This window comes from Gorilla gorilla, chromosome 13 (assembly GCF_029281585.2).
Source record: "Gorilla gorilla gorilla isolate KB3781 chromosome 13, NHGRI_mGorGor1-v2.1_pri, whole genome shotgun sequence".
In the NCBI taxonomy this organism is placed as follows: Eukaryota; Metazoa; Chordata; class Mammalia; order Primates; family Hominidae; genus Gorilla; species Gorilla gorilla.
The window spans coordinates 121,627,935-121,772,113 of record NC_073237.2 but is presented as its reverse complement, the minus strand read 5'-3'; the positions used below and the strand labels follow the sequence as shown (position 1 = coordinate 121,772,113).

Here is a 144,179-nt window from a genome sequence, read left to right as displayed (position 1 = left end):
GCAAAGTTTCTGGTTCTTGAACTCACTCCCAAAGAAGCAGTCAGTAATTATCTTTTTGTCCTTTTTCTACATGTATCTTTTCCAAATAATGTGTGCCTTGACTGCATTCCCCCAGAAGCAGACACTGAGATAAGAACCAGAGTGTAGATGGTTGATCTGGGAGGTGATCCTAGAAAAAACGAGAAGGAGAGTGGGCAAATAAGGAAGGAGAAGCAACAAATAAAAGGTGCATGGCATTTGCCCTATGACTGAGTTTTCTATAGGAATTTTATTTAAAAATGTTTAATTTTGTTGTCCTTCTCAATGTTGTCAGTCAAATAAATGACTGAACTGGTTTCAGCTGTTAAAAAAAAAAAAAGTGTGCATGGCACGCCTGTCGTGATGGCTCACGCCTGTAATCCCAGCACTTTGGGAGGCCAAGGCAGGTAGATCACCTGAGGTCAGAAGTTTGAGACTAGCCTGGCCAACACGGTGAAATCCTGTCTTTACTAAAAATACAAAAAAAATAGCTGGGCGTGGTAGTGCGTGTCTGTAGTCCCAGCTACTTGGGAGTCTGAGACAGGAGAATCACTTGAACCCAGGAAGCGGAGGTTGCAGTGAGCTGAGATCGTGCCATTGCACTGCAGCCTGGGTGACAGAGCGAGACTTTGTCTCAGAAAAAAAAAAAAAAAAAAAGGTGCATAGTTGTATTGGTTATTTATTGCTGTGTAACAAATGACCCCAAAATCTAGTAGGTTGAAACAACAATAATTATTTGTTGCTTCTCATGATTTCTATGGCTCAGGACTGCAGACAGCAAGGGTGAGTTGACTCCGTGCCACAATGTCTGGGGCTCCAGCTGCAAAACTCAAAATCTAGGGACTGGCATCATCTGAAGGCTGCCACCCACACATGCTGGCCATCCATTAGGGACCTAGGTGGGGCTGTCAGCTGAAACCCTCACAAGTGGCCTCTCCTGGTGGCATGCGTTCCTCAACATAATGGCTGGGTTCCACAGACAAGCATCGAGAGAGAGAGAGAGAACGGGGGGGAGAAAATGCCAGGTGGAAGCCATGTTTCCTGTTATGACCAGCCTCAGAAATTTTGCAATATCACTTTGGCCACCAGGTATGAAGGTCTGCCCAAGTTCAAGGGTGGAGAAAGGTCAGTGGCCCACTGTGACGAGAGCATACAGAGAAATACAATCTGCCAGTGTATTGGTCTGTTCTCATGCTGCTATAAAGAACTGCCCAAGACCGGGCAATTTATAAAGGAAAGAGGTTTAATTGACTCGCAGTTCCATGTTGCTGAGGAGGCCTCAGGAAACTTACAATCATGGTGGAAGGCGAAGGAGAACCAGGCCCCTTCTTCAGGGGGTGGCAGGATGGAGTGAGTGAGAGCAGGGGAAATGCCAGATGCTTATAAAACCATCAGCTCTCATGAGACTCACTCACTATCACGAGAACAGCATGGGGGAAACCACCCTCATGGTCCAATTACCTGCATCTAGTCCCTGCCTTGACACACAGGAATTATGGGGATTAAAATTCAAGATGAGATTTGGGTGGAGAAACAGCCAGTTACCAGGTAAGTTGCCCCTGTGGACAATTGGAGCATTATCCCACTAGGGAGCTCTGCGTGACAGCATGGAACACTCACGTTGGGGTTACCACACCCGAGGGGTCAAGTAGACAGTGTTGTCTGTCTTTGAAAGCCACACTGGAGGGTGGGCTTTAAGTTTCTGGCACTTCCGGCCTACAGGACACACAGTCACAGAGCCAGCTCTGGTTGCTAGAGAAAGCCACCAGGCAAAGAAAGACGAAAGCTGGGACCGTGTGTCAGCACGTAAGACTGGATGGACACCGTGAGGCGCTGACAGTTTCTGTGTGGAAATCAATCACTGGCAAGAGAACGGAGCCACTGCGAATGACTTAGATTAATCCTAATGTATCACCCAGTCTCCCCTTAAGCCAGTGCTAAGTTGGGATTCTGTTGGAAAGGAAGGAGACATGATGAGTATTTATGCCGCCACATACACATTTATCAAGCAATCACTATAGGCCAAGGACCGTGCCACATGCTCAGATGTGACGTCAGCTGGGATGGAGTTAAACACAACAGGCTTGGGAAAACCTGTGTTGAAGATGCCGATGCTTCCTCAGCCTGGGTCCCTGAATCACCTCATGGAAGACCAGTACATATTTGGGTCTATTTGTTTTTGTTTTTGTTTTGACATGGAGTCTCACTGTGCTGCCCAGGCTGGAATGCAGTGGCATGATCTCAGCTCACTGCAACTTCCACCTCCTGGGTTCAAGTGATTCTCCTGCCTCAGCCTCTTGAGTAGCTGGGATTACAGGTGCCTGCCACCACACCTGGCTAATTTTTGTATTTTTAGTGGAGATGGGGTTTCACCATGTTGGCCAGGCTAGTCTTGAACTCCTGACCTCAAGTGATGGGCCCACCTCAGCCTCCTAAAGTGCTGGGATTACAGGCGTGAGCCATCATGCCCGGCCTGGGTCTATTTCTTACCAAACCTCACTCTACTCTAATACAAGTGCATAGTATTAGATTGACTCATCTGAAATTGCCGTCTTGCCATTTTATGTCAAAAGTGGTCAAATGTGAGCAATTTCAGATGATTCAACCTGTAACACACAACCCATTCTTTTACTCCAGGGTAGTATTCACCGTGTGGATGGACCATAGCTGATTTAACCACTCCCCTTTGATGAACCTCTGTGTCGTCTCCAATTTTTGTCCTTACAAATAACATGGCAATCCACGTTCTTGAATATTTATCATTATGAATTTCTGTGAGTGTGTCTGTCAGATCCCACACATGGGGATGCTGGATCGGTGCTGCATATTCAAGATTTTGGTCTGGGTGTGGTGGCTCACACCTGAAATCGCAACACTTTGGGATGCCAAGGTGAGAGGATCGCTTGAGCCCAGGAGTTTAAGACCAGCCTGGGCAACATAGGGAGACCCTGTCTCTACCAAAAAAAAAAAAAAAGAAAAAAAAATTAATTAGCCAGGCATGGTGGCACACACCTATAGTCCCAGCTATTCAGGAGGCTGAGGTGGGAGAATCACTTGAACTCAGGAGGTCAAGGCTGCAGCGAGCTGTGATCATGGCACTGCACTCCGGCCTGGGTGAGAGAGCAAGGCCCTATCTCAAAAAATAAAAAAAGAAAAAGATTTTGATACATGCTGCTCAAATTACTCTCAAACATTTTCTTTTTCTTTTTTTTTTTTTTTTGAGACAGAGTTTTGCTGTTGTTGCACAGGCTGGAGTGCAATGGCACGATCTCGGCTCACCGCAACCTCCGCCTCCCGGGTTCAAGCGATTCTCCTGCCTCAGCCTCCTGAGTAGCTGGGATTACAGGCATGTGCCACCACACCCGGCTAATTTTGTATTTTTAGTAGAGACGGGGTTTCTCCACGTTGATCAGGCTGGTCTCGGACTCCTGACCTCAGGCGATCCACCCACCTCAGCCTCCCAAAGTGGTGGGATTACAGGCATGAGCCGCTCCGCCTGCCTCTCAAATATTTTCATAATGATTATATATGTATGTGCACTGTGTGTGTGTATTTTTTAAAAAAACAAATACCGATACAGGGCATACTATGTTCTGAGCACAGCTCTATGTTCTTTACAAATATTTATTTAACCTTCACAACAACCCTATGAGGTAGGTATTATTGTTATTATCCCCATTTTACAAATGGGGAAACTGAGGCCAAGAGAGGTTAAGTCAGTTGTCCAAGATCCACCACTAGCAAGTGGTAGAGCTGGGATTTGAGCCCAGACACCATGGCGCCAGAGTCTGCCTTCATGACCACCATACCCTACTGCTTATGAGAGTGAGGCCTGGGGCCTGGGACAGCTGCCCTCTTCCCTTTCAGGAAAAGTAAAAGAGTATTCGAGGGCCGGGCACGGTGACTCACGCCTGTAATCCCAGCACTTTGGGAGGCCGAGGCAAGTGAATCACCCGAGGTCAGGAGTTCGAGACCAGCGTGGCCAACATGGCAAAACCCCATCTCTACTAAGAATACAAAAATTAGCCAGGCGTGGTTGTGGGTGCCTGTAATCCCAGCTACTTGGGAGGCTGAGGCAGGAGAATCACTTGAACCTGGGAGGCAGAGGTTGCAGTGAGCTGAGATTGCGCTACTGCACTCCAGCCTGGGGGACAGAGTAAGACTCTCTCAAAAAAAAAAAAAAAAAAAGGATTTGCAGCAATGGCTGCCATTGTGAGCACAGAGCATGTCTGGTGGTGAGAGCTTCATAAAGGCAATAAGCAAAGGAATGACTCGCTGGAGGCTTCTCCCTGATTTCCTTTATTCTTACTCAGACTCCTGGCTTCCTTTGTTTATCAGGCCCTGGTATCAGATCCAGCTGAGCATGAGTTCTGGCCCTGCCACCAGTAGTCTGTGCCCTTCTCTGAGCCTTTGTTCCTTCATCTGTAAAGTGGAGATAATAACAGGGCTCACATGTAAGGTCATGAGGATGACATGTATGAGAATAAAATAAGTGGAAGCACAATTTCAGTCATTTACTCAAGAATGTCCAGAGCCCTGACTGTGTACCCTTTACTCTTCTAATCCCATTGTTGGTCATCTTGGCAACTTCCAATTGTTTGCCCTCGTAAACACCACCAACCTCACCACTACATGAACATCCTCGTGCACATTTTTTTTTTTTTTTTTTTTTTTTTTGCATTTGCCAAATTATTTCTAGGGGTAAATTTCTAACTGTGGAATTGCTGGGTCAAAAGGGAGGGTAATTTTTTTTTTTTTTTTTTTGAGATGGAGTCTTGCTCTATCACCCAGGCTGGAGGGAGGGTGATCTTTTTCTTTTTTTAGATGGAGTTTCACTTTTTTTTACCAGGCTGGAGTGCAATGGCATGATCTTGGCTCACTGCAATCTCCGCCTCCCAGGTTCAAGCGATTCTCCTGCCTCAGCCTCCCCAATAGCTGGGATTACAGGCACGTCTGACCACGCCTGGCTAATTTTGTATTTTTAGTAGAGACGGGGTTTCTCCATGTTGGTCAGGCTGGTCTTGAACTCCCAACCTCAGGTGATCTATCCGCCTTGGCCTCCCAAAGTGCTGGGGTTACAGGTGTGAGCCACTGCGCCCAGCCTATTTTTTTTTTTTTGAGACAGAGTCTCTCTGTGTCGCTGAGGCTGAAGTACAGTGGCATGATCTCGGCTCACTGTAACCTCCATCTTCCGGGTTCAAGCAATTCTCCTGTCTCAGCCTCCCTAGTAGCTGAGAATACAGGCATGTGCCACCACACCCAGCTAATTTTTGTTTGTTTGTTTGCTTAGTAGAGACTAGGTTTCATCATGTTGGCCAGGCTGGTCTTGAACTCCTGGTCTCAGGTGACTCGCCCACCTCCGCCTTCCAAAGTGCTGGGATTATAGGCATAAGCCACAGCGCCTGGCCGATTTATTATCTTTTTGAGACGGAGTCTTGCTCTGTCTTCCAGGCTGGAGTGCAATGGCTTGATCTCGGCTCACTGCAACCTCTGCCACCCGGGTTCAAGAAATTCTCCCACCTTAGCCTCCCAAGTAGCTGGGACTACAGGTGCGCGCACCCCATGCCCGACTAATTTTTGTATTTTTAGTAGAGTTGGGGTTTCACCATGTTGGCCAGGCTGGTTTTGAACTCCTGACCTCAGGTGATCTGCCTGCCTCGGCCTCCCAAAGTGCTGGGATTACAGGCGTGAGCCACCATGTCTACCCTAAGTGACATTTTAAAATAACTAAAAGAGTATAATTGGATTGTTTGTAACACAAAGGATAAATGCCTGAGGGGATGGACACCCCATTTACCCTGATGTGATTAGTACTCATCGCATGCATCTGTTAAAATATCTCGTGTACCCCATAAATATTTAATATATACACCTGCAATACACCCCCAAAAATTAAAAATTAAAAAATGAAAAGGAACAATTTAAAAAATAAAATAAAATGCACTGGCTTGATGAAAAATAAAATACAATTTAAATATTAGCCACGCATGGTGGCATGCACCTGTAGTCCCAGCTACTTGGGTGGGAGGATTGCTTGAGCCCGGGAGGTGGAGGCTACAGTGACCTGTGATCACGCCACTGCACTCCAGCTTGAGCAACAGTAGGAGACCCCATCTAAAAAAAAAATGAAAGAAAGAAAGGCCACACGTGCAGCCTCAGGCCCGCTAGCAGGATCTAGGAAGGCAGGGCATGGAGACTTCTCTTTCCTCTCCTGCCATGGGTACAAGATGGGGACCTGCTGATGGCCACCATTCTCACTGGCCATTTCTAAACTGGGTGTGTCACACAAAAACTGTTCCCAGGCAGAGCCAAGGAAATCCCTAAATCAATAATGATCTGGGCTGGGCACGGTGGCTCACGCCTGTAATCCCAACACTTTGGGAGGCTGAGGCAGGCTGATCACTTGAGGTCAGGAGTTCAAGACCAGCACAGACAGCATGGCGAAAACCCCACTCTACTAAACACGCAAAAAATTAGCTGAGCATGATGGCGCGTGCCTGTAGTCCCAGCTACTCGGAAGGCTGGGGCAGGAGAATGCCTTGAATCCAGGAGGCAGAGGTTGCAGTGAGCTAAGATCGCGCCACTGCACTCCAGCCTGGGTGACAGAGCAAGACTCTGTCTCAAAAAAAAGAAAAGAAAAAAAAGGAATGATCTGGAAGGAGAGCTTGGCCCTGAGAGGCACCCCCCCACCTTTCCCTTCTCAGCTCTGCATAGCTGCACTTTCCTCTCCTCTCCAGACCCGCAGCACACACACTGTAAGACCCCCACCTAGAGTCCAGCCAGGCCACAGGGACCGTCCCAGGACACTGGGCCATGAGTGGCAAGTTGGGGAGCACAGGGGGGCCCTGACCAAGGCAGAGAGTCAAGAGAGGCTGCTCTGAGGAGGAGCAGGTAGGGTGGGAGGACAGAGGGGCAGCACGTGGAAGGCCAGGAGGTGAGAGAGGGGCAGTCACGTGGAGGAGGCTGGACCACCTCCCGAGGGCCACAGGGGACCATGGAGGATTTACAGGCAGGCCCTGCTGCCTGTGGAGAATGGACCAGAGGGGCTGAACCTGGAGCAGAGTGGACTTGGGACCTAGGTTTCTGCTTATATCTCTTGGTTACACATTCTGTTCCCACCATGAAGATGAGTCATTTCCTAGTCTGAGCAAGACCACCCTCCTTCATCGTAAACATCATCGCTAGAAATCAAAACCCGTGCAAGTTGGCCAAGTGCGGTGGCTCGTGCCTGTAATCCCAGCACTTTGGGAGGCCGAGGCGGGTGGATCAATTGAGATCAAGAGTTCGAGACCAGCCTGGCCAACATAGCGAAACCCTGTCTCTACTAAAAATACAAAAATTAGCCAGGTAGTAGTGGCATGCGCCTGTAATCCCAGCTACTCTGGGGGCTGAGGCAGGAGAATCGCTTGAGCCTGGGAGGGAGAGGTTGCCAGCGAGCCAAGATTGCACCACTGCACTCCAGTCTGGGCGACAGAGTCAGACTCTGTCCCCAAAAAAACCCAAAACAAACAAAAAAAACCCCCGCAAGCCCGCAGCCTTAAGTTAGTGCAAAATGAAAACTTCTCCAGGTCAGGGGTGAGCCTGGCGTCCTTCCTGCACCTGCACAAGCCATGGCCTCTTTCCTGGTTCGTTCCTGCTGCTGTTAAAAAATACCAGAGACTGGATCATTTATAAAGAACAGAAAATTTTCTTCTCACAGTCCTGAAGCTGGGAAGTCCAAGATCAGGGTGCCAGCAGATTTGGTGTCTGGTGAGGGCTGCTCTCTCCTTCCAAGATGGCACCTTCTTCACACATCGGAAGGGGTCAAAAAGGATGAACGCTGTGCAGAAGAGACAGGAGGGCCAGGCAGCCCACTGAAGCCTCCTTTACAGGGGCATTAATCTCGTCCATAGGGTAGAGCCCTCGTGACTCAATCACTCCCCAGAAAGCCCCACCTCTTAATGCCATCACCCTGGGGCTGAAGTTCCAACATCTAAATTTTTTTTTTTTTTTTTTTTTTTTGAGACGGAGTCTCGCTCCAAGACAGGGTTTCACCAGGTTGGCCAGGCTGGTCTCGAACTCCTGACCTCAGGTGATCCACCTGCCTCAGCCTCCCAAAGTGCCGGAATTATAGGTGTGAGCCACAGCGCCTGGCCTACTTTTTATCTTTTTGAGATGGAGTCTCGCTCTGTCGCCCCGGCTGGAATGCAGTGGTGTGATCTCAGCTCTGCCTCCCAGGTTCAAGCGATTCTCCTGCCTCAGCCTCCCAAGTAGCTGGGATTACAGGCGCCTGCCACCATGTCCAGCTAATTTTTTTGTATTTTTAGTGGAGACGTGGTTTCACCATGTTGGCCAGGCTGGTCTCGAAGTCCTGACCTCAGGTGATCCACCCACCTCCGCCTCCCAAAGTGCTAGGATTACAGACGTGAGCCACCGTGCCCAGCCCCAACATCTAAATTTTGCAGGGACACATATATTGAAGCACCCTCTGTCTGGCATGCACCTGCCCCACCACAGGGGTCCACCTGTTCCAGCCTCCCCATGCCACCTGCCGCAGGAAGTCCTCCGCAAGTCACTGGCCAGTAGTGGCCTCACCTGCCCTGCGCTTCCAGCCTGGTCTCTCACTGGGTTTGTCTGAGGCCCTGAACACATTCTTCCAGGCATGTCCCAGCTGTTGGAGGCTCGGCTTATCTCCACCTTCCTCCCGCGGCCCCAGCCTTTAGCCAAATGCCCCGCAGAGAATAAGTACAGGTCACAACTGTGGCAGCAGCAAACCTCCTCCCTGACTTTTCTGTGTTCGTTGCGCCCAGCCCAGGGCCTGGCACCAAGCAGGCATCATCCCGTCCTCCATTCACCCGTCCATTTGCCAAACACACATTGAGCGCTGCTCTGTTCCAAGCTTGTGCTAATGGCTGGTCACACCCATGTTGAATAGAATAGACCCACCCCAGCATCTTAGTCAGCTGGGGAGGAGGTGCTGGGAGGGGCGAAGGCCTGGGAGGCTCCTGACCCAGCCTGCAGATCGGTGGGAGGGAGACGTCGATGGGGCCAAGCCAACCTGGTGAGGCTGAGAGGCGAGTTTCCCAGAAGGCCTCCCTCTGTGCTTCCTGCATAGGAGCTTTTGAAATTGGAAGGGAAGCAGCGACCTTTGCTCTCTGAAGGTCACAGGAGGCAGCCATGGTGACAGGCAGACCCAGTGGCCTGGGGGGCTCCAGCTTGTCCTCGCCGTTCTCCACCCTGCGCTTGGTCTTCCTGACTGCTGGCCTGCTGACCAGCGGTGGCCCCAGGCCCACCCCAGAGGCTCCCCAAAGAACTCACAGAGGCAGCAGCTACACAGAGGCAATAGCTCCCAGGGGACCCTCCAGGAGCGTCTCCCACATCCCTTCTGGCAGCCGGACACACCTGGCTTCTCAGATTGCTGGGAGGTGTCAGCTCTGACCCCCCGTGTCCCCTCTGGGCCTTCACCTCCAGCTCCTCCCATATCGTGTCAGGCCATCCCCATAATGAATCTGCATCCCATAATACCCGCAGTGGCTTTGCTTCCCTGATTGAACCCCGAGTGATACAGTGGTTGGTACTGGTGATGCTTCCAGGAGAAGAGAATCTTAAGGATGGGAACTCAGCATCAGTTCTCCAATCTCAGTGGATTTAGAGGTGTTCAGATCCTGCTGCCGGGGACTACACTGGGGCTCCATGGCACACAGTAGTGGAGCAGTTACATAACCCCTGGACCCAAGGCCCACAGAGGGCTCGGGTGACCAAGTCACTACTGGCATCAAATGTGTGGGTGGAAATAAAGGGCACAGGGACTGTGGGGTCACTTGGTTGCCTCTAAGTGCACTGGAAAACTAATGAGAAAAAGAGATGAGCTCAGGGCTTTGAATTCCCAGATCAAGGTTTTTGGTTTTTTGTTTTGTTTTGTTTTGTGTTTGTTTGTTTTGAAAGGGAGTCTTGCTCTGTCGCCCAGGCTGGAGTGCAGTGGTGTGATCTCGGCTCACCACAACCTCCGCCTCCCGGGCTCAAGCAGTTCTCCTGTCTCAGCCTCCCAAGTAGCTGGGACTACAGGTGCATGCTACCACGCCCGGGTAATTTTTGTATTTTTAGTAGAGACGGGGTTTCATCATGTTGGCCAGGCTGGCATCGAACTCCTGACCTCAGGTGATCCACCCACCTCAGCCTCCCAAAGTGCTGGGATTACAGGCATGAGCTACTGTGCTCAGCCCCCAGATCCAGTTCTGAGTGAAGAGCCAGACGTTGTCCCTGTGCCTGGAGACCCTTCAGTGCTCTGAGACCCTTTAGTGCCCCCTCCTGAGGTGGTCTCCACCTCCCATTGCTTCTAGACCTATAACCAGACTCCAGGCCTCACAAGCTTTTGGTGATCAGGTCCCAAGTGGGACCCGTGAGGAGGCATCCTCTGCAGCAGAAGAACTGCGAGATGTTGGCAACTTCTACCAACAGGGGGAAGGGGAAAATCAATGGGAGAGACCCTAGGGGCATGGCAGAGCACAGAGGGCGTATAATGTTTGTTCTGGCCAAATTTATGGACATGTAGAGGTGCACTAAGCAGAGAATCTGAGTCATTGAGTTAGCTCAAGCAGCTAGGAGTGGCTCTAATGGTGTGCTCGGTGGACCCAAAGGCGGTCTACACTGAGTGAAGCTGAGATGCCAAAATTCCCTTAATACAGTGTGGAAGAAAGTATTCAGAGATTAGAGAGATTGGCATGCTGGAGTGGACTTATAATTTAAGACTTGCAGGCTAGACACAGTGGCTCATGCCTGTAATCCCAGCTCTTAGGGAGGCAGAGGCAGGAGGATAGCTTGAGCCCAGGAGTTCGAGACCTGCCTGGGCAATATAGCGAGACCCTGTTCTCCACAAAAAGGGGGAAAAAAAAGACAAAAAAAAAAAAAAAGTGTAACTCCCCTCAAGGCTTGCTCACTGGTCCCCACACTATGTTCTCTGTTTAGGTGGAGGGGCAGGGAGACAGAATTGACTAATTAATTAATCGATCAATCATGGTGACCCCAAGAACAAAGTAAGTGGGCAACCTAATACAATCTTAATTTGTTTTTATTTATTTGTTTATTTAATAGAGACAGGGTCTTGCTGTGTTGCCCAGGCTGGTCTTGAACTCCTGGGCTCAAGTGATTCTCCCACCTCAGCCTCCCAAAGTGGTGAGATTACAGGCATAAGCTACTACACCCAGCCTTACAATCTTGATTTGTATAAACAGAAAAGTTCTAGCTCTGGTAAGTAGAAATCTGTTTTGAAGCAACAAGCTAGAGGATATTATGAGCCCCTCAGCCAATTCCCAGGGGGAACAGTTGAGAGACTCAGAGTCCCTTGAATGAAAGGGGAGGCTGGAGCCCCTTGAGGAAGGACAACCAAGAATGTATGTTGTAAATCTTAGTTGTCCCCCAAAGGGACTTAAGGCCATTTACCAGAGTGGCTGTGCATTGGAGAAGGGGAAATAACCAGATATCTTAGGGATGATTAGATGATGGCTCTGAGCTGACATTCATTCCAGGAGGCCCAAAAATGCCACAGTGCTCCAGTCAAAGTGAGGGCTCCTGGAGGTATTCTAGATATCTATTACTGCTTAACAAACCATGGCCATTATGTTAGGCTGTTCTTGCACTGCTATAAAGAAATGCCTGAGACTGGGTCATTTTTAAAGAAAAGAGGTTTAAATGGCTTACAGTTCTGCAGGCTATACAGGAAGCATGGCTTCTGATGAGGAAGGAGGATTGCTTGAGCCCAGGAAGTTGAGGCTACGGTGAGCCATGATGGAGCCAATGCGCTCCAGCCTGGCCAACAGAATGAAATCCTGTCTCAAAGAAAAGAACTGGATAATTAGCAAAATCACAACTTTTCAGAGCTGAAGTCATACGGAAATCAACCAATCTCTAAGGACAGAAGTGACCTGATGGCACAGATGTCAGACACCATACAAGCTGAGAAGAAGAATTCAACTGCTATGATTTGAATGTGTCCCCAGAAATTTAAACCCAATGCAACAATGTTGGGAGGTGGAGCCTCATGGCAGGTCTCTGCCCTCATGAATAGATGGATTAATGCTATTATCACAGGCGCGGGTTCATTATTGCTGGAGTGGGTTTCTTTTTTTTTTTTTTTTTTTTTTTTTGAGACAGAGTCTTTATCTGTCACCCAGGCTGGAGTGCAGGAGTGCAGTGGCGTGATCTCGGCTCACAGCAACCTCCGCCTCCCAGGTTCAAACAATTCTCCTGCCTCAGCCTCCCAAGTAGCTGGGATTACAGGTGTCTAACACCATGTCTGGCTAATTTTTGTAGGTTTAGTAGAGACGGGGTTTCACCATGTTGGCCAGGCTGTTCTTAAACTCTTGACCTCAGGTGATCCACCCACCTTGGCCTCCAAAAGTGCTGGGATTACAGGCATGAGCCACCATGCCTGGCCTGGAGTGGGTTTCTTATAAAAGGGTAAGTTTCCATCCTGGCTAACACAATGAAACCCCGTCTCTACTAAAAATACAAAAAATTAGCTGGGCGTGGTGGTGGGCACCTGTAGTCCCAGCTACTCGGGAGGCTGAGGCAGGAGAGTGGCGTGAACCCAGGAGGTGGAGCTTGCAGTGAGAACCCAGGAGGTGGAGCTTGCAAGATTGGGCCACTGCATTCCAGCCTGGGTGACAGAGTGAGACTCCATCTCAAAAAATAATAATAATAAAAAAATGAAAGGATAAGTTTGGCTCCTTTTGCTCTCTCTTGCCCTCTCTGCACTTCTGCCATGGGATGACACAGCCAGAAGGCCCTTGCCAGATGCTGGCCCTTTGATCTTGGATTTCCCAGCCTCCAGAACCATGTGCCAATAAATTTCTGTTCTTTATAAATTACCCAGTCTATGGCATTCTTTTATAGCAGCAGAAAATGGACTAAAACATCAGCTAAAAATTTTAGCAACTTGCTAAATGTGGAGTGCAAGCTACTGTGAAGTATAGAATCTCTAGGAGCTGCAGACACAAGGAGAATTTTTACCCACTCTCAGGCTCTTCTCTAGATACATCACCAGGTGCTCATAAGAAAGGTTGGGGCAGGGCAAGAGGTCTGAGAAAGCCTCCTGCAGTCCCTGCAAGAAAGCATGAAGCTCCACTCACTGTCTCTATTTCCATTCTCTCCTTTATGGGACAAAAGCCTTAAGCAGTGGGGTCAAGGTGGGAAAAGCCCTCAAGGCACAGAGGAAGACCCACTGCAGGTGAGGGAATCAAACAGAAAAACCCTCTTAATTTTAGGGGAAGAGCAGAAATACATCCTGGGCTCAGACTATTAGATCTCATCTGATACTGGGGTAGGAGCAGGAGCTCTGAGACCCAGCTCCTGCCTAAAACTGGAGCTGACCCAGAATAATGGAGAATGCCATTCCAGCCCGCCAACATCCCCGCAAAAAAAAAAAAAAAACAGGCTTAAAAGCACTAATAACAAGTTACAGTTGTGGGTCTACTGCTGGGGGAAAGGCAAGAATGCAGGGAGAGATGCTCTCTTGGGAGCAAATGCAAAGAGAAGACCTAAAACTGAGGGTAGGCTGGGTGCGGTGGCTCACTCTTGTAATTCCAGCACTTTGGGGGGCCGAGATCAGGAGTTCGAGACCAGCCTAGCCAACATGGTGAAACCCCGTCTCCACTAAAAATACAAAACATTAGCCAGACGTAGTGGCACGTGCCTGTAATCCCAGCTACTCAGGAGGCTGAGGCAGGAGAATTGCTTGAACCCAGGAGGCAGAGGTTGCAGTAAGCCGAGATCGTGCCACTGTACTCCAGCCTGGGTGACAGAGCAAGACTCCATCTCAAAAAGAAAAAACAAAACAAAACTGAGAGTGGATCGGACATTGGGAAAAAACCTTCTAGCAAGTCAGGCCCCACTCTAAACACTTAGTGATATTAGAGGAATGTCAAGCAATCTGAGAAAGAAAAATGGGCAAAAGATTTGAATAGGCTGGGTGTGGTGGTGCACACCTGCCATCCCAGCACTTTGGGAGGCTGGAGGATCACTTGAGACCAAGAGGTCAAGATCCTGTCTCAAAAAAGAAAAAAAAAAAAGATTTGAATAATACATTTCATCAAAGAAGATACATGTATGGTAAATAAGCACATGAGGAGATGCTCGATGTTGTTAGTTAAGCAAAGTGATGCTAGAGAACTGTGGGGCCCTGAGGGCAACAGAGCAACACCAAACCCCAAAGCCAGCTTAACTCCTGGCTAGACTGACCAGCTCCCTACCTGAAGGGCCTGGCAAAAGCAGCAGCATTAACCAGGCACAGGGGCTCACACCTGTTGTTTTTTGGTGTTTTGTTTTTTTTTTTTTTGACAGTCCTGCTCTGTCACCCAGGCTGGAGTACAGTGGCGCAATCTCAGCTTACCGCAACCTCCGCCTCCCAGGTTCAAGCGATTCTCCTGCCTCAGCCACCCAAGTAGCTGGGATTATAGCCGCCTGCCAGCATGCCCGGCTAATTTTTGTATTTTCAGCAGAGATGGGGTTTCACCATGTGATGGCCCCATCTCTATGCCATGCAGCTGTGTTTCGGGAGGCTGAGGTAGAAGGACCACTTGAGGCCAGGAGTTCAAGACCAGCCTGGGCAACGTAGCAAGACCCTGTCTCTACAAAATATAAATAAATTAGCCAGGCATGTGGAATGTGCCTGTAGTTCCAGCTACTCAGGAGGCTGAGGCAGCAGATTACTTGAGCTCAGGAGTTCAAGGCTGCAGTGAGCTGTGATTGTACCACTGCACTTCAGCCTGGGCAACAGAGCAAAACACTGCTTAAAAAAAATAGAAGAAGTAAGCCCATTATCAGGTGTAAATGCTATTTACCTCAGTCTCTACTATCCTATACAAGATCCCAGCTTTCAATCAAAAAAATACGAGACACACAAAGAAGCAAGAAAAGCAACACACCGTCAAGGGATAAAGCAATCAACAAAATCAGACTGAGATATGACCCAGATGTTGGAACTTTTAGGGAATTTTAATAATTATGATTAATATGTTAAAGGCAATGGGAGAAAACGTGAGTAGCATGTACCCACAGTTGGGGAATTTCATTAAAGAGATGGAAACTATAGGAAAGAATAAATAAAATGCTAGAAATGAAAGTCACAGTAAAAGAGAATGACGTTGACAGGCTCATCAAAAGACTCAGCATAGCTGGGGAAATAATCAGTGAACCTGGGCCATGAGCAGTGGCTTATGCCTGTAATCCCGGCACTTTAGGAGGCCGAGGTAGGAGGATTGCTACAGGCCGGGAGCTTGAGACCAGCCTGGGCAACATCGTGAGACCCTGTATCTATACAAAACAATTTTTAAAAATTAGCCAGGCATGGTGGTGCATGTCTGTAGTCCTGGCTACTTGGGAGGCCAAGGCCATAGGATCATTGGGGCCCAAGAGTTTGAGACCACAGAGAGCTATGATTGTGCCCCTGCATTCCAGCTTAGGTGACAGAGTGAGACCCTGTCTCTAAGGAAAAAAAAGAAGAAAAAAATAGGGGAGGGAAAAAAAACACAGAAACAGAACAGAGCATCCTAAAGTTAGGAGACAGTATAAAACAGTCTTAAAAAATACATGTAATTAGAATCCCAGAAGAAGAAAAGGATCAGATGGATGGAAGAAATATTTGAAATTTAAAATGCCAGGCCAGGAGCAGTGGCTCATGCCTGTAATCCTAGCACTGTAGGAGGCTGAGATGTGAGGGTCGCTTGAGGCCAGGACATTGAGACCAGCCTGGTCAACATAGCGAGACCCCATCTCTATATTATTTTAATAAAAGTAAAAAATTATAAAACGCCATAAATTTTCCAAAATTAATGAAAGACATCAAACAACAGATCCAAAAAGCTCATGGACATAAATGTAAAACCTAAAACTACAAAACTTCTAGAAGAAAATACAGAAGAAAACCCTTGTGACCTTGGGTTTCTTTGCTACAACACCAAAAGCACAAAGAAAAAAATTGGTGGCCAGGCGCAGTGGCTCCTGCCTGTAATTCCAACACTTTGGGAGGCTGAGGTGGCTGGATCACTTGAGGTCAGGAGTTTGAGACCAGCCTGGCCAATATGGTGAAACCTCGTCTCTATTAAAAATACAAAAATTAGCCAGGCATGGTGGCGCATGCCTGTAATCTCAGCTGCTCCGGTGGCTGAGGCACGAGAATCGCTTGAACCCAGGAGTCAGAGGATGCAATGAGCCAAGATCGCACCACTGCACTCCAGCCTGTGCAACAGAGTGAGACTCTGTCTCAAAAAAAAAAAAAAAAAAAAAAAATTATCCAGAAAGTAAAAAGACAACCTGCAGAATAGGGGAAGACATTTCCAAATCATATATCTGATACAGGGTACTATCCAGAATATATAAAGAACTCCTATAACTCAGCAACAAAGAAACCAAGCAACCCAATTAAAAAATAGTTAAGGACAGCCGGGCACAGTGGCTCACGCCTGTAATCCCAGCACTTTGGGAGGCTGAGGGGGGCAGATCATGAGGCCAGGAGATCAAGACCATCCTGGCTAAGACGGTGAAACCCTGTGTCTACTAAAAATATTTAAAAAATTAGCCTGGCATGGTGGTGGGCACCTGTAGTCCCAGCTACTCAGGAGACTGAGGCAGGAGAATCAGGAGAATGGTATGAACCCGGGAGGCAGAGCTTGCAGTGAGCAGAGATTGCACCACTGCACTCCAGCCTGGGTGACAGAGTGAGACTCCATCTCAAAAAAATAAATAAATAAAATAAAAATAGGTAAGGCCCAGGTGTGGTGGCTCATGCCTGTAATTCCAACACTTTGGGAGGCCAAGGCCAGTGGATCACCTGAGATCAGGAGTTCAAGACCAGCCTGACCAACATGGTGAAAACTCATCTCTACTAAAACTACAAAAATTATCTGGGCATGGTGGCGGGCGCTTGCAGTCCCAGCTACTCAGGAGGCTGAGGCAGGAGAATCACTTGAACCCAGGAGGCCGAGGTTGCAGTGAGCTGAGATCACGCCACTGCACTCCAGCCTGAGCGACAGAACAAGACTGTCTCAAAATAAAATAAAATACATTAATTAAATTAAATAAAAACATCGCTATGATAATGCAGTGAATACCTGGGAATGTGGCTTTAGCTGGAAATAGGGTCTTTGCAGATGTAATCAAGTTAAAATGAGGTCTTTAGGGTGGGCCATAATCCAGTTTGACTGATGTCTTTATAAGAAGAAGAGAGGCCCATAGGAAGAAGATGGCCTTGTTATAAGAGACAGAGACTGAAGTGAGGCAGCTGCAGGCCAAGGAACGCGAAGCGTTGACGGCCACCACCAGAGGCTAAGAGGTCATGAAAGACCCACCTAGCGTCTCAGAGGGAGCATGGCCCTGTTGACACCCTGATTTCAGACTCCAGTCCCCAGAACTATGAAAGAATAAGTTTCTTTTTTTTTCTTTTTTTTTTTGAGATGGAGCCTGTGTTGCCCAGGCTGGAGTGCAGTGGCACGATCTCAGCTCACTGCAACCTCTGCCTCCCAGGTTCAAGCAATTCTCCTGCCTCAGTCTTCCAAGTAGCTGGGACTACAGGTGCCCACCACCATGCACGGCTAATTTTCGTATCTTTAGTAGAGACGGGGTTTCACCATGGTGGCCAGGTTGGTCTCAAACTCCTGACCTCAAGTGATCTGCCCACCTCAGCTTCCCAAAATGCTGGGATTACAGGCGTGAGGCACCGACCCCGGCCAGTGAAAGAATAATTTTCTGTTGTTTTAAGCCACCCAGTTTGTGGCATGTTGTTGGTGACTGGAAAGCCAGCATTCCTGCCCATAAACCTAGAATGACTGTGGAGAGACTGCATTCGCATAAGGATATTTTCATTGTCCAGGGAGCGTGGAGCTCCTCCCGGGCCAGCAGAGGTGCTGCCATCGGTCTGTGGAAGTGGACTCAGCTTCCTGACCCCCAGCTGGCCTGCTCTCCAGACGCCTGAGGGACTGGGCCCCGGAATGCACTGTTTCTCCAAGCCACAGACCCTCTGCTGTGACAGTCACCATCCTTCTAGGTACTTCCAAACCCCTGCAGAGGCTTTGAAAATGCTCCTTCATGGCTGGGCACGGTGGCTCACACCTGTAATCCCAGCACTTTGGGAGGCCAAGGCAGGCAGATCACTTGAGGTCAGGAGTTTGAGACCAGCCTGGTCAACATGGTGAAACCCCATCTCTACTAAAAATATAAAAATTAGCAGGACGTGGTGGCAGGTGCCTGTAATCCCAGCTGCTTGGGAGGCTGAGGCAGGAGAATTGCCTGAACCCGGGAGGGGGAGGTTGCAGTGAGCCGAGATCAAGCCACTGCTTCTGCCTCAAGGTAGGGACCCCACAGCAGTTGGGGAGCTGTTCTCCAGGTGGAAGAGGCAGGATAAAGGCCAAGGGGAGCCCGGGTATTTCAAGCCACCCCGCTCTGGGGAATTTCCTGGTGACACATGCACAGGTCATGCACTCTGAGCCTGACAGCCTGGAAACCTGTCATTCCCAGGACCATTCTCCAGGGACCACCCCACCCCCAACAGATGGAAGGACCTGATCTGCAGCAGACAAGCACAGCTGGGGGACCCAGAGACATCCTGGTGGGAACCACCCCTCACACACGGGCCTGGCGAAGCCTCTCCTTGAAGAGGCCTCTTCCCTCACTGTCTTCATCCCTCCGGCCCCCACCCCCAAGGTCTGCTGGCTCAGCACCCTCTGACAGTCCAGTGAGTTCATCCGCCTGGAAGGGAGGTTCATGCAGCCTTCTGGAGCTAGGAACATTCTGGAAGGGGGTCCAGGCCAGTAGGAAAATAAAGCATGACATCAAGATTCTGGGCTGTCTTGGCTGGGCACAGTGGCTCATGCCTGTAACCCCAGCACTTTGAGAGGCTGAGGCAGGCATATTGCTTGAGCCCAGGAGTTTGAGACCAGCCTGTGCAACATAGTGAGACCCCCTCTCTACAAAACAAAAAAACAGAAAACAAAAAACTTAGCCAGGTATGGTGGCATGTGCCTTTGGTCCCAGCTACTCGGGAGGCTGAGGTGGAAGGACTGCTTGACTCCAGGAGGTCAAGGCTGCAGTGAGCCATGATCGTGCCACAGCACTCCAGCCTGAGCAACAGAGTGAGACCTTGTCTAAAAAATAAAAAGAAAGAAAGAAAGAAAAAAGAATCTGGGATCTCTTGAGCTTGAAGCTTGAAGTACGGGTGCATGTGTGTGTGTCTTGCGTGCGTGTGTTTGAGTGGTTGTGTGTCTGTGTGCACATGTGTGAATGTGTACTGAACTGGAACATAGGCACTCTCTGAATTCAACAAGGCCCACTCCAGATGGCTTTCCACCCTGAAACTTTTTCCCTAGGAAATGCATTTAAACACCATTTCACCTCCTTTCTTTCCCCAATCACTATTGGTCACAGTGGTCCCAGCCTCCGGTCCTCCAATCAGAAGGTCTTTTTCTGCCTGGTGCTCCCCAGCTCGTGACCAACTTCCAGGTAGAGTAAAGGATTAAATGGAAGGCACAATAAGAAGTGAAACAATTAGAATTTCTGCCTCATTATCATGGTAATCTTATCAGTCGGATAATGAGGTATTAATGGAGATTTAATGTGCATCTCATAACAGAATCCCTTGGAGAAAACACACAGGGAAATTGCTGTAAATCCACTTAATGATGGAGAAGTCCCAAAACACCATATTCCAAAGGATGAAAAATGCAGGATGCAAATGAGAAAGAATCAAGGTCAATAACACCACGGGGACGGGCTTAATGGCAGATTTGGAGATATATGTAATAAAAATTGCATGTTGCTTTTAAACCTCACCCTCTGTTGTTTTCAAATGTGCATTCCTAGTAATGAAACACAGACGTGCAGCCAGAATGATTTGTATGTTTTAGAAACCACAGGGGGGATGGAAACATGTCTCCAAACCCATCAGGCCCTCCATGGGGAGCCATGGGAAACGGGGTGTTTTACCGGGAGGCTTCCAAAGGAAGTGGGGCAGAGGAAGAGCCCCTGTCTGAGTTCAAGGTCATTTGGGAAACACCAGTGGGAGGAAGACAAATGCATTTACTTCCACTCCTTCATTCAACAAATGTTTGTCAGCCGCTGACCAGTCAACCCGGAAGCACAAAGGACACACATAGATGCAAAGCCCACAGCAAACGCTGCGATGGAGAGTGCGCCTACCACTGCTGAAATCCCTCCGTGGATCACTCAACCCCATCAGCAACATGGGGAAGCAGAAACAATTAAGATCCCCGTCTTTCAGATGAGAAACTGAAGCTCAGAGAAGCTAGGTGCCTCATGTTGCTCCTGGGTCTGAACATTACCAGTACTCTATTAGGAGGAACCCTGTGAAATGTCCCGTATTCATCTGCTTGAGATCTATGAAAAGGGACATGGCATAGGGTTCAAGCTAATATTTTATTTCCTGGCTGGGGATCCTTTCTAGACATGGGAGAATGTCTAACAAGAATGACAGAATCGAGGGACAGGAACTAGGTACTGAGCTGAGGATGGAAGAATCCAAGGAGCTGCCAGCTCCATGGCCTCACAGGGGATAAGGGACAGATCCCTCTGCTCCTCCCACAGCTGCTGAACTCACATGTCCCACACCAGCAGTGGGTGCTCAGCACGTGGGAAGGAAGATCCGAAACATCCCACACACTGAAAGCACTTCATGAATCGGAAAATGCTAAGCAAACGTTGGCTGTTTGGCTCTTATAATTTATTGATGATAATGAATAACCCTTGGGCCTCCCAGATGTTTCCAGGGATTGAAGGTAAAGTTAGCTCTATTTTAAGGAACTCCGATAAGAGGAGTTTCAAGGGCACCAAGAGCAGGGTGACCAATGGTCCTGGTTTGCCTGGGACTGTCCAGGACCCTGAGAATCTAGCCTTCCCTCTTGGGTAAGGTGACCAACCATCTCAGTTTGCTCAGGATTGAGGGGTTACCTTGGATGTGGGATTATTCAAGACCCAACCTAGAATGGAGGCAGCAGGCCGGTTCGAGCCAGCACTGGGCAAGGAGCCTCTGCCTGCCAGGCTCCATGCTGGAGCCCTAAGGGAGCAGCAGCTACAGCCTTTGCTTGTCATGGGCTGTCTGGGGAAACCTGGGGCCTCTGTCTTTGTGACAGCCTATGTGTGTACAAGGGCCAAGGAGGAAGACATAGAAGGACACTTCAGCACACAGCGATTAGCAGGGTTCCAGAAGGAACACTGAATATCCAATGTGTCCCTTATTCCTTGCAGGAATCCTGGCAGCCAGGAGCTCGTGAGCCCGCTTTACAGATGAGGAAACTGAGACACGGCTAGTGAAGGCACTTGCCCAGCATCACAAGCAGCCAGTGAGCCGCTGAGGGGCTGAAGGATGACAAGACCCCACTTAAGGACAGGTGTAGCCCCCAGAGAACAAGTCAGTCCGAACCAGGGAAAAGGCAGAAATTAGCAACATTTCTGGAGTCTTGCAGCTGTGTTCCGTTTAATCACAGACTGCAAATTGAATGATGTTAAGGCAGTGTTGCCTCTTTGAATTTCCCCCAAGCCCTGTTTAATGAATAAATAGGCGTGATTTGTAATTAGCTTAGCCATCGTGCGAACGCTTCCAGAGCACCTGAAGTGAGTTAAACATGCCCCCTGCAAACTTGTCGACAGTATTCATTGACTCAGCAAACCTCTCTTCCTGGTCCACCGTGCATGCGACCAAATAATCACGTATCGCTCTGCCGTGGACATATTGAGAAAAATTGGGATTTTGTTGGTCTGGAAAGATGGAGACACAGTGTCTTCATCAGTCCTGCCTCCCAGGTGGGAGCTGAACGCTGCAAGCTCAGTTTTTGTTGGCAAATGCTAGGAAACCCCCAGAACAATCTCCCATCCCCTCCCTGAACCAGCCTTGAAGAGAATCCCACAACCACCAGCAGAAAAGTCTGGTGGCTAACGCCACCCTACGGAGGGGTGGGAAGCTGGGCCCTGGGTCTTCACCAACCCGGGCTGCCTTTCTTTTGTGAAAGCAGCTGCCTGATTCCCACAGCTGCAGTTGGAGTCCACTAACTCCTGCCAAGCTACCAGGCGCCCTGTACCATTTATCCTGTAATGGTGGCTGCGTATCAGTTTTGCCTAGTTTCCGTGCTAACTATGTGGCTGCTGCTGAAATTCCAAATCCTAATATTCCCCTGCTCCGGGCAGGTGGGAGGGCCCCTCGGCACCGGTAGCCTTCTTGATTACCCACGTTTTCCAGCAAAGGGGTTTCCATTCATCTTCATCATGGGCTCAATCTGTGCACAGAGAGGAGGCATCCGCCCTGGCGGGGCCTCCCCACCCAATCACCTGGAGGCTTTCCCTCATCTGTTCCTCTGCCTTCACAGCTGCATTTATATTCCGCCTGCCCTGCTGCTTCCTCCGGGGCCTGCGGCGGATCCTCAGCGCCAGGCCTCCTCCCTCTGGGCCCTGCCTGCGAGCCCAGGTGCCAGCCTGCTGCAAGGAGGAGGCGTGGGTCACCCACCCCTTCTCCTCCTGAATCAGGAGGTGGAGACTGTCGGTCTGTCCTTACCATGACCTTGACACTGGGAAGTGGTCCTGGGCCCCGTGTGGAAAAGCAGGTCTTCCCTGCTCTGGCAACTCAAATTCAATCTGATCTGCTGATGCCGGCTGGGCACCAGGCTTCATGCTGGCACTACAGATGCCCAGGTGTCTGGCCCTGCCCTTGAGGGACTCGAGTGCACAGGGGAAGTAAACACCAGGATCAGGATAATAAGGACCTGCTGTGGGCACCATCCTCTACAGTTTGCTCCCCAGTTCACATGAGCCCTCACAATGCTCTGAGGCTGGTTTTGCGGAGGGCAGACAGGATCCCTTAGTAGCTAAAAGTACAGATTTGGGCATCCTCTAGACCTGGATTTGGATCCTGGCTCTGCCATGCATTTTCTATGTGGCTTTGAATAAACCCCTTTGCATGTCTGAGCCTCGGCTTCCTCATCTGTGAAGTGCAGCCCTTACAATGCCCACTACCAGGTGAAGGCTCTGTGAGGTCATGTGGGAAGCGTCAGCCCCGGGCCTGCACACGGAATCTCGCTGTCACCGAGGCTGGAGTGTGGTGGTGCAATCTCGGCTCACTGCAACCTCCACCCCCCAGGTTCAAGCGATTCTCCTGCCTCAGCCCCCCAGGTAGCTGAGATTATAGGTGCACGCCACCACACCAAGGCTAACTTTTGTCTTTTTTTTTTTTTTTTTCTGGAGTTGGAGTTTCACTGTTGTTGCCGAGGCTGGAGTGCAATGGCGAGATCTCGGCTCACTGCAACCTTCACCCCCCGGGTTCAAGTGATTCTCTTGCCTCAGCCTCCCAGGTAGCTGGGTTTACAGGCATGCGCTACCATGCCCAGCTAATTTTGTATTTTTAGTAGAGATGGGGTTTCACCATGTTGGCCAGGCTGGTCTTGAACTCCTGACCTCAGGTGATCTGTCCGCCTCAGCCTCCCGAAGTGCTGAAATTACAGGTGTGAACCACCACCCGGCCTAACTTCTGTGTTTCTAGTAGAGACAGGGTTTCACCATGTTGGCCAGGCTGATCTCAACTCCTGACCTCAAGTGATCCACCCGCCTTGGCCTCCCGAAGTGCTGGGATTACAGGCGTGAGCCACCATGCCAGGCCATGAAGGTTTTGGAACTCGAGGCATGGCCGTGACTAACAACACAGGCGCCTCCCCAGAGCACCTTCCCAGAGAATGGGACAGGCAGCTCCCACAGTTCTCAGGACTGTGTCCAGAGAGATCTTACAGTGTTGGCACCTGTGGGCTGGGCTCAGGTCACTGGCTGTGGCTCGGGGCTGTTGCTGCATCTGTAAGATTGGAATAATAACCTTGTCATTGGGCTGCTAGAGAAAAGCTTTATATCGGGAATAACGATTATTTGCCACAACGCAGAGTGGGCAGAGAGGAACCTGGTGTGTCTGCCTCGGGGGACCTGGGTGAATTCTGGGCTCCAGCCACAGCTGTCTCATGAAGGGCTTGGTGCAAGGCCATTCAGGGTCTGAGAGCCGATTCCCTGTTCAGGAGCCCCCTTCCCTCCTGGGCATCCTCGAAGGCTGAGGGCTGCCTTTGCTCCTCCTTTTCAGCCAACGGTTTGTACCTGTCCTTGGCCACAAGATGTCACCCAAGGAACAGCAAAGCCGGGGCCTGGGAGGAAACTGGCCAGCCCAAAGACGAACCCAGGAGATGGCAGACTCGCGGGGAAAGGGGTCAGGGATGGTGCGGAGAAGCCGCGGAGGCAGCGTGCTGCAGTGGCTGCAAATCTCGGGATTTCTAGCAGAACGGGGCGCTGTTGCCCTCAGAGGACACCGATTTGTAGATGCCACCTAAAGATAATAAATTCGAAAATAATAAGTAAATAGGGACAAAAATCCCACCTTCCCAGAGTAAAATTAAACCCTGCTAGCCAGATAAAGGGCTGCAAACAGACAAGACACTTTGGTGTGATCAGGGCTGCAACCCAGGCAGGCACTGAGCTGGGTTCCTGGCATCCTCATCCCGGCCCTGTGCTTGGTGGGGTGGGAGCAGACACAGGAGAGGTGTGACCTGGTGTGGCACAGCCTCTGCCCCACCTAATTCTACCCAGTGGAGATCAAGGGCTTTGGGGCACTCTGTCTTCCCAGAGGACATGAAGAACTACCTGGCCCTGGACCACGACAGGGATAGTTCCTGTCCCAGCAGGGCCTGAATTTGGAAGGAAAAGATAGTGGAATCCCCTCCCTGAAGGGCTACTTTCTGCCTCTCATCCATCCCCATCTGCAAACATTAGGGACACCTGCCATTTGGAGGCATGCCCTCCCCAAGGAGCACAGGCTCCAGGGAGACACTGCTCTGGAGAGGGAGGGATGGGGGTGAGGCCTCACTGAGGAGGGAGGCAGGAGGGGGCACCTGGGGTTTTCCTCCAGAAGGGCCATCTGAGGCAGGAGGAAGGATTGTGGGGGAGGCAGTCAGATCTGGGCATCGGCAAAGGCTTAGAGGCCGGCAAAGGGCAGCACTTTGGGAAAGGTGATAGTTCTCAGTGGCTGTTCTCAGTGGCTGGAGTGGGGCTGGCTGGAGGGGAAGGAGAAGGACCAGAGGCATGTGGCTGAAAAGGCAGGACAGAACCCACATAGAAAAGAGAAGGTTTTAGGCAGAAGAGGAATCTGCTCAGACTTGATGAATTTTTTTTTTTTTTTTTTTTTTGAGGTGGAGTTTTGCTCTTGTTGCCCGAGCTGGAGTGCAATGGCGTGATCTTGGCTCACTGCAACCTATGCCTCCCGGGTTCAAGTGATTCTCCTGCCTCAGCCTCTCGAGTAGCTGGGATTATAGGCATTCACCAACACGTCCAGCTAATTTTGTATTTTTAGTAGATAACGGGGTTTCTCCATGTTGGTCAGGCTGGTCTCAAATTCCTGACCTCAGGTGATCTGCCCACCTCGGCTTCCCAAATTTGTGGGATTACAGGTGTGAGCTACCGCGCCTGGCCAGACTTGATGAATTCTAAGGGCACCTAGGAGAAGGGGTGAGAGGGAGGCAGGGAGACTAGGAGGCAGTCGTGATTGTGGAGGTGGAAAAACTGGCTGTGGCAGCGGGGGACAGGTTTAAGAGACATTTCCCAGCCAGGCACGGTGGCTCACACCTGTAATCCCAGCACTTTGGGAAGCCAAGGCGGGTAGATCACTTGAGGTCAGGAGTTCGAGACCAGCCTGGCCAACATGGTGAAACACCGTCTCTACCAAAAGCACAAAAATTAGCCAGGCATGGTGGCGTGCACCTGTAGTCCCAGCTTCTCAGGAGGCTGAGGCAGGAGAATCGCTTGAACCCAAGAGGCAGAGGTTGCAGTGAGCCGAGATTGTGCCACTGCACTCCAGCCTGGGCAACAGAGTGAGACCCTGCCACACACACACGCACAACACAAAAGAGATATTTGCCAAGGGCCCCTCAGGAGGTTTGGGCAATCCAGAGCCTGGGCCAGGGAAGAAGGCTGGGCAGCAGCAGGCATGAGTGACAAAGAGGCGTGTAGGGTGGGGCACATAGGGATGAAAGTATCTGGACCCAGAAAGGCATCATGTGTCAGGAATCACTTCACTGTGGTTACTGTTTATGACCACAGTGGAAAGGGACTTGAGCTCACAACCCAGCCTGTTAGTTGATAAACTGCCTCCTGGGTACAGTGTCCAGTATTTGGGTGATGGGTACGCTAGGAACCCAACCCCATAATGATGGGGTGTAATACCCATGTAACAAACAAGCACAGGTACCTCCTGAATCTAGAATAAAATAAAAAATGGGTTCTCTTGGCTGTCCATGGTGGCATCACCCCTGCCATCAAGGGGCTGCACCCCACTGAGTACTTGCTGCCCTTAGCCAAATGCCTCGGTCAGACGCAGATATCAACCAGCAGGGACTGGCAAGAACTGTGACAGCTGCAGGGCTGGGTGCTGCTGCTCTTGCCTTTGCAGGTCGCTGTGCGTCGCAGTCCTGGAAACCTCTAGAACAAGGATCACAGAAGCAGTAGAGAACCTTTGAACTCCTAGCCTTTCATCCTATTACAAAGGAGGATTTGAACAGAAAATGAGTAGGAGAAAAGCTAGTGTTATTTTAGGTGTAAGTTCACCTGCTGGCAAGGCTAAGATTAGAGCAGCTCATAGGAGAATCGTGATTTTGAATCACCCAGATAAAGGTGGATCTCCCTACTTAGCAACCAAAATAAATGAAACAGAAGATTTGCGAGAAGCGACCACCGATCATTGATGGATGCTCAAGAACCCCGCTGAGGAAAAGAGGCAGGGGGCCTTTAAAAAATCCTGCAAATCAATCTACAACATGATCTTCTTAATTTTCATACATGCATAGGCCACAATCTTTTCTTCTCCCATTAAGCTATTATAACAATAAAAGATTAATAATGTCCAGGCGCGGTAGCTCACACCTGTAATCTCAGCACTTTTGGAGGCTGAGGCAGGAGGATAGCTTAAGCCCAGGAGTTGAAGACCAGCTTAGGCAATATAGCGAGACCCCTATCTATAAAAAATACAAAAAAATTAGCCAGGCGTGGCGGCATGCACCTGTAGTCCCAGCTACTCAGGAGGCTGGGGTGGGAGGATCACTTGAGCCTGGGAGGTCGAGGCTGCAGTGAGCCATGATCTTACCACTGCACTCCAGCCTGGGTGATAGAGCAAGACCCTGTCTAAAAAAAAAAAAAAAAGATAAATAGTAACAACAACCAAAAAGGGCTCTGTGTGTCTGCCCTGTGCACAGGTGGTCCTTGTGCTCCTGGCGAGTCCAGCGCAGGCCCTCCCTGGCAAGTGCCCTGCTGGCCAGTGTCGGAGGAGGCACCTTTCCAGGATTCCCTGGCCTGTCTCCCTCACCCACAATATACCAGGTTAAAAAGAAGCTTGGGCCAGGCACAATGGCTCATGCCTGTAATCCTAGCACTTTGGGAGGCCAAGGCGGGCAGATCACCTGAGGTCAGGAGTTCGAGACCAGCCTGACCAACATGGTGAAACCCCCATCTCTACTAAAAATACAAAAATTAGCCGGGCATGGTGGCATGTGCCTGTAATCCCAGCTACTTGGGAGTCTGAGGCAGGAGAATCGCTTGAACCTGGGAGGTGGAGGTTGCAGTGAGCCAAAATCGAGCCACAGCACTCCAGCCTGGGCAACAGAGCGAAACTCCGTCTCAAAAAACAAAAAGCAGCTTGGGGCCTGAACTTGTGTTCAGTGGCAAGACTATCAAGTCCCCTCTTGAGTCAGCTCAGTGGGCAGCCTTCCTGTTCAAGGGTTCCGGACACCCCCGTGCTCCTGGCAGCCTCCACTGTGTCCCTGCACTTTAACCACCCCCTCCATTAAAAGCCAGTACAGGAGAAATAGTTCAAGATTTTATGTAGATGGTAAAACTGCAGGGGATCCGTGAGGTAATAAAGCCCAAATCAGGAAACGCCTTCAAAGGAGTTGCCACTTGCCTTAGGTCTGGTTAGGGGCAGAGCTCAGATTAGATCCATCTTCCAGTTCCTGAGCCTAGCAACATAACCAAACACCGCTGGGAACCTGTGGCTTTTCAGTAATGGCGGGAGTGGCCCAGGGAGGGAAAGGACCAGTTCAGGCTCATTGGTATGGCCCACTTAGCTGTGGAGGGGCTTGTGGCGGGGGCATCCCTGAGGACGCTGCAACAGTCGGATGGCCCTGAGCACTTCCTGTCATCTGTCCCCTTCCATTGCACTCTTCTCCTCACAGTGTGCTGCCCCAAAGCAGCAGCAGCAGATGCAGCCTCTGCTGTCACCGCCACAGCCACACGAAAAGGAAAATAGGGTCGCCAGTGATCAAAATGTAAAGGGACCTAGGGGAGGGAATTCAGGCATGGAAGTCCACACATCAAATGTGGGAGGAGAAGTAGAAGAGGAGAAATTCTTTTACTTTCAGCAGAGGCAGCACTGGGGAAGCAAAAGTGAAGTCAGAGGTCAAGGGCTGTGGGAACCAATGAAGTTATTTTACATGGGACACCAGTTATGAATGGACACAAAACAATCAAAATGAAACAACTGGCCAGCCAGCACGGTGGCTCACGCCTGTAATCCCAGCACTTTGGGAGGCCAAGGCAGGAGATGACTTGAGGTCAGGAGTTTGAGACCAGCTTGGCCAACATGGTGAAACCCCAGTCTCTACTAAAAATACAAAAATTAGCCAGGCATGGTAGCACATGCCTGTAATCCCAGCTACTCGGGAGGCTGAGGTGGGAGAATCACTTGAACCCAGGAGGCGGAGTTTGCAGTGAGCTGAAATCGCACCACTGCACTCCAGCCTGGGTGACGGAGTGAGACTCCATCTCAAACAAACAAAAAACCCAAAAACAAAACAAACAAACAAACAAATATTTTAAAAGCTTAAACACAGGAAGATTAGACTCTAAGAATTTTTCATACATAAATTTGGGTATGTCATTGAACACCATGATTCTCTGGAAATGTTTAGCAATTTGAGGCTAAGGAAACAGCGTTACGTAACAGGCAGTTATGAGTAAAGAAAATGCTTCATTCTAAGCATATAAAAAGAGCTATCCTTAAAGGAATCATTGGATTGGCTGTAGGCTAACAATTCTCATCCTTTTAAAGGGGCTTCCCCATCCATGCTTATTACCCTTGTGAGCTATGAAGCCAAGTGTTTAGGAGTTAACCACTTTCACAGTGGATCATACATTTTCATGAGCTTCAGTGAGATGGGGAGCTTGCTAGAAATGCAGATTTCTGGCATCTTCCCCAGAAATTGATTCAATGGGTATGGGGTGGGATCATGAGTCTGTGGTTTTATGAACCTCCCCAGGTGGGCGATGAGGGTAGGCAGGCCACCGGTTCATTCTTCATTAAGTGCAAGCTCTCCTGGTGCTTCTCAAACTCTCTTGGAGAGGCTGGGCATGGCAGTTCACACCTGTAATCCCAGTACTTTGGGAAGCTGAGGCAGGAGGATCGCTTGAGCCTGGGAGTTCAAGACCAGAGAGGGCAACATAGCAAGCAAGACCCCATCTCTGAAAAACTTTTTTGAAATTAGCCAGGTGTTGTGGCATGCACCTGTGGTCCCAGCTACTCAGGAGGCTGAGGCAGGAAGATCACTTGAGCCCAGGAGTTTGAGACCACAGTGAGCTAGGATCATGCCACTGCACTCCAGCCCGGGCGACAGGGTGACACCCTGTCTCAAAAACAAAAACTCTCTGGAAAATAAAAGTCACTGGGAGGACTTGTTTAAAGATTCCTGGTTCCCTCCCCTATGGACTCTTATATACCAACAAGAATACCAGGTGATTCTCAAAAGGGAAGTTTGGGAAACAGTTTATAGTACAACTCCCTAGAGCACCAAATCCTGGGACCCACCCCCAGAGATGATCTAGTTGGTCAGGGTGGGTCACAGCATATATTTCGACCAGCAATACACTGAATTCCTAAACAGTTAACAGAAATAAGATTACCATGGTTTTCACATTCATTGTTTACAACAGGTCCAAGGACTTGGAACTGAGAGCTGTTTCCGCTTTAGCATAAAATGTGGAAGGTGTTCTGGATCCCCACAATAGCCTATATGGTTCTTTGTTCATATATATTTTTTCTTTTTTTAGAGACAAGATCTCGCCCTGTAACCCAGGCTGGAATGCAGTGGCCCAATCTGCAGCCTGGAACTCCCAGGCTCAAGCCATCCTCCCACCTCAGCCTCCCAAGTAGCTGGGACTACAGGCATGCGCCACCATGCCTGGCTTATTTAAAATTTTTTTTTTTTTTTGTACAGACCAGGTCTCATTGTTTCCCAGGCTGGCCTCAAACTCCTGAGCTCAAGCGATCCTCCCGCCTTGGTTTCCCAAAGTGCTGGGATTACAGACATGAGCTAAAACACTTTCTCTGGCCATGGGTCTTTTTTTTTTTTTTTTTTAAATCTATGGGCTATATTTTACTACCCTAAGTGGATGGAAAGGATTCTTCTGGAATGAAATAAGTGAAGCAAAAGCTTTTCGCTGAATACTTCAATCCTTAGGTGGAGGACACATTTATGGCCAAGAGGAGCTTCAGCCCTGGTTTCTCTCTACAGGATCACCACCCATTTTGCAGCAGCATGGCAGGCAGGCTAGTGAAGCTAGTGTCAGTAGCTCAGCATCCTGTGAGGAAAAGCTACGGAGCCCTGTACTTGCGGAAAGTGTTGAGTGGGTACAAGCGTAACAGCAGTCCAAGCGACACAGGTAAATTCCAAGTTGGCAAGAAAAGCTGAATGCTATTTTTGGTTCTAGGCGTCATACCACTCGTTTTAATATTGAAGAGTGGGCCGGGCGCGGTGGCTTACACCTGTAATCTCAGCACTTTGGGAGGCGGAGGCGGGTGGATCACCTGAGGTCAGGGGTTCGAGACCAGCCTGACCAATATGGTGAAACCCCGTCTCTACTAAAAATACAAAATCAGCTGGGCGTGGTGGCGCATGCCTGTATTCCAGCTACTCAGGAGGCTGAGGCAGAATTGCTTGAACCTGGGAAGCGAAGGTTGCAGTGAGCCAAAATCGAGCCATTGCACTCCAGCCTGGGTAACAAGAGCAAAACTCTGCCGCAAAAAAAAAAAAAAAAAAAATACTGAACAGAGCAAATGGAAATGGGCCATAAGCAAGTTTTTAACTATTTCCTTCTAAATGAAGTGCAATCAATGTAAGAAAAGCGCCTTCTCACCAGCAAGGGAAGCCTGAAGAATGAGTTAGTACTCCTTGTCAAAAGTAACTTCCCGGCCGGGCGCGGTGGCTCACGCCTGTAATCCCAGCACTTTGGGAGGCCGAGGCGGGCGGATCACGAGGTCAGGAGATCGAGACCATCCTGGCTAACATGGTGAAACCCCGTCTCTACTAAAAATACAAAAAATTAGCCGGGCGTGGTGGCGGGCGCCTGTAGTCCCAGCTACTCGGGAGGCTGAGGCAGGAGAATGGCGTGAATCCGGGAAGCGGAGCTTGCAGTGAGCTGAGATTGCGCCACTGCACTCCAGCCTGGGCGACAGAGCCAGACTCCGTCTCAAAAAAAAAAAAAAAAAAAAAAGTAACTTCCCTTGGCTGAAAAGATTAATAAAGGCCTAAATGAATATTGTGATTAGATGGCAACACTTTTGCTTTCAAAATGAAAAATGATGAATAGCTACCAAATATAGGCATTAGGCAGAAACTGTTAAATCCATAGATGAAGGGCTGGGTGCAGTGGCTCACGCCTGTAATCCCAGCACTTTGGGAGGTTGAGGCGGGCAGACTGCTTGAGCTCAGGAGACTGGGCAACATGGCAAAACCCTGCCTCTACAAAAAATACAAATATTAGTCAGGTGTGGTAGCGTATGCCTGTTGTCCCAGCTACTGGGAAGGCTGAGGCCGGAGGATCTTTGAGACCAGGAAGCAGAGTTTGCAGTGACCCTAGATCCTGCCTCTGCACTCCAGCCTGGGAGACAGAGCCAGACCCTGTCTCAAAAAAAAAAAAAAAAAAACCTTAGATGTTCACCATTGTGTTAGTTACTGCCAGGTCATTCTAGTTCCTTCTTGTGCCATACTTAGCAAACACCCTTATTGTTCAGATAAAAAAGATGTGTGTGAATTCACGGAGAACATCAGAACATTCGGAAGTCAAATACGTTTTCAGAAATGCTTCTGAATATAAAATAGATGACAGAAACATAAAACCCAGTGAATCAAACTGCTCTCCCTTTTTAATCAGTTTTATAGAATATTTTACAGTACTAATCACATTAGGAGACAGGATGGGTTTCCTGTACATATACAAGATTGTGCAAGCTCATTAATTGAGACTTATAGAAAGGTTTTATCTATTTCAAAAGAGGCAGTACAGCTTTTTAATCCAGGTGAAGCACAAGAAGAATCCAGTAGACAGGAGAGTATTAATTTGACAGAGATGAATTCCCCTAGTGCATGGCCGCTACCCACACTGTCTGCCATTATCCAAGTGGAGACGTCATCTCTCTTGAATTGAACCCTTGCTGAGCTCAGGCCCGTGGGATGCGGCAGCTCCAGGGTCACTCCATAGCTCAACCACAACTTAACATGGAAGCAAACTATATTTTCATTTATCCAAGTGTTCTCAAGAGTAATAAAGCTATTCCTTGTCCTACTACTTTCTAACCTACATTCTAAAATATATTAAATAATTTTTAACCTGGCAAAGTTCTCAAGCATTTTGGCATTTAAAGTAATCGCAAATACCTCAACACTGTTAATCCACTTACTAAAAATCCTTTGGGCTTCAAGATCGTTTCAGATTTACTTCCCTTAAAATTAAAGCAATTGCATACAAAATAAACTCACTAGACTTAAATATTTAAAAAGAGAGACAACAGCCTTTTCTTTAAAGAAACAAAGCAGGAAGAGACAGGAGAGAAAAATCTGGGAAGCACCAATTGAGGAAGTGAACCCCACTACACTTCTATCACTTTTATGCAATCCAGTAATAATTCTGAGTGTATTCCCACTTTCCCTCTTCACACCCAATCACATAGGAGAAAAACAATTTTAAAACACCTAGTTGACCTTACTCGGTCCAAAGTGGAAATTTCCATGGCAAACAATAGGAAAAAGAGTGCCCAGGTTCAGCACACCAGTCAGCTACAGATTCTTACGGCAAGAACACAGCCCCTGTATTGGGGCTGAGATTGTTCTCTTGCTCACGCACCTCAGGGACACATTTGTAAAGCCCACTTTAAACAAAGGCTTCCAGGACATAGGAAAAGAAAAACCACGCAGCACATTTGCAATCCCTTAGAAAACCTGAGCCTCCTACTACAGCGATTTAACTATCTGTATCAGAAGGCTTTCATAAGCAGGTTTTTATAAAGAAAAAGCAGAAGAAAGCAATTACTGTGGCTGAGATTTTACCTAAAATGGAGAAAGCAAAATGTTTGACATGTTTAAATATATATACATATAATTTTGTGGTTGGGAGCGGTGGCTCACGCCTATAATCCCAGCACTTTGGGAAGCCGAGGTAGGTGGATCACTTGAGGCCAGGAGTTTGAGACCAGCCTGGCCAACATGACGAAACCCTGTCTCTACAAAAAATACAAAAATTAGCTGGGTGTGGTGGCATACACTTGTAATCTGAGCAACCAGGGAGGCTGAGCCATGAGAATCACTAGAGACTGGGAGATGGTGGTTACAGTGAGCCGAGATCACAGCACTGCACTCCAGACTGGGTGACAGAGCAAGACTGTGTCTCAAAAAAAATTAAAATATAATTTTGTAAGTAAAGACAATCTTCAACTTGTATTTCTATTACTTCTAAAAGCAGAATATTAATACAAAATGCAAACCTGATTTTTCTTTTCCTCAGAGAAGTTAATCCTACAAGATTTCAGGGGACCTGAGCCAACTCTCTCTCCATTTAACATCCACTTTATAAATTCTATGTAGTAACTGGTGGCTGCTGAATGTTTCCTGGGCTGATTTTGCACTTTTACACTAATCTTTCATGTAAAGAAAGTACTGGAAGGCAGTGGAGGAAGAAACATTTGGGGAACAACTACTCCTCTTTTCTAAAAAAAAAAAAAAAAAAAAAAAAAAAAAATCAAATCACTCCCCATCTCACATACCTGTCAAGAAATCAAACAGTGATGGTTAATGCCAAAGTAGTCCTTGCTCCTGACAGATTTTCAGAGGAAACCTTAGCTGCCCCTGCAACAGCTGTGCTGTGCTCCTCCGCCAGCTACGGAGTCATGAGCACCCAAACCCATTTCACAGGTGTCACAGATGCCAAATCTCTGGGGGGTCTACCCTCAGCCCTGGCTCCAACACAGCACAGCCCTATCTCCTGCCTCCAGTGTAGCCCTTCACCCCAATCCCACCACCTTCTCTTCCACAGAAAAGAGCCCCGATGCAATGTCCACATCTTCGTATTTATTTCCACAGTGTTAACATGGAATAGACTTAGCAACCATTGCAGAGAAAAAAAAAATCTCTCATTGGTTTATGAGTTAAATCCTGTAACAATGAATTTCAACCATTCGAAGTCTTCTGCTGCTTAACATTTACTGAATCAAAGGCTGAAGTAAATGGACTCTCATCTAGGTCTCAGAAATCACACAGCTGGCCTCGTGATGTATTTACGATGGGATTTAACTTCTAATACAAGGCAAGTTTGACAGTTACAGCCAATGAAGCGCACGACTCTGTACATGGATTTCTTGACCTAACATTCAAAAGGACATTTCATAGTACTAGTTTAATTCTGATCTCTCTCTAGAAGGCAGAAACCACATCCCACACTCCTATGCAATTTGTTATTTTGGTATTGTAAAGTAAACGAATAAGAAGGGGTGGAGGCATAAAGAAAATCTAGTTTCTGGCTGGGCAGGGTGGCTCACGCTTGTAATCCCGCACTTTGGGAGGCCAAGGCGGGTGGATCACGAGGTCAGGAGATTGAGGATCATCCTGGCCAACATGGTGAAACCCCGTTTCTACTAAAAATACAAAAATTAGCTGGGCTTGGTGACGCGTGCCTGTAGTCCTAGCTACTCGGGAGGCTGAGGCAGGGGAATCACTTGAACTGGGAGGTGGAGGTTGCAGTGAGCCAAGATCGGGCCATTGCACTCCAGCCTGGGCAACAGGGTGAGACTCTGTCTCAAAAAAATAAAATAAAAACAAAGAAAAAAAAATAAAATCTTTAGGCATTCCCAGACACAAAGATCTCAGAGACAGACAACAGAGAGCCTTCGTATTCATCTGCCCGAGGCTGTTTGTCACAGTTCCCTTAAAAGATGCCTGGAAATGCTCCCAACAACAAGGGACTCAACTATGGGGCTGAGTTTGTTATAAAAGCAGCTAAATGTGTTTAGGAAACACACAAAGTGAAACCAGACAGTAATGGCCCACGTACAAGACTTGTGCTTGAAGCTTTGGTGTGCCTCCATGGCCAATTTTTCAGGCACCAAAACCCATTCCTGATTAATTATTGATATACAACGCAAACCAAACTATGAAAACACAGACTTTTTTTCAGAAGAGGGAAATAAAGGCACAGAAACCTGCCAAAATAGATATTTTTTTCCATAAGAATAGTATGGTTGATTAAAATAGTTTATCACTAGTAAAACTTGTATCACTAGAGCAGACAATACAAATTAGTTTTTTAAAAAATGACATTCACTGAATTCTTGGTCTGTGCATTCAATGTGAATAATCATCAAAAATATATTACAATTAAAGGTTTGTAAGGAGCTCTGTCTGGGATTTCTGCAGTATATTATTTCGGAGGAGAAGAACCACCATAAAGTATGAGCTATCCACTGTTCCTTTTTACATCATGTATGGTAATCAGTCTATCTCCTAATGCAGGCTCACAAACTTCCACGGTGAGATGTCTAAGTGACTTAGTGACTTTCACACTCATTAAAGGCAGCCCTGTCCATCAAACTCCATACCTAGAAAGTTCAATAAACTGTATTACATTTTAATAAATATTTCTGTGTACTTTTTGTTTTTTGCTTTTAAGCTCAGCTTAAATTTTGTCAAGGAAACCATTTCACAAGACAGTATGTCACAGCCTACTATCAGCAATAGTCCTTGTTTATTAGAATCTGCAGATGTCCATATTACATCAAATATAAATATATATTATATTTACATTTCCTTCTTAGCTTTTCAATTTAGGTGAGTGTATTTATAGATAATGCCACTAATGCACCACTATTCTAATCCTCAGTGCAACTCATACCTTCTTTCCATTAGATGCTCGTTAATGTAAGACAGCATCTTAAAAGAGGGGTACTGTTCTTTTTTAAAATAAAAGGAAAGAAAGGGTATGCAAGAATGGAGGTCTAGAAATTTCCTAAGAGATTTTTGTCTTGTTTTTTAATACTTAGAAATACTTGAAAAATGTGGTCCCTTCTTGTAGTACTAGTCTCTACTTGGGGACAAGAAAATAGAATATGCAACTCAGAAAGGAAAGAGCCCAAAGACGAGAGAACCTGCTTGTTAGCTCATTAACCTGTTTAGTAAAGATCTGCTTTAAAATGCCTGATGCTGTGCAGTATCATACAAAACAATCTTCAGCCTTCAAAGCAGCTGATGCGCCTTCTCAGATATCTGTTTGTCTGATTAACAGTCTGCTGCCTTGGTGGGCCTTGGTCTTGGTCACTTTCGGTCATCGATGGTTTTAATGAATTCTACTGCTGCTGTGAACTGCATCCACCAATAGGACTCCTCTCCAGACAGACAGCTAGCATAAAAGCTACTGATATACTGCACAGTAGACAGCAAACAGGGTGGATTTGCCTAGAGAAGTGAAAAATAAAAAAGAGTCAATTACTCAGATGTCATAGCTCTGCAAAATCATTTAAGTGTTCTTCGAATGTTCTTCTATGAAAGACATACCAATCCTTTCGAAAACAACCCCAAAGTTATTTCTTGGAAATAATCTGTGAACCCTAGTTTCCATGAGTAGCAATAATATGCTGGAAAGGCAACCCAGGTTCTAATCTCAGCTAATCTATCCAGAGGTTTCTATCCTCGCAAGTCCTTAACCTCACTGGTTTCTAAGAAGGCTGAACTAATCTCTGTGGTCTTACTCAACATCCCAGGATTTCAGAATGTTAGATAACAAAATAAATGCTGTAAGCAAATTGAGTTATATCTGGTAAGTCCAGGGAGAATAAGCTGAGAAAGAAAAAACTAAAAAAGATGACATGCCCTCTGTTGCCAGAGGTAACAGAGGACATCTCCTGAATTTTTTTACCTTTTTCATGTGGTGAGAAAGGGCACAGGCTGTTAAATGGTTAAGAGGAAGAGCTAGGGCCTTTTCCTTAAAACTAGCTTAAACTGGCTCTACACAGGAACTAGATTTATCACGTGTGGAAGACAGAAGAGCGATGGCCAACAGGAGGAGCTGTGACGGCCAACCCCATGGGTTTCTCCCTCCAAGCTAAGCATTCAGGTTGTAGAAATATCACAACACTAAGAAATAGTAAGACATATGTCACACACACTTTAGACAGCAACAGCTGGGCTGAGCTGACTGCAACACACAAGTGATATGATCACTTAGTGGCTGTGTGCACCCAAACTACATGGTCACCCTCAAAATGTTCAAAATAAACCATTTAAATGATGAAACTTTAATTTTAAAGTCAACAAGAACTAGAGATGTCAGTACTTTTATACTACAATTACAAAATAAGAAGCTAAAAGAGGAAGGAGACTGGTAAGTTTGGTAGCCTATATGACAAGTACTGCAAGGAATTCCATATTAAAGAAGACGGTAAAAGTATAATATAAAGAACCTGCCCTCATCCATTCATTCAATAATTATATACCGAACCCCAACCAAGAACTTCAGGCACTGCTTTTTTTTTTTTGAGATGGAGTCTCACTCTGTTGCCCAGGCTGGAGTGCAGCAGTGTGATCTCGGCTCACTACAAGCTCTGCCGCCCAGGTTCAAGTGATTCTCCTGCCTCAACCTCCCAAGTAGCTGCGATTACAGGCGCCTGTAATTTTTGTATTTTTAGTAGAGATGGGGTTTTACCATCTTGGCCAAGCTGGTCTTGAATTCCTGACCTCGTGATCCACCCTCCTCAGCCTCCCAAAGTGCTGGGATTACAAGCGTGAGCCACCGTGCCCAACCTAGGCACTGCTTTTTAGCTGAAAATGTTCATCTAGGAATCTAGTCCTCCCATCCTTTCTTTTGAAAATCCTAAGGTAAGAACAAATCTTGGCTGGGCGCGGTGGCTCATGTCTATAATCCCAACACTTCAGGAGGCTGAGGCGGGCGAATCACTTGAGGCCAGCTGGAGACCACGAGACCAGCTTGGCCAACATGGCGAAACCCTGTCTCTAGCAAAAACGAAAAAAAATTCGCTGGGCATGGTGACGCACGCCTGTAATCCCAGCTATTTGGGTGGCTGAGGCACGAGAATTGCTTGAACCCAGGAGATGGAGGTTGCAGTGGGCTGAGATCACACTACTGCACTCCAGCCTGGGCGACAGAGTGAGATTCTGTCTCAAAAGAACAAATCTTGACATTAGACACTTTCTTTCTGAGTAACCCAGAGCTTGTGACTTGGAAAAGAGCCAAGATATCTACGGTTGTGTGAAGCCCTGTGCCACCTGCTCAGAATGCCACATAACTCCTTAACTGATAGTAGTAAGGGGCCCACCTTTATCAACACAAACACCAACACAGGAACAAAGTCATCCGCTCCAGGGACAGAGTCCTCATTGGCCAGGCTCAGGAGGTTCATAATCGTAGAGCACATTCTCAGGATACACTGCACTTTGTCCCGGGGGGTTTTATAAGCACTTATTGTCCTGATTTCTGATTGTGCAGATGGCCATGGTGCTTCTCGAAGATAAACCTAAGTGAGACCATAGACAATATACAGATTCTGAATCCAGTGGAAACCCCGCACAGTGACTACTGCAACCTCCGTGTCAGGAGGCAGAGGATAATGTGGTTGCTTTTTCCTCTCTTTGGTAAAACCATATTGCAGGCCCCTTTCCCCTTCACTAAAGATTGAAGCGTAACTTTAAAACTTTTAAATAAGTTGCTCTGAATTTTAAAATACAGCAAACCAGATATCCATTAATAGAAAAAGGGCATTCAACAGCACAGAAGCTAGAATTCACAAAATTTCAAACCATTCTCTTTCTTAAATAGCTAGAATGGAACTTCTCTACATTTAGTAGCTGATTCCAGAAGTACAAACTACTAAAAGAGGACTTTTCCTTAAAACTAGCTTAAACTGGCTCTACACAGGAACTAGATTTATCACGTGATAAAAGAGGTTAATTTAAAAATATGTACCATTGTTGCAATAATTCCAGAAATAACAGATTCAAAAAACCAAAGACAATTTAAAATTTTATGCTAATTCATGTCTCATTAGTGGGGGTTGTAACAAAAACAACCAGAAAGCTCAAATACCTGAAATTTTCATGTTTTCTTATTTTCTAAGAGATGTAGGACAGGTAAAAATGCTAATATCAATGACTAAAAGGTAATCTGAGATCACATGCAGACTCAGTGACCTCTCCTGAGACAGCATATCTCACTCTTTGGAGTGCTATCAGCCTCCCACTTCTTCAAAACATTTCTGTAGAAACCTGACTATAAAAGCACTGATGGAGAGGTACTGCCCCTGAGAGCAGGGCTGGCTTGAGAAGTGGCATCAAGGAAGGGCTCCTCACAACTGGCTTTCTACTATTTCATACCAGGGAATTTTAATCCCTGAAAGCATCTTCAGGAACTTCGCAGTTAGACTGAATTACATAGAGTGAAAATGATGTTTTATATTTTATCATATTTCAGTTCCTTGAAAACGTGGTGACATTATATGGTATAATAACACGCAGCATTTAGTTAACATTACCCATGCTATATAAACCTGTATTACCTCTGGTATCTGAAGAGCTCTGTGATTTGCAGTCACTACTTTAGACAATCTCTGGATATGTTCATGAAGAACCCTGAAAACCCCCCAAAATACACATGTAAATATTCATTTCAGAAAATACGGTACACAAACAGTCATCATTGATTTTTACAAAACACATGAAACATGTTGACTAGATATGGATTACAGCTAGATATGGATTACAGTTAGAGTTGAGCCTCTTAGATAAGTATTCTTTCCAATCTGCTCAGAAATGCTGAATGAGCCAAGGGGATGCAGGGAGGGGAGGGAGTCTTTCCTCTCCGGACCAGACAGCACTGCAAGGGAGAAAGGAGAGGAGCCCTTGGTAGGAGCTGCTTGGACACATTATTTTGTGAGGTAGAGGAAAAGAAGGAGAGGGGGGAAAAGTGAGAGGAAGTAGAAGGATCAAAAGCCAGAAACCAAAGATATTAATTACATGGAGAAGGGCCTCCACCGTTCACCCAACCTTTCACTTTGTAGATGAAGAGAAGTAGGCTTAAAAAGGGAAAAGGCTTGCCTAAGCTACAAAGGTGTCAGTAGCAGGGGCTGAACCCAGCTTCCTGGCTGCTCGTGTTCCTTCCAATTCCTCTGTTGGCTTTCCACCCTCTATAAACCCCACAGAAATGCCATGGAGGGTGGGGAAAGATAATCTCCTTCAAAGTTGCTGTTTGTAGTCTATATGGTTTGAATGTCCCCATTCCTTATCCTATGCCTAAAGGCAAAAACTAGTGCTCTGGAGAGAAAACAGGCCCCATCTGGCATATTAAGCACAGAAGACTGGGGTGGGCCAAACACTGTGAGACCATAAACAAATGAGGAAGGCAGATTGGAAGGATCCTAACCCATTTCACAGGAAAGTGAATTCTCTCAAATATCTATGCAACATCTGAAAATCTCCATGAAAAATATTTCATACAAACATAACCCACACCCCGAGGATCCTATTACACGGACCCCTGGGAGTCAGGCACAGTAAGCCACTGTAACTGTTAAGAAGCATGGTAACAACTTTAACATGGTTGAGGTCAGAAACAGGGTTATGAAGCAGTGCTCAAGAAAATACAGAAGGCTGGGCGGGGTGGCTCATGCCTGTAAACCCAGCACTTCAGGAGGCCAAGGTGGGCGGATCACTTGAGGTCAGGAGTTCGAGGCCAGCCTGAGCAACATGGTGAAAACCCATCTCTACTAAAAATACAAAAATTAGCTGGGCATGGTGCCATGTGCCTGTAATCCCAGCTACTCAGGAGGCTGAGGCAGGAGAACCACTTGAACTTGGGAGGTGGAGGTTGCAGTGAGCCGAGATTGTGCCATTGCACTCCAGCCTGGGCGACAGAGCAAGACTATCTCAAAAAAAGGAGAAAATACAGAGGAGGAAAAATAAAACTGCAAAATCTTCCCTAGTCTCTTTATCCAAAAATAATCGCTATTACTATTCCAGGTTAATTTTTTCCAAGATTAATTGTTTTGTGTGTGTGTGTGTGTGTGTGTGTGTGTGTGTTTTTTAAAGACAGAGCTTCGCTCTGTTGTCCAGGTTGGAGTGCAGTGGTGTGATCTTGGCTCTCTGCAACCTCTGCCTCCTGGGTTCAAGCAATCCTCCTGCTTCAGTCTCCCAAGTAGCTGGCATGACAGGTGTGAGCCATCATGCCTGGCTAATTTTTGTATTTTTAGTAGAGACACGGTTTCACCATGTTGGCCAGGCTGGTCTTCAACTCCTGAACCTCAGGTGATCCACCTGCCTCGGCCTCCCAAAGCGATGGGATTACAGGCATACGCCACTGCGCCCAGCCAGGATTAATATTTTTAAACAGCTTTATTGAGATATAACTCACAAGCCATATAATTCCAGGCATTTTCTGGTATTCAAATACTTAACTGTTCATTCTCTCTCTCTCTTTTTTTTTAAGACAGAATCTTACTCTGTTGCCTAGGCTAGAGTGCAGTGGCGCGATCTCAGCTCACTGCAACCTCTGCCTCTTGTGTTCAAGTGATCCTCCCTATTCAGCCTCCTGAGCAGCTGGGACTATACATGCATGCCACCACACCCAGCTAATTTTTGTATTTTTAGTAGAGATGGGCTTTCACCATGCTGGCCAGGCTGGTCTCGAACTCCTGACCTCAGGTGATCCACCTGCCTTGGCCTCCCAAAGTGCTGCGATTACAAGTGTGAGCCATGACGCCCGACCAACTGTTCATTCTTAATAAATATATAATGAGCATATATTAGAAGCCAACCACTGTGCCTGGTGCTGTTAGAATGGTTAATAAAAGCATTATTTCCTGGTCTCACAGAGGGAATAAGCCAGTGTGGAGAGAACATTCATCAAAGGATCACACAAACCAGTGATTAAGAACAGGGGAGAGGCCAGGCATGGTGGCTCATGCCCTGTTATCCCAGCTGTTATCCCAGCACTTTGGGAGGCTGAAGCAGAAGGATCACTTGTGTCTAGCAGTTTGAGACCAACCTGGGCAACACGACAAGACCTCGTCTCTACAAAAAATGAACAAGGCTGGGCGCAATGGCTCATGCCTGTCATCTCAGCACTTTGGGAGGCCAAGACGAGCGGATCATCTGAGGTCAGAAGTTCGACACCAGCCTGGCCAACATGGTGAAACCCCATTTCTACTAAAAATACAAAAAAAATTAGCGGGGCATTGTGGCACATGCCTGTAGTCTCAGCTGCTTGGGAGGCTGAGGCAGGAGAATCGCTTAAGCCCAGGAGGCAGAGGCTGCAGTGAGCTGAGATCACGCCACTGCACTCCAGCCTAGGCAACAGAGTGACACTCCGTCTAAATAAATAAATAAAAACAAAATCAGCCAGGTGTCATGGTGTGCACCTATATAGTACCAGCAATTTGGGAGGAGGCCAAGGTAGGAGGATCACTTGTCACATGAGCCTGGGAGGTTGAGGCTTCAGTGAGCTGTGATCATGCCACTGCACTCCAGCCTGGGTGACATGGCAAGACCCTGTCTCAAAAGAAAAGAAAAAGAAAAAAAGAACAGGGGAGAATTTTGCCCCCACAAGGGACATTTGGGAATGTCTGAAGACATTTGGTTGTCACAATTGGTGGGGTATTACTGGCATCTTGTGTGTAGAGGTCAGGGATGCTCCTAAAGATCCTATAATGCACAGGACAGCCTCCCACATCAACAATCTGGCCCCAAATGTTAGTAGCGCTGGGTTCAGAAACCATGACTCAAACAGATGTCAAATGGCAACTGTGGCAAGTACTAAAGAAAGGCACCGAGGCCTGAGAGAGCCCTAACAGGATGTAACCTAGTCAGGACAGGCTTCATCAGGGAAACGATACTTAAGTCAAGACCTGAAGCATAAGTAAGATTTAATCACGAGAAGGAAGGGAAGATTAGTTAAGGCAGAGTAAACAGCAGTGCTTTCCAAAGAGGCTATACCAATTTCTACTCCTTCCAGCTTGACTGCCCACATCCCTGAAAACTGGGTATTATCATTCTTTGTGATCATGTAACTCTGACAGGTGAAAAATGGTAACCAATGCATTTCCTTTTACAATCAGATACTAAGTTACACATATAGCTTGCCTAAAATATGGGCTACCTGGTAGATCCCTATGTAGTTCCACATAGGCACTCAACATAGAAGTACTCACTGGTCGCGAAGTATGTCCCCATCTTGATTAGGGTAGAAGGCAAGCTTGAAAATCCGGTTCATCACGCTTCGCTCAATGGCCAGCTGTGCATCTTGAAGCTGTTCTTCACTCGCGTTTTGCCATATGACATCCTGGGCCATTGCACCATAAAGAAACTGCAGAAAATCTTCTACCTGAGCAGTTTTATCGTCAGCTGCGGTGAGTTTCTGAAAGTCTCCAAAGCAAAATAATAATTTTTAAATAGTTTAATAAAAACTATCTAAATAATTTTAAAAAGGAAATCATAGAAATAATTTTAATCACTAGCTACGGAGACACCATGATCTTAAAGCCAAAAGTGTTTCAGTGTAGTTTATTTTAGGACAATATGTAGCCATATAATTAAATCAGGAGAAAAAGTAAGAAATATGTGAAAGTTTAAGTGCAAGGAATTTGTTATAAAAATATGTTTCTAGGCCAGGCACAGTGGCTCACGCCTGTAATCCCAGCACTTTGGGAAGCCGAGGTGGGCGGATCACGAGGTCAGGAGATTGAGACCATTCTGGCCAACATGGTGAAACCCCATCTCTACTAAAGATACGAAAATTAGCTGGGCATGGTGGCGCGTGCCTATAATCCCAGCTACTTCGGAGGCTGAGGCAGGAGAATCCCTTGAACCAGGGAGACAGAGGTTGCAGTTAGCTGAGACTGCGCCACTGTACTCCAGCCTGGCGACAGAGCAAGACTCCGTCTCAAAAGTTTCTAAAAAAAATATGTTTGGCTTTTTAAAAAAAATGAGAAAATTTGTATAGATTCAAAAATTTACCAATGTCCCCAATTTAAAAAGTAAGCTACAGATATTCAATCCAGGAGAAAAATGCAATTTATTGGTTTGACATCAAAGTTTAATTTATTAAGATTCCATAAAATAATTGGGTATTTAAGGCATGCAGATACTTGAACAAACTAGCAAAACAAAACAGTATTTCTAAATCTTCCCAACAGTATTACAGGTGAAGAGATGCTTAAACTAAAGGTATTGAGTTACCTTGAATGAATTCCCTGATCTTCTTTTCTTTGCTCTCAAGCAGTAATCTCACACAGACAGTAGTAAAGTATCGATTGGCCACTTCTTTGTCCCGCAAAACTCTTTGCAATAGCCTTTCCAGGTGAGCCTGTGTGGTCTGTAGTCCTTGTCGACAACGAGTGAGATAAGCAATATATGGGGCTCTTTTTCTAAAAGGAAAAATACTTTGCATGACATCAGATATATTCAGTGCATACTCTCTTTGAAGAATAAGCGTCCTAACTTTTCTTTAGAAAAATTACTGCACAGACTGGTTTTACAAAGTAGCATGTCTGTGCTCTCTTCAGTAGCACATATACAAAGTAGCATGTCAGGCTGCAGACATGGTAGAGACTGATCATGGTGCCAGCTGCAGAACAGACCCATTTTGCATTTTGTTTGGGAGGATCTATGGGGCTGAAGACTTAGTTACCTAATTCACTAAATGTTACTAAGCCCCTCTGCATACTTGGTGTATTTTATACTGGAGCTATAGGACCTCATACTTAATAGGAAATTGACAGCTACAGATGACCAACAATAACAACAAATACAGGTTATATGTCACTAGGTCACAAACATCCCCCACCAATTACTTGCTTATAGTCTAAATGTCACATTCACTAGAGTGCCCATTCCCTAAGCCTTGAAGCCTCCTCACTACCTAAGCATCTCAGTTACATTTTTCTCCATAATCATGAGCAGGGGACTGGCAGCAGAAAAAGCACAGCAATTCCTAAGGCTACTTACTTCTGCTTCTCTGGTCCAGGAAAGTAGGCTTTCCTATCACCACTAAAAAAAGAAATATGATATTCTAGTTTTCCTGGCCTCAAAATATATGCATACCTCTTTACCTGCTTTTGTGCAAAGCTGAAGTAAATTGCACTCTTCTATTTGGAACTGCTCATTTGTAACTACATTTCCAGAGTAAATATCCAAATATGTTGCTTAGAAATTGATATGATTTGGCTGTATTCCCCACCCAAATCTCATCTTGAATTTCCATGTGTTGTGGGAGGGAATTGAATCATGGAGGCATGTCTTTCCTGTGCTGTTCTCGTGATAGTAAGTCTCAAGAGATCTGATTGTTTTAAAAAACGGAATTTCCCCGCACAAGCTCTCTTCTCTTGTCTGCTGCCAAGTGAAATGTGCCTTTCACCTTCTGCCATAATTTTGAGGCCTCCCCAGCCACGTGGAACTGTTAAGTCCAATTAAACCTCTTTCTTTTGTTAAATTGCCCAGTCTCAGGTATGTCTTTATCAGCAGCATAATAACAGACAAATACAGTAAATTGGTACTGACAGTGGGGTACTGCTAAAAAGACACCCGAAAATGTGAAAGCAGCTTTGGAACTGGGTAACAGGCAGAGGATGGAACAGTTTGGAGGGCTCAGAAGAAGACAGGAAAATGTGGGAAAGTTTGGAACTTCCTAGAGATTTGTTGAATGGCTTTGACGAAAACGCTGACAGTGATATGAACGATAAGGTCCAGGCTGAGGTGGAGATGAGGAACTTGTTGGGAACTGGTGCAAAGGTGACTCTTGTTATGTTTTAGCAAAGACACTGGTGGCATTTTGCCCTTGCCCTAGAGATTTGTGGAACTTTGAACTTGAGAAAGATGATTTAGAGTATCTGGCAGAAGAAATTTCTAAGCAGCAAAGCATTCAAGAGGTGACTTGGGTGCTATTAAAGGTATTCAGTTTTTTTTTTTTCTTGAGACAGAGTTTCACTCTTGTTGCCCAGCCTGGAGTGCAGTGGCGTGATCTCAGCTCACTGTAACCTCCGCTTCCAGGTTCAAGCGATTCTCCTGTCTCAGCCTCCCAAGTAGCTAGGATTACAGGAACCCACCACCACACCTAGCTAATTTTTTGTATTTTTAGTAGAGACAGGGTTTCACCATGTTGGCCAGGCTGGTCTTGAACTCCTGACCTCGGGTGATCCACCTGCCTTGGCTTCCCAAAGTGCTAGGATTACAGGCATGAGCTACCGTGCCTGGCCAGCACACAGTTTTATAAGGGAAACACAGCATAAACGTTCAGAAACTTTGCAGCCTGACAATGCGATAGAAAACAAAATCCCATTTTCTGAGAAGAAATTCAAGCTGGCTATAGAAGTTTGCGTAAGTAATGAGGAGCTGAATATTAATTCCCAAGACAATGGGGAAAATGTCTCCAGGGCATGTCAGAGGTCTCCATGGCAGACCCTCTCATCACAGGCCCAGAGGCCTAGGAGGAAAAATGGTTTCATGGGCCAGGCCCGGGGTCCCCATGCTGAGTGCAGCCTAGGGACTTGGTGCCCTGCCCTCCAGCCGCTCCAGCCATGGCTGAAAGGGGCCAACACAGAGCTCAGGCTGTGGCTTCAGAGAGTACAAGCCCCAAGCCTTGGCAGCTTCCATGTGGTGTTGAGCCTGTGGGTGCACAGAAGTCAAGAATGGGGTTTGGGAACCTCCACCTAGATTTCAAAAGATGCATAGAAACGCCTGGATGCCCAGGCAGAAGTTTGCCGCAGGGGCAGGGTCCTCATGGGGAACCTCTGCAAGGGCAGTGCGGAAAGGAAATGTGGGATTGGAGCCCCCACAAAGAGTCCCTACTGGGGCACTGCCTAGTAGAGCTGTGAGAAGAAGGCCACTGTCTTCCAGAATTCAGAATGGCAGATCCACTGACAGCTTGCACCGTACACCTAGAAAAGCCAGCAACTCCACACCAGCCCATGAAAGCAGCCGGAAAAGTGGCTATACCCTGCAAAGCCACAGGAGCAGAGCTGCCTAAGACCACGGGAACCCTGGCTGGGTGTGGTGGCTGACACCTGTAATCCCGGCACTTTGGGAGGCTGAGTTAGGTGGATCACTTGAGGTCAGGAGTTCAAGACCAGCCTGGCTAATATGGTGACACCCCATCTCTACTAAAAAATACAAAATTAGCCAGGCGTGGTGGCGCATGCCTGTAATCCCAGCTACTTGGGAGGCTGAGGCAGGGGAATTGCTTGAACCCAGGAGGCAGAGGTTGCAGTGAGCCAAGATCGCACCATTGCACTCCAGCCTGGGCAACAAGAGCGAAATTCCATCTCAGGGGAAAAAAAAAAAAGAAAGACCATGGGAACCCACCTCTTGCATCAGCGTGACCTGGATGTGAGACATGGAGTCAAAGGAGTTCATTTTGAAGCTTTAAGATTTGACTGCCCTGCTGGATTTCAGACTTGGATGGGGCCTGTAGCCCCTTTGTTTCTGCCAATTTTTCTCATTTGGAACGGCTGTATTTACCCAATGCCTGCACCTCCATTGTATCTAGGAAGTAACTAACTTGATTTTGATTTTACAGGTTCATACGCAGAAAGGACTTGCCTTGTCTCAGACGAGACTTTTGACTGTGGACTTTTGAGTTAATGCTAAAATGAGTTAAGACTTTGCGAAACTGTTGGGAAGGCATGATTGGTTTTGAAATGTGAGGACATGAGTTGGGAGAAGCAAGGGGCAGAAAGATATGGTTTGGCTGTGTCCCCACCCAAATCTCATCTTGAATTCCCATGTGTTGTGGGAGGGACCCAGTGGGAGGTAATTGAATCAATGGGGACAGGTCTTTCCTGTGCTGTTCTCGTGATAGTGAATAAGTCTCACAAGATCTGATGGTTTTAAAAAAGGGGGGTTTCCCTGCACAAGCTCTCTTCTCTTGTCTGCTGCCATGTGAGATGTGCCTTTCACCTTCCACCATGATTGTGAGGCCTCCCAGCCACATGGAACTGTAAGTCCAATAAACCTCTTCTTTGGTAAATTGGCTAGTCTCGGGTATGTCTTTATCAGCAGCGTGAGAACAGACTAACACAGAAATCTACATCCAGGAAAATATAGCCAAGCACTTTGTAGGAAGCCTAGATTCATTTCTGAAATAAGGATAAAAAAGAAAACACTTGCAGCTAACAACTAGGTTTAAAAGCTGAACAGGTGGGGTATATTACCTGTAGTCCTCAGCAATCGAAGCCAGCAGTTTCCTACAAGTCCTATTATCAAAACGGCACACACAACGCATTGTTTCTTGAAGTTGAGCCATTAGATTCTTATCTTGTAAATTAATTGCTTCAGCTATTTGAACTTTTAAGAAGCATACAATTTCATTGTCTAAATAAAAGATACAAGAATTCTGTTATTCTTGAGAATTTCCATGTGCTTAATTAAGCTAATTCAGCATTTGGGATGTCAATTCTGCTTTGTCATGTATCATTAGAACTAAGCTGTATTGCCACTCCCAATTAGAAATTACTTTAATAAACCATCAGTAATCAAAGTGCCCTTAAGTGATACTAATATAAACATATTAAGTTGAACCATATGGAATTGCTGTACAGCTTCAACAGCTGAATACTGGCAACTTCATATGGTGCAACCCATAAACATAGGAAAAATTAAACGATCCTGCAGCAATTTACCTTCTGGGTCTGTGTGGTCCGGTAAACCATTCCTTGTTGAATGGGTCAGCACTGGGAAGGCAACAGAGTCCGCAGAGCAAAGAGCAAGCCTCAGTTTCTTTTTTGCATCTCTGAAAAATGAGTAGAAAATACATTAATTTCTTTATACAGATATGGTCACATTTTACAAATATTTACTACATAAATTAATGTTACCTTAGGACTCAAATGTTTCAAACATTTTAAAGAAGATGATCTTAACTGACACTCCACTTAAAAGAACAGGCTTTCTAATTACCCAAGGAGCCAGGTGTGCTTGGGGCAAGGACCATTCTTTAAAGCACCAGAATCAAACAACAAATCCTTTCTGACCTTTTTTCATACACTGAGTTCTATGACGGGTGCTATAAGAATCGGAAAAGCATATTATGGCAGAGTGGGAGGGACCACGGAAGTCAGAAGCCCCCAACACCCAGATTTGGAATGCCTTCTGGCACATCTCTTTATAAACGCTGATGATACCACAAAATAAGCTCACTACCTGACAAGAAACCCTTTCTTCTTTTTTTTTTTTTCCTTTTTCTTTTTTATAGAGATGGGATTTTGCTATGTTGCCCAAGCTGGTCTCCAACTCCTGGGCTCCAGCGATCCACCTGTCTCGGCCTCCTAAAGTGCTGGGATTACAGGCGTGAGACACCACGCCCAGCAAGTTTTTTAAATCCTTGAATTAACACCTTTGATACATAACATCTACAACTGAAACAAAGTCTTCTTAGTAAACAGCATTTCATTTTTCTCTCCCTGCTTTATACATTTATTGACTCAACACATCACTTGACTTGACGTGACTGCAATGGTGCTGAAAAGTCCAAACCCTAAAGTCCCGAATCCTATAAAAGAAATACCTGTAAGAGAAAGCTGAATCCTGCGGGTGGGCTGCTTGGCTTGCAGAGTCTGGGAGATCATCAGCCGAGATGTTCTGCAGTGCTTCGTCACGGGGAGAATCATGTGCACTTTCACCATCACCCATAACCTCTAAACAAAACCCACCCCCAAGAAATGGATAACCAGGTTCATTTGGAATATTATGGCACTAGTAGGTATTCAGAGCAACTCAAGAATAAATTACCATTGACTAACAATAAGAGTTCTCTGGAAAAAAAAAGAAAAAATAAACTTCAAATACTTAACTGAATTATCAATAGCAACAATTATGTATCAAGAGACTAGTTGCTGAGAAGAGAGTGGTTTTACTTCTTATCCCAATACTAATGCAAAACAATGAACTAATGCAAAATAATGAAAGTCCACATTAACTTAATAAAGTTAACATCTTAGAATCACTGAACCAGAGAACTAAAAGAGGCTTCAAAAATCATTTTATACTCTCATTTTATAGACATGGACTCCTGCCCAGTCAGAAAATGGCTTGCTCTAAATTCCTTGGTTGGCCAATGGCCAAGGTTGAGTATGGGTTAAGGTCTCCTGATTCTCTCTACTGGAGGTCTTCCTGCTACAACCAAGAGTGAGTCAAGGGACCAAATCACACATGCAACAAAGTCAGATCTGTGGTTTCCAAAGTTGGTTTTATGTCTTAATCAAGAATATATAATACACGGCTGGGTGCGGTGCCTCACACCTGTAATCCCAGCACTTTGGGAGGCTTTGGTGGGTGGATCACATGAAGTCAGGAGTTCAAGACCAGCCTGACAAACATGGTGAAACCCTGTCTCTATGAAAAATACAAAAATCAGCCACATGTGGTGGCACACACCTGTGATCCCAGCTACTCAGGAGGTCGAGGCAGGAGAGTTGCTTAAACTCAGGAGGTGGAGGTTGCAGTGAGCCAAGATTGCGCCACTGTACTCCAACCTGGGCAACAAAGTAAGACTCCATCTCGAAAAAAACCACACACACAAAAGAACATATAATACAATACATACATGTATACAATCAAAACGAATAAAAAGTTTGGCCAGGCATGAGGCAGGAAGATCGCTTGAGCTCAGGATTTCAAGACCAGCCTGGGCAACATAGCGAGACCTCACCTCTACAAAAAAATATATATATATAATAAATATATTGTGTTCATATATGAAAATATCCTTATTCTTCGGAAAGAATTTCAAATGCTTCTGGAAAAAATATAGGGAGAGACCAGCCTGGGCAACACGGCGAAGCCCCATCTCTACAAAAATATACAAAAGTTAGCTGGGCACAGTGGAATGTGCCTGTGGTCCCAGCTACTCAGGAAGCTGAGATGGGAGGATCACCTTAGCCTGGGAAGGTTGAGGCTGCAGCAGTAAACCATGATTGTGCCACTGCACTCCAGCCTGGGTGACATAGTGAGACTGTCTCACAAAAAAACAAAAACGAAAACAAAAAAAAACATATATATACACACACACACACACACACACACTCTATATATGTGGTGGAATGTGGCAAAATGTCAAGAATTGATAAGTCTAGATAGAGCGTAGATGAACCTTCATTGTATTATTCTTTCAATTCTTCTGCTATTTGGAAACTATTCAAAATAAAAAAATACAGGAAGTTCTCCTTTCTGCCCACTCTCCCTCTGAGGCTTCCTAGGAGTCTTCCTCAGAACCAACTCATGTGACCAGTTTGTTGGGAGATTCTTCCAGGAGATACTCTACGTGCATATAAGCATAAACACATATTTATGCAGTATACTATTTATGTTTTTTTTTTTTTTGAGACAGGGTCTTGCTCTTTTGCCCAGACTGGAGTGCAGTAAGCGTCATCTCAGCTCACTGCAACCTCTGCCTCCTGGGATCAAGCGATTCTTATGCCTCAGCCATCTGAGGATTACAGGCATCTGCCACCACATGCAGCTAATTTTTTGCATTTTTGGTAGAGATGGGGTTTTGCCACATTGGCCAGGCTGGTCTCAAACTCCTGGCCTCAACTGATCTGCCCACCTCGGCCCCCCAAAGTGCTGGGATTACAGGTGTGAGCCACCGTGCTCAGCCCCTATTTATACTTTTATACACTTTTTTTCTTCATTTATCTTGGGGACTATATCTCATTTTTCTGAAAGCTATTCAGTATTCTATTATGAGGAAAACAGAATCCTTTAAAATAAGTACCAGGTGACAATGGATAACTTGTCCCTATTGGGACAAGTTGCTCCCACAGCTATATTGAGAGTGCATAACTGGATAAAATTACAAAGCTGTAGACATTGAAAAAGAACCTCCTCCCATTAAAATATGCCCCAACTCCCTGTGGGCCAGTCACCCCAGATGCAAAGGAGGACAACTCTAAGGCATCTGAACATTCAGGGGTACCCAGGGCTAGTGGGAGAATCCAGAGAAGGACATCAATTTAAACATTTGTTTAGGCGGTCTGTAATTTTTGAGGTAGTAAACTGACTCCCTTAGCTATTCTTTCTTTTAAAGGCCATTTAAATTCAGATTACCTTTATCACTATGATATAAAAGTTTACTACTCAAATCTCTGTCATGATTATCACCTGTACTTTCATAGTTTGCCATTGCTCCATCACTGGGGCTGGTCCGTTTAATGGCATTCCTGTATTTGTCCAGAATATCCTCAGCCACCTGAGCTTGTGCACTGAGTCTAGGGCTGGGATCATCTGCAAGGGAAAGGAGAGTGAGAGAATTAGCCCCTTTGGTTTGTACCAACTCTGATGTTAGTATGACACCAGTAGCATAATCCCAAAGGCGGATTAGGAGGTAAGACTTAAAAAGAGCACATATCTCAATGTTAAGAGGCACCATGCAGCTGCCTACTCATCCCATTTCTACGTCTGAGAGCCTTGCCAAAGCAGGAAATTGGGAAGAGTAGCTCCACCTTCTCATCATCACCAGAATGACAGTGTCAAAGTTCAGGGCAGACTGAATGGATGACGGATTTCTAAAGTGTTTGCACTCAAATCACTGTTATCAGCAATTCATGCTAACAGAACTTCCAACAGTGCATTTTTACATGCAGACTTCATTTATTCAGACATCTCTATGCTGAAGGAGGAAAAAAAAACTATTCAAATTTAGACTTAAACCCCTTTAAATAATAACAAATGTCCTTTTCCATTCTTCCCTTATGAATCTCTCTCCACGCAATTGAAAACTAACAATATTCATATTCTATCTCACTAGATTTCACCATGACAGTTCTGCTGCTGGAATAGAGCACTTTTGTGCATGCAATGATGTCAGAGGCACTCCTAGAGAATCTAGACATTCTTGGGGAGTGCTGGAATTGTACCTGGGATGCATAGAGAAAAAACTTATCACAATCACAAATGCAGCACTGTTTACTGACAGGACCATTACTCTGTCAAAATCAGCACATCAAAAATATTATCCTGGAATCTAAAATAGTAGTCGACTGGGTTGTTAAAGCAAGGGATTGCTATAGATCTACAGGACAAAGTTCCATAGTGAAACACAAACTCCTGGGTTAGACCTAGGCCAGGCAGGTGACCATAAATGTTCACATTCTGGTAGAATCCCATTTTCTAAAAATTATAAAAACACATCAAAATCACTAGATTATATATATATAATATATATACACACACACACACACACACACTTACATGTGTATATATACATATACGTATTTTGTGTGCGTGTGTTCATGTGTGTGTTTCCAGCAGCTAATAGCAGCTAACATTTATTGAGCACTTACCACATGCCAGGAACTGTGCTAAGTACCTTACAGAGATTATCTCAATTACTGATCAAACAACCTTACAGAGAAATGTTGTTATCATCCTCATTTTACAGAAGACGAAATCAAGACATAGACAGCTTAAGTAGCATGCTCATAGGCTCTTCTTTTGTTTTCATGAAACAAACACACAGTTTTCATGTCTCCGTGAAATTGTAGTAAACTGCAGTTGACCCTTGAACAACATGGGTTTGAACTGCACAGGTCCATTTATACACAGTTTTTTGCAATCAAATGCAGATTGAAGATACTGTATTAGGCTGGGCACGGTAGCTCACGCCTGTAATCCTAGCACTTTGGAGGCCGATGCGGGCAGATCACCCACGGTCAGGAGTTCGAGACCAGCCTGGCCAACATGGCGAAACCCCAACTCTACTAAAAATACAAAAATTAGCTGGACATGGTGGCGCATGCCTATAATCCCAGCTACTCGGGAGGCTGAGGCAGAAGAATCGCTTGAATCCAGGAGAGAGATTGCAGTGAGCTGAGATCGCGCCACTGCACTCCATCCTGGGCAGCAGGGCAAGACACTGTCTCAAAAGAAAAAAAAAAAAAGAGAGAGAGAGAAAAGAAAAAGAAAATACTACATTTCACAGAGAGCTGTGAAACAAGCATATAGGGAAGGCCAACTTTTCACATACAGTTTCCACAGGGCCAACTGCAGGACTCCAGTATGCACGGATTAGAGTATGAGGTGGGGGGCAAGAGTCCTGGAACCAATTCCCTGAGTATGCTGAAGGACAACTGTATATAGACAGGATTCCCAAAGTAATTTAGTATTTTTGCTATAACAGTATTTGAATTCATAAGAGATTCTTAATAAAATCTGATCTGTCTCCAAATGTAAACTGATGAAGCATTTATCATTACAGAATCTTGTTTTGAAGGGGAAGTACGTTTTGGCTACTGCCTTTTTTTTTTTTTTTTAATAGAAACAAGGTCTTGCTCTGTCACCCAGGCTGGAGTGCAGTGGCACATAGCTTAATGTAACCTCAAACTCTTGGCCTCCAGCAATCCTCTCACTTTGGCCTCCCAAAAAGAGCTGGGATAACAGGCATGCCCCACCTCACTCAGTTGGTTATTACTTTTCAGTGCTGTTGAGAGGTCTGAAAAAGGGACAATACAATACATTATGGCCAAACACAGTGAGAGCCACAATGTTGCTTATAATCTTTATTTCTATTAACACTGTTCTTAAAAATTTTACCCCCAGAGAATAATTAAACAAAAAATGCAATTTATATAAATCTGTAATATTTTCATAATAAAAAATTGGGAACAATTTAAATAGCCATTAGTAAGAGAACGTTTACACTTCAGTAAAACCATGACAGATTATTTTATAGCTAATAAAAATGATATAAAACCCAACTATGTCTAGAAATTGGGGGAGGTTTTATAAAATAACTTGGTAAAAGAAGAATACAAAGTCACATGCATAATCTAATTCAGTCAAGAAAAAGCCACGTACAAATATGGAAAAAGATTAGGAGATAACAGGAAAAGAACAGTAGTTAGGGTCACAGAATTATGAACAGACTGCTAGGAAATTTCCTCCTATAACATTTTTAAATTGGTTTAATGAAAACTTTCAGTGAGTCATTAATAAGGAGTGGGTAGAAATTTCTGGACCAGTAAGGAAGCTAACCTGCTTGAATCACAGCCAAAGAAAATAAATTATTTTATGAAAAAGACTTACTCTACTCTACTTAGCTTCTAGTTCCAGTATCAAGAACCAAGAAAAATATATTGCCTAAAGAGGATAAGTAAAATATAACTCCTTCAAACAAACAAACCATAATAATAATTTATAACTTCTTCAAAATTGTTGATTCAACATTTTAAAAACATGAGATGTCATTAAGAGTAATTCACTTTGTAAACGCTGGTGTTCTTCTAACATTAGGAACATGTCGTAAGGATACAGAAATACTTTGCCAAAAGGACAATGTCTTTCCAGCTCTTCCCAATCAGACTGGAAGGTCCTGAAGAGTCATGTGTGATTTGACTTAATACCCACAACACTTAGCACAGTGCCTGGCATGAGTCACATGGTCAACAAGTATTTACTGATTGAATAGGACAGGCTTAGCTGCTCTCAGCAGGGAACTGTGGCCTGTAAGCACATCTCCTGCTGTTCAAAACCCTTTATTCTGGGGAAATCACCATTTCAAATAAAGCAAGGACTTATACGCTAGGATATGGAAATACATATAAATATATGGAACCAACCATTAGAATAATAGGCATTAAAATGGGATTCTACCTGTAATGCTGAACTCTTTGATGAGGATGTTCTTATCCTATTATCTATCCCATTTTTAAATAAAATTGTTTAATGAAAAAAAATTTTCACTTTAACTTAGTAGGAAAACAATTCAAAATCAAAAAAAAGAGGTGAGAAATGAACTTTCCTCTAGACCAGGGGTGTTCAATCTTTTAGCTTCCCTGGGCCACACTGGAAGAAGAAGAATTGTCTTGGGCCACACATAAAATACACTAACACTAATGATAGCTGATGAGCTTAAAAAAAAAAAAAAAAAGGGTTCCTGCATAAATCTCATACTGTTTTAAGTTTATGAATTTGTGTTGGGCTGCATTCGAAGCTGTCCTGCTGTCTTGGGCTGCCTGTGGTCGGCGGTCCGTGGGTTGAACAAACTTGCTCAAGATGCTCTACAATAGCCACTGGAAACAATACACAGCTATCAAACCCAAGACTGGGTCATTAACACTACTCTCAAACTGTCCTTTTAGGGTGCTCATTCATAATGTGCCAAAAAGCAGCTGCAGAAATACAAACGCTTAATCAGGTAAAAACCCAACCCCCAGCTGTATTTTCCTTGGGTCAGATGGCAATGTTAAAATGGTTCAAGCTGTAAAAAATTAGTAAAGTTTTTAAAACTTTCATTATAATGGTTGGCATTTATGATACTGTTTGAACAAACACTTTATCACAAAAAAGGAAACGATTAGGTAAAACAGATTTTCACTGTGATCCTGAATAATCAAGAACAAACTGTAGATGAAAATAAATGTAGAATTCTACGATCAATGTTAGAGAAAACTATTCAATCAATGATCCAAAGATACAGCATGCACAGCACCAAAACTGTCACCACACTTTCCTAAAAGGCACTGTGTGTCATCATCCCACTAGATGTTGAGTTGTAGGGTATGCCTAGAGGCTCAGGATCAGGGGCCTCATCATAAACGGAGTTATGATAATGAGGATGATGATGGTGGTGGCAGTCTGCAGGAAGAGCACACAGGTTTACTGTGGCCACCAACTGGAAACCACAGAGCTATGAAGAACATACTCCCCACTGTACACACAGACACACTCTTCTAGAAAGGCAACGCTTATGGCACCCAAGAAAAAGTGTTATGAAATATGTGCTCTGGGAATGAAGGAGCCAGGAAGTCCATGGGTCTACAAACCTGTGAGTGTTGAGAATCTGTCAGGCCCCAGATCATCTTTGTCTTTTTCTTGTTTTTCTTTCTTTCTAAATGGTATAGGAGCTGGAAATTAAATAAAGTCAGTAGTGTGACATATAACATACTGCACTACTTGGAAGTTAACTGGTGTGCCAACATTTCTAAGTGAAAGGAGGCTGAAAAGTTTAAAAGCTAAGAAATTCCAAGTGTTGACTGATAATTGTCCTTAAAATAGTAATGAAGGTTTTTAAAGGAGCTTTCAGAACCTGCTTTGGAGTCATCTGTCATAGGAAGAATAATTCAACAGGAATCCATTGGGACTAAAATCAAAACCACTGACTGACTCTTAACCTCTGCTCAAAAACACATTCAAAACTCCTAGCTTCATTCTCTCCTCCTCATCAAGCGCTTGAGTATGGCGTGAAAGCAGCTCTCCCCAGAGTTCCTGAGTGCCACCGTGCTGAGAAGAGGCCTTTGGAAGAAGTTTCTAGCTTTACTCCTGGATGATCTCTTCTTTCAGGAAGAGATGCTTTTGCCAACTCAAATGATGCCAGGCTGTTCACCAAAAAAGTAAACAATTTTATACAGCTACCTTCCAAAATAAACACTCACTGATATTTACAGTATAAACATTCTCAATGAACATAGACATAAAAAGCTTCAACTTATTCCAGGAATGTAAAGGATGAGTTTTCAATGTTTAATTACCAGTAACGTCCCATTTTCCTGCAATAATTAATAGCAATATATATGTCAGAAGTCCTCTATATGTTTAACTTCAATGGTATATGATATTTAAACAATAGTGACAGGCATGACTTCCATTTATGAAACCACTATCACTTCCTGCAAAGAACAAGAACATTTCTAAAGCTCTGCCTTAGCATTCATCTGAGTGGAACCACTTTCTACATCCCCAAAGTAGCTAGAAACTTAAGCCCAGCAAGTCTTACAGAGGAGTTGAGACGTTGGCTCTCTGAAAGAGATTCTGGGGCTTTGCTTCTTATTGCTAATACAGCGTTCTAATATTTTATAAAATTACCTTTAGGCATGGCTGAAACAAAACGTTTTCTCCACCAAGGTCTGTTCCTGTCTGATTTCTCATCATCGCTATCTTTGCGTTCTTCAGTCTGTAGAAAAAGTTGGAGGCTTTATTTGGAGTTGGATAGCAGGATAAATTACTAAGAAAAGGATTTCTTTTTGTTTGTTTTTGTTTTGTTTTGAGATAGGATCTCATTATGTTGCCCAGGCTGGAGTGCAGTAGCACAATCACAGCTCACTGCAGCCTCGACTTCCCTGGCTCAAGCGATCCTCCCCATATCAGCCTCCCATGTAGCTAGGACCACAGGTGTACACACCACCATGCCCAGCTAATTTTTTATTTTTATTTTGTAGAGACAGGGTCTTACTATGTTGCTCAGGCTAAAAAGGATTTAAGTAAGTTTGTGAAATAAGAAAGTCAGTCTTGTTTGCCTTAAGGCACAACTCTTATTGCCACGTAGGTGACTTTGGGAGCACGGTAGTTTACCTTTTCAGCACCACTGTCATCTGCTTGAGGGTAGGCACTATCTCATTACTGTTAATAAACTGAAGCCTTAATACAGAGCCTGGTATAGACTAGGCACTCAATAAATACTTATGAAAAAAGTAAATGCAGTACAAATAAACTCCAGAAGGGCAGTAGAGATGGTAGCAGTAGTATTAATAATAATAAAACCAAGTGTGTACTATGTGCCAAATGCTGAGCATAGTAAGGATATGTATCATCTCATTTAATCTTTACAGTAACCTCAGAGATAGGTCCTATATTCGGCCTTTTTTATCGATAAAAAATATGAGACTAAAGAAAGTTTACCTCCCCCTCTTCCTCAAAGTTACACAGCCTATATGTGGCACAGTTGAGGACTCAAACCTAGACCTAAGCAACTTTAAAGTTCATGTTTTGATCACCAATTATATTAAGTTATCATTAACACATGCCAAAGGAGCTGGGTGCAGTGGCTCACGCCTGTAATCCCAGCACTTTGGAAGGCCAAGGTGGGTGGATCACCTGAAGTCAGGAGCTCAAGAACAGCCTGGCCATCATGGTGAAACCTCGTCTCTACTAAAAATACAAAAATTAGCCGGGCGTGGTGGTGCTCGCCTATAATCCCAGCAACTTGGGAGGCTGAGGCAGGAGAATCACTTGAACCTGGGAGGCGGAGGTTGCGGTGACCCGAGATCGCACCACTGCACTCCAGCCTGGGCGACAGAGTGAGACTCCATCTCAAAAACAAACAAACAAACAAAAAACAGGCCAAAGGACAGGGACTGTAATTCCTTTAATAGCCTATCATGTGACCATGGACAAATCACTTAACTTCCATTTTCATCTACATACCTGGGATAAAGAATTATCAGAACCCTAGCAGAGAGATGAGGGCATCTGTGCCAGGGAAGAGTTAATTTAACAGTGGGGATGAGAAATTGAATACATACAGGAGAACTGATGGAATAAATATGCACATGAAGAATAGTGAAAGTAGATTTCTCACTGTTGGAGAAATGAGTTACAAATTTGGAAAGGAAGAAAGACGAAACAAACTCTTGTGTTTGGACTAGAATTGAATGTGTCAGTGTAAGTTCATGGTCTTATTTATGGAGAAAGGTAGATAAATGAAATACACAGGTAAATGTGTGTGTAACACACACACTCCCTAGCTCTATTCACTGAGTAGTCCTGGGAGCAGCAACACTCCTACAGCAAATAAACACTGTATCCAGATCTCAATTTCCAAAAAAGCATTTTTCATTAAAAGAAATAAGGGTACTTGGAGAAAGAGCTAACTAGGACAAAGTACAGTATCTGCCTATAACATCTTTTGCCAGAAAGTAAAGATATGCTCAAAGAATAGTAGCAGTGCATCAAAAGAACTCAGGAGCCAGCCTGAAGGGGCTCTCACTGGCCCAATTAGGGACAACTGGGCTTCAAAATAAGTAATAGTGACAAACCCTAACCAAGACAGAAAACTGGGCCAGGCACTGTGGGTGGCTCATGCCTGTAATCCCAACACTTGGGAGGCTGGGTGGGAGGACTGTTTGAGCCCAAGAGTTCAAGATAAGCACCTGGGCAACACAGTGCGTCCCCATCTCTACAAAAACAAACAAACGAAAAAATTAGCCAGGCATGTGGTGCATGCCTATACTCCCAACTACTTGGGAGGCCGAAGCGGAACGATTGCCTGAGCCTGGGAGGTTAAGGCTGCAATGAGCAGTGTTGGCACCACTGCACTCCAGCATGGGTGATAAAACAAGACCCTATGTAAAACAAACAAACAAACCACAACAACAACAAAAAAATATATATACACACACACACACACACACAAATTTTTTTAAAAGACAGAAAACCATGAGACCACAGATATAATAAGTAGGTAAGTTAAAAATTTGATGGAGAACAGGATAGTTACATATTTTTAAAGTACCCTCTCCCCCTAAATACTAATTATAAAGGGAAAAGAGTAACTTTACAGTGGCAAAGCCTGGAAGACAACATTTCCTCAAATTATCCAAATGAACACTGTAGAAATGGGACAAATTAAAACTGTGCTACCTGACAAAGTGCAATGAAAAAAAGTGTCATTTCAGTGATATTCCTGCCAAAGATGAATAACCTCAGTCTAATCACAAGAAAACATCAAACAAACCTAACCTGAGGAACATTCGAGAAAACAAATGGCCTGTAAATTTCAAGAGTGTCCAGGTCATATGAGTCAAGAAAAAACTGAGGAACTGCTCTAGACTGAAGGAGACTAAAAAGGCATGACAACTAAAAGCAGTCTGTGATTCTGAATAGAATCTTTTTACTATAAAAAATGTTACAGGGACAACTGGGACACATGAATGGGGTGTCCCATTCATGTAACTGGTAGTAATGTATCAATGTTCATCTGCTGAAGCTGATGGCTGTACCATGAGGTGTAGGAGAATCTGCTTGTTTGTAGGAAACTTACACTGAAGTGTTTAGGGGTACTGGAGCATCAGGTTGGCAACTTGCTCGCAAATGGGGAGGGAGTGCTCTTTTATTGTACTTCCAGTTTGTGTGTAACTTTATAATTGTTTAAAATAAAAAATACTCACGGGGCCAGGTGCGGTGGCTCATGCCTGTAATCCCAGCAACTCTGGGAGGCCAAGGCAGGCGGATCACAAGGTCAGGAGATCAAAACCATCCTGGCCAACATGGTGAAACCCCGTCTCTACTAAAATGCAAAAAATTAGCCGGGTGTGGTGGCGCATGCCTGTAGTCCCACCTACTCAGGAGGCTGAAGCAGAGGAATCGCTTGAATCTGGGAGGCGGAGGTAGCAGTAAGCCAACATTGCGCCACTGTACTCTAGCCTGGGCAACAGAGTGTGACTCCATCTCAAAAAACAAAAAACAACTCATCTAACATCTCAGAAAGATATTGTAAGGTTTAAATAAAATCAGATACAAAATTGCTTGGAGAAACTAAAAGTGTCATAAAAATGCAAGATAGTATCACTACAAAACCAAAGTTGTACAGGTTTCCTGCGGTTATGGTTGTGGGCCCATAGATTGACAAATCATCTTTAATCATGACTACTCTCTATCTGTAATCCTAGATTTATATATTCCATGTTAATTTCAGGTATCAAGAGAACTAGGCAGGCAGAACATAATTCTTTTTCATGGCCTATGTCCCATACCTCTCCTCTTGAGGAGTCCTTACTCGGGGATGAAGATGATGAATGAGGTGCAGCCACCAAAGAAGTAGCACCAATGGCTGCAGCTGGAGGGAGTTCTCGCTCTTCATTTCCTGGACGCCGGTTCCAGCTGGGGTCACTCATCGGTCTCCGGACAGAAGATACTATATCAGAGCTCCTGCTTCGAACTAGTCTCTCAGGGTAAGAATGCCTTTGCTTGAATGCCTCCATTTCAGCTGGAGTTAAAACATGGGAACCAAAGTTTGGCAATCTGGCCTCATTTCCTCCCACAGCTCCTTCCAGGATTGGGGGATCTGGTGGTGGATGCGATGGCCTAGCATAGTGAACCTTTGGCCTTACCACAGCAGAAGCCCCTGCAACACAGGAAAAAAAAAAGTTTTGTAACTGAGACACAACATATCTAACAAAGGCATTAACAAGGGGATTTGGTTTCCTCCTCCTGTCTATGACATAAGCGAAAAAGTTCATTTCACTGGTTTACCTTCATGTGAAGACAGTGGATCAAACATGGCCAGCAGAGACTCTGACTGAGAAGGAGGAGAGGTCAGCTGGTGGGCACCTAAAACAGGAGGGAAACTGTGAGACCAAGCCAGGATGCAGGACAGACGGTCTCAACACAGTTTAAAGGGTTTTAAGTATTCTTTGACGGTTCCTTTTTTGATCCATTAGAACTTGAGAGGCATACCAGAAAAAAAAAATTAAATTATGATTACTTCCAATTCATTTTCTGTTTTTATGAGTATCTTCATACACAGATTTTCTTTACATTTAAGTGGTCTGGCATCTACATGCCTGTTACTTCTAATGGCCAAATGCTAGTATGGTTCATGCAAAGAGAACAAAGCCGGAAGACCTAAACCATCAATGTTTTGAGAATGTCACAGCTTCCCTGAGCCTCGCCTTCCCCTCACCTGAAAATATAGGGGGCAGGCCAGGTGTAGGGGCTCATGCCTTTAATCCCAGTGCTTTGGGAGGCCAAGGAGGGAGGACCGCTTGAGCCCAGGAGTTCAAGACCAGTCTGGGCAAGATGGTGAGACATGGTCTTTACAAAAATTTACAAGAACTAAAAATTGAAAAATAAATAAATTATAAACATAGGGGCAATACTCTGTACAGACAGGGTACAAATAAAAGGCTGTAAATCTTGAAGTTCTAACACTGCTCTCAGCAAATAACTTTAAAATAGATAAGTATGCAGACGATGGAAATTTCAAACATAAAAAAATTATTAATCTAAATGTTTTTAGTCTGAAGCTATTTTTTGTTGCTTTTATTTTTTTGGTCTGAAGCTATATCTTTTGATAATGAATGAGAGTACTATTATGCCTTTTGATTTTTACTTTTGTTCTATAGTTAGATCATTATAAAAGATGGACTAAAACAGCAGTTCTCAAATTTTGGTCTCAGGCCTTTTTTTTTTTTTTTTTTGGAGACAAGGTCTCGCTCTGTCACCCTGGCTGGAGTGCAGTGGTGCAAACATAGCTCACTGCAGCCTCAATCTCTTGGGCTCGAGTGATCCTCCTGCCTTAGCCTCCCAAATAGCTGTGAGCACACCACACCCAGCTGATTTTTATGTTATTTTTTGTAGAGACAGGGTCTCACCATGTTGCCCAGGCTGGTCTTGAACTCCTAGGCTCAAGCACTCCTCCTGCCTCTGCCTCTCAAAGTGCTGGGATTACAGGCATGAGCTACCATGCCTGGCCAAGATATCTTTACAACTTAAAAAATTACTGACCCTAATAGCTTTTCTTTATGGTGGTTATATCTATTGATATTCTATATTAGAAATTAAAACTGAAGTTTAAATATTTATTAATTCATTTAAATATACCCATTAAATGGTAATACAAGGGAGTCTCTCTGAACCTACTCTGGTTTGGGAGGCTGTCCATTTTTTTTGTTTTTTTGAGACAGAGTCTCACTCTGTCACCAGGGTGGAGTACAGTGGTGTGATCTCAGCTCACTGCAACCTCCACCTCCTGGGTTCAAGCGATTCTCCTGCCTCAGCCTCCCGAGCAGCTGGCATTACAGGCACACGCCACCACACCCAGCTAATTTTTTGTATTTTTAGTAGAGATGGGGTTTCACCATGTTGGCTAGGATGGTCTCGATCTCCTGACCTCATAATCCGCCTGCCTCGGCCTCCCAAAGTGCTGGGATTACAGGCGTGAGCCACCGCGCCCAGCCCCATTTTTTTTAAAAAAAGAAAAAATTTTAATGGTAACACAAAAAAGCATTAAAGAAATAAAAATAAAAAATAACTATTATTTTCCAAAATAAAAAATGAAGAGAATGACACATTTTTTGCAAGTATCTTTAATGTACAGCTTACTAGAAGACAGCTGGATTCTCATGTCTGCTTCTGCTTCAATGTGTTGAAAATGTTGTTTTGGCTGAAGTATATAAAGAAAATCTGGCCTCACACGGACATGTAGTTGGAAAAGGAACAATATGTTAGTAGCCTTTTCAGAAAATTGTGGATATTATTCTTTGATACTCTACCACGTCTTGAGAAGTATAGTTTTTTAAAGGATAGCTACAAGGTAGAATTTGAAACCAAATCAATGAACTTTTTGTCCTCTGCTAAATTCACATTTTTCATATCACCACCAATTTCACCAGAAAAGTCTTTAAACAACAGAAAGCTATCAAACTCACGCAGGTAGACACACGTTTCCAAAATTCTAATTTTTGTCCAAAAGTTTGAATTTCATCACTGGCAACAAACTCCACTCTATTAGTTGCTTCTCTAAGTAACAGGATCATTTTGTTAATTTTTTTTTTTTTTTAAAGATGGGACCACAGGCATGCGCCACCACACCTGGCTAATTTTCTTATTTTTTTATTTTTGTAGAGACGAGGTCTCACCATGTTGCCCAGGATGATGTCGAACTCCTGGGCTCAAGGAATCCTCAAGCCTCAGCCTCCCGAAGTACTGGGATCACAGGTGTGAGCCAACGCACCTGGCCGCACTTTGTTAATTTTTGAGATGTCTGCCAAATACCCAACTACGTATTCATAAGAAATACAGTTTATCTGTCATTCTTTCAAGTAAAAATATTTCATGAAAAACCAAATAAAAATAATGGGAAACATTGGCTAGTTCAACTAACAACTCAAATAATCACGTAAGTGCTTCTTGAGACATCTCATCATATCTCAGAATGCAGTGAAAATGCAATATGGGTGCTTCCTATTTCTTCACACAGAATATTAAAAAGGTGTATACTCAAGGGTTGAGATGTGATTAAGTAATTTTTATTCCTTCATCAAAGACATTCCTAAGTAAAACTTTTTTTTTTTTTTTTAAACTGTGAGTGAAGAATACAGTGTGGTGCCCTTGCATCCTGCTAGGGCCCCAGCAAATTTTATCCACTTTGCCTATGCACCGTAAGTACAAATGTCGACACAGTGAAAATGGACAGTTAACTTTGATTTTTATGAAAACAGTTGTGACTTCATCTACACTCCTCCCTCAAAGGGTCTTAGGACCTCAGTGGTCCATGGAGACCATGCTTTGAGACTGCTGGTTTAGAACAGTGGTTCTTGATTGGTGGCTATTTTGCCCCCCAAGAGAGCATTTGGCAATGTCTAGAGACATTTTTGGTTGTCACAACCCCAGGGGGTGAAGGGCATATGCTACTGGTAGGGGCCAGAGATGCTTAAACCTCCTAAAATGCACAGGACAGGCCCCCACAACAAATAATTTCCCAGCCCAAAATGTCAATGGTGTTAAGGTTAAAAAACCCTGGTTTAGAACAAAAAAAATTGTAAAAATAGAAAAAGTACCTCGCAGAGCGTGGTGGCTCATGCCTGTAATCCCAGCACTTTGGGAGGCCGAGGCAGGCAGATCACCTGAGGTTGGGGGTTCCAGACCAGCCTGACCAACATGGAGAAACCCTGTCTCTACTAAAAATACAAAATCAGCCGGGTGTGGTGGCTCATGCCTGTAATCCCAGCTACTTGGGAGGCTGAGGCAGGAAAATCATTTGAACCTGGGAGACAGAGGTTGTGGTGAGCCCAGATTGCGCCATTGCACTCCAGCCTGGGCAACAAGAGCAAAACTCTGTCTCAAAAAAAAAAAAAAAAAAAAAAAAAGACAAAAGGTACCTCAAAACCTACCACCCAATATATAAAACCACTGCTAGCATTTTGGTATTTCCAGTACTTACTTCTTGCATAGGTTTTTAAAAAATGTTTTACTGGCCGGGTGCTGGCTCACACCTGTACTCCCAGCACCGAGGCAGGTGGATCACGAGGTCAGGAGTTTGAGACCAGCCTGGCCAATGTGATGAAACCCCCGTATCTACTAAAAATACAAAAATTAGCTGGGCGTGGTGGTGGGTGCCTGTAATCCCAGCTACTGAGGAGGCTGAGGCAGGAGAATGGCTTGAACCCAGCAGACCCAGGAGGCGGAAGTGCAGTGAGCCAAGATCGTGCCACAGCACTCCAGCCTGGGTGACAGCACAAGACTCCGTCTCAAAAAAAAAAAAAAAAAAAAACAGAAGTTTTATTATTTTGTGTGTAAAGTTCTACAAAATAAATTCCATGTAGTATGTTCTAGTTTTTTCTCTAAGTCATTTCATATTCCTTAATGCATTTTAAAATAGCTACATAAATTCCAATAAGCAGTTACATCAAAACTATTTAGCCATTCCACTTTTCAATTTTTTAAGTTATTTCTAGTTTTCTGCCAATACAAAACGTTACAAAGAACATCTTTGTGCTAAGGACTTTCTCTATACATGGAATTTTTTCATTATGACTGACACCTAGAAGTGGAACTAACCTGACTAAATTTAGAATGTGAACATTTAAGACCTTAAATAGATATTGACAAAGTATGTCCCAAAGTGCTATACCAACAGATGCTGTCACCAGCAATGTGTCACAGTGCCAGTTTCAACCACGGATGTGGTCATTTTTTAAGTCATCCTCATTTCCCGCTCTTACCGTGAGTTATTTCATCCATGTCTGGACTAGTGACAGAATCTTTACCCCCAAAATCAGAGCTGCACTCAGATCTCAGGTCTTCAATCTTATTGGGAATATCCTCAGAGGTTGCACTTATGCCTTTAAAAAACAATAGTAAAAAATAAACAGGAAGAAGAATAAAATATCCACACAAAAAGCATATGAAATTTGGAGAAACTGAAACATTCTCGAATTTTGTGTCCCAGTTCTATACATGTCAGTTTAGTATTATATCCTTTATGGTACTACTGCTTAAATATACTTACCTTGCTTTACACAACATAATCAGAATCATACAATTCTAAAGTAGGACAGGCTACTAAGAACAGAAACAGTTGTAGAGAGACTGTTTGCCAATTACTTCAACAGGCTCCATAAAGCCACACATTAAGTTCTCAAAGATTTCAGGTGCAATGGAAATAAGTTTGTTTTCTGGAAATTACTCAGCTCTTAAATATAACCTATCTCTTTGTATCAACTTTATAAATAGGAGGGGGTAGGGGGTGAACACCTTCAAATCCCTACTCCTTAAAACAAGACAGACATACCGGACACAACACTGAGGCCTGGTGTGCTGGGGCGGGAACTGACCTCCCTGACATCCGTATCATCAGATGTGCTACCCAGTCCAGAACAGCTCTCCAGTTCTTGTAGACGCTCCTCCTGCTTTAGGTCTGGGGCCTCTAAATAGAAGATAAGAGGTATGTTACATTTGTGATTCTCTTAGCACACCACAATTTCAGCTTTTGTGACCCAGATAAACAAAGCTACCAGGGCATGAATAAAATCAGTGCAAATACATGTGTAAGTCTGGACTAGTTAAAGCTAGTTAGATTAAGTGTTAAGTCAAAGTTGTGATTTTCATCCCAATATAAGCCAGTTCACTGTGCACAGATGAAAACGTGGTTCTAGATCACTAATGTCACAGAGTATGCTATTGATTAACATGTGAACTGGACAAGAGAGTATGGAATAGCCTGGTATTAAATCAACCACTTCCTAAAAAGTAACTCCTATGAATACTCAACAGCTGGTGAGCTAATCCTATTGTCCCCAACTGGTCTTCAAACAAGGCTAGCATATCTGAATGCTTTAACATTATAAAACAGGCCAGCCGTGGTAGCTCACACCTGTAATCCCAGCACTTTGGGAGGTCGAGGCCAGCAGATCACCTGAGGTCAGGAGTTCGAGACCAGCATGCCCAACACGGTGAAATCCCATCTCTACTAAAAATACAAAAACTAGCTGGGCGTGGTGGCAGGTGCCTGTAATCCCAACTACTTGGGAGGCTGAGGCAAAAGAATCACTTGAACCCGGGAGGCAGAGATTGCATTGAGCCATGATCGCACCACTGCACTCCAGCCTGGATGACAGAAGTGAGACTCCATCTCAAAAAAAAAAAAAATTATAAAACACATATCAGGATCACTTAATAATTCTTGAACCAAGTAAATCAACAGAACGTAATGCAGATACATAGTTACTTATATTTACATTCTGGTAGTTGACATTTAGTTGAAGGCAAAGATGTGTCTTCATAATCAGAAAAAAATGCAATGCATATGAAAAAACGAAGTACAAAACATTTTATATACATTTATAATAACCTGCACAAAAAAAAATCCTCAGGATTACAGAATCTCAATTTCAACGTATTTCAAAAACACATTAAACATGTTTTAGAGAGTCAAGTTCTCCCCTGTGATAAATCTAAACGTGTTTACCAAGCAAGCACTCAGTTTGAACTGTGCTGCTACTCTTATCCTGTCATGAGTTTGTGGGAGATACTAAATTCAATGACTCACACGGACTCTGATAATCACAGAAAATTGCTTTCAAAATAACTCAACACAGAGTCTGAAAGCACCTGCCATCACAGTCTATGCTATCTAACAGAGCATTTTCCCTTAATGGACAGAAAATGCCCTAAACTAATTTTCCATCTGACATTCTTAGCAATGTGATCACCTCATCTTTGTCAAATGTATAACTGGCTGGGCATGATGGCTTATGCCTGTAATTCCAGCACTTCAGGAGGCCGAGGTGGGCAGATCACCTGAGGTCAGGAGTTCAAGACCAGCCTGGCCAACATGGTGAAACCCCGTTTCTCTAAAAATACAAAAATTACCCGGCATGGTGGGGCATGTCTGTAATTCCAGCTACTCAGGAGGCTGAGGCGAGAAGATTGCTTGAACCCAGGAGGCGGAGGTTGCAGTAAGTTGGGATCGCGCCACAGCACTCCAGCCTGGGTGAAAGAGCAAGACCCCATCTCCATTAAAAAAAAAAAAAAAGTGTATTTGACAAAATATACATAATACAGAAGTTGGGATACCTTGCATTTAATTAAAACTTCTGTGTAAATGAAAAAGCAAACAATGATAGCATACTAACCTGAGTCACTTGGCAATACCTCTACACTCCAAGCTTCGCTTGTTGTCTCTGATATGGTAGAACCAGTGCAGGGGTCAAGAAGCACTGACCCTGAACCTGGGAGGCACAGCAAACTGCCTAACATGTTCTCTGCTGCAGCACCTGTATAACCAGTGGGAAGCAAAGGGTTAACAAAGATCCTGGAGGAAAGTGCAGTGATAGTGGAGAAAAGCCAAACACAAGCTAACAAAGTCTCTTGGCTGGGTGTGGTGGCTCACACCTGTAATCCCAGCACTTTGGGAGGCTGAGGCAGGCAGATCACTTGAGGCCAGGAGTTCAACACCAGCCTGGCCAACATGGTGAAACCCCGTCTCTACTAAAAATACAAAAATTAGCCAGGTATGGTGGCGTGCACCGGTAGTCTCAGCTACTTGGGAAGCTGAGGCACAAGAACCCGGGAGGCAGAGGTTGCAGGGGGTGGAGAGATTGCAGTGAGCCGAGGTCATGCCATTGCCCTCCAACCTGGTCAATGTGAGTGAGACCCTGTCTCAAAAATAAAAATGGCCGTGTCATTTTGGGACTTTGTCTCAAAAAAAAAAACACCAAACTCCTCTCTACCTACAAGAAAGAGGCCAAGGTAAGAATAACTTCAATCAAGCACACCACTAAAAACACAAGTTCCTACTTTGGTCACAATGGCACAATACCCTTTTCACCAGTTTCCTCCAGTTCACCTTTGACTCTCCATAGAGAAAACACACATCATTAAGTCAAGTAATTTCAACAGCTTTAGCTTTGATTTTTCAGCAAATTTTACAGGGGTCTTTAATATCGTTCTAAAATTTATAGCCCTACAAGGATTAAAAACACTGAGAGTTTAACCACAGAATGTTATGCTGGCCAAATATTTTTTCTTCCAGCATATTAGTCACTATTCAGGGCAATAAGATACATTCACAGGAAAATACACATCTTCATAGCACTCACTCAACTGCAAATACAGCTTATTGCGCAAATACAGCTAACTGCCAAGAACAATACCACTTTGGCATCTGGGACAAAGTAATGCAAAACCAATTAAGAAATCTATTTACACTACTTAAAAATACAAATCGAAAGTATTAAACATTATTATACGTCTGTGTTAAAAACACTCAAGTTCAAAAGGCTTCACTACTTTGGATTAAACCTAATAAAAGAATAATTCTACTTCAGGGCATGAAAAAAAATTAGAAAAAAAGTTACTAATAAAAGTTACCTTTCAAAGATATATCATAAAATAATTACAAATAAAATAATGTCTGGAACTTGCCTAAACATAATGAGGGGAGAGAAGAGGGTAGTGGATAGGAGAACAGATGAAACAAAGCTGGCCATGTGGGTCTAACTCCTGAAGCTGAGTGATGGGTACACTGGGTTCATCATACCACCATCTCTTGTATTTGTTTAAAATGTTCCATGATTTAGGCCGGGAGCAATGGCTCATGACTGTAATCCCAGCACTTTGGGAGGCCGAGGCGAATGGATCACTTGAGGTCAGGAATTCGAGACCAGCCTGGCCAATATGGTGAAACCCCGTCTCTACTAAAAATACAAAAATTATCTGGGTGTGGTGGTAGGCACCTGCAGTCCCAGCTACTCGGGAGGCTGAGGCAGGAGAATCACTTAAACCAGGGAGGCAGAGGTTGCAGTGAGCTGAGATCGCACCACTGCAACTCCAGCCTGGGCGACAGAGTAAGACTCCATCTTATATTAAAACAAACAAACAAACAAACAAACAAAAAAACCTATTGGTTACTATGCTCACTACCTGGGTGACAAAATCATCTGTACACCAAACCCCAGCAACATACAATTTGCTCTAACAATTTCCCATGTAACAAATCTGCACATGTACCCCCGAACCTAAAATAAAAGTTGAAGAAAAATAAATAAACATATCAATAAATTTTCCATGATTTAAAAACAAAATGAAGATGAGGGTTACAAGACTATATATCTTTCAGAACTCATAAAACAGTATCCAAAAAGGAGCGAATTTTAGTGTATGTACATAGCACCTGAATAAACTTCACATTAAAAAAAAAAAAAAGGCAGGAGGATCACTTGAGCTCATTAGTTCAAGACCAGCCTGAGCAACAAAGCGAAATCCTGTCTCTATTTGAAAATAAATAAAAATTTAAGAAGAAGAAAAAGAAAAATCTGGTTACCCTTAGGAACTGAATTAACTCTTCCAGAAGTGAATTCATTTTTTTAGAGAACAGCAGTATCATATTGTTGTGAAAGATTTTATGGCTATAATCTATAAGAATTTTCATCTTAAGGTTAGGTGTTTGGCTTCAAACAGAGAATATACTAATTAGAGACAGACTAAGAACTTATACTATGCCCTGCAAACAACACTTGACCAGAAGCTAATTCAAAACACTGGTTTTTCTTTCTTTTTTTTTTTTTTTTTTGGGCAGCGGGGAGGAGGATGGGTAAGGGGTGGGATTAAATGTAGAAAGGAAAAACACTAGTTATATTTAAGTAAAGAAAAAAGTACCCAAATGCCTTGTTCCATACAGTTATAACAGTTTCCCAGATGGTGCTAACACACAGTGTGTTTGTCAGGGCACTGGTGCTCCCTCCCATGAAAGGTTGGTGGATTTGAATAACTAAACCGTGATATTTCACAGACATTAAATGGCAGTTACCTGCAATTTCTTGCAAGCGATCTTCATCAATATTAGGGTCAAAGTCACTTCCCAAGACGTCTGTACTCCAGGTCTCACTCACTGTTTCTGATATGTCCCTATCATCTGTTAATCCCATCATGTCACGAATTTCAAACTTCCTTAGCTTATCATCAAGGTTATCCTGTGTTGTAGCTATCAAAAACAAAATTAGGCACTTTTAAAATAGTAGCACAGCTATGACTTTTTAATCAACTTTAAAGAATTTTATCTCCATGTTGGTCAGGCTGGTCTCGAACTCCCAATCTCAGGTGATCCGCCCGCCTCGGGCTCCCAAAGTGCTGGGATTACAGGCGTGAGCCACTGTGCCCGGCCTATCAATTCACTTCTTAATCTAGCATTTTGCATATGCCAACCACCTATCTCAGAATCTCCCAGGAAGCTTGCTGAAGAGGTGACATTTGTTCAACTTCTTTCATAAGCTCATATGAAAGTTCCTCCTCCACTTATACAACGGCCTCCAGTGGATAACTGAAGCTTCGGATTGTACCAAATCCTATATGTTCCATGCTGTTTTCATCTGATAAGCAGTGACTATTAGGCAGGTAGTATATATGTGGATACACTGAACTAAGGAATGATTCATGTCCCGGATGTGATAGAGTGAGACTGTGTGAGATTTCATCACATTATTCAGAATGGCACGGAATTTAAAGCTTATGAATTATTTCTGGAATTTTCCATTTAATATTTTTGCACCAAGTTTGCCCATGGGTAACTGAAGCCATGTAAGGTGAAACCATGGATAAGGAGGTACTACTTTATTACTTGAGTTTTCTCTGCTGCTTGCAACAAACTTAATCCTAATTAATACACTGATAAACAAATCCAGTAAAATACAGCATTACTTTTTCCAAGCCACACACTTTCCAATGACAATACTCTTTTTCTTTCTAAAAACGGACTTCTTTTTTAGAAGTAAGACTTGGGAAATGGAATTTTTAAAAAGCTAACCAGGTAATTCTTATGCATGCTAAAATCACTGTGTCAAACCTAGTTGAGGGCATCATCTTTTTTTTTTTTTGAGATGGAGTCTCGCTCTGTCGCCCAGGCTGGAGTGCAGTGGCGTGATCTCTGCTCACTGTAAGCTCTGCCTCCCAGGTTCAGGCCATTCTCCTGCCTCAGCCTCCCGAGTAGCTGGGACTACAAGCACCTGCCACCATGCCCGGCTAATTTTTTGTATTTTTAGTAGAGACAGGGTTTCACCGTGTCAGCCAGGATGGTCTCAATCTCCTGACCTCGTGATCCGCCCGTCTCGGCCTCCCAAAGTGCTAGGGATTACAGGCATGAGCCACCGCACCCGGCCCATCTTTTTTTTTTTCAATCAGAGTCTCACTCTGTTGCCCAGGCTAGAGTGCAGTGGTGCGATCTCAGCTCACTGCAACCCCTGCCTCCCAGGTTCAAGCGATTCTCGTGCCTCAGCCTTCTCAGTAGCTGGGATTACAGGTGCTCACCACCTCACCTGGCTAATTTTTGTATTTTTAGTAGAGATGGGGTTTCACTATGTTGGCCAGACTGGTCTCAAATTCCTGACCTCAAATGATCTACCTGCCTCAGCCTCCCAAAGTGCTGGGATCACAGGCGCGAGCCACTGTACCTGGCCAAGGGCATCATCTTAAATGAACAAATCCAAAAAACTCTTTCAACTTAATCTTCCTAAGGCACCTCACATCCTCATCTTCACTGAACCAAAAGCCTTCAGTGGCTTCCAGCTTACTACTAAAATACTGATATCCTTCTTTCCACAACAGGGATCCACCTACTTTTTAATCCTTACCTCACCCTATTTCCCTGATACCTGAAAAAGTACTATGGCTTCCCACCTCTTTGACTTGCTTATGCTTGTCCTTCACCTAGAATGACCTATCTCCAACTTCTGCCAAGGCAATGCCAGCCAGCCCTTAAGGCTAATATTTTCTTCCAATAAACTTTCCCTATTCTTTCTTTTTTTTGAGACGGAGTTTTGCTCTTTTTGCCCAGCCTGTTGTGCAATGGCATGATCTTGGCTCACCGCAACCTCCGCCTCCTGGGTTCAAGCGATTCTCCTGCCTCAGCCTCCCGAGTAGCTGGGATTACAGGCATGCGCCACCACCCTGGCTAATTTTGTATTTTCAGTAGAGATGGGGTTTCTCCATGTTGGTCAGGCTGGTCTTGAACTCCCGACCTCAGGTGATCCACCCGCCTCAGCCACCCAAAGTGCTGGGATTACAGGTGTGAGCCACCGGGCCCAGCAGCTTTCCCTATACTTTCAACCATATGTATCTCTCACTCAGAACTGCCAAATACTTTTATGATACTTTAAATCAATTGTGTACTATTCTTTCCCTATTCTAAGTTCCTTGAGCCTTGAGTATTTACATTGTATCCCTAAAATATTACAGAATTAAAATATCAAATATTACTGAATTTCAAGTAATTTATATTAATTTATTAAGCCTAAACAATCCACTTACCAACTAAATACATTTTGAAGAACTGAAGGAATGATGAATAAATGTTAAGTTTAATGGTGATTTAATCTCTTACTGAACCAAGCCAACTTAATGAAAACACACTGTTCATCTTGCAATCAGGTAAATTCTTTGCTACTTAGGCAACTGTGTTCAACTTCACTTTACCTTGCTCATGTTCTAACAGCTGTAGAGCTTCAACTCCATTACTGCCAGAAGGTCCTGCTCCAAGTTCTGACACAGACTCTCCTTCTAGGTCTAGGGAGGACACTGAATTGGAGCGATTTGAAGGACCTAGAGAAATGTTTATAGCGTGAGCAATCTTTTTTAAACAGTCATGAGCCACCACACAATTTTTCATGCCTTGATAAAAGACAAACAACTGATTAAAGTGTTTTTAATACTTTTTAGACCTTAAAAAAACACATGCCCTTTGAGAAATTCTGCTTCTAGGAATTTATCCTAAGGTGCTAATAACAAATTAATCTGCTGGGTGCAATACCTCATGCCTGTAATCCCAGCACTTTGGGAGGCTAAGGTGGGTGGATCATGAGGTCAGGCGATCGAGACCATCCTGGCTAACATGGTGAAACCCAGTCTCTACTAAAAATATAATTTAGCCAGGCGTGGTGGCGGGCACCTGTAGTACCAGCTACTCAGGAGGCTGAGGCAGGAGAATGGTGTGAACCCAGGAGGCAGAGCTTGCAGTGGGCCGAGATCGCGCCACTGCACTCCAGCCTGGGCAACAGAGCGAGACTCCATCTCAAAAAACAAAACACAACACAACACAACAAAACAAAACAAAAAATATAAAAATTAGCCGGCCTGGTGGCACATGCCTGTAATCTCAGCTACTTAGAAGGCTGAGGCAGGGGAATTGCTTGAACCCGGGAGGCAAAGGTTGCAGTGAGTTGAGATCGCACCATTGCACTCCAGCCTGGGCAACAAAAGTGAGACTCCATCTCAAAAAAAAATAATAATAATTAATCTAAAGTTGCTTGTTATAGAGCTTCTTTTTCTTTTCTTTTTTTTTTTTTTTTTAGAGAGAGTCTCACTCTATCGTCCAAGCTGGAGTGCAGTGGCACCATCTTGGCTCACTGCAACCTCCACCTCCCGGGTTCAAGCAATTCTCCTGCCTGAGTCTCCCGAGTAGCTGGGACTACAGGCACACGCTGCCACACCCAGCTAATTTGTTGTATTTTAGTAGAGATGGGGTTTCACCGTGTTGCCCAGGCTGGTCTCGAACTCCTGAGCTCAGTGAATCCGCCTGCCTCGGCATCCCAAAGTGCTGGGATTACAGGCATGAGCCACTTCGCCCAGCCCAGAAGTTATTATGTCCGAAAAGTGGAAGAAATCTATAGATTTAATCACAGAAGAAAGTTGAAAAAAATTATGATATGCCCATGTGAGTTAAGGAAAACAGCCATAAAAACCATGTTATTTAAGAATGTTAAATTACAAAGGGAAATGTTAATGCCATATTATTAAATTACAAAAGGTTACAAAACAGGACAAACCTAATTTTGCTGTGAATAATCTAAAACGTCAACTGCTATCAACAAAATTTTGAGATTATAGGTGATTCTATTTCTCTATTTTGTACAATGAACATACATTACATGTCATTTTTTTGGAAAAGTCAGATTAAAATATGAAGTTATTATATTTTAGGTTTCTTTTTAAATGTCAGTAAATTTGAACTATTGTCTTTAAATAAAAAAAATCTGGGGCCGGGTGCGGTGGCTCACGCCTGTAATCCCAGCACTTTGGGAGGCTGAGGCGGGCAGATCACGAGCTCAGGAGATCGAGACCATCCTAGCTAACACGGTGAAACCCCGTCTCTACTAAAAATACAAAAAATTAGCCAGGCGTGGTGGCAGGTGCCTGTAGTCCCAACTATGCAGGAGGCTGAGGCAGGAGAATGGCGTGAACCCGGGAGGCGGAGCTTGCAGTAAGCCGAGATTGCGACACTGCACTCCAGCCTGGGCAACGAACGAGACTCTGTCTCCAAAAAAAAAAATAAATAAATAAATTGGTACTAGTAGGCAAAATGACATATTCTCATTTCACAATCTTGGCTTTGAATTTTCTTTTTAATACCTATTTCCATTGTCTCCTGCTTCATAAAGGTATGTGTGAGTGTGAGTAAAGGAATACAGAACATTTAAGAGTATATGCAACATCCTGAAATACTAGTAAGTCCATTTTTTCCCGTTTAGACATGCATGATATCCTTCTAAAGGAGCTCTATAAGCTTTGGTATATATTAATACTGCAGAAACAGAACTTGCTGTTATTCTATTTAAGTCTGAATAAAGACATATCTTCTCCATTTTATATGACCAAAGGCATCTTGCAATTTTAATTTTATTCAGGAAACAATCTTTACAGCCAACTGTTCAAGCTCATTAGAGGAAATCTTCATTAGTCTCCTCAGTGAGAAGCACAGATGGTATAATTATAATTTATAAGCTCCTTTAAAAAACACAAAACAAACTATTAATTGAATCACACAACTCCTTGAATGAAGTAACCCTTCACCTTCAGATATTCCTTCCAGATTATCACTGCAGAGGGAAAAGCGCAAGGTTTTATCAGGTTTACCATGCAGTTTGTTTTCATCAACAGGGACATCTCCTTGTCCTCCATCCGAAAGCTGCATGTTTAGGACCTAAAAAATAAAATGTCAATTTTGGTTTATCAATGGAAAGATTACTGATAAGGAAACAAACCACAGCAAATGCATATTTAACTCCTTAATCTTAAATTATCAATTTTTAACTACAAACCTATTTAGAAGGTCTGTCAAGCTTTTAAATACCTGTGGAATAAAAGTATATAAATTAAAGCAGCTGAAGCCATGCCTTTCCATTACCCTACGAGTGTCACAGATTGAACAGGCAACCAGACTACCAGATGAGTAGTGGTGAGAATTATACAAATCAGAAGTCTTTGGTGTCAGCACGCTGGTCCTTCTAATTCTGTCATGTGTCAACTATGTAACCTTGGATAGGCAAGTTATTGAAATTCTCTAAGCCTCAGTTTCTTCATCTATAAAATGGTGACAGTAACAGTATGTATGCCATGTAATTGCTGAGAATTAAGTAAAAAGATGCACATAAAACAGTTGTCATGTCACATATTAAATTTGCAAAATTTAAAGAAAGTAAATAAACAAGGCTGGGCGCAGAGGATCACGCCTGTAATCTCAGCACTTTGGGAGGCCAGGGCAGGCAGATCATGAGGTCAGGAGATTGAGACCATGCTGGCTAACATGGTGAAACCCCATCTCTACTAAACTACAAAAAAAAATTAACCGGGCGTGGTGGTGGGCACCTGTAGTCCCAGCTACTCGGGAGGCTGAGGCAGAAGAAGGGCGTGAACCTGGGAGGCGGAGCTTGCATTGAGCCGAGATCGCGCCACTGCACTCTAGCCTGGGCGATACAGTGAGACTCCATCTCAAAAAAAAAAAAATAAAAAATAAATAAACAAAATTTTTAAATATACCAAATTTGAAAAATTTAAATAAAATTTAAAGTAAATAAAAGTAAATAAATTCAACTAGAAGAAAACGTGTAATCATGTTATTTTGTAGGCATCAAGATTTAATCCATCTAGTTTGAACGTCCACTTGATCACAACATACATACAGGGCCACAAAAGTCCACACCAGAAACTGAAGTATGACTTCACAGACATCTCCAGCTTAGATTGATGGCCTTTTTATATGCTTTCCATTTGCCAGATGACTTCCAAATAACATAACTACATCTCACTACTCCCTACAAGCCTCACAACTCAGCTTTGTGTGTATATCTCCACCTTAATGAAGAATTAAGTGCTTTGTTGAAAGTCACATAGCATGTTTTAGGTATACCTTGGACTTAAACTCAGAGGCCTTGGCTCCCTTGGCTGTTGCTGAAATATGAAGGAAGAATAGTACCCTCACTTACAAAGAAAAAAACTTACCACAAAAAATGAAAAATATGTGAGGCGATACAGGTTATTTAGCTTGATTCAGCCATTCCACAATGTATATCAAAACATGTATACCATAAATAGATACAATTTTGTCAGCTAAAAGATAAATGATTTTTAAACAGAAAAAAAAAACATTCTTGGTTGCTGTTTTGGCTCTGAGTAAATTAAAGGTTTTGAAATGGTTTTATACATTTACACATGATGCCTTTAAATACAGGTTTTTTAGCTGGGAGCGGTGGCGGCTCATGCCTGTAACCCCAGCACTCTGGGAGGTCGAGGCCGGTGGATCACCTGAGGTCAGGAGTTCAACCTGGGCAACGTGGCAAAATCCCATCTCTACTAAAAATACAAAATTAACCAGGTGTGGTGGTGTATGCCTGTAATTCCAGCTACTTGGGAGGCTGAGACAGAAGAATCGCTTGAACCCGGGAGGTGGAGGTTGCAATGAGCTGAGATTGCACCACTGCACTCCAGCCTGGGTGACAGAGCAAGACTGCATCACAAAAAAAAAAAAAGGTTTTTTTTCCCTATTTGCTTGAAATTAATAGACATAGGCCAGGCGTCGTGGTGCGCACCTGTAATCCCAGCTGCTCAGGAGGCTGGAGAATCACTTGAACCTGTGAAGTGGAGGTTGCAGTGAGCTGTGATTGCACTACTGCACTCCAGCCTGGGTGACAGAGGGAGATTCCATCTCAAAAAACAAAATTAAATACACATAAAATTTTTATTAAAAAAATTTTTTTTAAGATGGAGCTCATTATGTCGCCCAGGCTGGAGTGCAGTGGTGCAATGATGGCTCACCACAGCCTTGAACCCCTAGGCACAGGCAATCCTCCTGCTTTAGCCTCCTGAGTAGCTGGGACTACAGGTACACACCACCAAGCCCAGCTAATTTTTTTTATTTTTAGTTCTTCGTATTATTATTATTATTATTATATTTTTGAGACAGAGTCTCACTCTGTCACCTAGGCTGGAGTGCAATGGCATGATCTTGACTCACTGCCACCTCCGCCTCCCAGGTTCAAGCGATTCTCCTGTCTCAGCCTCCCAAGTAGCTGGGATTACAGGCATGTGCCACCACACCCGGCTAATTTTTGTATTTTTAGTAAAGATGGGGTTTCACCATGTTGGCCAGGCTGGTCTCAAACTCCTGACCTCAAGTGATCTGCCTGCTTCGGCCTCTCAAAGTTCTGGGATTACAGGCATGAGCCACTGCGCCTGGCCTATTTATTATTAAGACAGGGTCTCGCCAAGTTGCCCAGGCTGGTCTTGAAGTCCTGGACTCAAGGATCCTTCTGCCTCAGCCTCCCAAAGTGCTGGGATTACAGGTGTGAGCCACCATCCCTGGAAATTTTTTTATTTTTGTAGAGACAAGGTCTTACTATGTTGCCCAGGCTGGTCTCGAACTCCTGGTTTCAAGCAATCCTCTCACCTCAGCCTCCCAAAATACTGGGATTACAGGCATGAGCCACCATAACTGGCCAACATAAATATTTTAAATTTTTTATTTTTAAGATAAACTATTCACAGTGAGTGATGTGAAACTAAAACATCAGGAGAAAAATCATTTCAAGGTCTGGAGATTCATGTGAATTAACAGAAAACGGATTATATAACACAATGAAGATATCTTTCCAAATCATATCCAAAGGCAAGCAATTTTGAGACGCCATACAGAAAGCCACTGTACAAAGTCAGTCACACTGGAGTATAAAATACAAAATACACACTGGAGTATAAAATACGAAAATCTAATTTCATGCTTCTAAATCAGAGCATCTGCAAACTCTAGATTAAACTAAAACCACAGAATCTGAGTGCTACAAAAACTTTAGCTGGCCACAATGGCTCACGCCTCTAATCCCAACACTTTGGGAGGCTGAGGTGGGCAGATCACCTGCGGTCAGGAGTTTGAGAGCAACCTGGCCAACATAAAGTGAAACCCTGTCTCTACTAAAAATACAAAAATTAGCTGGGCATAGTGGCATATGCCTGTGGTCCCGGCTACTAGGGAAGCTGAGGCACGAGAATCACTTGAACAGGGGAGGCGGAGGCTGCAGTGAGAGCGGCCTCCCAAAGTGCTGGGTGTATCTTCTTAATGACTATTTATCAACATATAATGTCTTTGTCTTTTGTCATCTTTCTGCTCCTGAGACTAGATAATCTCAATTGATCCATCTTCAAGTTCACTAATTTTTCTGCCTGTACAAATCTGCTGTTGAACCCCTCTAGTGTATTTTTCATTCCAGTTATTATACTTTTCAACTCCAGAATTTCCATATGGTTCCTTCTGTAATTTCTACCCCTTTATTGATATCTTCTATTTGGTGAGACCTTGTTGTCTTGGTTTTCTTTAGTTCTTTGTCCGTGGTTTCCATAGCTCTTTAAGTATATTAAAAAAAAAATTGATTTAAAGTCTTGAGTAAGTCCAATGTCTGTGCTTCATCAAGGCCATTTTCTTTCTTTTTTTTTTTTTTTTTTGTTTTTTGAGACAGAGTTTCGCTCTTGTTGCCCTGGCTGGAGTACAACAGCACAGTCTCAGCTCACCATAACCTCTACATCCCAAGTTCAAGCGATTCTCCTACCTCAGCCTCCCGAGTAACTGGGATTACAGGCATGTGCCATCAGGCCTGGCTAATTTTGTATTTTTAGTAGAGACAGGGTTTCTCCATGTTGCTCAGGCTGGTCTCAAACTCCCAACTTCAGGTGATCCGCCCACCTCAGCCTCCCAAAGTGCTGGGATTACGGGCGTGAGCCACCGCCCGGCCATCAAGGACATTTTCTTTTCTTTTTTTTTTTTTTTGAGACAGAGTCTCGCTGTATTGCCCAGGCTAGAGTGCAATGGCACAATCTTGGCTCACTGCAACCTCTGCCTCCCAGGTTCAAGCGATTCTCCTGCCTCAGCCTCCTGAGTAGCTGATATTACAGGTGCACGCCACCACGCCTGGCTAATTTTTGTATTTTTAGTCGAGACGGGGTTTCACCATGTTGGTCAGGCTGGTCTCGAACTCCTGACCTCATGAACAGCCCACCTTCGCCTCCCAAAGTGCCGGGATTACGGCCACGAGCCACTGCGCTTGGCCCATCAAGGACATTTTCTATTAATTTTTTTTCTGTGAAAGGGCCATATTTTTGTTTCTTTATATGCCTCATAAGTTTTGCTGAAAAGCAGACATTTTAAATATTATAAAGTGATCATTAAAAAGTCAGGAAACAACAGATGCTGGAGAGAATGTGGAGAAACAGGAACACCTTCACACTGTTGGTGGGAGTGTAAATTAGTTCAACTGTTATGGAAGACAGTGTGGCAATTCCTCAAGGATCTAGAACCAGAAATACCATCTGACCCAGCAATCCCATTACTGGGTGTATATACCCAAAGGATTATAAATCATTCTACTATAAAGACACATGCACACATACGTTTATTGCAGCACTATTCACAATAGCAAAGACTTGGAACCAACCCAAATGCCCATCAACAATAGACTGGATAATGAAAATGTGGCACATATACACCATGGAATACTATGCAGCCATAAAAAAGGATTAGTTCATGTCCTTTGCAGGGATACAGATGAAGCTGGAAACCATCATTCTCAGCAAACTAATGCAGGAACAGAAAACCAAACACCGCATGTTCTCCCTCATAAGTGGGAGTTGAACAATGAGAATACATGGACACAGGGAGGGGAACATCATACACTGGGGCCTGTCAGCGGGGTGGGGGGTTAGGGGAGGGATATCATTAGGAGAAATATCTAATGTAGATGATGGGTTGATGGGTGCAGCAAACCACTATGGCACATGTATACCTATGTAACAAACCTGCACGTTCTGCACATGTATCCCAGAACTTAAAGTATAATAAAAAAATTAAAATAAAAAATAAACAAATAAATGTTACAAAGTGGCAATTCTGGAAATCAGATTATATACCCTTAACCCCTAGTTGGTTGTTGCTGCTTCTTGTAGTGACTATTTAATGATCTCTCTAAATTTTCTGTCGTGTGTGGCCTCTGAAGTTTCTGTTCTGTTAGCTTAGTGGTGAGCACGTGATTTGGCAGATTTAACACCTGGAATAACAAAACAAAACATTTCCAAGTCTTTGAAGATTGGCTCTGTTTTGGGGAACTTCAACACTTAGCCAGGCAGTTTGCAACTGTACCTTAGCCTTCAATTCCTACTTGGGTTCAGCCTGAAGGTTAGCCAGCAGTGAGAGCTTGGATCTTCTAGGGTCTTTCCTGAGCACATGACCAGCCCTGGGTATGTGTACAACCTGGTAGATTCCCCAGAACACGTGGCAGCTTTTCAAAGCCTTTGTGCCCCCTGGTGTCTCCTTCCCAAGCCTCTTCCTTCATAAGCATTTGGATCTGAATGCGGATTGCCCTAACTGTTATCCCTTAATGCAAGCAGAGGCAACTAATATATCTGCTTTTCAATACTTTTGACAAATGCCACCTGTGTAGCTGCCTTGGCCCTGGGAAAGATCAGAGGCAGGCAAAACAAAGCCAAGCCTTTGAGACGATCTTTCAGGACCTCCAGACAGATCAAAATACACAACCATGCTGCTTTCAGAATAAGGTCCACATTCCTCCCTCAAGTACCAGCACACTGCACAGTAACATAAGCTGTCTTCAAAGCAGCCACTGGGCTGGGGGTTGAAGATGGTAACAGCGTAGGATCACAGAGCTCTCTTAACAAAATTCAGCAGTCTTTTTCTTCATTAAGCATTCCTTTGTTGTTAAAAGTTTTTTATTAGATTCCGGAGTTCCAAATAAGTTGATTCTGACAGTTTTTGCCAGCTTATTTGTGTGTGTGTGTGGAGGATGGAGTTTTGGAGATTGTTGGTCTTCTTCCCTATGGGGTATCATGTCATAGTCCCAAACACAGCTTTACCAACCACCATCACTTTATCAATCACTAAAACTGGCCTCTTCTTCCTAGACCATTTTCTTGAATAACAAGCAATCACTGTTGAATATAAGAAGCTGCTAGTGGCAGGGCATGATGGCTCATGCCTGTAATCCCAACACTTTGGGAGGCCGAGGTGGGCGGATCACGAGGTCAGGAGATTGAGACTATCCTGGCTAACACGGTGAAACCCCGCCTCTACTAAAAATACAAAAAAATAGCCGGGCGTGGTGGCGGGCACCTGTAGTCCCAGCTGCTAGGGAGGCTGAGACAGGAGAATGGCGTGAACCCAGGAGGTGGACCTCGCAGTGAGCCGAGATCGCGCCACTGCACTCCAACCTGGGTGACAGAGTGAGACTCCGTCTCAAAAAAAAAAAAAAAAAGAAGCTGCTACTTTTTCAGGAGGTCACAATTTCACAATTCTATGAGAAGAGACTCCTATCTTTAGGGAGTCAAGATTTCTTCTTCTTGTCTTTTTGTTTCTTTTTTCTGTTTTTTGTTTTGTTTTGTTTTGTTTTGTTTTGAGACAGAGTTTCACTCTTGTTGCCCAGGCCGGAGTGCAATGGGGCGATCTCAGCTCACTGCAACCTCCACCTCCCGGGTTCAAGTGATTCCCCTGTCTCAGCCTCCCAAGTAGCTGGGATTACAGGCAGGCGCCACCACACCCAGCTAATTTTTATTTTTAGTAAAGACGGGGTTTTACTATGTTGGTCAGGCTGGTCTCGAACTCCTGACCTCGGGGAATCCACCCACCTCGGTCTCCCAAAGTGCTGGGATTATAGGTGTGAGCCACCAGGCCTGACCTTCTTTTCATTCACCTTTAAGCCAAGCTTTTTGTTACAAATATATTAAAAATGATTCCCAAGCCTCAAACTCCATTTCTTAAAAAAATTTATTTTCTTAGTTTTCCATTATCTCTTCCATTTTTTCCTAACCAGCCAAAGAATACAACATGTATCTCAAAATACATCTCAACATATTTTTGGCTCTATAATGCAGGAATACTACTAGTATACCACTAGAAAGAAAACGAACATAAAACATTTCCTACAAGTGACTGGAAAAGTCTCTTTAATTTCCATACCACAATCTCCTGGCTTCATCTCTCTTCTGCTACTGCCTGGAAAATTCCTTATGCTTGGACCTATTCACCAACTTCAGTGCCACCGATGTATTAATGTGAAGGGCCTCACAACTGTTCACAGGGAGCTTAGCATGTGATGGTGTGTCATTGTGGGACCACTGAAGATGACAAAGAATTAAGCATTAAATTCATTGGCTGGGTGCAGTGATTCACACCTGTAATCCCAGCACTTTGGGAGGCCAAGGTGGGCAGATCACTGGAGGTCAGAAGTTCGAGACCAGTCTGGCCAACATGGCAAAACCCCGTCTCTACTAAAAATACAAAGTTAGCCGGGTGTGGTGGCACATGCCTGTAAGCCCAGCAACTCGGGAGGCTGAGGCAGGAGAATTGCTTGAACCCAGGAGGCAGAGGCTGCGGTGAGCAAAGATCGCACCATTGCACTCCAGCTGTGCAACAGAGTGAGACTACATCTCAAAAAAAAAAGAAAAAAATGGCTGGGCACGGTGGCTCACGCCTGTAATCCCAACACTTTGGAAGGCCGAGGCAGGTGGATCATGAGGTCAGGAGATCGAGACCATCCTGGCTAACACGGTGGAACCCCTTCTCTACTAAAAATACAAAAAATTAGCCGAGCATGGTGGCGGGCACCTGTAGTCCCAGCTACTTGGGAGGCTAAGGCAGGAGAACAGTGTGAATCCGGGAGGCGGAGCTTGCAGTGAGCTGAGATCGTGCCACTGCACTCCAGCCTAGGTGACACAGCGAGACTCTGTCTCAAAAAAAAAAAAAAAAAAAGAAAAAGAAAAAAAAAATTCATTGCTAGGATCTGAATGTTTGTGCTCCCCCAAAATCTGTATGTTGAAATTCTAACCCCCAAGGTGATGGTATTTGGAGATTGGGCCTTTGGAGAGGTGATTAAGTCATGAAGGCAGGGCCCTCACAAATGGAATAAGTGCCCTTATAAAATAGCCCAACCAGCCAGGTGCGGTGGCTCACACCTGTAATCTCAGCACTTTGGGAGGCAAAGGCAGGCGGATCACCTCAGTTCGGGAGTTTGACACCAGCCTGACCAACATGTAGAAACCCTGTCTCTACTAAAAATACAAAATTAGCTGGGCGTGGTGATGCATGCCTGTAATCCCAGCTACTCAGGAGGCTGAGGCAGGAGAATTGCTTGAACCCAGGATTGGGAGGTTGCAGTGAGCCAAGATCGTGCTATTGCACTCCAGCCTGGGCAACAAGAGTGACACTCCAACTCAAAAAAAAAAATAAGCCCAAAGACACAGCAAGAATACATCATCTATGAACCAGTAAACAGATCCTTACGAGACACTGAATCTGCCTTGACTATAGACTTCCTGGCCTCTACAAATGTGAGAAATAAATATCTGTTGTTTATAAGCCACCCAACCTCTGGTGTTTTGTTACAGCAGCCTGTATGGACTAAGACATGAATATTGATTTATAGAAGCAACTGATTCATACCTCATTTTCTGACATCATCCCTGGAGTAAGCTGGGGACCTGTCCCTAAGGAAATGACCAACACCTCTTCTGGTTGCACCTCCTGGATGGTTTCTTGAGATGATCCTTCATGGTCCATATGTAGGTCCATTAGCATATTGGTGCGGCTTCTGCTCCGAGTTGCTAATAAAAAATTTCAAATAAAATAATTTAGAGAAATAGACAAATGAAGAAAATGGTATGCTAAATATGAAAATATATTTTCTATTAGTGCAGAACATTTGCACATGCACAAGAGTGGTAAAAAATATAAATAAGAAAAAACGAAACAAAAAACCAGATCCTCCCAGTTACTCTACTGACTAATAAAGATTCTCCTTCAAAACTGATAATCAAGAACAGTGATCCAAGTGCATCTGACAGGAAGTGCCACACAGATGATCATATCTGCAGAACAGCAAACATGTCACAATAAATTTAAGACTTGGAGTGACAAGAAAAGCATTACCTCATTTCTTATCTTTTTAAGATACCTTAACTATTTTTCCTATAAATTGATGTAACTGCTACAGGTCTCCCATACCAATAACTGAACTTACAAGCATTAGAAAATTTCATATGAGGGATTACACCTGTAATCCTAGCACTTTGGGAGGCTGAGGCGGGTGGATTGCCTGAATTCAGGAGTTCGAGACCAGCCAGGGCAACACGGTGAAACCCCATCTCTACTAAAATACAAAAAATTAGCCAGGCATGGTGACATGCACCTGTAATCCCAGCTGCTCGGGGGGCTGAGACAGGAGAATCACTTGAACCAGGCAGACAGAGACTGAAGTGGGCCAAGTTTGCACCACTGCACTCCAGCCTGGGCGTCAGAGTGAGACTCCATCTCAAAAAAAAAAAGAAAATTTTATATGAAAACCTAATAGCCACATAAATAAGATACTTTAAGTTAGGCAACTGTTAACAAAACCAGAATCAGTGTTGGTTTTTTTGAGACGGAATTTCACTCTTGTTGCCCAGGCTACACAGTGCAATGGCGCAATCTCGGCTCATTGCGATCACCGCCTCCTGGGTTCAAGCAATTCTCCTGCCTCAGCCTCCCAAGTAGCTGGGATTACAGGCAGCCACCACCACACTTGGTGAATTTTGTACTTTTAGTAGAGACGGGGTTTTGCCATGTTGGTCAGGCTGGTCTTGAACTCCTGATCTCAGGTGATCCACGCACCTCAGCTTCCCCAAGTGCTGGGATTACAGGCATGAGCCACCGTGCCCAGCCCAGAATCAGTTTTTAAATGTACTTCCCCCCCCGAAATGCATTAATGTCTTTTCAAAGATAAAAGAGAGAAAATTTATTTATGTTTGGAGAAGAGGTCCTTTCTGCTTTGGAAACAGTATAAATTAATAAAGGCTTCAATTATTTTTGTTTCTTTCCCCTGTGTATAAGCAAATCAAAAATACTTTTTTCTAAAATAATTGCTGGGTGTAGTGGCTCACACCTGTAATCCTAGCACTCTGGGAGGCTGAGGCAGGTGGATCACCTGAGGTCGGGAGTTCGAGACCAGCCTGGCCAACATGGTGAAACCCCGTCTCTACTAAAAATACAAAAAATTAGCCGGGCATGGTGGCAGGCAACTGTAATCCCAACTACTTGGGAGGCTGAGGTAGGAGAATCACTTGAACCCGGGAGGCGGAGGTTGCAATGAGCCGAGATCGCAGTATTGCACTCCAGCCTGCGCGATAAAAGCGAAACTCCATCTAAAAAAAAAAAAAAAGAAGAAGAAGAAGGCTGGGCACGGTGGCTCATGCCTGTAATCTCAGCACTTTGGGAGGCTGAGGTGGGTGGATAGCCTGAGGCCGGGAGTTCAAGTCCAGCCTGACCAACATGGAGAAAACCCATCTCTACTAAAAATACAAAATTAGCTGGGCGTGGTGGCACACGCCTGTGATCCCATCTACTCGGGAGGCTGAGGCAGGAGAATGGCTTGAACCCGGGAGGCAGAGGTTGCGGTGAGCCGAGATCACGCCATTGCACTCCAGCCTGGGCAACAAGAGCTAGACTCTGCCTCAAAAAAAAAAAAAAATCAAGAAAAAAACGTTTCTATTTTCTTTCAGAGGACAGTAAAATTCAGTACAACCAGAATACTAAATAGAAATTATGTTTTGGTACAAAATAATAAAAAATACAGACATAAAGCAAAAACAACTATAGTAGCAGCAAAAGTCAACTTCACATTGTATGAAAGCTGACCTACTTGAAGACAGAGGCAGAAATATAAACAATCACCTTTCTTTACAATGCTGATTAATGTTCATTAATCACTTTTAGTCTGAAAATTCAGAGCACACATCAATTTCCAAGTCTAAAATAGGCCTACTCATACCTTTATTTGCTCACTCTATCTTTTACTGAATTGCAAATTTAAATTCAAGTTCATAAACAGATCTACGAATCATAACAAACTCTGTAACTATAATTTATAAAAATGCAAGCAATCAAATTTTATGTAGCAATTTACATAAAGTAAAAGCAACATGCACATGGAGCATACTTTTATAAACTATTTCTTAAATAAAATTATAAAAGAAGAGGAAGAACGCCTATTACCCACCAAACGGGGTTACTAGTGTAATATGAGAGGTAATATTGGTAGCTGAGGAATCCCAGGCAGTGATGGCTGCTAACTGTTGTCCTGGGTTGCGAAAGCATTAAATAGAAAGAAAATCAACCCTCTGAACAATGGACAGATTTTTTAAGATACGAAATAAATGCAATAGCCAGGTAACAAGACTACACAAAATAATATTGGGCATACATTTGAAATTCACTTTCCATCAGACTCATATTTAATGACACTTTTGGATAATGGGAAATGAAAAAACTAATGTATAGCAGTGAACAATGGAAAAAAAATCTCTGATTTACTAAAAATCATTTACTTCATCATGTGAACAGAGTGCAAATAGCCCACAAAAAACCATTAAGTTCCCGGGCACGGTGGCTCACACCTGTAATCCCAGCCCTTTGGGAGGCCGAGGCAGGTGGATCACCTGAGGTCAGGAGTTTAAGACCAGCCTGGCCAACATGGCAAAACCCCGTCTCTACTAAAAATATAAAAATTAGCCGGGCGTGGTGGTGGGCATCTATAATCCCAGCTACTGGGGAGGCTGAGGCAGAAGAATCGCTTGAACCTGGAAGGCAGAGGTTGCAGTGAGCCAAGATTGTGCCACTGCACTCCAGCCTGGGCAACAAGAGGGGGACTCCATCTCAAAAAAAAAACAAAAAACAAACAAACAAACAAACAAAAAAACATCAATAAGTGTAAAATCCCTTTTTCTATTTTTTATTTTGAAAACTGACATTTTGGGGTGATACAATAAGACAAAGACTTGAAGAGTATGATGCCACACTCCTGTTGATACAATTCCACATTACGTTAAATATAAGGTAGATTAATTTTAAGAAACTGGCAGTTCTTAAAAAATTAGCTCACAGAAGTTTAAAAGTAAAATCCCTCTCTTCAAAATGCATAAATTAAAAAGAACTATGTTCACTAAGTGTTGCTGAGTTCCTCGTTATAATTAGGCAGGCACTAAAATACTCCTGTTCCCCTGGCTTAAACACTTTTTCCTCATCTTGTTTACTTTGTCTAACTCCCATTCATCACAAAGTGCAAACAGACTTCACCCGCTCCAAGATCTTCTCCTGATACCACCACCATTTTGGCTAAGTTAGGTGTCCCCATAACCCTCATATTTATCTCCTCAGAACGCTTAGTATGCTGAAGGGTACTAGTCTCTTCTTGTTCTCCCTAACTAAACTATCAACAGCCAACTTGACAGTAAGGGCAGGTCCTAATGGTCTTTGTATCCAGTGTCTATCACAGTGCCTCATGTGCAAGACACATCCACTCTCACAGGACTTCTGTGGGGATTAAATGAAACAACATTTATAAAGTGCCTACCCACAGTATGGAACATGGTATATGCTCAATTAATTTTTTTATAGACAGATAGATAACAAATGTTAACCAAGCAAATAAGGCTTAATTAAATAGAATTCTTAAATAAACAAACTTGAAAAAATAAAATGAAACTTTTGCTTTATTTTGTAACATTAAGATATCTTAGCTCAGTTGATAAAAGACTGATTATTAATGAAAATAGAAAATACTATTATTTTCCACTTTATTGATGGAAACTTCTAAAATAATATTGTTTATTATATTATTTAGAACTTTGTAGAAAGGAGGGGGCTACATAATTTTTTTTTTTTTTTTTTTGAGATAGGGTCTCACTCTGTCACCCAGGCTGAAGTGCAGTGGCACGATCATGGTTCACTGCAGCCTCGACCTCCCAGGCTCAAGCAATCTCCCCATCTCAGCCTCCCAAGTAGCTGGGACCACAGGCACGTGCCACCACACCAGGCTGAGGGCTACATAGTTTTAAAAATGACTACTTATAACATTTCCAAAATTTTTTCAAGAAAAGACAATAAAATTTAAAGAAAGTATACTGTGGATAGCATGACTTCAATTAATTATGAAAATTACGTAGGCAAAGCTAAAGTCTACTGATAAACCTTAACTAATCTGATACGATTTCTAAAAACTGAAATACCATCAGTAAACATGAAGAGAAAGACTTTCCCAAGTACTTAAACATATGTTCCAAAACACTGAGCAATAACAAAGGCTAATGAAATATTAGATTTAAGAGAAAGCTCCGATACGAGAAATTCTCTTTACCTATAGGTAATCGATTCTTTTTATTTGCTGGAGTGGTTGCTGGAGATAGCTGAGGTGTATTGTAGGGAGTCATTTCTAAACTGCTACTTTTTCCTGGCTTGGCCGGGGGTAGGTTTGCCAATAAATTGTCAAGAGCCATTCTATCTTCTCTCAGTTGATCTCCAGACATCACACTCTTCATAAAATTCACCTGGCAAAAGCAAAGAACATTAGCTAGTGAAATCACTTTTTCAAATACAATATGTATTTCCCCACACAATGTACTCATGTATGTCTTTGCTCACGCTTAGCTAAAAGACTTTTGAGAAATTCTATTAAACAATGAAGCCATTACCAGAGTAATAAGCTGACTGTAGGTTATATAAACCACAGTTCTGCTCAATCCTTCCAGAAGATTGACGGAAGACAATGGAGGGGTCTCCACTGCACGGCCCCCAATCACAACATCAAGGAAAGCGGCAACACAGCTCTGTTAAAACAGGAAAAAAACAGTGAAACATTTCCCTTTAAAATACTGGAACGAAATTTCTCATTAAGGTGGACAAGCATGAAAAAATTTAAACATCTTAAAAATCACATTTTTTTAAGATGTTAAATTTTTTTTTTTTTTTTTTTGAGACAAAGTTTCACTCTTTTACCCAGGCTGGAATGAAATAGCGCCATCTCAGCTCACTGCAACCTCTGCACACCTCCTCCCCCACTGTGATTCTCCTGCCTCAGCCTCCCGAGTAGCTGGGATTATAGGTGCCACGACCATGCCCAGCTAATTTTTGTATATTTAGTAGAGATGGGGTTTTGCCATGTTGGACAGGCTAGTCTTGAACTCCTGACCTCAGGTGATCCACCTGCCTCGGCCTCCCAAAGTGCCAAAAATACAAATGTGAGCCACCCCGCCTGACCTAATTTTTGTATTTTTTATAGAGATGGGGTTTCACCATGTTGCCCAGACTGGTCTCAAACTTCTGAGTTCAAGTGATCTGTCCACCTCAGCTTCCCAAAGTGTGCTCAGCACTAGGATTACCAGCATGAGCCACTGCACCCAACCTAAAAAAATTAAACTCTTTTTGTACTGATATAGTCTAAGATCTTGGAGCTGGGTGTGGTGGTGCATGCCTGCAATCCCAGCACTTTGGGAGGCCAAGGTGCGTGGACTGCTTGAGCTCGGAAGTTCAAAACCACTTGGGCAACAGGGCAAAACCTCATCTCTATGAAAAATACCAAAATTAGCCAGGTGTGGTGGCGCGCACCTGTAGTCCCAGCTACTTGGGAAGCTGAGGTGGGAAGACTGCTTGCGCCAGGGAGGTCGAGACTGCAGTGAGCTGAGATGGCATCACTGGGTGACAAAGTGAGACCCTGTCTCAAAAAAAAAAGAAAATAACAATAAGATGTTGGAGACAAACATAACACAACACAGAACAGTATACACATTGTGCTACTATTTCTGAAAAGGGGAAGGAAGGGATGGTTGGAAGTATATAGTGTACGTAGGAATTTGCCTGTAAACATATGGACCTCTAGAAGGAAAAACAACCTAATAACATCAAGAATCTTTTGGGGGCCAGGCGTGGTGGCTCACGCCTATAATCCCAGCTACTCGGAGGCTGAGGCAGGAGAATTGCTTGAACCTGGGAGGCAGAGTTAACAGTGAGCCGAGATCGCGCCACTGCACTCCAGCCTGGGTGACAACAGCAAACCTCTGTGACAAGAAGGAAACTGTCTCAAAAAAAAAGAATCTTTTGTGGGGGCAGGGAATGAAGACTAAAGATGAGACGTGGAAGGGAAATTTTACTCAAATATCCTTGAATTTTCATTGGTTGAATGTACAGCTTAATCAAAGTAAGACTGATTAAAATTTTACTTAACTAAATTAATTGAACAATGTCATAGATGTTAACTTATAAACTACACTTAAAATTAAACAATTATCGACCAGGCATGGTGGCTGACATCTGTAATCCTAGCACGCTGGAATGCTGAGGCAGGAGGATAGCTTGAGGCCAGGAGTCAAGACCAGTCTGGGCAACATAGCAAGACCTCGTCTCTATAACAATAAAAACACTTAGCCGGGCATGGTGGTGTGCCCCTATAGCCCAGGTACTTGGGAGGCTAAGGTGCAAGGACTGCATGAGCCCAGGAGTTTGAGCCGTGATCACACCACTGCACTCCAGCCTGGGCAACAGAGTGAGACACTGACTCGAAAATTTAAAAGTTGGCCAGGCGCGGTGCCTCACGCCTGTAATCCTAGCACTTTGGGAGGCCGAGGCAGGTGGATCACGAGGCCATGAGTTCAAGACCAGCCTGGCCAAGAAGGTGAAACCCCGTCTCTACTAAAAATACAAAAATCAGCCGGGTGTGGTGGCAGGCACCTGTGATCCCAGTTACTGGGGAGGCTGAGGCAGAGAGTTGCTTGAACCCGGAGGCAGAGGTTGCAGTGAGCCAAGATCGCGCCACTGCACTACGCCTGGGCGACGGAGCGAGACTCCATCTCAAAAAAAAAAAAAAAAAAAAAAAAAACTTTTTAAAATAAAATAATCTTAACAGCTCTTTGATTCTCTTTACGATGGCATCTCCTCAATACATCTGTGGGAATTAACCATCTTTAAATGCTGCTGATCCAATACTGTAGCTAATTAAAAGAACATTTAATTTAGATATCACCTAAGGACAAGATGTAATAAAGAGAACAGTTAGGCTCACTAATACTTCAGAATTTTCTATAAATCATATTTATTCTTACTTTGTCAAACTTTCCAAGGCTGCTCTTTGTTCGGGGATCTCCCTCTTCAGAGCCAGTCATTGCTAACTGCTGCAAAAGGCGGCCTACCTGCAACCCAAAGCAGTGGTAGGGAGATGTAAGCTACAGACACTCACAAATACCTCTCTATGAAAGCAAGCACGTCTATTCTATTCTAAAAATCTGTTTCATAATACTATTCATATCACCTGACCAGGCATATGAAATAGTATCCCCCAAAAAATGTGTACCTTATGTCAGCTTTTACTATTTTTAGATTTAAGAGTTAGAGAAAGTATAAATTTTTGCTTTCTCTTTAACACATAAGATATCAACATTAGGGGAAAAAAGCACAATACATTTGTTTCTGACATTGTACTTTTTATTTGTTTAGAGCTTTTTAAATTAATTTGTAAAAGCTGACTCATTCATTAAATTGCCTTAAGTTAATATTAAGAACATTACCTTACAGTGTTCACAAAGCAATCAAGGTAGAATTATTTTCCTAGATTTAAAAGCAAATGATTCCTAACATAAGCTGGTTTGATAAAGTAAATACTAATTCATAGAACAAGTACCTTACCGGCAAAATTTGTTACTGCACTCTTTTTAAAGGCTAATGATGAAAGTTATTACAATATCCTCTTCTTAATATCTGGGACAAGCCCCCTTTTTACTGATTCTGAAAATATGTGATTCGATCTCTACTGGAATGACAAAAAACTACAAATACATTATCTACCATAAGTAAATTTAAGTGTTTCATGGGCCAGGCACAGTGGCTTACGCCTATGATCTCAGCACTTTGAGAGGCCAAGATAGGAGGATTACCTGAGGCCAGGAGTTCAAGACCAGCCTGGACAACAAAGCAAGACCCTGTCTCTACAAAAACATGTTTTAAATGAGCAAGGTGTGCTGGTACACACCTGTAGTCCCAGCTACTCAGGAGGGTGAGGCAGAAGGGTCACTTGAGCTCAGGAGTTGAAAGGCTACAGAGAGCTAAGATGGCACCACTGTACTCCAGCCTGGGTGACAGAGTGAGACTGTCTCAAAACAAACAGACAAACAAAAAAAAACCCTACTGTTTCATGTCAAAAATTTTGTGCTCGCTTCAGAAGCACATATACTAAAACTGGAACTCTACAGAGAAGATTAGCATGGCACCTGTGCAAGGATGACACACAAATTTGTGAAGCATTCCATATTATAATTTTTTTAAATTTATAAACGCTAAAAAAAGTTAAAAATTTTATTTCAGGCATTTCTATACAGTGAATTGCTAAACATCCCAAGGTGATATGACTGATCATTAAAAACAGCTAATCATTTTTTCTGATTTTTTTTTTTTTTTTTTGAGACGGAGTTTCGCTCTTGTTGCCCAGGCTGGAGTGCAATGGTGCAATCTCAGCTCATCGCAACCTCTGTCTCCCGGGTTCAAGCAATTCTCCTGCCTCAGCCTCCCAAGTAACTGGGATTACAGGCATGCGACACCACACCCGGCTAATTTTGTATTTTCAGTAGAGATGGGGTTTTTCCACGTTGGTCAGTTTGCTCTCAAACTCTGGACATCAGGTGATCCGCCTGCCTCGGCCTCCCAAAGTGCTGGGATTACAGGCGTAAGCCACCGCACCCGGCCAATTTTTTTTTTTTAATAGATATGGGGCAGTTGGGGGTCTCACTATGTTGCTGAGGCTGGTCTCAAATTCCTGATGTCAAACGATCTACCCACCTTGGCCTCCCAAAGTGCTGGGATTACAGGTGAGAGCCACCACACCCAGCTTGAGCGAATCATTTTTTAACAATCACCCAAGGCCAGGAGTGGTGGCTCACGCCTATAATCCCAGCACTTTGGGAAGCCGAGGTGGGCAGATCATCTGAGGTCAGGAGTTTAAGACCAGCCTGACTAAATTTTAACCCCATGGCTAAAAATACAAAAATTAGCCACGGCGGTGGTGTGCGCCTGTAATCCCAGCTACTCAGGAGGCTGAAGCAGGAGAACTGCTTGAACCCGGGAGGTGGTGGTTGCAGTGAGCTGAGATTGCGCCACTGCACTCCAGCCTGGGCAACAGAGTGAGACCCTGTCTCAAAAAACAGACAAAGACAAAATGTTTTGTGACCGCAATAATTTTAAATCCCAGTATTACTGCTTTGATTTAATAAGATGCAAATACTTAGGACTGGTTGAGAAAAAGTTGTAAGAATATACAAATACTGTCATGGTATTATTTGTTCCCACCCCCACAGCCCAATCAACTGAATTTTAAACTAAATGCCACATTAATAATAATAGCAAAAGCATACCTGCATCAGATTAAATCGTGCTACTTCATTAATAGGAGCATCGGAAATTATTCCATATTGTTCTGGATTGACAACTGCAGGACAAATGAAGCAGGCCAACAGGAGATCAGTACACATTGCCCTGACCTCCCCAACTTCCAGCCTATCTACACAGGAGAGGGTTTTGTACATCTGAGACACGATCCACCTTAAACTATGTGGAAAACAATATGTGTTCTGTTTGAGATAACCAATAAATTTGTTCACCAAAGCCACTAGCTTGGCTTCATTGGACTCCACCATTTCTTGAACTTTTTGCCTGAATCTATCTGAGCCCTTCTCTCCAAAGAGTTTTTCCTGCTGAGATGGGGAGAACCTCTCAATTAGCTTGTTTGGATCTGTTTCCAGGTGATCTTCATCTTCAACAAGCAGTTGCATAATTGGCTCATGTAAAGTGGCTGTGAGGAAAAGTTTGGCAGAAAACAGTCCTTCAGAAAAAAGTTTAAATAAGATGCTGAAGGCACAAGTTCCTCTCCTCAAAAGTCGCCTAGGGTTGTCACTTTCTTTAAGTTCAAATTCAATCAAGTATCGCAAAACCTGAAGGAGGTAGCTTTCATCTTCTTGCATGATGCAATTGCCATACAGGGAGGTAAAAACTGTGTAAATAACACTTTGTGTGTTCTCCTGATTAAGTTTCTCTCCAGCAACCAAAGAGGAGGCAATAAGACGAGGATTTTCCCTCAATCGACTCAAGAATTCTCCATAAGCAGTCTCCTGAAATCCCAATTGCTTATACCCATCAACAAATTGTGTATCTTCCAAAATTTTGGCATGTTGGCAACATTCAGCAGGGGAAGCTTCCGCACTAAAAAAAAAAAAAAAGAGCAAACAAGCAAAATAATAGTATTAATAATAATAACACATATACTATATCCAAACATGGATATGTGAGTTGATTATGGTCCCAACAATGAGGTCACTCTGAATTGCTAAAATTTTTTAGACTAACAGCAACTCAATGAGTAAAGGACGACAAAACTAAAAAGTACAAAGGACAATTTCCTCTTATCAAACCAGAATCAATGAAAAGTATTGGGGCTGGGTGCGGTGGCTCAGACCTGTAATCCCAGCACTTTGGGAGGCCGAGGCGGGCAAATCACTTGAGGCCAGGAGGTCAAGACCAGCCTGGCCAACATGGCAAAACTCCCATTTCTTCTAAAAATACAAAAATTAGCCAGGCATGGTGGCAGGCACCTATAATCCCAGCTACTTGGAAAATTGAGGCAGGAGAATCACTTGAACCCAGAAGGTAGAGGTTGCAGTGAGCTGCAATCATGCCACCACACTCCACCCTGGCCAACAAAGCAAGACTCTGTCTGGAAAAAAAAAAAAGAAAGAAAGAAAGAAAATTATCAGTTTGTAGATCCTAAAAACTGTCCAGAGCTGCCCTCTTATGGACTAAATTAAAATTAGCTACAGGAAGGACACAGTGGCTCACACCTGTAATCCCAGACTTTGGGAGGCCAAGGTAGGAGGATCACTTGAGCCCAGGAGTTCGAGACCAGCCTGGAAAATATGGTGAAACCCCATCTCTACAAAAAATTATGAAAATTAGCTAGATGTGGTGGCATGTGCCTGTAGTCCCAGCACTCAGGAGGCTGAGGTGGGAGAATCGCTTGAGCTCAGGAGCTTGAGACAGCAGTGACTCAAGATCATACCACTGCATTTCAGCCTGGGCGACACAGCCAGATCCTGTCTGAAAAAAAAAAAAAAAATCAGCTACAGTTAGAAACTGCTTATGCTTATTTATGGACATAAGAAAGTTTACAAATACTCAAGTACTAAAAAATAATAAAAATGAAGTCGATATCAACATATTGCTCAACCATTCTCAACAGCAACATGCCAGTATGTAATGACCTGCAGAACCACATCCTTTAACTAGGCTTTTTGCTTCTGGAAACAAATCCAAATAAAATAAGCCTAAAAGATGTGGGGAAAAAACCACAATGCCCACAACAGCACTGTTCTTCTTTTTTTTTTTTTTAACTCATTTTTATTGAGGTAAAATATAGTAAAGTGCACAAATGTCAAGTGTTCAGCTTGAACAATTTTTACACATACATGCACCCAGTAATCACCACTCAGATTAAGACATGGAACATTTTAAACACCCAAGAACGCTTTCACGTGCCCTTTCCCAGTCAATATCACCCTCTCAAGCCCAAAAAGTAAGCATTATTCTGATTTCTGTCATCAAAGATCAGTCCTGCCTCTTTTTGAACTTCATACAAATAGAATCATACAGTATGTATTCTTTTGCGTCTGGCTTATATTCTCAACAGCACTGATATTCTTAGAGTTAAAAACTGTTCTTGGCCAGGCAGGGTGGCTCATACCTATAATCCCAGCACTTTGGGAGGCCGAGGGGGCAGACTGTGAGGTCAGAAGTTCAAGACCAGTCTGACCAACATGATGAAACCCCGTCTCTACTAAAAATACAAAAATTAGCCAGGCATGGTGGCGCAAGTCTGTAATCCCAGCTACTCAGGAGGCTGAGGCAGGAGAATCTCTTGAACCCAGGAGGCAGAGGTTGCAGTGAGCTGACATCGTGCCACTGCACTCCAGCCTGGGGGACAGAGCGAGACTCCAACTCAAAAAAAATAAAATAAAATAAATGTTCTTCGTAGGTATTAAGACAATAAAATGTGGTTTCTAAACCCAAAAAATAGCTATACAATATCAAAACATGGAAACATATATATATATATATATATATATATATATATACACACTTTTTTTTTTTTTTTTTTTTTGAGACAGAGTCTCACTCTGTCACCCAGGCTAGAGTGCAGTGGTGCGATTTTGGCTCACTGCAACCTCCACCTCCCGGGTTCAAGCCATTCTCCTGCCTCAGCCTCCCGAGTAGCTGGGATTACAGGCGTATGCCACCATGCCCCGCTAATTTTTGTATTTTTAGTAGAGATGGGGTTTCATCATCTTGGCCTGGCTGGTCTTGAACTCCTGACCTCGTGATCCACCCGTCTCGGCCTCCCAAAGTGCTAGGATTACAGGTGTCAGCCACCACACCCAGCTGGAAACCTATATATTAAATAATATTAGGAGAAAAGCAGAACAGATAATTTACTCTCTACAACATTTTTTTTTTCTTTTGAGGAGACAGAGTCTCGCTCTATGGCCCAGGCTGGAGTGCAGTGGCACAATCTCAGCCCACTGCAACCTCCACCTCCCGGGTTCAAGCAATTCTCTGCCTCAGCCTCCCGAGTAGCTGGGATTACAGGCGCCTACCACAATGCCCAGATAATTTTTGTATTTTTAGTAGAGACGGAGTTTCACCATCTTGGCCAGGCTGGTCTTAAACTCCTGCCCTCATGATCCACCCGCCTCGGCCTCCCAAAGTGCTGGGATTATAGGTGTGAGCCACCACGCCCAGCCAACAATAACATTTTATATAGACAAAGACACAAAACCAATTGGTGTGATATAAAATGTCAATGCTTAAGTTACAATTTTCTATAACAGTACCTAAGTCACTTAATAATCCAAATAAACTGTATTATAAGCAAAGACTCACCTTAACATTGACATAAATTATCTTAAATAATGCAATTTGTTGGAAACAGATTCATTTATTTACAGTTACTAATTTATTTACAGAATCATAGTGGTTCACAAAACTTAAAACCTGAAAATCATTTCTTTACCTGGTTATGATAAGCCGATCCAAATTGATTCTCTGTTGCTTCGCAATCCATGCTGTACGATACAACTTTTCAGCTGTCTTAAGTACATCTGCATTGAGCCTCTGAATGAGCTGTTTCTCAGAGTTTACATATAAGCGTTCCTGCTTGAGGTGATGAGCCAGAGTATGAATATCTAGTTTCACCATCTTCAATGTGGGAAAGGTTCAAAGACTGATCACTAAGAGTAGAAAGATAAAGATTTAAAGTTTATGTATGTCACTTAAGTTCTTTTCTAAAATCAAAAGGGACAGGAGAACACTTTAAAAATTAAGTTACATTTGGGCAGGCGCGGTGGCTCATGCCTATAATCCCAGCACTTTGGGAGGCCAAGGCAGGCGGATTACAAGATCAAGAGATCGAGACCATCCTGGCCAACATGGTGAAACCCCTGTCTCTACCAAAACACAAAAAATTAGCCAGGCGCGGTGGGGCGCGCCTGTAGTCCCGGCTACTCAGAAGGCCGAGGCATGGGGATTCCTTGAACCCGGGAGACAGAGGTTGCAGTGAGCTGAGATTGCATCACTGCACCCCAGCCTGATGACAGAGCAAGAATCGTTCTCAAAAAAAAAAAAAAAAAAAAAATTAGGTTACATTTGATACTACTTTTAACTCTAATTTTCAAAAAACCTCTATCTGTTTATTACAGAAGTATTAGAGGTTCAGCATAGAAAAATTGGTAAATACAGATAAGCAAAAAGAAAAAAAAGCTCACTGTTAAGGCCACCGCTCAGAGACAGGTGCTGTAAACCCTGTGTATATCCTCAAATACAATGTCTATTTGTTAACCCCAGAGTTATCCTTGCCTGTGCTCTTTCTAATCACAATCAAAATATCCTGTTGATTCTATCTTCAAAATATATTTAAAATCTGACTACTTATTCCCCCCCTCCATTGCTAATCACATCAATTCTCACTAGGAGGTGCATAATCACCACATCCTAAGTGATCTCGCTGCTTCCTTTCTTGTACTTCTAGAGTCTGTTCTCTACATAGCATAGTGAATTAAAAAGTCAGATCACAGCCGGGCGCGGTGGCTCACGCATGTAATCCCAGCACTTTGGGAGGCCAAGGCAGGTGGATCACCTGAGGTCAGGAGTTCGAGACCAGCCTGGTTAACATGATGAAACCCCGTTTCTACTAAAAATACAAAAATTAGTTTGGTGTGGTGGTGTACACCTGTAGTCCTAGCTACTCGGGAGGCTGAAGCAGGAGAATTGTTTGAACCTGGTAGGCGGAGGTTGCAGTGAGCCGAGATCATGCCACTGCACTCAAGCCTGGGCAATAGAGTGAGACTCTGTCTCAAAAAACAAAACAAAACAAAACAAAACTTAAGTCAGATCACTTTATTCCCCTACTGGAAACCATCCACAGGCTTTATTTCATGATAGAATGAAATCTGAAGGTCCTATATGATCTACCCCTGGCTACTTCTCCAATTTCCTCTCCTACAATCCCACCCTAGTTCACACAGCTCCAGAACATCTGCCTTCTTGCTGTTCCTTGAACAGGCCAAGCATGTCCCTCTCTCAAAGTGTCCACATTTGCTGACCTCTCTGTCTGGAAGGTTATCCAGTATCTTCATTCCATTCAGATCTCTCCACTCAAACGTATATTTAGAAAGGCCTTCTCAGACAACTCCTTCTAAAATAGAAAACATAACTTCCTAATCCCTCTTCTGGCCTTTTAAAAAAGCACTGCCCCTATCTAGCATTATATTACAGATATCTACCTGCATGTTAATCGTGCTTATTGTGAGGCTTCCCCACCAGAAGGTAAGTGACAGCAGGGCCAAGCCTTGTTTGCTTTGTTCATTCACAGCTGTAATTTCAGGGACTAGGAGACCGCCTAGTTCACAGCAGGAGTTGAATAAATATTTGCCAAAGGAATAAATGAAATCTCACTACTCTTATTTATCTAGCAGCTAAACAAACTGATACAAATAGCACACATATTTTAAAGCATTATTATTTAAGCTATGCCCTTGAATCTAGAATTTGTGCCAGATCACAAATGTTAAATCAACAACAGAAATACCTGTGGCACAGATAACAAAACATAATATTGTGTGTCTGGGCAGCAGACAGTCATCAAGTTAGCAAAAAATTTCTTGGGTTGGGCACGGTGGCTCACACCTGTAATCCTAGCACTCTGGGAGGCCAAGGCAGGTGGCTCACTTGAGGTCAGGAGTTCGAGACCAGCCTGGCCAACATGGTGAGACCCTGTCTCTACTAAAAATACAAAAATTCACCAGGCGTGGTGGCAGGTGGCTGCAATCCCAGCTACTCAGGAGGCTGAGACAGGAGAAACTTGAACCCAGGAGGCAGAGGTTGCAGTGAGCTGAAATCGCACCACTGCACTCCAGCATGGGCAACAGAACGAGACTCTGTCTCCAAAAAAACAGGAAAAAAAAAAAAAAGGCCAGGCACAGTGGCTCACACCTGTAATCCCAGCACTTTGGGAGGCCAAGGCAAGGGGATCACCTGAGATCAGGAGTTCAGGACCAGCCTGACCATCATGGAGAAACCTGGTCTCTACCAAAAATACAAAATTAGCCGGGCATGGTGGCACATGCCTGTAATCCCAGTTACTCGGGAGACTGAGGCAAGAGCATTGCTTGAACCCAGGAGGCAGAGGTTGCAGTGAGCCAAGATCGCGCCACTGCACTCCAGTCTGGTGACAGAGTAAGACTCCATCTCAAACAAAAAAAAAAACAAAAAAAACAACAACTAAGAACTATATGTGGCTGGGTGTGGTGGCTCACACCTGTAATCCCAGCACTTTGGGAGGCTGAGGCAGGTGGATCACCTGAGGTCAGGAGTTTAAGATGAGCCTGGCCAAGATGGTGAAACCCCGTCTCTATGAAAAATACAAAAATTAGCTGGGCGTGCAGTGAGCTGAGATCGTTGCCACTGCACTCCAGCATGGGCGACAAGAGAGAAACTCCATCTAAAAAAAAAAAACCTATATGCTTCATTAATTAGTTCAGTTGCCCTGAATATATAATATATAACCTCTTAACCTCAGTTTTTTTCATGTATAAAATGTGCACAAGGCCGCGCGCGGTGGCTCACACCTGTAATCCCAGCACTTTGGGAGGCCGAGGCAGGCAGATCACCTGAGGTCGGGAGTTCAAGACCAGCCTGACCAACACGGAGAAACCCCGTCTCTACTAAAAATATAAAATTAGCCGGGTGTGGTGGTTGCATGCCTGTAATCCCAGTTATCAGGAGGCTGAAGCAAGAGATCGCTTGAACCCGGGAGGCGGAGGTTGCGGCGAGCTGAGATCGCGCCATTGCACTCCAGCCTGGACAACCAGAGTGAAACTCCATCTCAAAAAAAAAAAAAAACAAAGTTGACAAAATCTGAATTTATTCTGTGCCTGGCACAAGCAACATATTAGGTACCAGAAATACAAAAAAAGGAGAAAACCTAGTCTGTGCCCTCAATAACTTTCTAAACTAGTGGAATGAGGCAGGCATGCAAGCAAATGGCTTCCCAAAAACATTATGAGTATTACACTACAAGTCTACACAACACAGAGTAAGGACAAAAATAAAAGGAATGACTGAAGAAATAGATTCCTCAACTTAGTCTTAAAAGACAAGTATGTGCAAAAACCCAAAAACAAAAAACTGGCCAGGCGCAGAGGCTCACACCTGTAATCCCAGCATTTTGGGAGGCCGAGGCGGGTGTGTCACGAGGTCAGTAGTTCAAGACCAGCCTGGCCAAGATGGTGAAACCCCATCTCTACCAAAAATACAAAAAAATCAGCCAGGCATGGTGGTAGGCACCTGTAATCCCAGCTACTTAGGAGGCTGAGGCAGAGAACTGCTTGAACCTGGGAGGTGGGGGTTGCAGTGAGCCGAGATTGCGCCACTGCACTCCAGCCTGAGTGACAGAGCAAGACTCTGTCTAAAAAATGAAAAAAAAAAAAAAAAAAAAAACTATTTGCCAGACAGGTGGGGGTAGAATATTCTGGATAGAAAGAGCCAACCAAACAAAGGCACATATATATATATGACACGAAGTCTATTTAGCGACCTACACATGGCTTATTTCAGTTTGGGGCCATGTATCTTTGTGCAGTTAAGAGTGGGGATGGAGGGAGGAGGGAGAAAGTGTATACTAAGAGATAAGGCTACAGAGACAGAAGGCATAGAAAACTCAGAGTTAAGAAACTTGGCAGAGGCTCACACCTATAATTCTAGCACTAAGGCAGGCAGGTCACTTGAGCCCAGGAGTTCGAGACCAGCCTGGGCATCATGGCAAAACTCTATCTCTACAAAAAATACAAAACTTAGCTGGGTGTGGTGGCAGGCGCCTGTAGTCCCAGCTACACAAGAGGCTAGGGTGGGAGCATCTGGAGGTTGAGGCTACCGTGAGCCATGATCATGCCACTGCATTAGAGCAGCCTGGGTGACAGAGTGAAACCCTGTCTCAAAAAAAAAAAAAAAAGAACTTTGCACTGCATGTGATGGAGAAGAGGCTTAAACGGGATTAACACAATTAAATTTATATTTGACTACATAAAGTCTCTGGTACCAAGGGAAAGTGTGAGGAGGTGGGGATGGAATAGACAAAGAGAGACAAAGAAATTGCTGATAAGCAAGAAACGTTGACAGTGGGAAATGGAAAGAACATGGCAAATTCCAGAGAAGTTAAAAGGCAGGAAATACAAGGTGCTGACACCTCCATACAGAGAAGGCGTTATTCATCTTGACTATCTTATGAGAAACCAGTTTATAAACTGAAAACTGCGTGGAATGGGTCTAAGAACTTTGCACATTTAGTCTTCATAATATTCCCTCCAAGACAGGTATTTTGCAGCTAAGAAAACTGAGGCCTGGGGATTTGCGCAAGGCCATACAGGTGAGAGGTGACAGAGTCAGTACACTATTGCTATTACCCTAATGTCTACATGTAAAACTCCTAAATCCATATTGATCTACCTAGAAGCACTCCTTTCTTTACAGCGTCACTCAGATATATGCCTTAGATAATCTTTCACAACTTTAAATTCAACTATGTTAAAACCATTGTTTTCCTCTGCAACTTTTTTTTACCTCTGTTAATAACTCAATACCATTCTTCCAATAGGGAAGGAGCATCTTGCTGTATTTCCAGCCAGTATTCTTTTTTTTTTTTTTTTTGGAGTTTTGCTCTGTTGCTCGGGCTGGAGCAGGCTGGAGTACAGTGGCACAATCTCGGCTCACTGCAATCTCCGCCTCCCGGGTTCAAGCGATTCTCCTGCCTCAGCGTCCCAAGTACCTGGGACTACAGGGGCACGTCACCATGCCCAGCTAATTTTTGTATTTTTAGTAGAGACGGGGTTTCACCATGTTGGCCAGGATGGTCTCGATTTCTTGACCCCATGATCCGCCCACCTGAGCCTCCCAAAGTGCTGGGATTATAGGCATGAGCCACCGCGCCCGGACCTCTTTTTTTTGTTTTTAAATCTTCTGACCAACTGCTGCCTGTTGACAGCCAGCATTCTTCACAGAGTCTCTCTCATCTGAATTTCCATTCCATCCCTGAGGCCAATCTGTGTCTCAATTATTTCTTAACACACAAACACATTAATACATCTAAATTGCCATCAAAATTATATTATTGTTCTGCCTAAGATACCTTCAGTGGCTTCCCACTACTTCAGGAAAACAGCTAATTGTTTAGGTTTATAACATGTACAGCCTTCTAAAATCTGGTCCCAAACTATTTTCCCAGGCCACCTTCCATTACTCCACTATATGAACCTTTGACTTCATAAAAATATCTTACTTGATATCCCAAACACTAATCTTTCCTTGATTGCTGGTGTCTCACATGCTCCTGCCTGTCTGCACTGTTTTGTTTTTGTTCTGGCATGAGACAGGGTCTCACGCCCATTGTCCAGGCTGGAGTGCAGTGCACAATCACGGCTCACTGCAGCCTTGACTTCCTGGGTTCAGGTGATCCTCCCACCTCAGCCTCCTGGGTCTGGGACTACAGGCATGCTGCTAGCTAATTTTTTGTATTTTAAGTAGAGGCGGGATTTCATCATGTTGCCCAGGCTGGTCTTGTACCCCTGGGCTCAAGAGATCTTCCCACCTCAGTCTACCAAAGTGCTGGGATTATAGTAGTGAGCCACTGCACCCGGCCCATGCTGTCAATCTGGCAACTATACATGTCCTGCAGCACACTTACGCTATTGCCCTGTTATTTAAATATTTTACTAACTTACATTTCACATGTTCACATCCCATCAGTCTCCCACAATAGATTTAAAGACTCTAGGGGCTGTGCTGTGCAATATTTTGGCCACATATGGTTGTTTAAATTAATTAAAGTTAAATTTTAAATTAAAATTCAAAATGTATGGTATGCAAATTCTATCTTAACAAAAATAATGTAATTTAAAATTCTGTTTCTTAGTCATACTAGATGCCATTCCTAGTACTGGGGACCCACATGTAGCTAGCAGCTACTACACTGGACAATGCAGACATAGGACATTTCCACCATCACAGAATGATGAAAGTTCTACTGAATAGCACTGCTCTAGAGTACAAATTGTGTCTGATTCAACGTTGAGTTCCTCATAATGTGCACAGAGTAAGCACTTTGAAAGTACCCATTTCTGTGCCTGTAATCGCAGCACTTTAAGAGGCTGAGGAGGGCAGATCACGAGGTCAGGAGTTCGAGACCAACCTGGCCAACACGGTGAAACCCCGTGACTACTAAAAATACAAAAATTAGCCAGGTGTGGTGGTGTGCACCTGTAATCCCACCTATTTGGGAGGCTGAGGCAGGAGAATTGCTTGAACCCAGGAGGCAGAGGTTGCAGTGAGCTGAGATCGCGCTACTACACTCCAGCCCAGGCGAAAGAGCAAGACTCCCTCTCAAAAAAAAAAAAAAAGAAAAAGAAAAAGAAAAAGGTACCAATTTCTGGCCTGGAGCAATGGCTCACACCTGTAATCCCAGCACTTTGGGAGGCCAAGGTGGGTGGATCACCTGAGGTCAGGAGTTCAAGATCAGCGTGGCCAACATGGTGAAACTCCATCTCTATTAAAAATACAAAAACATTAGCCAGGAATGGTGGCAAGGGCCTGTAATCCCAGCTACTCGGGAGGCTGAGGCAGGAGAATCACTAAAACCCAGGAGGTGGAGGTTGCACACTAGAACCCAGGAGGCAGAAGTTGCAGTGAGCCAAGATGACACCACTGCATTCCAGCCTGGGCAAATAGAGTGAGACTCCATCTCAAAAAAAAAAAACAAAACAAAAAAAACAAGTACCCATTTCTCCTATTTAAATTTAAATATAAGCAGGCTTACCACATCAAAATTAATGTTCAAATAAGTTTCTCTGTAATTGTAGCAGTGATTCTTGAGACTTTTTTTTTTTTTAAAGACAGGACCTCACTCTGTTGCCCAGGCTAGAGTACACTGGCACGATCACGGCTCACTCCAGCCTTGACCTCCTGGGCTCAAGTGACCCTCCAACATCACTCTCCTGAGTACCTGGGACTATAGGCGTGTGAAACCACACCTGGCTAATTTTTAAACATTTGTAGAGACAGGGTCTCACTAAGTTACCTAAGCTGGTCTTGAACTCCTAAGCTCAAGCGATCTCAGCTCACCGCAACCTCCGCCTCCCAGGTTCAAGCGATTTTCTTGCCTCAACCTCCTGAGTAGCTGGGATTACAAGTGTGCGCCACCAACAAAAAAAAAAGTTATTTAGAGTCCCTGCTTTAGAGTTTTTGCATAGATGTTTATATATATTTTCCTAACAACCCTCATGGCTACAAAGATAACATAAATGTAGAAAATCAACAAATAATTGCTAAAATCTACACATTCTTGGGGCTGGGTGTGGTGGCTCACGCCTGTAATCCCAGCACTTTGGGAGGTCAAGGTGGGTGGATCACAAGGTCAGGAGTTTGAGACCAGTCTGGCCAACATGGCGAAACCCTGTCTCTACTAAAAATACAAAAATTAGCCGGGCATGGTAGCACATGCCTGTAATCCCAGCTACTCTGGGGGCTGAGGCTTGGACCTGGGAGGCAGAGATTTCAGTGAGCTGAGATTGTGCCACTGCACTCTAGCCTGGGCAACAGAATGAGACTCCGTCTCAAAAAATAAATAAATAAAATAAAATAAAATTTACACATTCTTTTACAAAATCATTGATAAATTTTTTTAAATAATCAGATGAATTCTAATATGTATTTGCCTACAAGATTTCCTGCTTGTCTTGTAGTTATATTGCTATAATGGGAGAAAAAGCTTAAGAGAAACTGTTCTAGATTAAAAGCAACTAAAACAACATAACCAAATGCAATGCAAGAGTCTTGACTGGCTCTTGATTAGAAGGAAAAGAGAGAAAAGCCATTTTAGGGACAACTGGAGAAATTTAAATATGGACTGGATACCAGATGATATTAGAAAAGTATTGTCAATTATTATTAGGTGTGATATTGGTATTGTGATTACATAGGAGAATACACTGCTTTTAAGAGATGCATGCTCATGTGTATATTTAGAAATAAAATGTTAGGGCCAGGCATGGTGGCTCAGGCCTGTAATCCCAGCACTTTGGGAGGCCGAGGCAGGTGGATCACTTCAGGAGTTCAAGACCCACCTGGCCAGCATGGTGAGACCCCATCTCTACTAAAAATACAAACATTAGCCGGGCATGGTGACGTGCACTTTGTAATCCCAGCTACTTGGGAGGCTGAGGCAGGAGAATCGCTTGAACTTGGGAGGCGGAGGTTGTAGTAAGCCAAGATTATGTCACTGCACTCCAGCCTGGGCAACAAAGCAAGACTCTCTCTCAAAAAAAAAAAAAAAAGAAAGAAAGAAAGTGTTAGGATGTCTGCAACTTGTACATGGTTCAGCAAAAACATTAAGAGAATTTTTTTAAATATAGCAAAATGCAAACTGTTGAACTGAGGTGGTAGGTATATAATGATCGCTGTGCTATCTTTCAATGGTTTTTTGTGTTAGAAATTTTTCATAATTAAAAAATGGGGTAAAATACTTTAGAAATTCTCAAACTGTGCCTTTCTTGCTGCTTAATTCAATGTAATTGAACAAATATATGACTGAGTTTCGCTGGAGCCTAGCCAAATCGCCTAATCTCAAGGAGCTCACAACCTAATTACAATTGAAATATTGTTCAAGATAGAAAGAGAACATAAAATGTTTTCAATGACACAGCAAAATATGAGCCAATTCATGCAATTTAGAAATTAAAGTCTTCAAATACAACTTTACTTTAAAAAATTAACACATGAGGCTGGGCATGGTGGCTCATACCTGTAATCACAGCACTTTGGGAGGCTAATGTGGGCGGATCACTTGAGCTCAGGAGTTCAAGATCAGTCTGGCCAACATGGTGAAACCCCATCTCTACTAAAAATACAAAAACTAGCCGGGTGTGGTGGTGCATACCTGAATGCCAGCTACTTGGGAGGGTCAGATGGGAGGATCGCTTGAACCCGGGAGGCGGAGGTTACAGTGAGCTGAGATTGCATCACTGCACTCCAGCCTGGGTGACAGAGCCAGACCCCGTCTCAAAAAAAAAAAAAAAAAAAGATTGAGGAAAAGGGTTTGATAATTTAAAAAGTATACCAATTTGTTCTGCTTTTCTAAGACACCACTATAATATCAGAGGAGTTCAGGGTCACCAGGAATAGCTTAAATAAAATTTAGACATGAATAACTAAAAGTAGGAAAATTTTTACAATACTAAAGACAACAGAAAAGTACAGACATTAGGAAATAAATCAGTTTGTTTCCTGAAAAGTAACAATAACATGACCATCAAACTAACAATAATAATATTAATATCAAACTAGCATTTATTTAGGAGTTATGCCAAGTACTCTGCTATTCTTTTTCCTAATTGAACTCTTACAACCCTGTGACAGGTGTACTCTCATTATCCTCATTTGACAGTTGAGAAAAGTATTGACATATCTAGTAAGTAGCTAAGTCAAGATTCAAACAAACTCAGTTCTGTCTGACTCGAAAGAAGCACTTGCTCTCAATCAACTAATCTAAACATTTTGTCAGTAACATCTACTTTAATTTCTAGTTCTGTTAAAAATTTACTCCTTAAAGTTCCTGTTACCTATTGGTTTTTATAGAACTTTATTTGGCTTCTGATGACATCTACTTCATTTGAGTTTACACCCAAATACCACACAAAACATAGTGTCTCCAGCCCTTATCTCTTGACTGAGCTTAAATTCTTTATTTCCTCTACCTGCAAAACATCTGAATATCAAGACAGAATTTCAGAATTGAAAAGTCTATTAAAAGCCATTTCTCTCAGCACCATAGGAAAGTTTGAAAAAAAAAAAAAAAAAAACCATTTTAGCTGGGTACGGTGGCTCACGCCTGTAATCCCAGCATTTTGGGAGGCTGAGGCAGGTGGATCATGAGGTCTGGAGTTTGAGACCAGCCTGACCAACATGGTGAAACCCCGTCTCTACTAAAAAATTCAAAAATTAGCCGGGCATGGTGACACGCGCCTGTAGTCCCAGCTACTCAGGAGGCTGAGGCAGAAGAATTGCTCGAACCCAAGAGGTGAAGGTTGCAGTGAGCCAAGATCACGCGCTGCACTCCAGCCTGGGCGACAGAGGGAGATTCCGTCTCAAAAAAAAAAAAAAAACAAAAAGCCATTTTGGCCGGGCGCAGTGGCTCATGCCTGTAATCCCAGAACTTTGGGAGGTGGAGGCGGGTGGATCACTTGAGATCAGGAGTTCGAGACCAGCCTGACCAACACCGTGAAACCCTGTCTCTACTAAAAATATAAAAATTGGCCAGGCACAGTGGCTCACGCCTGTAATCCCAGCACTTTCGGAGGCCGAGGTGGGCGGATCACGAGGTCAAGAGATCGAGATCACCAACATGGTGAAACCCTATCTCCACTTAAAAAACACAAAAATTAGCTGGGCATGGTGGTGCACGCCTGTAGTCCCAGCTACTAGGGAGGCTAGGGCAGAAGAATCTCTTGAAGCCAGGAGGCAGAGGTTGCAGTGAGCCGAGACTGCACCACTGCACTCCAGACTGGCAACAGAGTGAGATGCCATCTCAAAAAAACAAAAACAGAAACAAAAACTTATATATATTATTTTTTTATATTTTACATATATAAATATAAAATTTTTATATATTTTATTTTATATATAATATTAAAATGTATATATTTTATAAAAACATAAATATATATTTATATAAAATATATATTTAATAAAAACATAAATATATATTTATATAAAATATATTTAATATAAATATATTATATATATTATATTATATATATATAAAATATAAAAATAGCTGGGCATGGTGGCAGCTGCCTGTCATCCCAGCTACTCGGGAGGCTGAGACAGAAGAATCGCTTGAACCCGGGTGGCAGAGGTTAGAGTCAACTGAGATCACACCAATGCACTCCAGCCTGGCCAACAAGCAAAACTCCATCTCAAAAAAAAAAAAAAAGCCATTTCTCTACTTTAATTCAGCAAGTATTTCTGAAATGTATTCACTGTGCCAGGCACTGACAATACAGAACAAAACAGACACAATCTCTGTCCTCATAAAGCTTAGATAACTGTGAAGCTAAGAACAAGGAAATTACAAGTCACTACAGGTATGATGAAAGGAGACCTAAGAGTCCAATCACCCAAGATTCAAACATATCCTAGAGCACAGCAATCTCCCTTCTAAAACCAGCAACTCTTTCAGACTTTTCTATTTCTGTCATGGCACAAACAGGCTCCTAGACTCCAAACTCAGGAACCATCCTCTCCTCAGCAAGGTCTGTCACCAAGTTCTACTCTCACATTGGTCCTTTCCTTTTGAATTGTTCTGCAAATAACCAAATTCCATATCATAAATCCATGACAACTGGAAAAATTTCCTAACATGTTCCTATACTTCAAGTTTCTTCTCTCTCCAACCTACCCTACACTGACAGATTGGTATTTCCAAAGCAACAGTTAATATAATCCTTCCCAATCCCTCCAGAATTCCTTTTGAAAGCCATTAATGATTTCCCAATAGTGCCAGAATATATTAAAACATCTGCAGAAGTCAGGAGAGCCTGTGTGCTCAATTAAGACTCCCCTTAATTAATACTCCATACTTCCAGTATCAGAAGCCAAATGGAAGCCCCAGAAAATCCTGCATGTATTTGGCAAGAAGATCTTCTCCTCTCCATTCCCTCGGCCCTTACTGCCAACTCCATCAAAATCTACCCTGGACCAGCCAGGCATGGTGGTTCACGCCTGTAATCCTAGCACTTTGGGAGGCCGAGGCGGGCAGATCACTTGAGGTCAGGAGTTCAAGACCTGCCTGGCCAACATGGTGAAATCCCTCTAGTAAAAATACAAAAATTAGCCGGGCTTGGTGGTGCACACCTGTAATCCCAGCTACTCAGGAGGCTGAGGCAAGAAAATCACTCGAACCCGAGAGGCAGATGTTGCAGTGAGCTGAGATCACAACACTGCACTCCAGCCTGGGTGACAGGGCAAGAGTGTCTAAAAAAAAAAAATCTACCCTGGACCACCAAGTCTTAGTTTAGTCTGCCCTTTATTTCTGTTCATGTCAATCATAATAAAGTCAGAACTTCCAGGTCATCCTTTATCCTGCAAAACCAAATCTCTAAACAGCTTTGTGTTTCTTTTGTTGTTGTTGTCTTATGGTTTTGTTTTGTTTGCTGAGACAGGGTCTCGCTGTCATCCAGGCGGAGTGCAGTGGCGGGATCATGGCTCACTGCAGCCTCTATCTCCCAGACTCAAGCAATCCTCCTACCTCCGCCTCCCGAGTAGCTGTAGGTATATGACACTACAGCCAGCTAATTTTTAAAATTTGCTTTTTGTGGAGACAGAGTCTCACCATGTTGCTCAGGTCTCAAACTCTTCGGCTCAAGCAATCCTCCCACCTCAGCCTCCTAAAGTGCTGGGATAACAGGTGTGAGTCACCGTGCCTGGCACCTGGATAGCTTTGTACATCACCTCTTCCTACCTCACCTCCTGCTCCTCCTTACCTCTTCAATCCTTTTCACAGTGGCTCCTGGAACACAAGTTCAATTATCAGAAAATCTGTAACTTGAACCTTTTCTGGAGAGGTTCTCTTTACCTTCCTGCCTTAACTAAAATCTGGCTTTCCCATGGGAACATGGCTTCCTCTATAGACCTCTTAGGTAAGGCTGTTTTCTCTCCCATATCCTTCACACTATGGGTCCACTTTCACACCACTCTTCCTCCCTCCGCCATTAAAAACCCCAACTTTGAATCTCATTTCATTAAAGCATACCACCTATCATCCTCCCTCTCTTGCAGGCACATACTACAGTCTTTTCTTACTTCTCCAACACCACACAACTCCAACAATCATATGACCCCACAACAAGACTTTCAAGCCATTGATCTTACCACCTTTTTAACTAACCTTCACCTGCTTCCTGTTTTTGCTTCCCTCCTTACCTAGCTAGTGTAAATCCCATGGCCAATCATTATAATCACTTCCTTGAATGCACCCTCAACCTGCCCTCCTCACTAGACTAAACCGCAATCCCAGTTAAATCAAATGTTCTGCCTCATCCACACACGTAGATGGGGAAACAAACACACATGACAACGCTAGTATCCTTTTTTTTTTTCCTTAGATAGGGTCTTTCTCTGATGCCCACACTGGAGTGCAGTGGCACGATCACAGCACTGTAGCCACGACCTCCCAGGCTCAAGCAATCCTCCCTCCTCAGCCTCCTGAGTAGCTGAGACTACAGGTGTGCGCCATCACACCCAGCTATCTTCTTCTATTTTTCTTGAGAGACGAGGTCTCCCTATGTTGCCTAAGCTGGTCCCAAACTCCTGGGCTCAAGTGAGCCTCTTGCCTTGGCCTCCCAAAGTTCTGGGATGGAGCCATTATGCCCAGTCTTTTTTTTTTTTTTTTTTTTTTTACTTTGAGACAGGGTCTCGCTGTTGCCCAGGCTGGAGTGTAGTAATGTGATCACGGCTCAATGCAGCCTTGACCTCCCAAGCTCAAGCAATCCTTCTACCTCAGCATCCAGAGGCTGGGACCACAGGCATGCACCACCACATCCAGCTAATTTTTTATTTTGTAGAGATGGGGTCTGATTGTGTTACCTAGGCTGGTCTCAAACTCCTGGGCTCAAGTGATATTCCTGGCCTTGGCTGGGATTACAAGTGTGAGCCACCATGTCTGGCTATTATCACTTTAACCCCATTATCACAAACCCTAGATGGACGCTTACTGTTGTGGCACATGCACACTGTATTTTCCCAATCCATCCCCCACTGTCCCACTCTCCAAGGCAGCTAATTCATACCATTTCCTCTTCTCAAACTTCCAACACCTCTTCCCTTATCCTTATTCAGCTCTGCGCTTTTGTCTTCATTGAGAAAAATGAAGCAATGAGAAAGAGACTTTCCACAAGCTCACAGTATCATACTTACATTGACTTATCTACATCTATGCTCTTTCTACTTGCTTTTACTTTGAATGAACTGCTTTTCTACTGGTCATTGCCAATCCTCACTTGAACACTGGCTTCCTCCCTTCATATTTACTTAAAAGCAATGCTAAAGAAATCCAACCACCCTATCCCCACATTCATATTTTTCTCTCTACTGGATCATTTTCACCAACATACAGACTTGCTGTCATTTTTCATCTTATACAAAAAGAAATCTCTCTACTTCACTTTCCCCTCTCAGCTTCCATACCATTTTTTCTCCTTCCCTTTACAACAAAACTCTTTCAAAGAGGTGTCTTGCCTCTCATCCACTCCTAAACCCGCACTCATCAGTTTTGCTCCACTACTCAAAACTACTAGTGTTCAACAATAAACATGCTACTAAATCCATGGTAAATATCATTCCTCCTCTTCCTGACCTAACAGAAGCATTTGAGATGGTTGACCTCTCTCCTCTTTAAGAAACTTTCTTTGACTTCTAGGACACCCACATTCTCATGGGTTTGCTCCTGTTCTTCTCCACTCAGTCTATCTCCTTTGTTAGTTCCCTTATCTCCCTGATTTTGAAACACTGGATAAATTACCCCAAGGCTCAATCTTCAGACCTTTTTCTTTTCTAACTAAACTCACTTCCTAGGCAATCTCATTCACTCTCAATCATTTTTAAGTACCATCAAAGTGATAACAGTTCCCAAATTAATATCTCCAGCCTGTCCCTTTCCCCTGAATGCCAAATCCATATATGCAACTGCCTAATCAACATCTCCCTTGGGTTGTCTAATACGCATCTCAAAATTAAAACATGTCCAAAACTGACCTCATCTTCCCCTAAAAAACACCTGCTTCCCTCCCCACAAAAAGACGGCCTTTCCCATGTCAATCAATGGCAATTCCATCCTTCCAACTGCTCAGGCCAAAAACTCTATCATTCTTGACTCCCTTCTTTCTCGTAAATCCTATACCCAATCCATATCAAATCCTGATGTGTATCTTCAAAACACATCCAGAATCTATCTACTTCTCAACACTTTTACTGCTACCATCCTGTCCCAAAGCACCACATATCTCACCTGGATTACTGCAATAGTTTCCTAACTAACTCTGCTTCAGTCTTTGCTCCTAGTCTACTATGAACACAGCAGCCAGAGTAAGCCTGTAAAGCATGAGTCAAATCATAGGGCTCCCGTGTTCAAAATCCTCCAAATGTTCATCTCAGCTCTCCATTATCTGCTCCTCACCACCTTACCTCTCCTACCTCACCTCCTATTACCAAGAGACCATATAATTCATCATTCAATATCTGGACTCTATTGGGAGTAAAAGTAGGCAGTATCAATAATTTCAAGACAACAGACATAAACAAGAACATATAGTCACTCTATTACTCTCTCCCTCATCCATTCTGCTCCAGCCACATTGTCAGACGTGCCAGACACACTTCTACCTCAGTACCTTTGCACTTGCTCACCATCCCAGACCTCTCACTTCCTTTAGGTCTTTATCAAAGTATCATGTTCTTCAGTGAGTCTGGCCACCCTATGTAAGATTTCAGCCTCTACTATGCCACACACTTCCCCTGCATTGTTTTTTCTCCTTAGCACTGAGCATACTACACATTTTACTTATTTATCTCATGTATTGACCATCTCTGTAAGAAAATCTGAACTCCGTAAGGAAAGAGATTTTTGCCTAATTGGTTCCCTTGCAGTCATCACTGACCATAAGAGAGCCTGGCACATCACAAGACTTCAGTATGTACTTGCTAAATGAATGTAAGAATGGGCCGGGCCTGGTGGTTCACGCTTGTAATCCCAGCACTTTGGGAAGTTGAGGCGGGAGGATCATGTGAGCCCAAGAATTCAAGACCACCCTGGGGAATATAGTGAGACCTCTGTCTCTTAAAAAAATGAAAAGGAGGTATTTCAATGACATATTCTTATTAGAGGCTTCAAAACAAAAGGTAGAAATAACACAGAACAAGGATGTAGTCCTTTGGTGGATGGGAAAAGAAGATGTGAACAATATAAATTGTCGTTAAATATTAACTAAGGCCGGGTGCAGTGGCTCAAGCCTGTAATCCCAGCACTTTGGGAGGCTGAGGCGGGTGGATCATGAAGTCAGGAGTTTGAGACCAGCCTGACCAGCACTGTGAAACCCCATCTCTACTAAAAATACAAAAATGAGCCAGGGGTGGTGGTGCGCGCCTATAAATCCAGTTACTCAGGAGGCTGAGGCAGGAGAATCGCTTGAACCCAGGAAGAGGAGGTTGCAGTGAGCCGAGATCGCGCCACTGCACTCCAGCCGGGACGACAGAGTGAGACTCCGTCTCAAAAAAAAAAAAAAATTAACTAAAATAAACACACTGCACCAAAAACATTAAAAACAACATCTGGAAGTTTCATATAAGACTTAAAGTAAGCCAGAAACAGTGGCTCACACACGTAATTCCAGCATTTTGGGAGGCCAAGACAGGCGGATCACTTGAGGTCAGGAGTTCGAGACCAGCCTCGTCAACATGGTGAAACCCGTCTCTACTAAAAATACAAAAACTAGCTGGACATGGTGGCACATACCTGTAATCCCAGCTACTCAAGAGGCTGAGGCAGGAGAATTGTTTGAACCTGGGAGGCAGAGGTTGCAGTGAGCCGTGATCACACCAATGCACTCCAGCCTAGGTGACAGAGCAAGACTCCATCTCAAAAGATATAAAATAAAATAAAATAAGTAAATAAATAAATGACTTAAAGTAGGAATAAAGGTACAAAGTTGCTCACAATTTTCAGTTATTCTTTACCCCTCAGAGATAATTTCCAAACTCCTTGGTTTAATATTCAAAGCACAATCTTGCTTCAATCCACCCCTCCAGTCCTAATTTATGCTACTTCCCTACATAAACTTTCCTGCTCCTGCCAAACTGGCCTTCCCATTTTTCTTTTATTTTTTATTTTTGAGACAAGGTCTTGCTCTGTCGCCAGGCTGGCTGGAGTGCAGCGGCACCATCATGGCTCTGTGCCTCCCCAGCTCAAGCAATCCTCCCTCTACAGGCATGCACCACCATGCCCAGCTAATTTTTGCATTTTTTATAGAGACAAGGTTTAGCCATGTTGTAGAAGCTGGTCTCAAACTCCTGAGCTCAAGTGATCCACCTGCCTTTGCCTCCCAAAATGCTAGGATTACAGGCATGAGCCACTGCGCCCGGCCCATTTTTACTTTGAGTTCTTCGTCATGTTTCTATATTTGTATCTGGCCCCCTCTCATGCAGATGTTCCAATTTCCAAGACCAGACTCAATAAAACCTTCCTTTCCAACCATACAGTATGCATATGGCAATAAATCTCAACTCTGAACTCCTGACACACTGATTTTTTTTTTGAAATGGAGTTTCACTTTTGTTGCCCAGACTGGAGTGCAATGGCACGATCTCAGCTCACTGCAACCTCTGCCTCCTGGGTTCAAGTGATTGTCCTGCCTCAGCCTCCCGATTAGCTAGGATTACAGGCACCCCCGACCACGTCCAGCTAATTTTTGTATTTTTAATAGAGACGGGGTTTTGCCACGTTGGCCAGGCTGGTCTCAAACTCGTGACCTCAGGTGATTCACCCGCCTCAGCCTCTCAAAGTGCTGGGATTACAGGCGTGAGCCACCGAGCCCGGTGAAACTTTTGATACCACCAATTTGAAACCTTTTTTTGTACTTTCATCTTTAATGTCTATATCCTGTCTTTCCGTGTCCTCAAAGGCATAGGGCATCTCTTAGGCCTATGTATCCCCAGCCCCCAAACCACGGCCAAACATAAGCAGCTCTCAATATTTTATCTTTGCTAATATCTGCATGGTCACCAGTTGCTCTATGAATAAGAACATAAGTAAAATCAAAGAATTTTTAAATTAACATTAGGCATACCTAAAATAACAAATACAATTTTTTCCTGAAATTCACGAGCAGTTTCTAAGTTAGTTTTTTTGTAGTAAAAAAAAAAAAACTAGACTTTGAAAACCTGTAAGGTCAAGAGCTGGCCAGGAGTGGTGGTTCATGCCTGTAATTCCAGCACTTTGGGAAGCCGAGGCAGGCAGATTGCTTAAGCCCAAGAGTTTAAGATCAGCCTAGGCAACATGGCAAAACTCCATCTCTATCAAAAAAATAAATAAAAAACAAAGAAAACAACCACAATAAAAAAAATTTGCTGGGCATGGTGGCGCACAGCTGTTATCTCAGCTGCTTGGGAGGCTGAAGTGGAAGGACTGATTGAGCCCAGGAGGCAGAGGTTGCAGTGAGCTATAATTGCGCCACTGCACTCCAGCCTGGGTGACAGAGCAAGGTCCTGTCTCAAAACACATATATTAATATATATATGGCCAGGTGAAGTGGCTCACATCTATGGACCCAGCACTTTGGGAGGCCAAAGCAGGTGGATCACTTGAGCCCAGGATTTTGAGACCAGCCTGGGAAACATGGCAAAACCCTGTCTCTACAGAGAACACGAAAATTATCTGAGTGTGATCGCGCATGCCTGTAGTCTCAGCTACTCAGGAGGCTGAGGTAGGAGGATCACTTGAGCAGGGAGGTCAATGCTGCAGTAAGCCAAGACTGAGCCACTGCACTCCAGCCTGACCAACAGAATGAGACCCTGTCTCAAAAAATAAATAAAATAAAATAAGTTCAACAGCATTACCATATTTTCTATAAAAACAAAACAGATGGGCCAGGTGCAGTGGCTCACACCTGTAATCCCAGCACTTTGGGAGGCCGAGGCAGGTGGATCACCTGAGGTCAGGAGTTTGAGACCAGCCTGGCCAACATGGCAAAACCCCATCTCTAACCAAAAATAGAAAAATTAGCCGGGTGTGGTGGCGGGTGCCTGTAATCCCAGCTATTCGGGAGGCTGAGGCAAGAGAACCACTTGAACCCAGAAGGCAGGAGAATCACTTGAACCCAAGATCAGGCCACTGCACTCCAGCTTGGACAACAGAGGAAGGCTCTACCTCAAAAAAAAAAAAAAAAAACAAAGAAAAAAGAAATAGATTATGCCCATGCATATTAATCAGATTTTGAGAAGTTCAAGTTTTTCAACTCATGTTTTAACACTTATCACTGAGAGCACAGTAACGAGATTTTAGTGGCAAGAGTGAAGCACACTGGATTTCTATATCTTTCCATAATGGTACAGAGGAGGGACCAGCAGAATATGACTTTCAGGTCATATTTAGCCTGCTGCCTGTTTGTATAAATAAAAGTTGTATTGGAACGAAGCCATACTCACTTGTTTATATATTATCTATGGCTGCTTTCATGCCACAATGGCAGAGCTGAATAGTTGCCAGAGTCCTCCACAGTCCACGTGGCCCACAAGTCCAAAATATCTGCTATCTAGTCCTTCACAGAAAAACTCTGCCAACCCCTGATAAGCAAGCATATCTACTCTAACGCAAAGCACAGAGAGGAGGCACTGCCTGATAAGGTGAAATTTATGAATTACAAAATACAGTCATGTGCCACATAAAGACCTTTCAGTCAACCATGGTGAAACTCCAGTGGGCCCATGAGATTATAATGGAGCTTTTATACAATATTCTTACTGTACTATTTTTCTATGTTTAGATACACAAGCACTTACTATTATGTTACAATTGCCTAGAGTATTCAGTACAGTAACATGCTATACAGGTTTGTAGCCCAGAAGAAAATAGGCTATGCCATATAGCTTAGGAGAGCAGGGGACTATGCCACCTAAGTTTGTGTAAACACACTCTATAATGTTTACACAATGACACTGCCTAATGACACATTTCTCAGAATGTATCCCTCTCATTAAGGACCCATGACTGCACATTAAAATTCTGAAGGAGGCCAGAGGTGTGGTGTCTCAAGCCTGTCAGTCAGTGCTTTGGGAGGCCGAGGAGGGAGGATCACTTGAGGCCAGGAGTTCGAGAACAGCCTGGGCAACATAACGAGACCCCGTCTCTTTAAAAAAAAAAAAGTTGCCAGGCGCGGTGGCTCACACCTGTAATCCCAGCACTTTGGGAAGCTGAGGCGAGCGGATCATGAGGTCAGGAGATCGAGACCACCCTGGCCAGCATGGTGAACTCCCATCTCTACTAAAAATACAAAAAATTAGCTGGGCATGGTGGTGTGCACCACCAGCTACTCAGGAGGTTAAGGCAGGAGAACTGCTTGAACCTGGGAGGTGGAAGTTCCAGCGAGCTGAGATCGCACCACTGCACTTCGGCCTAGATGTCAAGAGTGAGTCTCCATCTCAAAAAAAAAAAAAAAAAAAAGTTCTGGCGGGGCTCAGTGACTCACGCCTGTAATCCCAGCACTTTGGGAGGCCAAGGCGGGTGGATCACTTGAGGTCAGGAGTTCAAGACCAGCCTGGCCAACATGGCAAAACCCCATCTCTACTAAAAATTCAAAAAAATTAGCCAGGCATGGTGGCACGTACCTGTAGTCCTGGCTACTTGGGAAGCCTGACGCAGGAGAATCACTTGAACCCGGGAGGCAGAGGCTGCAGTGAGCTGAGATCATGCCACTGCACTCCAGCCTGGGTGACAGAGCGAGACTCCATATCAAAAAAAGAAAAAAAAAAAGTTTCAAGGATAACACATATATTACAAATGTTAACAACTATATCTAAACGAACTCCTCTGACTAAAGAGATGGTCTCTAAGGTAGGAAAAAAAATATTTCCAACTTTTTATGGGATAAGAATCACATTTCAAGTTTTCGCTATTGAGAATTTCTAATTAACGGTATCCCAAATTAATGATATGTATCTAGCAATTCAAAACTCAAAGTAAGGCCAGGTGTGGTGTCTCACACCTATAATCCCAACACTTCAGGAGGCCAAGGTGAGAGGACCACTTGAGCCCAGGAGTTTGGGACCAGCCTGGTCAATACAGGGAGACCCCATCTCTACAAATAATAATAAATAGCCAGGTGGAGGGATGTACGCCTGTGGTGTCAGCTATTCCAGAGGCTGAAGGCGGAGGATCACTTGAGCTGGGGAGGTCAAGGCTGCAGTGAGCCAAGACTGCGCCACACTGCACTTCAGCCTGGGCAACACAGCACGACCCTGTCTAAAAAATAAAAATAATAAGATGGGCGCGGTGGCTCACACCTGTAATCCCAGCACTTTGGGAGGCCGAGGTGGATGGATCATCTGAGGTCAGGAGTTCGAGACCAGCCTGACCAACATGGTGAAACCCAGTCTCGACTAAAAATACAAAATTAGCTGGGTGTGGTGGTGCATGCCTGTAATCCCAGCTACTCAGAAGGCTAAAGCAGGAGAATTGCTTGAACCTGGGAGGCGGAGGCTGTGGTGAGCCGAGATCACGCCATTGCACTCCAGCCTGGGCGACAGAGCAAAACTCCCTCTCAAACATAAATAAATAAATAAATAAATAAATAAATAAATAAATAAATAAATAAAAATAAAAATAAACTTTAAGTAACAGCTAGAATTCAGGTGAACAAATGAATCACCTCTTTATTAACCCAACAATTTCAGAAATAATGTTGTTAGAAACTCATTAAAAAAAGACCATTTCCTACTTTCTTAATTTCTACAAAGACTATTTTAATTAACATAGGCGAAAGAATACTAAAACTGGAGTCAGAAGATCTGATGAATTTAAGACTGAACTCTGACACCTATTGGCAACGTGACTTGTGGCTAGGCACTTCACCAAAGTTTATTTCCTCATCTTCAAAATTGGGATGATGCCCTTATCTATCTCAGATGGTATACTGTAAGATAACTGTAAAGTAAAAATTGCTGCAGAGTGTAGGATATCATTATTCTTATCAATTAAAAGGTAGGGTAACTTTTTATCATTTCCCAGGGGCAATGAGACAAGACGCCATATCCATCACATAACAAAATTGACCAAAATGACCTTTTCATCAAAGTAAGTGGGAAATATCAAAGTCGTAACTAAAGAGGTAAAACAGACTACCTGCTAACATTATGAAACCTACATGTGTAAAAGACTTAACTAAAAGTAAAAGTAAAAGCCGACTATCAGGCCAGGAGTGGCGGCTCATGCTTGTAATCCCAGCACTTTGGGACGCCAAGGCAGGTGGATTGCTTGAGGCCAGGAATTCAAGACCAGCCTGACCAACATGGTGAAACCCCGTTTTTACTAAAAATTAAAATTAAAATTAAAACTTTTTATTTATTTTATTTTTTGAGATGGAGTCTCGCTCTGTTGCCAGGCTGGAGTGCAGTGGCGTGATCTCAGCTCACTGCAACCTCCGCCTCCTGGGTTCAAGTGATTCTCCTGCCTCAGCCTCCCAAGTAGCTGGGACTACAGGCATACGCCACTATGCCCAGCTAATTTTTGTATTTTTAGTAGAGACGGGGTTTCACCATGTTGGCCAGGATGGTCTCAATCTCTTGATCTTGTGATCCGCCCACCTCGGCGTTCCAAAGTGTTGGGATTACAGGCATGAGCCACTAAAATTAAAATTTTTTAAAAATAAGCCAGGTGTAGTGGCAGGTGCCTATTGTAATCCCAGCTACTTGGGAGGCTGAGGCAGAAGAATCACTTGAACCAGAGAGGAGGCAGAGATTGCAGTGAGCACAGATCCCACTACTGTATTCCAGCCTGGGTGACAGAGCGAGACTCCATCAAAAAAAAAAAAAAAAGCCAATTATCTTTAAGAGCATTATGAGTAATATAGTGTGCTTCATCCACACACATACATTAATGTATCTAATTCAAGACAATCTAATTAAAAATTACACAATAACATCTAAATGTAATATAGTATGCTGAATGGGATCCTGAACAGAAAAAGGACACTAGGTAAAAACTGAGGAAATTGGAATAAAGTATGAACCTTATTTAATGATAATTTATCGATATTAGTTCACAATATTGTAACAAACTGTCATAATTGAAACAAATGTACTATGCTACTATAAGATGTTAATAATATGAAGACTTGATCTTGATGCTGTCTCTGTACCATCATCTCAATTTTTCTGTAAAGCTAAAATTGATCTAAAAAATAAACTCTAGGTTGGGCACAGTGGCTCCCACCTGTGATCCCAGCACTTTGGGAGGCTGAGGCAGGAGGACTGCTTGAGGTCAGGAGTTCATTCATAACCAGCCTGAACAATATAGCAAGACTGTTCTCTACAAAAATAACAAAAATTTAAGTCTACCTTTTAAATTAAACAAATAATATACTTCTAAATTCAAGTACTGAGTTAGCAACTTTTCTCAGTAAGAAAAATTATACAAACTTGACAGCAGCATTTGAACACTGTAATTATCACCAATCTCTAACCACCACTGCCTAGAAAAGGGAACGGCTCCCATATGACATTCCAGAACCCATTAACATCTGTTAACACATTATGGTGTTTATCACACTAAAAATATTTTTTCTTTCAGTTCACTGTGATCACAAATGAAACACAGAAACTTCATGAAACAAAATTTCCATAGCTATATTACATTTGCACTAATTTCTGATCAATCGAAGCAAAGGAAATATATTTTCCAGCCAGAATAGTTTAAGAAAAGCTACTTTTATATTGACTTCCACTTAATAGCAAATCTTTTTTAGGCTATTAGAAGTAGTAACAGTTGGCTGGGCACGTTGACTCACGCCTGTAATCCCAGCACTTTGGAAGGCCGAGACGGGCGGATCACAAGGTCAGGAGATCGACACCATCCTGGCTAACACGGTGAAACCCCATCTCTACTAAAAATACAAAAAATTAGCTGGGCGTGGTGGCAGGCGCATGTAATCCCAGTCACTCGGGAGGCTGAGGTGGGAGAATGGCGTGAACCCAGGAGGTGGAGTTTGCAGTGAGCCAAGATTGCGCCACTGCACTACAGTCTGGACAACACAACGAGACTCCGTCTCAAAAAAAAAAAAAAAAAAGTAGTAGTAACAGTTGAGCTTGAAGAGTTTTAACTGATCAGCAGTAAAGAATAAGGGTGCTTAGGAAATAAAAACAGTAATAACTACCACACATTTCAGGCCTGCCAGGTGCTAGACACCAACTACGGGCTTTTCATGGATGGTCTCATTTATTCTTTTTTTTTTTTTGAGATGGACTTTTGCTCTTGTTGCCCAAGCTGGAGCGCAATGGCGCAATCTCGGCTCACCACAACCTCCGCCTCCTGGGTTCAAGCGATTCTCCTGCCTCAGCCTCCCAAGTAGCTGGGATTACAGGCATGCACCACCATGCCTGACTGATTTTGTATTTTTAGTGGAGACGGGGTTTCTCCATGTTGGTCAGGCTGGTCTTGAACTCCTGACCTCAGGTGAGCCCCCGCCTTGGACTCCCAAAGTGCTGGGATTACAGGCGTGAGCCACTGTGCCTGGCTCTTCTCATTTATTCTATATAACATTCCTGAAATAGTTGTAATAACTATGTTTTGGCCAGCGCAGCGGCTCACGCCTGTAATCCCAGCACTTTGGGAGGCCGAGGTTGAGTGGATCACCTGAGGTCGGGAGTTCAAGACCAGCCTGGCCAACGTGGTGAAACCCCCATCTCTACTAAAAATACAAAAATGAGCCAGGCATGGTGGCGCGTACCTGTAATCCCAACTACTCAGGAGGCTGAGGCAGAAGAATCGCTTGAACTCAGGAAGCATAGGTTGCAGGGAGCCAAGATCTCGCCATTGTACTCCAGCCTGAACATCGCACCAAGACTCCATATCAAAAAAAAAGGTCACTGAATAAATAATAGTTCAAATAGTAAGCACATTTGGGAAAAATCATAATGTTATCTGAGGATTATGTATGGGAAAGATTTTTATATACTGATGCCTACACTTTGGCAGAACTATTTTTTTTTTTATTGTGCACATACTTTTCCTCAGTGTTTTTTTTTTATTTTTAATTTTTAATTTTTTTTTTTTTTTTGAGATGAAGTCTCACTCTGTCGCCTAGGCTGGAGTACAATGGCACGATCTCGGCTCACTGCAACCTCCGCCTCCTGGGTTCAAGTGATTCTCCTGTCTCAGCCTCCATAGTAGCTGGGATTACAGGCGTGTGCCACCACATCCAGATAATTTTTTTGTATTTTTGTAGAAACAGGGTTTCACCATTTGGCCAGGCTGGTCTCAAACTCCTGACCTCAAGTGATCCACCTGCCTCAGCTTCCCAAAGTGCTGCGATTACAGGCGTGAGCCATTGCGGCCGGCCTTCCTCATAGTATTTATGTAATATTCACATTAATGTAATAGGGCAAAAGAGTACATGACTGTCTTTTTTTTTTTTTTCAGATGGAGTCTTGCTCTGTCTCCCAGACGAGTGCAGTGGTGTGATCTCGGCTCACTGCAGCCTCTGCCTCCCAGGTTCCAGTGGTTCCCCTGCTTCAGCCTCTTGGGTAGCTGGGATTACAGGCGCCCACCACCACACCTGGCTAATTTCTGTATTTTCAGTAGATACGGGGTTTCACCATATTGGCCAGGCTGGTCTCAAACTCCTGACCTCAGATGATCCGCCCTCCTGGGCCTCCCAAAGTGCTAGGATTACAGGCATGAGTCACTGTGCCCAGCCATGACTGCCATTTTTTAAATGACCTGCTATAATGTTATCCCTTGCATTTTATCAATCAAATAATTTTAATGTGAGTTTTTTTTTTTGTTTTTTTTTTTTCCCAGACAGCATCTTGCTCTGTCACCCAGGCTGGAGTACTGTGGCATGATAATGGCTCACTGCAGCCTTGATGTCCCAAGCTCAAGCAATCTTCCCACTTCAGCCTCCCAAGCAGCTGGGACTACAAGCATGTACTACCGCATCCAGCTAATGTTTGTATTTTGTGTAGAGATGAGGTTTCACCACATTGCCCAGACTGGTCTCGAACTCCTGAGCTCAAGCAATCTTTCTGCCTCGGCCTCCCAAAGTGCTGGGATTACAGGCATGAACCACCTTGCCTGGCCTAATGTGAACATTTTACTTATTTATTTTGAAATGGGAGTCTCGCTCTGTCGCCCAGGCTGGAGGGTAGTGGCATGATCTTGTCTCACTGCAACCTCCGCCTCCCAGGTTCAAGTGATTCTCCTGCCTCAGCCTCCCGAGTACCTGGGATTACCAGCACCCACTACCACGTCCGGCTAATTTTTGTATTTTTAGTAGAGACAGGGTTTCACCATGTTGGCCAGACTGGTCTCCAACTCCTAGCCTCAGGTGATCCGCCCGACTAGTCCTCCCAAAGTGCTGGGATTACAGCCATAAGCCACCGCACCCAGCCTAATGTGAGCATTTTAAATTATCCACCACTTTTCAGGGACTTAACCAATCCATACAATAGATGAGTGTCTCTTGCAAATATTTTTTACAAATATCATGTTGAATCATGACGATTTATTTACATTTACTTCTCCTTACAGAACTTACTCCCTTCAGTGCAGGAGCAGTTTCTTGCTCATTTTATGTTTTGTGAAATTACATGATCTAAAAATTGTCAGGCATTAATAATATACTAAAATAATGAGTTCATTCTCGTTCCAAAAAATTGACAAGTTCAGGTACAGTGGCTCACGCTTATAATCCCAACACTTCGGGAGGCTGAGGCAGGAGGATCACTTGAGCACAGTAGTTCAAGACCAGCCTGGGCAACATAGTGAGACTCTGTTTCTATAAAAAAATTTAAAAATTAGCTGGGTGTGGCATGCACCTGGAGTCCCAGGTACTTGGGAGGCTGAGGTAGGAGGACTGCTTGAGCCTGGGAGGTCAAGGCTGCAGTGAGCTGTACTCCAGCCTAGGAGACAAAGCAAGACCCTGTCTCAAAAAAAAAAAAAAAAAAAAACAGACAAGCATAGTATGCTTTACTTAACACACTTCCTTCACTCATTCATTCAACAGATGTTAATTATTAAATACCTCCTATGTGCTAAGCACTGATGAACAAGACAGGCAAGGTCTGATCTTGACGGAGGGCATATTACCTTAGGGATACTGAAGGATACACAATATATTAGGGATACATGACTTTCCAGTGACAATTTCTACTAGTTTTCACAAACTACACTTTTATACATTCTGTTTTTACAGCCCTGTGTCCACTCCTCTCATTGGCCAGTTAAATCACACTTAGGTATCAGGGTGTAGCTCAAACCAAGTACAGTCCCTTGACTCAGATATTTCCTCATTTGGGTTCATCTCTCCCACAGCACTTTACATTGTCTGCAACAAAATGTTGTTTTTACAACAAAACTCCAAGTTCCCTGAAGTAGGGACATTGTCATGCCGGTATCCCCATTACTTAGCACAGTGACTGGCATTTAGCAGGTGCTGAATGAATGTTTGAATTTATAATTAATTTTAAAAATGACTGACTGATAAAGAGCAATGCTCCAATTAGGAATCAGTCAAGCTGCTACTTAGTTCCAAAATTATTAGAAAACATTATTAGAAAACTGTAATTAAGGCTGGGCATGGTAGCTCACACCTATAATCACAGCACTTTGGGAGGCCAAAGTGGGAGGATCGCCTGAGGCCAGGAATTCAAAAGACCAGCCTGGACAACATAGGGAGACTCCATATTTACGAAAAAAAAATTTCGAAAATTAGCTAGGCGTGGTGGCATGCACCTGTAGTCCTAGGTTCTCAGGAGGCTGATATGAGAACACTGCTTGAGCCCATGAGTTTGAGGCTGCTGTGAGCTGTGATGGTCCCACTGCTCTTCATCTCAGGCAAGAGCGAGGCCCTGTCTCAAAACAAAACAAAAAAACCTGCAACTAAATTTAGTTGAAAATATCTTCTCACATTCCAATGAGCATATCTGAAATTTGTTTGTGTGTTTTGAGACAGGGTCTCACTCTGTTCTCCAGGCTAGAGTGCAATGGTGCACTCTCGGCTCACTGCAACCTCCGCCTCCCAGGCTCAAGCAATTCTCCTGCCTCAGCGTACTGAGTAGCTGGGACTACAGGCGTACACCACCACGCTCAGCTAATTTTTGTATTTTTTGTAGAGATGGGGTTTCACCATGTTGCTCAGGCTGGTCTCAAACTCCTGAGCTCAAGTGATCCGCCTGTGTAATCCCAAAGTGCTGGGATTACAGGTGTAACATTTTTATTAAAGACTGGAAAGATATTTCTTCAAAATTAGGCAGTAAATATTAAATGAGAAAAAATTTGAAACAAGTGACATTTTAGTATCTTTAGTCAGTATTATTTGGTTTTTTGTATGTTTTGTTTTGTTTTGAACTCTGGCCTACAGAATAGTTGTTATATTTGAAGCAAGAGTGAAACATTGTAGAAAAAAGAATGGGCTTACTACCAACTAACGCTGCCTGGCACAAGTACAAGGAATTGAAAGGCAAATTACTTTGAAAATACAGGTAATATAATGTCAGATAGTGTTCACAGTTCAAATCAACACAACAGACTTCTTGTGACGACAACAGAATTCTGGAAGATGTCAAAAGAAAATGAAATCCAAACAGATTATTGATTTTACCCTCAATACACTAATTTTCCAGAGCTAAAGAAGACAGAATAACTACAAAAATAATTAAACTCATTCGTAATAAATGGTTTGTGGGTTAAGCTCGGATTTTATTATACAACTCAACTGAGACAATATCAATACACATGAATAGCTAATATGCATTACTTAGGAAATACTAATGTTCCATGACTATTCCAATTCAAAAACCTTGACTTTTTATATAACTTGAAATCATTACTAATGAAATTGGCAATGTTAAACAAGATTGTCTTTTTATTTTTTCTTTTGAGACACAGTCTCACTCTGTCCCCCAGGCTAGAGTGCAGTGGCTAGATCACAGCTTACTGCAACCTCAACCTCCTCGGGTTCAGGTGATCGTCCTACCTCCTCAGCCTCCCACCGAGCAGCTGGGACTACACGTATGTGCCACCATGCCCAACTAACTCTTGTATTTTTTGCAGAAACAGGGTTTTGCCATGTTGGCCAGGCTGGCCTCAAACTCCTGGGCTCAAGCAATCCACCCACCTTGGTCTCCCAAAGTGCTGGGACTATAGGCCTGAGTCACCATGCCTGGCAACAAGATTAAGTTTGAAAGGCATTAAGTTAAATAAGTAATGGTACACTCAAACCATGTAGAAAGATGTCCATCAAAAAAATAAACAATTTAGGTTGGGCGTGGTGGCTTACGCCTGTAATCCCAGCATTTTGGGAGGCCCAGGTGGGTGGATCACCTGACGTCAGGAGTTCAAGACCAGCCTGGCCAACATAGTGAAACCCCGTCTCTACTAAAAATACATCCGGCACTGTGACAGGCGCCTGTAATCCAAGGTACTTGGGAGGCTGAGGCAGAAGAATCACTTGAAGCCGGGAGGCAGAAGTTGCAGTGAGCCGAGATCACACTATTACACTCCAGCCTGGGTGACAAGATGTCTCAAAGAAAAATTTTTTTTAATTTAAAAATTGAAAAAAATTAAAACGAAAACCAGCAACAACAACAAAAAAGAAAGATGTCCATCAGACATCATTAAGCGAAAAGAGCAAACTGCAGAACAATATGCATAAGATCCCAGAGGCAGTCTAGGAGTTAAACGCTGGAGCAAGAGTACCTGGGCTCAAGTCTCAGGTTTGCCACTCCCTAGCTGTGCAACCTCCTCGGGTTACTTTACTTCTCTATGACTCAGTTTCTTCATCTGCAAACACATACACCAGAACCTACTTCACAGGGTATGTTCACAGGCTTTTGAAAGTTAAATGAATTAAAATGAATAAAGCGGCCAGGCACAGTGGCTCACGCCTATAATCCCAGCACTTTGGGAGGCCAAGGTGGGTGGATTACCTTAGGTTGGGGGTTCAAGACCAGCCTGACCAACATAGAGAAACCCGTCCCTACTAAAAATACAAAATTAGCCAGGCGTGGTGGTGCATGCCTGTAATCCCAGCTACTCGGGAGGCTGAGGCAGAAGAATCGCTTGAACCCAGGAGGCAGAGGTTGCAGTGAGCCGAGATTGCACCATTGCACTCCAGCCTGGGCAACAAGAGTGAAACTCCAACTCAAAAAAAAAAAAAAAAATGTACAAAGCACTTATTATATATAATGTTAACTACAATTTTGGGGGAAAATAATTCAAATCAAATGGTAAGTGCATGCATATGTGAGAAAGAAAACCCTTCATTTTTTTTCCATTGTTTTTAGGTTTTTTTAAAAAAACAAAGAACAGGCCCGGGATAGTGGCTCACACCTGTAATCCCAACACTTTGAGAGGCCGAGGCCGGCAGATCACTTTAGGTCAGGAGTTCAAGACCAGGCTCGCCAACATGGTGAAACCCCGTCTCTACTAAAAATACAAAAATTAGCTGGACGTGGTAGCGTTAGCCTGTAATCACAGCTACTTGGGAGGCTGAGGCAGGAAAATCACTTGAACCGGGGAGGCAGAGGCTGCAGTGAGCCGAGATTGCGCCACTGCACTCCAGCCTGGCCAAGTGCAGGCTCCTGAGCTCAAGTGACGGAGCACTACTCCATCTCAAGATAATAATAATAATAAATAAATAAAAATAAAAATAAAAAACAAAGAACATTTATTACTTTAGTAATTTTTTTTTTAAAAAAAGAAAAGAGCTCTCAGCCTTAGCGCCATTTTCTTCGAAACCTCTGCGCCATGACAGCCAAGTGGAGGAAGAAGTGAATACGCAACAGAAGAAAGATGAGGCAGAGGTCCAAGAAAACCGCTAGCTTGTTGCACCGTGGAGGCCACAGGAGCAGAAAGATGGAATGCCAGATGCTGGGGATGCTGGTACAAGTTGTGGGACTGCATGCTACTGTCTAGAGCTTGTCTCAATGGATCTAGAACTTCATCGCCCTCTGATCACCGATCACCTGAGACCCACCTCGCTCATAACCAAAACTGCCCATGTTGGTCCTCTGCCCTGGACCTGTGACATTCTGCACTATTTCTGTGTTTCCTTGTGGCCAAGTATAACATCCATACAATAAATCACCTCTTCTGCAGTCTTAGCTGAAGAATTAAAAAAAAAAAAAAAAAAAGAAAAGAAAAACAATAAAAATTTGGCACCAAGCTCTTCCCTGCTGAAGACCTATTAGTGCAATTACTGAAACACTCAAGACAAGACAAATTCTGTAAAAATGAGAAAATTTTTAAGTGCCACAAAAAGGGCATAGTACTAAACTTCAAAATAAGACATAGTTCAACAATAACAAGCTGCACACTAATAAGCAGAACGGCAATGGCATTAAAATTATACCCCATTATTTCCCAGAGGAAACAAATAACATAGAAGTATCCAACCAATCTAGAAATGGGTGCCTATCTGGAACTTTCACAATTAGATAAACCTCCATTAATTGTATGAGTGTGAAATTAAATACCACCAAATCTAATTTAACAATCTCTAATGACAACTCAGTAAGATATATATAAATCTGGAGATCAAGATAAACCAAGTAACTAAGAACAATCTAAAATCCTTAGAACACTGTAAACTTAGAGGAAGTTTTCACAACCCCCATGCTTTGAGGAAGCTTTGGTTCCCTGGATAAACTAAGCTGCTTCCATAAATACAGCGGGTACACAAAACAACCGAATGAAGGAGCAGAAAGAGAACTTTGAGCCTCAGCTGCATTTTTGCTGAGCTGTAATACTGGTAAAGCCTGTTTCAAGATCCAAGAGTCCACCCTCAAAATTAAAGAATGTAAACAGAGGGCTGTCATGTACATTTCATCACATTTACCAGAGTGGTGTTTCGTAAAAAGTTTACATATTCATTATCAAACTCCAAACAGCGTTACCATCATTACTGTGGTTCTACCCAAAAGAAACCTCCTAGTCAACAATATTATCCAGTTTGTTAAAATAGGTTTTCAAAAAGAAATCAATCATTAAGATGTCTCTATAGAATTATGGAATTCATAATTTCAAATAATGTGCATAATGCCTAAGAAAAAGAGAACGAATCCAATAAATGTCAGCTATTACCATTACTATTATCATGGTAATGTTTTCAAACTAAGGAACAGAAACTTATTCATAGAGAGGCCTTAATAAGAAGTTACTTTGTCAGAATCCAAGTTGGCCTATCACAACCTGCAATAGTTAGATATTAAAAGGACTTTGTTTTAGAGGAATCAAAGTTAGATTCCTCGGGTTCCAAAGGAGTTAGTAAAGATGAAATAATCTCTGCATAAAGAATTAATGTATTTTTGGCTGGGCGCGGAGGCTCACGCCTGTAATCCCAGCACTTTGGGAGGCCGAGGCGGGTGGATCACGAGGTCAGGAGTTCAAGACCAGCCTGGCCAAGATGGTGAAACCCCTTCTCTATTAAAAATACAGAAATTAGCCAGGCAGGGTGGCAGGCGCCTGTAATCCCAGCTACTCAGGTGGCTGAGGTGGGAGAATCGCTTGAACCCAGGCAGCAGAGGTTGAAGTGAGCCGAGATCATGCCACTGCACTTCAGCCTGGGAGATAGAGTGAAACTCCATCTCAAAAAAAAGAATTAATGTAGTTTTTCCAAAGTTTTTCTGGTACAGAAATCTATATTTTTAAACATTTGGCAATTCAGCCTTAAATGTTATAACTTTTAGACCTAATGCATTTCTGTAAAGTAGCCAAGATAATGGAAGTAAGTAAATATAAATAACACAAGTAAAACAAAGGGATAGATTAGAATTCTGCATCAGAAAGTGAAAGGAGGGCCAGGTGCGGTGGGTAAGCCCAGTACTCGAGGCAGGTGGATCACTTGAGGTCAGGAGTTCAAGACTAGCAAGGCTAACACGGTGAAACAACGTCTCTACTAAAAATACAAAAATTAGCCAGGTGTGGTGGTGGGTGCCTGTAATCCCAGCTACTCGGGAGGCTGAGGCAGGAGAATCGCTTGAACCCGGGAGGCAGAGGTTGCAGTGAGCCAAGATCAGGTCACTGCACTCCAGCCTGGGCAAGAGAGCAAGAGTCTGTCTCAAAAAATAAAAAATAAAAAAATAAGTTAATCTAAGTCCGAAAAATATAAGTATTTGTTAAAATTAAGATTGGCAGGATATTACTACACTCTGATCCTAGGAAAAAGGAAAAAGACTAATATGCCTTGACTAATTTTGTTTTGTCTTTTTTCTGATAGAAAAACCATGTGGGTTTAATCCTTCCAAAGATTCACAGAAAATAAATAATAACACATAAGTTGGTAAGGAAAAAAAAAAGAACTAAACACGTCTGACAACATGCTTTCTACTAGTCTCCAGCGTGGGTGTACCGGCATTATAAGGGAGCAAGACCAAGCAAGCACCTTTTCGGACAGACATCTTAGATTAACAAGCAGACACAGTATCTGTTTATACACTTCCAAGAGTATGTTTAAAGCCTGTATTTTTTAAATGGCTTACAAAAAAAGGTATACAAAAACATAATTTTGGCCACACACACACACACAGAGTATTAGAATTAAATTATACTTTTATACTTTTCTTTCAGACACAAGCATTTATCAGGTATCTGGTTCATCTTCAAACTCAAAAAAAAAAATTTATAGAAACCCCTATGTAGTCTGTTAAGTCCTTCACTCAACCATTCTTTTTTATTTTTTGAGATGGAGTTTCGCTCTTGTTGCCCAGGCTGGAGTGCAATGGCACGATCTCGGCTCATCGCAACCTCTGCCTCCCACTCCCAGGTTCCAGCGATTCTCCTGCCTCAGCCTCCTGAGTAGCTGGGATTACAGGCATGTGCCACTACACCTGGCTAATTTTGTACTTTTACCAGAAACAGGGTTTCTCCATGTTGGTCACGCTGGTCTCAAACTCCTGACCTAAGGTGATCCACCCGCCTCAGCCTCCCAAAGTGCTGGGATTACAGGCGTGAGCCACTGCGCCCGGCCTCAACCATTCACTTATATATATATCAAATATTAGAAACTGAAGTATCAAGATATTCACCACTTCCTCTGACCACTGTATTAGAGTTTTAAACTGGGTTTCAGCTTTGAAACAAAAAATAACCACCCTTCTGAAATTTTTTACAAAATCATAATACATATTGAAACATATCCAGAAAAGTTAGAAAATATAGGTAAGCATAAAGAAGGAAAGATTCTTTTGTTTTTGTTTTTTTGAGACAGACTCTAGCTCTGTCACCCAGGCTGGAGTGCAGGGGCACAATCTCAGCTCACTGCAAACTCTGCCTCCCAGGTTCAAGCAATTCTCCTGCCTCAGCCTCCCAAGTAGCTGGGACTACAGGTGTGCGCCACCACACCCAGCTAATTTTTGTATTTTTAGTAGAGACGGGGTTTCTCCATGTTGGCCAGGCTGGACTCAAACTCCTGACCTCAAGTGATTCGCCCACCTCGGCCTCCCAAAGTGCTAGGATTACAGGCATGAGCCACCATGCCTGGCCAGCAGTAAAGTTTAACTGACTATAATCTTAGTTACCAGAAATCAAACAGCTAGGTGCCTAAAACTTATTCTAAAATGTGTATACAGTAAAAAAAATTATTGGTCCTAGTTCCTTTACAAATTAAAACATTTGCCCAAGCATGGTGGCTTGCGCCTATCCCAGCACTTCCAGAGGCCAAGGCGGGCAGATCACTTGAGAGCAGGAGTTCAAGACCAGCCTGGCCAACATGGTAAAACTCCGTCTCTACTAAAAATAAAAAAAATTAGCTGGACATGGTGGCAGCCACCTGTAATCCCAGCTACCAGGGAGGCTGAGGCAGGAGAATCACTTGAACCTGGAAGGCAGAGGTTGCAGTAAGCAGAGATCATGCCACTGTACTCTAGCCTGGGCGACAGAGTGAGACTCTGTCTCCAAAAAAAAAAAAAAAAAAAAAAAGCCAGGCATGGTGGCTCATGCCTGTAATCCCAGCACAGTGGGTGGATCACCAGAGGTCACAAGTTCAAGACCAGCCTAGCGAACATGGTGAAACCTTGTCTCTACTAAAAATATAAAAAATGAGCAGGGCATGGTAGCACCTGTAATCCCAGCTACTCGGGAAGCTGCACTCCAGCCTGGGCGACAGAACGAGACTCCAACTCAAAAAAAAAAAAAAAACAAAAAAACAAGAACAAAAACTAAAATATCCTGAAAACGATTACTTAAGGAGTTAAAGTTGAAAATAATTCTATCCAAGCACAAGTTTAGGCAGTTCAAGTGTAAAAAATACATAACTGAAATCCTTCTTAACAGAAAATTAACTCCAGAGAAGGAAATATGTATGACAAAAAAACAGCCTCCCAAAAGTTGAAGGAAAAAAAAACACTCAACTAAACATTTGAAAATTATTTTTTCAAGTACTAGTCTGTCCAAAGCAAATAAGAAGGACTCAGCTGGGCACAGTGGCATGCTCCTGTATTCCCAGCTACTCAGGAGGCTGAGGCAGGAGGATCGCCCTGTTCAGGCCAGGAGTTTGAGGCTTCAGTGAGCTATGATGGCACCACTGCACTCTGATGACAGAGTGAGAATATGTCTCAAAAAAAAAGGATTCCACTTACATAAAACTTATAAATTTGTAGCTGTAGGCAAACTTAAAAAAATTATTTTAAAAAAAAATTTTTAAATCACACTTTACCTTTGAGATTCCTAGAATGTATAACCAACTCTCTCCAGTACACTTACCCCTAAAGAAAAAAAAAAGGAAAAAGGAAAAAATAATAAACTGAATGTCTTATCACTGGAATGTACCTACTTTCGCTATTAAACTACCTACAAACATTACAAGTAGCTGGGCACAGTGGTTCATGCCTGTAATCCCAGTACTTTGGGAGGCCGAGGCAGATGAACTACTTGAACTCAGGAGTTCGAGACCAGTGTGGGCACCTCTACAAAAACTACAAAACTTGTATTTAAAACTCGTCTGGTCAAACAAAAATGAAACACAAAATACAACTTAGCCAAGCATGGTGTCATGTGCCTGTGGTCCCAGCTACTCAGAAGGCTGAGGCAGGGAATCTCTTGAGACAGGGAGGTGGAGGCTGCAGTGAGCTGTGATAGCGTCACTGCACTCCAGCCTGCATGACAGACCAAGACCTTGTCTAGAAAAAAAAAAAAAAAAACAATGTTAGGGGTAATTATTCCAAATAAACTAATGAAACTGAAGCATACATTTACAGAGCAGCAAGTTTTGTACTGTTACTTGCACCAACAAAAGATCAGTACATATTGTCACAATTTCCAGAACGCCATGATCAGGTAGTGTTACCGTGTAAGGTAATAAGAACTATGTGCCATCACTGGAGACCAGCTCACAAACCCTCAGTGGAGCCAGCTGCGTAAAGTGAGAAGTGACAACATTGTGACGGTGGCTAAGAAAGCACCAGTAGAATAAAGTTCTTGTTTTTTTTTGGGGGGGGGGGCGTTGTTTGTTTGTTTTTTGTTTTTTTTTTTTTTGAGACAGAGTTTTGTTCTTGTTGCTCAAGCTGGAGCGCAGTGGCGTGATCTCGGCTCACTACAACCCCAGCCTCCTGGGTTCAAGCGATTCTCCTGCCTCAGCCTCCTGAGTAGCTGGGATTACAGGCGCGAGCCACCACGCCCAGCTAATTTTTTGTATTTTTAGTAGAGATGTGATTTCATCATGTCGGCCAGGCTGGTCTCAAACTCCTGACCTCAGGTGATCCACCTGCCTCGGTCTCCCAAAATGCAGGGATCACAGGTGTGAGCCACTGTGCCTGGCCGAATAAAGTTTATTTTAAATTCTAGCAGCTAGGCATAGTGGCTCACGCCTGTAATCCCAAAGCTTTGGGAGGTCAAGGTGGGAGGATTGCTTGAGCCCAGGAGTTTGAGACCAGCCTGAGGAACATAGGGAGATCCTGTCTCCCCAATAAAAAAAAAATTTTTTTTTTAATTGGTCAGGCATGGTAGCTCACCCCTGTAATCCCAGCACTTTGGGAGGCCGAAGCGGGCAGTTCACCTGAGGTCAGGAGTTCAAGACCAGCCTGATCAACATGGTGAAACCCCGTCTCTACTAAAAATACAAAATTAGCTGGGCATGGTGGCACATGCCTGTAATCCCAGCTACTCGCGAGGCTGAGGCAGGAGAATCAGAAGGCAGAAACTGCTATGAGCTGAGATTGTGCCATTGTACTCCAGCCTGGGCAACAAGAGTGAAACTCCATCTCAAAAAATAAAAACTAAAATTAATTAACCGGGTGTGGTAGCACATCCCAACCTACTCAGGAGACTGAAGTGGGAGGACAGCTTGAGCCCAGGAGGTCGAGACTGCAATGATCCCTGATAGCGCAACTGAACTCCAGCCTAGACAACAGAGCAAGACCTTGCCTCAAACTTCAAATTCCTAGGCTCAAGTAATCTGACTGTCTCGGATTCCCAAAGTAAAATGTGCATCTTCTATGTGTAAAGTAAATATGGCAAAATGTTAACAGCAAATCTAGGTGAAGGGTATATGAATGTTTACTGAACAACCCTTCTGTAGGCTTACAATTTTTCAAAGAGTTGCAAAAACAATATTTAGAAGTTATGGATTACAAAAAAACAAAGCCTGCCGGGTACAGTGGCTCATGCCCATAATCCCAGCCCTTTGGGGAGGCCGAGGCAGGCGGATCACTTTAGGTCAGGAGTTCAAGACCAGGCTTGCCAACATGGTGAAACCCCATCTCCACTAAAAATACAAAAAATTAGCCAGGTGTGGTGGCACGTGCCCATAGTACCAGTTACTCAGGAGGCTGAGGCAGGAGAATCTCTTGAACCCAGGAGGGGGAAGTTGCAGTGACTTGAGATGGCGCCACCGCACTCCAGCCTGGACCACAGAGCAAGACTCTTGTCTCAAAAAACAAACAAAAAGAAAAAAACAAAATGAACAGCAGAAAATAGGGAAAGATACAAATAATAATTTAGCACGTATATTCTGCCTCCCAGAATTAACTGTTGTCACAGTAGTGTCTAGTCTCAAAAAAAAAGTATAGATATCCTCAAAAGAAATTATAGATAACGGGCTGCCCACGGTGGCTCACACCTGTAATCCCAGCACTTTGGGAGGCCAAGGCAGGTGGATCACAAGGTCAGGAGATCAAGACCATCCTGGCTAACATGGTGAAACCCCGTCTCTACTAAAAATACAAAAAATTAGCTGGGCGTGGTGGCGGGCACCTGTAGTCCCAGCTACTTGGGAGGCTGAGGCAGGAGAATGGTGTGAACTCGGGAGGCAGAGCTTGCAGTGAGCCAAGATCACGCCACTGTACTCCAGCCTGGGCGACAGAGCGAGACTCCGTCTAAAAAAATAAAATAAAATAAAATAAAAATTAGCCGGGCATAGTGGTGCATGCCTATAATCCCAGCTGCTCGGGAAGCTGAGGCAGGAGAAATGCTGGAACCCGGGAGACGGAGATTGCAATGAGCCGAGATCACGCATTTGCACTCCAGCCTGGGCAACAAGAGCAAAACTCCACCTCAAAAAAAAAAAAAAATTATAGATATCATCCCCTTTGCCACTACCTCCCATTCGTAATCCCTTATAGACGTGAAATTATAGAGTACACCTATCTTCAACTTTACTAAGGGCTGCAAATACTGTCTTCAAAAGCAGCTATACCAGTTTACACTCAACCAACAGTTTTTTTTTTCTCCTCCTAACAGTAACCGGCAGCAGTTTCTTTTTTTTTTTTTTTTTATAATTTTTTTTTTTTTTAATAGAGACAGGGGTCTCACTTTGTGGCCCAGGCTGGTCTTGAACTCCCGGGTTCAAGGACTCAAGTGGCCCTCAATCTCCAAAAGTGCTAACATTATAGGCATGAGCTACCACGCCTGGCCAGTAGTTTCAAAATTACCATTTTTGCCACATCTTCACCAACATTTGATATCGTCAGACATGAAATTTTTTTTTTGGCCGGGTGCGGTGGCTCACACTTGTAATCCCAGCACTATGGGAGGCCGAGGTGGGCAGATCACGAGGTCAGGATATCAAGACCATCCTGGCTAACACAGTGAAACCCCGCCTCTACTAAAAATACAAAAAATTAGCCAGGCTCACCGCAAGCTCCGCCTCCTGGGTTCACGCCATTCTCCTGCCTCAGCCTCCCGAGTAGCTGGGACTACAGGCGCCCGCCACCACGCCCGGCTAATTTTTTAGTATTTTTAGTAGAGACGGGGTTTCACCGTGTTAGCCAGGATGGTCTCGATCTCCTGACCTCGTGATCCACTCGCCTCGGCCTCCCAAAGTGCTGGGATTACAGGCGTGAGCCACCGCGCCCGGCCAAAAAAATTTTTTTTGAGGTGGAGTCTGGCTCTGCCGCCCCGGCTGGAGTGCAGTGGCGCGATCTCGGCTTACCGCAAGCTCCACCTCCCGGGTTCAAGGGATTCTCCTGCCTCAACCTCCCAAGTAGCTGGGATTACAGACATGCGCCACCACACCTAGCTAATTTTTTATTTTTAGTAGAGACGGGGTTTTGCCATGTTGGCCAGCCTGGTCTCGAACTCATAACCTCAGGTGATCCGCCCATCTCGGCCTCCCAAAGTGCTGGGATTACAGACGTAAGCCACTGCACCCAGCCCAGACATGAAAATTTTTTTTATCAATCTGATGTGAAAAACATTAGATTTGTTATCAATCTGAAATCTCAGTCTGATGCACTTTCACTTATTTTGGCTTTCACTTCCTTGATTACTAATCAGTTATACTGATTATAATTCAATGTTAATTTTAGCACCAATACCCCTTTCTAGAGCTCCTTTGCTTTCATTTTGACAGAAGCAAATTTGTGGCCCTCAACATACTGAATAAGAGAGCAATTAAGAAACAATGCAGCTGGGTGCGGTCTGTAATTCCCGCACTTTGGGAGGCCAAGGCGGGCAGATCACGAGGTCAGGAGTTCAAGACCAGCCTGGCCAATATGGTGAAACCCCGTCTCTACTAAAAAATACAAAAATTAGCCGGCCATCGTGGCACCCGCCTGTAGTCCCAGCCCAGGAGGGAGACTGAGGCAGGAGAATCGCTGGAACCCGGGAGGCAGAGGTTTCAGTGAGCCAAGATTATACCACTGCACTCCAGCCTGGGAGACGAGTAAGACTCCCTCTCAAAAAGAAGAACAGAAAAAGAAACAATGCCAGGCGTGGTGGTGCCGACCTATAGTCCTAGCTACTTGGTAAGGCTGAGGCAGGAGGATCACTCGAGTCCAGGAGTTCAAGTCCAGCCTGGGCAATGCAGCAAGACCTTGTTTCAGAAAAAAAGAAGGAAGAAGAAAGAAGGAAGAAGAATGAAGAGAAATAAAACAACCTAGGATCACACAGTAAAAGGTAAAAGAACCTCAGCAAAACAAGAACTTCACTTACAGACTTTCCCTTTTATTACATCATACAAAATGAAGAATAGTCAAACCTATATGGCAGCATGTACTAAGAATGATTAGTCCCCATATGAAACCAAATGCTCACAAAAGCACAACATAGTGCTGGGAAATAATTTTCTGTCTTTTAAAAAATGTAAGATGGCCAGGTGCGGTGGCTCACGCCTATAATCCTAGCACTCTGGGGGGCCAAGGCGGGCAGATCACTTAAGGTCAGGAGGTTCGAGGCCAGCCTGACCAACGTGGTGAAACCCCATTTCTACTAAAAATACAAAAATTAGCCAGGCATGGTGGCAGCACCTGTAGTCCCAGCTACCTGGGAGGCTGAGGCAGGAGAATGGCATGAACCCGGTAGGTGGAGCTTGCAGTGAGCTGAGATCGCGCCACTGCACTCCAGCCTGGGCGACAGCCTGAGACTCCATCTCAGGGAAAAAAAAAAAAAAATCCACCTCCATGATTTAAAGAAAACCAGCAAACAGCAAAATTTCTTTTCTCAGGCTTACATTAGAGCTTACAGAGCTGCAATCCCTTGGAACTGGGGAGGTGCCTTAATACGAAAATTTAAAGGCCAACATATTCACTTTTCTTTCTTCTTCCGATTATTTTGTTCATTCCCCATTACCCTGAATGAAATATCTATGGTCTATTCTTTCAAAATGACTACTCTGGGCAGGACGCGGTGGCTCACATCAGTAATCCCAGCACTTTGGGAGTCTGAGGCAGGCGGATCACCTGAGGTCACGACTTTGAGACCAGCCTGACCAACATGGTGAAACCTTGCCTCTACTAAAAATATAAAAATTATCCAGGCGTGGTGGCTGGTGCCTGTAGTCCCAGCTACTCAGGAAGCTGAGGCACAAGAATCGCTTGAACCCAGGAAGCTGAGGTTGCAGTGAGCGGAGATCATGCCACTGCACTCCAGCCTAGGCAACAGAGCCAGACTCCGTCTCAAAACAAAACAAAAAAAAAGACTACCCTGATCCCATCCAAATTTTTTATCTCCCTGATTATGAAATTCTCTTTCGTCTACACTGTCATCCTGTCTGCCTTCAATGATTCAAATGTTCTTCTAAAGAACCAGATTGCCATTTATGAACTCCTTTTTAAGGAGGGAGTCATGGTGGCCAAGAAGGATGTCCACATGCCTAAGCACCCAGAGCTGGCAGACAAGAACGTGCCCAACCTTCATGTCATGAAGGCCATGCAGTCTCTCAAGTCTCAAGGCTACATGAAGGAACAGTTTGCCTGGAGACATTTCTACTGGTACCTTACCAATGAGGGTATCCAGTATCTCCGGGATTACCTTCATCTGCCCCCGGAGAGTGTACCTGCTACCCTACGCCATAGCCGTCCAGAGACCGGCAGGCCTCAGCCTAAAGGTCTGGAGGGTGAGTGACCTGCGAGACTCACAAGAGGGGAAGCTGACAGAGATACCTACAGACGGAGTGCTGTGCCACTTAGTGCTGACAAGAAAGCTGAGGCTGGGGCTGGGTCAGCAGCCGAATTCCAGTTTAGAGACGGATTTGGTTGTGGACGTGGTCAGCCACCTCAGTAAAACTGAAGAGGATTCTTTTGCATTGAATAAACTTACAACCACAAAAAAAAAAAACAACAGTTCTTCTAAGTAGACTTATAAATCCAAAAAACCTTATTTTCTATTTCAGGAGTTTTTTTGTTTTGTTTTGTTTTTTGAGACGGAGTCTCGCTCTGTTGCCAGGCTGGAGTGCAGTGGCGTGATCTTGGCTCACTGCAATATCCACCTCCCGGGCTCAAGTGATTCTCTTGCCTCAGCCTCCCAAGTAGCCAGGATTACAGGCATGGGCCACCACACCCAACTAATTTTTGTATTTTTAGTAGAGATGGGGTTTCACCATGTTGGCCAGGATGGTCTCGATCTCTTGACCTCAATGATCCGCCCGCCTCGGCCTCCCAAAGTATTTCAGGAGTTCTTAATCTTTTTGTGCATGGACCTCATTGGCAGTTTGGTGAAGCCTATGGTCCCTTTCTCACATTTCTTTTAAGTGCATAATTAAATACATGTGATTACAAGGGAAACCAATTATATGGAAATATTAGCAAAACAACAAACTAATATGGTCATAATATATGTACAGCCTTATTATCACATTAAATAACAATGTCTAACGGCGGGTCTAGTAACACCAGAAATTCAAAGAAGTGATAACCATAAATGATATTCTGAGCTATCTGCAACTGTAAACATGATGCAAAAATATCCGTAATTTTTATTGATCACAAAGTCATAGGCGCTGCTAATGCTACTCTGGCTTGTTGTCCACATTCGTAACTGAAGGAAATAATAAGTTTCAGTTAGCAGTCAATAAAAATAATGATGTCATTTTATCCTCCTTCTAGTGAAAGGACCCTTCTAATTCTATCCATCAATGAACTCCAGTTTAAAACCCCTCTCTAGTTCAAAGTCCTGCTCAGAACTGATTTTCGTCATAAATTTAAAAATAAAAACACTGATTCCTCCTTTGACCTAGTTCTCATCTGAACCTATCACTATGTCTCCCTGTTTTTATGCACATTTATACACAGAACCCTGGGTGTACTTCTGTGGTTTGCCTAGCCAGCACTCATTACAATTTTGCCAGTCAATAAAAGGTGAAGTTAAAAGAAAAGGGATGGAAACAACCAACAGCTCCCTCACTTTCAGACCTCCGACAGCAAGTGGAAAGATGCCAAGTATAGTGAGTGTCTGTGTTAGGTGGGCTGCCCCCAGACCCGTGTGTCCAGCTTGTCAAGCTTCCCTGCAGCACGACACCTTTATCAGCGACACTCAGAAGATATTCCATTTCGTTCTCGCCTCCTATACTCAGTTCCCTACCTGCCGGGCCTCTCGTCTCTGGCCCCCACCCGAGGCCGCCCCGCGGTCCTCCTGTCCCTTCCCATCCCATCCCCCACGCGTCTCTCTCTCTCCTCAGCCCCAGGCCGCCCTGGCTCCTGCACGCCGCCACATCTCTCCCCTGGGTCTAACCCAGTGTCCCCCGACCCCCACCTCGCCCGACACTGACGGGAAGAGCCCAGGACCCCGGGGTCAGTTGGACCTGACGGCCGGGCAGTCAGAGACAGGCTGCGGCCCTAGGCCGGAGCAACCCGGCCGCGAGGCAGGGAGCCGCGCACAGCGCGTGGACTAAATCGGGACGCGTACTCACCAAGGGGCTCATGCGGAGGAGGACACGGAGGACTCTGTCGGACCGCCACTCGGCCTCGGAGCCGTCGCCCTAGCCGGTGACTGCCCCCGCCGCCGCTGCCACCACCTTCGCCACTCGCCTGTTGGCTTCCCTGCGTCCTGCAGCGGCGCTGCCGCCACGCCAACGCGCGTGCGCAGCGCCGCGGTGGCCCCTGGGAGCTGTAGTTCCGCCCGGGCGGCTAGGGGCTCCCACTTCCGCCTTAGGCAGCCCTAGGTCAGCTGCCCCCTGAGGCGGTCGTGGGTGTCCTGGTCCGGAATCGTCTTCCGGAAGGTTGTTCACCAGGCCTGGGCCCTGGTTTCCGCCTGCAGTAATGCTGGACGTGAAGAATCCGACTGAGCAAGTATGTGTAAAGCAAAAATGTAGAGCGTTTTATGCTTTCTGTGACAACGCTCAGTTGCCCAGGACACATTATTCGCATGAATGACTCTCTGTCTCTCTTCTCTGTTTCTCTCACACATACGCACACACTACTTACAAACCTCCCTTCCCTTTTTTTTTTTTTTTTCGAGACGGAGTCTGGCTCTGTCGCCCAGGCTGGAGTGCAGTGGCTCAATCTCGGCTCACTGCAAGCTCCACCTCCCGGGTTCACGCCATTCTCCCGCCTCAGCCTCCCAAGTAGCTGGAACTACAAGCGCCCGCCACCACGCCCGGCTAATTTTTTGGTTTTTAGTAGAGACGGGGTTTCACCGTGTTAGCCAGGATGGTCTCGATCTCCTGACCTCGTGATCCGCCCGCCTCGGCCTCCCAAAGTGCTGGGATTACAGGCGTGAGCCACCGCTGCCGGCCCCTCCCTTCCCTTTTGTTCTAAGTGCCATTAATTGGTTTGGATGGTATCTGGATTTTCAGTGTAAAACCTGCCTTCCCACTTCTCAGTTTCTAAAATCTTGCTTATCATAAACTTCACCATGCAGTTATTTTAGG

The 144,179-nt window shown here is 43.9% G+C and overlaps 1 protein-coding gene, 1 non-coding gene and 1 pseudogene across 22 annotated transcripts; 2 read left to right on the top strand and 1 right to left on the bottom strand.

The window, feature by feature from the left end:
• Positions 1 to 34,377: 34,377 nt before the first annotated feature.
• GAPVD1 (GTPase activating protein and VPS9 domains 1) lies at positions 34,378 to 143,974 on the bottom strand. 21 transcript variants are annotated; one of them, XM_055351903.2, is made up of 28 exons: positions 143,220 to 143,385; positions 135,315 to 135,363; positions 99,311 to 99,527; positions 95,607 to 96,450; positions 93,309 to 93,395; positions 90,906 to 91,040; positions 90,572 to 90,761; positions 85,846 to 86,006; positions 76,926 to 77,055; positions 74,553 to 74,678; positions 71,896 to 72,069; positions 69,221 to 69,361; positions 67,378 to 67,512; positions 66,809 to 66,928; positions 64,188 to 64,268; positions 62,337 to 62,414; positions 61,838 to 62,208; positions 58,173 to 58,260; positions 57,134 to 57,214; positions 52,473 to 52,595; positions 49,879 to 50,008; positions 48,995 to 49,104; positions 48,527 to 48,686; positions 44,559 to 44,746; positions 43,532 to 43,745; positions 39,887 to 39,959; positions 38,651 to 38,848; positions 34,378 to 36,773 (listed from the first exon to the last, which is right to left on the bottom strand). In XM_055351903.2, exons 3-28 carry the CDS (start codon positions 99,493 to 99,495, stop codon positions 36,633 to 36,635), a joined length of 4,464 nt encoding a protein of 1,487 aa, XP_055207878.1. In that variant the 5' UTR covers positions 99,496 to 99,527; positions 135,315 to 135,363; positions 143,220 to 143,385; the 3' UTR covers positions 34,378 to 36,632. The 21 variants fall into 21 exon arrangements, with proteins under 21 accessions (XP_055207878.1, XP_055207879.1, XP_055207882.1 ...); XM_055351904.2 differs by lacking the exon at positions 135,315 to 135,363 and adding an exon at positions 116,408 to 116,529; XM_055351907.2 differs by having other exon boundaries at positions 76,989 to 77,055; positions 143,220 to 143,383.
• On the top strand, positions 94,408 to 94,514 carry LOC115935950 (U6 spliceosomal RNA). The gene has a single exon (XR_004071533.2). It is a non-coding gene; the product is annotated as a U6 spliceosomal RNA (small nuclear RNA).
• LOC101127300 (small ribosomal subunit protein eS10-like) lies at positions 141,050 to 141,626 on the top strand (annotated as a pseudogene).
• Positions 143,975 to 144,179: the final 205 nt, after the last annotated feature.

Bases quoted from the DNA above. Each gene is read 5' to 3' on its own strand.
- GAPVD1 (XM_019034020.4), bottom strand. From the start codon at position 99,495: ATGGTGAAACTAGATATTCATACTCTGGCTCATCACCTCAAGCAGGAA. The intron at 90,762-90,905 runs GTAATGGCTTCA...TGCTTTTGCCAG, and splicing joins ACAGTCAGCTTATTACTCTG to GTGAATTTTATGAAGAGTGT. The intron at 72,070-74,552 runs GTAAAGTGAAGT...TGTTTTTGATAG, and splicing joins GCTGTTAGAACATGAGCAAG to CTACAACACAGGATAACCTT.